The sequence below is a fragment of the Curcuma longa genome, chromosome 19 (genome assembly GCF_044706935.1).
Source record: "Curcuma longa cultivar G26 ecotype Majalengka, Jawa Barat chromosome 19, ITB_CL_G26_1.1, whole genome shotgun sequence".
NCBI classification, from domain to species: Eukaryota; Viridiplantae; Streptophyta; class Magnoliopsida; order Zingiberales; family Zingiberaceae; genus Curcuma; species Curcuma longa.
The window spans coordinates 1,421,649-1,532,117 of NC_133879.1; the positions used below are offsets into that span (position 1 = coordinate 1,421,649).

Here is a 110,469-nt window from a genome sequence, read left to right on the forward strand (position 1 = left end):
CATATTTTGATTGATTAAGGATACAGGTACCATGTATATGCATTCATATTAGTTATGAACTTATGATTGATTTAATATGCTTCTCTTTCATACCTTAATATTATTTTAATATTGGCTATCTAGGCTCCCACCTATTGCTTAAGTGCTGGGCATGAGCCGACTGCCGACAACCTGGAACCGCCTTTCAATACTTAATAAAAATAACCTTATTCCTTATTCCTAAAGGAACTCAACCAAACTAGATAATAAATCTAATAACAAATAAGGAAACATAGACTAAACTTCTACCAGAACTCTCGTACCATCCTAAATAGGACAATTACCAACTTGGAAATCGTCAAGACTACTCCTAAAGAGGGGAGCTTACCAAAATAAACTTAAAAGCTTTTAAACCTTCATTTAGCTCTTTGTATTGCCCATTGGAATCATTTTTTCAATTTTTTCACCCAGAAATAGCTAGTTTTGATTTAACTCAGTTGAACCTTAACTGTAATTCACAATACTGAAACTGGAGAGTTGCTAAAGATGGTTTCATTTTTGAGATCTCTTATTAATTGTGTATGAACTGAAAGAGAATCAACACGTGCTAGTTCTTTTGATTATTGTAATCTCTCAATTTTTTCTAACCAACATGTTTCTATAATTTTCCTAGAATTCAAAATTCCTCCAGTTTGTTTCAAAGATGAGCAGAGGTGAGCTTATAGTTGATGAGAATCAAATCAAACCGGCCACTGGATCCATTGCTAATAATTGGGTCGATGAATATCAAACACAACATAGTGCTGGTCCCAGCTCTTGGGCTGATCAGTTTGTGCAGGAAGAGGTAGGCTAACATCTACTTCGCTTAAAAATTTCTATTTATGTATAAGAATAATGGAAGAAGTGTTTTTGCATAATTGAATTACTACTTAAGGTCAACCAACCTCAATGACATTTTTAGTGAAGATCTTTGTAATGACAATAATGGTCTATATGATGCCAATTATCCATCTTAGGACAATTCTTTTCTTGGAAAACCATCTTAGAAATTCTTTTTTGTAGCTGATTTTTATTGTTTTATGTTTTTCAGCTTCCACAAGGAAGGGAAACATGGGCAAAAGAGTTTGCCAAGGAATATACACAGCAGGCTGTTGATGATAAGTGGGTTAACGAGTTTTCCAAGTTGCATGTCCAGGACTGGGCTGACGAATTTGGACAGCTGCTTGCTAAAGGAGCTTTTGGTGAAAGTACAGCTGACGATTGGGCAAATGCATACGACAAGTTCAGTTACTCAATTTACTTCTAACATTCTAATATTTAATACTTTTGGCACTGTTTTTTTTATAAGGGAAATAATCTTTTCCTTTATGGCATGGATTATAATTTAAATTTATTAGCTCATATTTATACCATCATCTTCTCATAATTTTCTTCATTTAGGTATCTCGATGAGCAACTTGTGGCTTCTAAACAACAGTCTAATGCTTCAAGAGGGGTATATGTTTTCTCAATATGAACCCTTATGTTGGCCATCCCAATCCTTTAATAGAAGGACAGGAGCTGTTTCGTAAGGGCTTTTAAGTGAAGCTGTTCTTGCACTAGAAGCCGAAGTTCTGAAGAACCCAGATAATGCTGAAGGCTGGAGATTGCTGGGAATTACGCATGCTGAGAATGATGATGATCAGCAGGTGATATTTTCTTATCCTTCAAGGTTGACCTATGAATATTCTACATTTTAAGTATGCACAATACCTATTGTTCGATGCATGGTTTGAAATTCATACTGTACCTGATGGCATGATCGAAAGACATCTTGTACTGTACTTGGTTGCATGATTGAAATGTGTTGTTTTAGTAACTTACCTAAACTTGAGTATTGTGTCATGTTAACCTTTGACATGCCTTAGCACAACATGACATGTGTCAAGTTGAATTCAAGTGATGTGTTATATTTTTGTAGTTTGTTTCTTTAAAATTTTAATTTGATTGATTTTTATATGTATTCATCTCGGCATGCATCAAAGTGAAAATGAGCAAAATTATTTTTAATTCAATTGCTAACTAGTATAGTCTTATTAAAAGTAGAAATTCTAAGTGAAAAACTATCCAAATTCATGTTTGGCATGGTTTAACAAATGTCTAAATGTAACTCGTACCAGTGTGGTTTAAGATGAAATTTAATTTGATTACTATCTAACTATTAGTCTTATTTTTATAAGTAAAATAACTCATCTAAATCTATCTTGGTATGTTTCGATGAATGCCAAAATGTTTCAAGTGTCTCTATATCAAAATGCCAATGATCATTCTATCCAGGGGATAAAAAATTCAACATGATACTTACCCTAGGGTATGTAAGTTGCCTTCCTTTGTTCTTATTTTTTGTACTCATCTCTTTCCTCCCTCCATCTCCAATTCATCATTTTCACCATACATCAACATTGCTCTACAACACAAACTCTTACATAGAAACCTTGATTTGATGTTAACTTTTCTTTCTTTTGTTGCGAATAAGTCACTCCTAAAATCATAGATTTGCATCTTGTGTAGTATGCAGAAGGCCGAGGTATAATATTCCAGCAATATATCAACATGAGGTACCAGGATGGCTCATATCATTCTTATTTAGCTCATGTAATATTCTACCAATATTTTTTTGCATAATACAATAAAAATGAATGGCAGTCCAAATGGATGCAGATTGGTGTTGGTAGTATCTGCTTGTTGAAACTGCTGTACAAATTATGTTTCAATGATCAAAAGATTTGTGCTCAATAGCTAGTGATATAATGAGGATATGATCAATTTGAAAATTTAGCTAGTACAATAAAAGAAGGATTTATGGTTTTCTTTTGACTATTAAGATCATTCTGGACAAGAAAGTGCCAGAAATGGTCGATTTAGACAAGCAGTTGGGAGTTGGTACATTTCACTTTATCATCTTTGTTTGTAGCTACTTGATTCATTCGATTTGTAGTCAAAATTGATAAAATTCAAAATATACATTATCAGAATGGAGAGACCCAAACACAGGTCCTATCAGACTGGACTACAAAAGAAATATTTTCACTATAATCTTTTAGGAAATTGAAACTTCTCTGCTGTGTAAGTATTTATGTATGAAATTGGTCATGTTTCAAATATGTTGTCCAGTTACTTTAATTGTTGGAATGTTGTGTTTTTGTCTTGCTGCTAATCCATTTTGCATGACCAACTTGTTCAACATGCCTAGTTCTGTGACCTCTTAAACAACTATGGAAATCACCTTCCCCCTTGATTTTCTAATTGGTGGATCTTTTATATCTCACACCATTTCATCAAAGATGTCAAAGGAAATATTAGTAAATGTTGCTTTCCATGTTATATCCATTCTGTTCTTGAAATTCATTTGCATACAATTGATTGGTGCCTAGTTTTTCGTTCTTTGACAGTCTTTATTCTCCATCAGTGATAGGTCTGGTGAGAAAAATAATTATAATGTCACTATTTTTTTTCTTTCTGGAATTTAGTTTGTTGACCCTGCTTCTATGTCAGGCTATAGCAGCCATGATGCGTGCTCAAGAAGTAGATCCCAGAAACCTAGAAGTTCTCCTTGCACTTGGAGTGAGCCACACAAATGGTAACTATTGCATTTTATTTTGTTTTTCTTTATTCAAGCTGCCTAGCTACTTTGTTGTTGTTGTTGTTGTTTTTTTTTTTTGTGGGTGTGAATGTGAAAGTATTACCATTCTAAAACTTGCACGTTATATTGAGGTGAATGCTTTATTCAATATCATGGTGATTATAGGTGTATTTTTAAACTTCTTTGTTAGTGTTTCTCTTTACGTCAATTTTTCGAGCTTGAACATTTGGTTAGTATGTTCAATTGTGCAGATAAAAAATCTTTAAACCATGGAGCGGCAGTTTTGAGCATGAACATTTGGTTAACATGTTCAGTTGTACAGATAAAAATCTTAAACCATGGAGGGACAATGCTATTGCTATCTTGCTTTTTCGAAGTATTTTCTTTTTATAGAATTTATTTCTTGTCAATATTTTTTTTCCTATGTCTACGTAATTGTTTCACAAATTGTGATGAAGGATATCAACAATTTCATAATTGTAAAGAATATTATTCAGTTTCTAGACTGATTCTTTTTTACTGGGTTGTTGAACACAGAACTTGAGCAACCAGAGGCATTGAAGTACCTCTATATGTGGCTTCAAAACCATCCAAATTATGGTGCTTTAGTTCCACCACAGTTGGCAGATTCTCCATATTATGCCGATGTAAGTATTTGCATCATAGTATATATGGTCTATTGCTTAGCTTAGGAAACAAAGGAGATGTTCTGACTTTGTCTGACATTCCTAATTTACGGGAACCTGATTTGACATTCTTTTAAGCAATCAAATGCAGTGGACGACTCTACCATCATATTATTTGATCGTGTGGTTTTCCCTAATTATATGACACTGCACTTCAAGATTCAAGCTGCATCTTGAAGCCAGAAAATCAAACTCAATATTAACAGCTGACCATTTTTGTCTGTTTCACTGGTTTGGCACTAATATTGAATTTGTCATAAATGATGTGAAATACTTTTGAAGTTTGAATAATCTTTTTTATATGTCTTAATGTTCAGAGATAATTGTTTCATTTATTAATATCAGGTCGCAAGGTTGTACAATGAAGCAGCCCAAACGTCTCCCGAGGATGCTGATGTCCACATAGTTTTAGGAGTATTGTACAACTTGTCAAGGGAATATGATAAAGCCATAGAGTCCTTCCGAACAGCATTAAAACTAAAACCTCATGATTATTCACTATGGAATAAACTTGGTGCAACACAAGCAAATAGTATCCAGAGTGCTAGCTGATGCCATATCAGCCTACCAACAAGTAGCTTTATTTGTTGGTTATATTTTCTATTCATTTAGCCATCAGGCTTTGTACTTGATCAAGTAATTTTGCTGATATTTATGTGGAGTAATTTTCTTTTATCATATATACACTATATTTGTGTATAGTTTTGTACATGTATCTATATAAACAGCTAGTAATGAGCCTGTGTATGAGCTCTCATAACTAGCCTGTTTATGATCTGTTAACAGCTTTATGGTTAATACATGTTTATGAGATTAAACATTGTTCAATCTCGTATTCTGTCATACTAATGAGGTTTTACCAAGCTGAGCAACAAGCTTTTTTATAAACATTTTATTCATTTATAGTGCTAACCAAATGCATCAATTAAACTCTTAATTGATAGCTACCTAATCAATTTGTCTTCATTTCCATTAGATTCAGAGCTTCTTCTGCAGTTTTCTCTTCACAATCTTCAGATTGTACAACATACTAATTTGAACAGCTGAATTCCCTTCGTCATTCCACTTGATCTTCAGTTTTGTGACATATTCAGTTATATTACCTCTGCAACTTCAGATCAAAGCAAGACTTTATTTCCATTTTCCATTATATGTTAAATAGGCTTTTGCTTTTGAGGCATTTCACTAGGCTTTGATATGTATTACTGCATAGTTTTCTCCATGAATTTCTTTTCGTCCACAGCACCTTGCTAGACTTTACCGTAAAAATCAGATGATATTTGAGGTTTTGTCACAGTATACATGTCCTGTATCCTCTATGCAACCACATTGTTGTTCTATTGGAACTTTTTCACCTTGCTGTCAAAAACGATGATCTTGTGCATTTTTAGCTTTGAACTTTTTCATGTCTACTGACCTTTTTTACTTTTTCCATGCTTGCAATTGCTTCATAGGCACTAGACTTAAAGCCCAATTATGTTCGTGCATGGGCAAACATGGGTATAAGCTATGCAAATCAGGTTTGTTCTTTTCAAAGTAAGCTTCTATGTCATCAGCATTTTTTAAGTAATGCCATGTCACACATCCTTGGAGAAGTATATGTTGGAACACTTGGCTAATGCAAATAATGTATCTGAATCTTTTGAATAATCCTTTTTTTTAAATGGCAAAGAAAAAAATTGAAGTGCGCAGGATTTTGCTCAAGTACTATGATTCTACTCTTAGATATTATAGAAGTGGGTGAAATTAAATGTACTTCTTGATGAAAGAGAACCATTACATAGTATATAGCTAGGATCCATGACAAAATAGTAAACCTAAAGTTACCAAATTTGGACTAAACCCATAACATTAATAATTTTATTAACCTAATAACACTTCTTCCCTCTCAAGTTGATCTATGCTTGTTTAAACTGGAAAAGATGTTTAACTAGGATGTGCCAATAATGAAACTCAAAACATAATACTTGACGAGAGAAATGAAACTTTGGAAATTCCTTTTACTTAAGATTAAGACATCAAGATCACACTACATCAAGGTCTGATTCAAGCTCAGTGCCCATTGAGTAGCATGATGATTTTTGACAGATTACTGATTGGTTTATGGTACTTAGTATTCTTCTGAACGATGTTCCTATCTCCAAAATGCATGCAGTTCCAGATGGTTTTCAGTCAGCCAAATTAAGGCACTTATTGTTCCTTCTAATTGTTCAGGGTCTATATGAAGAATCTATCCGATATTATGTTAGGGCACTTGCTATGAATCCAAAAGCAGATAATGCCTGGCAATATCTGAGGATTTCTCTCAGGTACGCTGCTGCGAGTAACTAGTTTCTATTCCTTTTTATTAATTTATAAGAAAAAAGGTGAATCAAATCTTCCACAAAGTTGAAAAGAGTAGTTGAATTCAGTTCCTGTTTCCGCAGCTGCGCTTCGCGGAATGACATGTTTGACGCCTGTGACTCTCGAAACCTTGATATTCTTCAAAAAGAATTCCCACTCTGATTCAATCCTTCAACTGTTGGAGGGTTTTGATGGACAAATATGGGACTTGCTACGACCCCCATGTTTACTGCCTTTTGATTCTTGGGTTGCCATCTCTTGCCTGTTTTAAGTTAACAAAAAGAAGGGGCATCATCTCTATTAGGCATTTTAGTTGACTTCAGAGTGTCAAGTACATGACAAAGCTTATCGATACATCATTTTCTGTGGCTTTGAGTTGAACATGCCGATGTACTGTCCCAGAATATGCACACATATTGCCATGAATGCATTACCTGAATTGATGGAGATTAACTTCATGGTTAAAAGGTCGCTTGTAGAATGTGAATTCACGTACGTCTCCACTTATCACCCTCATCAACAATAAATAAATGCTCCTTTGTCAAGCTTTGTAATTGCCATCATTCAATGATCATACTAATCTTTTATCATTTTCATACTTATGATCAAGCTTTGCGATTGCCATTAACCATGTAAAGTCTTTGTTAACTGGACAAGGTTTGAATGCCCGAATCTCTCACCTGGGTCAGAGAAAACTATAGATCAAAAAGAAACTTTGTAGAAGCTCCAAAATATCGTTAAAAGTTCCAGCAACACCAGCAATTATTTATAAAGCTATTATTTATAAATAAATAATAAATAAATCATTGGTAAAATATCTCCAAAATAATAAATCAATGGTAAATAAACAAATGAGAAATATATAATTTTCATCATATAGCTACTATTATTTAAAAAGCTCCAAAGAGACACTTGAATGATAACTGATATAAATATATAAACATAATTGCATTATATTTCTAATGTTTATATTTTTTTCATCCGGAAAATGTAAAATCATGTTTCGATTAGAATCTGATTATATTTTGGAGATATTTATTAGCGTTTCATTTTTATATGTAACTGTTAATGTACTATGCCCGTATTGCAAGTATTCACATATTTCTCGTTTGAGACAATGTATTATATAATGTAAAATATAAAAATATATATATAAAAAATCAATGAGAATCTAGTGCATGAAGCTCCCGGTCTCAACTAGCTCAGATTGATCAGCTACGCTCCTCACAAAGAAACAACTATGAAGTCCAAATCGACTTAATGGGCTAACAAACACCGTGTTTGGACAACAACCAAACAGACCCACAAGTGAGCTGCTTTGTCCCAGGCACAAAGCCAAATGAGCTTCTCACCCAAAAGGCATCTTCAAAAGACACCCCTTTATTTTGAAATTTAAACAAAGGATTATAACCCTTTCATTGTGCCTATTCAACTAATCTTATTCCTATAAATAGATCTTCTTTTCTCTATTCGTTCTCATCCAATTTTAGAATTGTTATCCCCATTTATATCTTTTGTTTCTCCTTCTGTATAAAAGTGTTTTCAACGTCTTACAAACTAGAAATTTGAAAGTGTCTTGAAAATATTATTTTAAAGAAAAAGGAGTCGAATGGTTATCTTGACCATATATAATATGATCGTTCATTAAAATTATCTTAATAAAATTTCTCTTTAATGTTATTTTATGATCGTTTTAATTTTGCGCGTCTTTTAAAATAACAAGTAGATTTTAAGATTTAAAGAAATAAAATTGTTTAAAATTAAGAGTAAATTTGTTTAAAAATAAAAAAGGCCTCGAATGATATGAACCTAATTAACCAAACGTTTTTCTTTCCATGCCTTCTGCCATGCCGTTGCCCGCGTTAGTATACGCAATGAGTTTTAATCATCAGCTTACGTACGCACTGATTTTCGGGTTCTATCCAAGTAACGCAACTTCCTGCATGGCCCCACGCTACACATGCAGCCCCACGCTACACGTTCGCCTCCACGGCTGATCAGAGTTTATGGCACTACCGTAATTTTCGTAAACACAAAGGGGAGTTTATGGACTCGGAGGCTCGACCTAGCTTCGCTAATCTCCCCCAATTCTTCTCCTTCCGCTTCTCGTTCGACGACGGCTGCCTTCGCGGCGAAGAAATCAAGATCCTGTCGATCTTTCCTCTGCCGACGCTGCCCCTATTTTTTTTTCGGCTGGTGGTACACTGTATTTTGATTTCACTTGGTTCGTTTCACGTGGCGGGAGGGAGGGCCAGGATGCTGAGCGAACCAGAGAAGAAGCTTGTCTCATCGGGGAAGCAGAAGGGCCACGATCAGGAGGAGGCCCAATCCGTGGCGGAATCCAAGCGAGCTCGGGCCGGCTTCCTCGCGCACGAGTTCCTCTCCAGGGGCACGCTCCTCTAGGGGTGGGAAAAAATACTGAATTTTTTGTATACCGCACATACCATATCGATATTTACCGTCCATATCGAAAATTTTGGTATACCGAAAATTTCGGTACGGTATAATACCGTACCGAATTTTTCGGTATCGATATCGGTATGAAATTATTATTTTTTGGTATTTCGGTATATACCGAAATACCTATTATATATCGTCTTATAAATTATTTATTATTTTTAAAATTGATATTGGGTACGGTATTTCGGTATGATCGGTATACCGAACATTTTTATACGATCGGTATGATCAGTATGATCGGTCGGTTGGTCGGTATTTCGGTATGATCGGTATACTGAACATTTTGATCGGTATGTATGGTAACGGTATATGTTTTTTTTATGCTGAAATTTTCGGTACGGTATACGATATCGTATGTAAAATTTGGTATACCGTACTGACCCAGTCCTACGCTCCTCGGGCGGCGGTGGGATCCGTCAAAGGGCGCCTTCGAGCAGGGTTCACTTTCACCGGAGTCCGGCGCGTACAGTCAGGCGCCGATGTTGAAGATCATGCTTTCGATGTTGAAGATCCGTCAATAGGCTGCGAGCAGGGTTCCTCTAACTCTAGCGCGAAGTAATACTTCTATCCTGCTTTTCTTGGGATTCTTTGGATTTCTTTCATTCAATTGGTAAATCTCATATATCTTGATCAATATTCTCAAAATTAAAAAATTCTATCGCCTGATAATTTTTCTTTGATTCTTGTGACGATCCCTTGATCAGGGGTGGGAAAAAATACCGAATTTTTAATATACCGCACATACCATACCGATATTTACCGTCCATATCGAAAATTTCGGTATAAAAAATTTCGGTACGGTATAATACCGTACCAAATTTTCGGTATCGGAATCGATATGAAATTATTATTTTTCGGTATTTCGGTATATACCGAAATATTCGATATATCGTCTTATAAATTATTTATTATTTTTAAAATTGATATTGGGTACGGTATTTCGATATGATCGGTATACCGAATATTTTTATACGATCGGTATGATCAGTATGATCGGTCGGTTGGTCGGTATTTCGGTATGATCGATATACTGAACATTTTGATCGGTATGCATTTTATACTATACTGAAAATTCGGTATACCGAATTTTCGGTATACCAAAATTTCGGTATACTGAATTTTCGGTATGGTAACGGTATATGTTTTTTTTATACCGAAATTTTCGGTACGGTATACGGTATCGTATGTAAAATTCGGTATACCGTAAAAATTCGGTAGTCTTACCCTTGATCAGCTTTAAGATTTCGATGTGACAGCATGCAGTATGCAGTAATTTTTCAATTTATACGATCATAGAATCAATCTTGTAAAATCGTTAAAATGATGAATTTTATCTTTTACACGAGACATACTGCCTCTTATGATGCAGTGAATGGTCTAGCGATAGAATACTTTTCAATTTTGATAAGTTAATAGATTTTTTTTTAATACGTGATGATCTAAAAAATGCTAGATTAATGCATCATTCAACTATTTTTTAATTTATTTTGATGATCATGATTGATAAAAAATTTTAAAGAACCGAATCGATCATCTCATACTCAATGGATCGTACATTGAAAATCTGATGCTAACTAAGAGACATGGTGCATTCTTAAATAATTAAGATTTTCGTACATTGAAAATCTGATGCTAACTAAGAGACATGGTGCATTCTTAAATAATTAAGATTTAATTCCCATATAATATATTGATGATGTTAAATTATTATGTTAAGAATTATCATGCTTTTTAAATTTACTTAATAGACAGAATATATCGGACCGTCCATTTCAAGATTAATCAACTCGTAAGAATTGAACATCCAATTACAAAAAGGTGAAAAATAAAATTAAACAATGCATGGTACATTACACTTTAAAATTTTAAAAATTTTATAACCTTGAATACATTTGTCATCATCTATCTATGCTTCCTGATTTACTTTAGTGATCGATAGAAACTTTCTATAAACTAGATCGATCGCCTTCAAATTTAACCGAATGATAAACATTGAATATTTATCAATATATAATAATAATAATAATAATAATAATAATAATTGATTTAAAAAAATCATCAAATTTACATGACAAACACACGAGGATGGGAGAAGCATCCTCTAAAATCACTCATTTGGGTAGAGGGAAAGCAATGGCCACCTCATCCCAGAGGCAAAAAAAAATCGTATGAAGTAACTTGAGCACACAGATTAAAACCAACACTCAGATACCTGGCTGATGCTTTTTGTGTATACGACCAATATTGGCCTTTGATTGTCTTTGCAGACTGCAAACCTTCTGGTATGACCACTCGATCCCTGTCGATGTGGGTAACTATGGAGCTGCAATCGTCTACCGCTCCTTTGTACAAGCAAAAGAAGCACACCATATGCAAGCTAGGAGAAAATGCAAAGCCAGACTTTGTATAGTATGGCAAGAACAATCTCTACTAGTATTTGATCCATTAAAGAGACAGGCTTTGCGCCGCAGTCAGGCTCAGGTGACAATACCTGAGGAGAACACATGTACTCTAGGGATAACGAATGACTTGGGTCATCTCATCTCCCTAAGGGCAGTCTTGAACTCTCCATGGCACCAATCCTTAACAAAATGTGAAATGATTCATTAGACAACGCTGCCAAAACAACCAGCCATACTATACATAAGGTGTTGACACCATGCAGCAAGCTTGGTGTTAATAACTTATTATGTACCTGAAATGGTTTTCCAATTGTAACTAGTATGTCGCAAGCCGACATTTTGAAAATTGCTGAGCCCTACGGATGACGGATGCAAAAATTCTGGTTATGTGCAGAAATGTGGAGACACAAAGCATAAGAGAGAAGCGAGTTTGCATCAGTTAAGTCCCTCATGTCGTTTTGGTGAGGAGATTCATACTTTCTCAAGCAGAGGACTGGCTGAACATTGTTAAATCTCCTAGAGGTTGTTCGACTTGTAACACCTTCGAAGAGAATCTTGGTAATGCACTCTGCAATGGTCTCCATCCTAGCAGCAATATTCTCCATTTTGATTCTGAAAAAACAATTCAGCATCATTCAAATCTTAGTTTGCATGCAACGACAGAACTAGCTGACTTTTGACTGGATTATAGTATTTCTCAGAGTTGGGGAAAACAACAAGAATAGGGTTCTGAAAAAACAAGCCACAAAATAATTCAAGTTCAAAGGATTTTTCAGATGAAGTGGAATCTAATCGATACCTATGCAATCCCAACAAGGGATCTAGTTTTCCTTGAACCTAGCACTGTGTTTTAAAATAATTTTAGCAATAGAGTTGCTGCCCCAGTGTAGCATCATTTTTGTTTTGGATGTTTTATCAATCAATTATAGCTGTGTAAGTTTGTTTCCATATGGATAAGTATGTCTATTTATATAAATGATGTTTAAACAGGATCCAACATATTTATTTAGGCAGACAACTCGTCAAATTTATTCAATATATTTTGGAATATATATGGTATTTGATAGGGTCTTTAAATTATTCAATATATTTAGTAATCTATATTTTATCATTTAATAATAATAATTTAAACATTAAAGTTTGTTGAAATTAGAATTTTAAGAAATATTCTTAAGTTAATTTTAATGATGATATTAAATATAATTTAAGAGAAAAAATTTATCATTTTCTTCAAAATTTTAAATTAAAAGAGTAAATTCAATGAATTTGTGGGCTTGATCTATCTAATCACAATCTAAATTTAAAAATTTCTTGATTGCTTTAAACTACAATTTAAATTTAAAATTTTAATATGTTATATATTTTTTATTTTTTGACAGATTCGTAGATTGACTCGTCTAACCCACAATCCGTCTTAGGTTGGGTTGAGTTAAAAAATTTTCAATCCGCCAAGTTGATAGGTCGGTCCGTCTCGCTCTACCATATGATGAGTTTCTGACGACTTAATCCATCCCACCATAAGTTGTATATATATATAGAGAGAGAGAGAGTTTTGCTATGCTGAGCGACGGGTTCCTACGCGCTCCGTGTGTGACCCCTCCGACGTCCGCGCGCTTTCGCCGCCCATTCATCGCCGTCCGACCACCGTCGGCCGCCGGATCGGACCCGTTGGAACCGCAACTCGCCGACGCACATCCCGGCATCGGATTCCGACCGGATTGGGTCGGAATCCGGCTGGAATTCCAGCCGAAACACGGCAGCAGTGGCTGGTGCCACTGTCGGCCAGAATCCGGTCGGATTTCGACAGGAATCGGCCAACAGACAGACACTGTTGGCCGATTCCGGCCGAAATCGTCCAGATTCCGGCCAAATCACGGCCGGAGACCGGTCGCGGTCGACGCGCCGCGCCGACGCCGGGCGCGTCGACCGCGGCCGGTCTCCAGCCGAAATCCGATCGGATTCTAGCCAAATCGCGGCCGGAATCCGGGCACCGCCGGACCGCCGGCGAGTGGTGGTTCCAACGGGCCCGGTCCGGTGGCCGGCGGTGGTCGGACGGCGATGAACGGGCGGCGGAGAAGCGGCGGAGGTCCGAGGAGAAATACTGTGCAATCGCGATTTTTTAAACGGCTCCGGTTGATCACGCGATTGAATGGACGGCGAGGATTTAGGCGCTCACGGGCGCTCAGGAAACGGGCGCTCAGCATAGCAAAATCGTGTATATACCCCTCGCCGTTCATCCCGGGCTCGTTGGAAGCGCAACTCGACGGCGCACACATCGGCACCGGATTCCGGCCGGATTGGGCCGGAATTCGGCCGGGATTCCGGCCGAAACAGAGCAGACGCGCTGGTGGCCGATTTCGCCGGAATCGGGGCCGGACTCCGGCCGCGGCTATTCGTTTTTCCTTCACTTTTTCCTGTACTTTCTCATTCCACCAACAAAATTCTTTACTTAGTGGTACATGCCCCTTTGACTCGCCGAGTATACTCTTGGCTATTATTTTCAACTTTGATACCATCTTATCCCATGTCGTAGTAGGGTCACCGTATACTTCACCTAATACTTTTCTTCTACCTTCTCCTTAAATATGTTTTGTTTCTTATCCTTCAACTTCCACCACTTAATTCTAGGAGTAGTGTATATTTTCTTTTTATGGATATTATGCTTAAGACGTATATCCAATACTACTAACTTATGTTGGGTAGTTAAATTTTCTCCAGGATTGACCTTACAATCTTTACAAATCTTTCTATCCCTCTTCCTAACCATAAGAAAGTCAATTTGCGATTTATTATTCCCGCTTTTGAATGTGATCAAGTGTTCTTCTCTTTTCTTAAAAAACGTATTAGCTAGTATAAGGTCATATGCTATCGCAAAATCAAGTATAGTTTTACCTTCCTCATTTCTTGTTCCAAACCCATAATCCCCATGCACCCTCTCATACTCCTCATTTTTCACTCCAACATGTCCATTTAGATCACCTCCTATTAAAATCATTTTATTTGATGGAATATTTTGTAATACTTCATCTAGGTCGTCCCAAAACCTTGATTTGGTATTTTCATCTAATCCTGCTTGAGGTGCATATACACTAATTATATTTATAGTGTCTTTCTCCACTACTATTTTGAGAGCTATAATTCTATCTCCCTTTCTATTTACTCCTACAACTTCATCCTTTAACGAACTATCTACAATAACATCAACTCCATTTCTTGTTTTACTCTTTCCTGTGTACCATAACTTATAACCCGAGTTCTCTATCAACTTTGCCTTTTTGCCTACCCATTTTGTTTCTTGTACACACAAAATACTAATTCTTCTCCTAATCATCGTATCTACTACCTCCATTGTTTTACCAGTAAGAGTTCCTATATTCCATGTTCCAAATCTTAGACTATTAATTTTTCTATAATTTTTATTCTTACCCAACCTATGGTGTGAGAACTTTTGCTCATTTAACACTACACCCAAGTTCTCATGGAGATGTAGCGGTCCTTGCCGAGACGTTACAGTCGGACCCTGCAACGCGTTCCTTCCGGGGAACATCCTAGCATTAACACAATAGTTTAATGGATCCATTCATGAGTGTTTGCCTTAGTTTAACGCTGGCTGGCAACCTAACGCAACCCTCCTCCTTTATCTGGGCTTGGGACCGGCAATGATAAGGTAAACTTATCACAGGCGGAGTTTGCATTATATTTCTAATGTTTATATTTTTTTCATCCGGAAAATGTAAAATCATGTTTCGATTAGAATCTGATTATATTTTGGAGATATTTATTAGTGTTTCATTTTTATATGTAACTGTTAATGTACTATGCCCGTATTGCAAGTATTCACATATTTCTCGTTTGAGACAATGTATTATATAATGTAAAATATAAAAATATATATAAAAAAAATCAATGAGAATCTAGTGCATGAAGCTCCCAGTCTCAACTAGCTCAGATTGATCAGCTACGCTCCTCACAAAGAAACAACTATGAAACCCAAATCGACTTAATGGGCTAACAAACACTGTGTTTGGACAGCAACCAAACAGACCCACAAGTGAGCTGCTTTGTCCCAGACACAAAGCCAAATGAGCTTCTCACCCCAAAAGACATCTTCAAAAGACACCCCTTTATTTTGAAATTTAAACAAAGGATTATAACCCTTTCATTGTGCCTATTCAACTAATCTTATTCCTATAAATAGATCTTCTTTTCTCTATTCGTACTCATCCAATTTTAGAATTGTTATCCCCATTTATATCTTTTGTTTCTCCTTCTGTATAAAAGTGTTTTCAACGTCTTACAAACTAGAAATTTGAAAGTGTCTTGAAAATATTATTTTAAAGAAAAAGGAGTCGAATGGTTATCTTGACCATATATAATATGATCGTTCATTAAAATTATCTTAATAAAATTTCTCTTTAATGTTATTTTATGATCGTTTTAATTTTGCGCGTCTTTTAAAATAACAAGTAGATTTTAAGATTTAAAGAAATAAAATTGTTTAAAATTAAGAGTAAATTTGTTTAAAAATAAAAAAGGCCTCGAATGATATGAACCTAATTAACCAAACGTTTTTCTTTCCATGCCTTCTGCCATGCCGTTGCCCGCGTTAGTATACGCAATGAGTTTTAATCATCAGCTTACGTACGCACTGATTTTCGGGTTCTATCCAAGTAACGCAACTTCCTGCATGGCCCCACGCTACACATGCAGCCCCACGCTACACGTTCGCCTCCACGGCTGATCAGAGTTTATGGCACTAGCGTAATTTTCGTAAACACAAAGGGGAGTTTATGGACTCTATATAAGGAGGCTCGACCTAGCTTCGCTAATCTCCCCCAATTCTTCTCCTTCCGCTTCTCGTTCGACGACGGCTGCCTTCGCGGCGAAGAAATCAAGATCCTGTCGATCTTTCCTCTGCCGACGCTGCCCCTATTTTTTTTTCGGCTGGTGGTACACTGTATTTTGATTTCACTTGGTTCGTTTCACGTGGCGGGAGGGAGGGCCAGGATGCTGAGCGAACCAGAGAAGAAGCTTGTCTCATCGGGGAAGCAGAAGGGCCACGATCAGGAGGAGGCCCAATCCGTGGCGGAATCCAAGCGAGCTCGGGCCGGCTTCCTCGCGCACGAGTTCCTCTCCAGGGGCACGCTTCTCGGGCGGCGGTGGGATCCGTCAAAGGGCGCCTTCGAGCAGGGTTCACTTTCACCGGAGTCCGGCGCGTACAGTCAGGCGTCGATGTTGAAGATCATGCTTATCGTATGATGTTGAAGATCCGTCAATAGGCTGCGAGCAGGCGCCGGTTCATGCTTTCTCAATAGGTTAACTCTAGCGCGAAGTAATACTTCTATCCTGCTTTTCTTGATTCTTTGGATTCTCATTCAATTGGTAAATCTCATATTCTTGATCATTCAAAATTAAAAAATTGGTAAATCTCATATATCTTGATCAATATTCTCAAAATTAAAAAATTCTATCGCCTGATAATTTTTCTTATAAATTATTTATTATTTTTAAAATTGATTCTTGTGACGATCCCTTGATCAGCTTTAAGATTTCGATGTGACAGCATGCAGTAATTTTTCAATTTATACGATAACGGTATATGTTTTTTTTATGCCGAAATTTTCACGGTATCTTGTAAAATCGGTATTAAAATAATGAATTTTATCTTTATACGATCATAGAATCAATCTTGTAAAATCGTTAAAATGATGAATTTTATCTTTTACACGAGACATACTGCCTCTTATGATGCAGTGAATGGTCTAGCGATAGAATATTTTTCAATTTTGATAAGTTAATAGATTTTTTTTTAATACGTGATGATCTAAAAAATGCTAGATTAATGCATCATTCAACTATTTTTTAATTTATTTTGATGATCATGATTGATAAAAAATTTTAAAGAACCGAATCGATCATCTCATACTCAATGGATCGTACATTGAAAATCTGATGCTAACTAAGAGACATGGTGCATTCTTAAATAATTAAGATTTTCGTACATTGAAAATCTGATGCTAACTAAGAGACATGGTGCATTCTTAAATAATTAAGATTTAATTCCCATATAATATATTGATGATGTTAAATTATTATGTTAAGAATTATTATGTTTTTTAAATTTACTTAATAGACAGAATATATCGGACCGTCTATTTCAAGATTAATCAACTCGTAAGAATTGAACATCCAATTACAAAAAGGTGAAAAATAAAATTAAACAATGCATGGTACATTACACTTTAAAATTTTAAAAATTTTATAACCTTGAATACATTTGTCATCATCTATCTACGCTTCCTGATTTACTTTAGTGATCGATAGAAACTTTCTATAAACTAGATCGATCGCCTTCAAATTTAACCGAATGATAAACATTGAATATTTATCAATATATAATAATAATAATAATAATAATAATAATAATTGATTTAAAAAAATCATCAAATTTACATGACAAACACACGAGGATGGGAGAAGCATCCTCTAAAATCACTCATTTGGACAGAGGGAAAGCAATGGCCACCTCATCCCAGAGGCAAAAAAAAATCGTATGAAGTAACTTGAGCACACAGATTAAAACCAACACTCAAATACCTGGCTGATGCTTTTTGTGTATACGACCAATATTGGCCTTTGATTGTCTTTGCAGACTGCAAACCTTCTGGTATGACCACTCGATCCCTGTCGATGTGGGTAACTATGGAGCTGCAATCGTCTACCGCTCCTTTGTACAAGCAAAAGAAGCACACCATATGCAAGCTAGGAGAAAATGCAAAGCCAGACTTTGTATAGTATGGCAAGAACAATCTCTACTAGTATTTGATCCATTAAAGAGACAGGCTTTGCGCCGCAGTCAGGCTCAGGTGACAATACCTGAGGAGAACACATGTACTCTAGGGATAACGAATGACTTGGGTCATCTCATCTCCCTAAGGGCAGTCTTGAACTCTCCATGGCACCAATCCTTAACAAAATGTGAAATGATTCATTAGACAACGCTGCCAAAACAACCAGCCATACTATACATAAGGTGTTGACACCATGCAGCAAGCTTGGTGTTAATAACTTATTATGTACCTGAAATGGTTTTCCAATTGTAACTAGTATGTCGCAAGCCGACATTTTGAAAATTGCTGAGCCCTACGGATGACGGATGCAAAAATTCTGGTTATGTGCAGAAATGTGGAGACACAAAGCATAAGAGAGAAGCGAGTTTGCATCAGTTAAGTCCGTCATGTCGTTTTGGTGAGGAGATTCATACTTTCTCAAGCAGAGGACTGGCTGAACATTGTTAAATCTCCTGGAGGTTGTTCGACTTGTAACACCTTCGAAGAGAATCTTGGTAATGCACTCTGCAATGGTCTCCATCCTAGCAGCAATATTCTCCATTTTGATTCTGAAAAAACAATTCAGCATCATTCAAATCTTAGTTTGCATGCAACGACAGAACTAGCTGACTTTTGACTGGATTATAGTATTTCTCAGAGTTGGGGAAAACAACAAGAATAGGGTTCTGAAAAAACAAGCCACAAAATAATTCAAGTTCTAAGGATTTTTCAGATGAAGTGGAATCTAATCAATACCTATGCAATCCCAACAAGGAATCTAGTTTTCCTTGAACCTAGCACTGTGTTTTAAAATAATTTTAGCAATAGAGTTGCTGCCCCAGTGTAGCATCATTTTTGTTTTGGATGTTTTATCAATCAATTATAGCTGTGTAAGTTTGTTTCCATATGGATAAGTATGTCTATTTATATAAATGATGTTTAAACAGGATCCAACATATTTATTTAGGCAGACAACTCGTCAAATTTATTCAATATATTTTGGAATATATATGGTATTTGATAGGGGTCTTTAAATTATTCAATATATTTAGTAATCTATGTTTTATCATTTAATAATAATAATTTAAGCATTAAAGTTTGTTGAAATTAGAATTTTAAGAAATATTCTTAAGTTAATTTTAATGATGATATTAAATATAATTTAAGAGAAAAAATTTATCATTTTCTTCAAAATTTTAAATTAAAAGAGAAAATTCAATGAATTTGTGGGCTTGATCTATTTAAATCACAATCTAAATTTAAAAATTTCTTGATTGCTTTAAACTACAATTTAAATTTAAAATTTTAATATGTTATATATTTTTTATTTTTTGACAGATTCGTAGATTGACTCGTCTAACCCACAATCCGTCTTAGGTTGGGTTGAGTTAAAAAATTTTCAATCCGCCAAGTTGATAGGTCGGTCCGTCTCGCTCTACCATATGATGAGTTTCTGACGACTTAATCCATCCCACCATAAGTTGTATAGATATATAGAGAGAGAGAGAGTTTTGCTATGCTGAGCGACGGGTTCCTACGCGCTCCGTGTGTGACCCTCCGACGTCCGCGCGCTTCCGTCGCCCGTTCATCGCCGTCCGACCACCGTCGGCCGCCGGATCGGACCCGTTGGACCCGCAACTCGCCGCGTACATTGTAAATAATATGACCTGTAATTAAGAAAAAAAAACATGCATCAACAGTTAATTAAAATATTTATTAAGACGACAGTGTATAAACAAGTAAATAAGCAACAAGTTATATAAATATGCCAAATAAAACTAAATTACTCATAAAAATTCCCTTACCATATTTATAAAAGTGCTGATTTTTTATATAAAATCAAAATCCTCATTTTCATTGTCATTATCATCGTCGTCATCATCTTCGTTATCATCGTCGTCGTCGTCATCGTCGTCGTCGTCGCTCGTCAGTTGTCATCATTAATATTTTCATTAAGTTCACTTGCATCAACATTAATTACAATATTTTTGACCGTGCTTTAGTTTTACATACAACCCACCAATCAATTTTGTCACGTCTCAAACTAGGATACGAAGCATAGAATACCTGAATAGCTTGTTGTGCCAACACAAATGGTTCATATCGTTTATAAAACCTTTTATGATTTATTTCAACCAACTTGTACTGTGGATGCACCTTCATTCCTCTAACTGGGTCAAACCACCGACACATAAACAAAATAACTTTCATTTCTGGTCCGGGATATTCTATCTCTATAATTTCATCCAGCAAACCATAAAAATCATTGCTTGCACTGGCTCTGTCATTTTCTGATGACTGAACACATACTCCACTATTCATTGTACTTTTTCCCATTCCATATTCCTGAGTATGAAAAATATATCCATTTATGAAATATGCTGAAAATTGTCATATGTATATATATAAATGATAGTATAAATTTAGATTGACTACTACTTACATATGATTTGAACCACGGTGCAAATTCTTCATCACAATATCGATCAAAGTCTTGTGCCGACATTTCAGAATATAATTGTTGAAAAATCCTACAATAAAATTAAATGACAGTCACACATGTGCCAAAATATAAGATATTACCAACATAAAAAATATATACTTACTCGAAATATGGCGTGACTTCTGGACAATTCAGTAAAATATATGTCTGAGCTGCACGCCATTCTTGACCAGTTAAATATCTCTCCTTACATTGTCCACTTGGTCGACCAAGATAGTTAAAAATTGAAAATGACTTTAAATTTTGATCAATAGGACCTTCATCATTTCTTCCTGGCCTCTGCCTTTTGCTTTTAACGTGAGGCTCAAAATAATATGATGCAAAAGTTGTTACTTCCTCGACGATATATGCATTGACAATAGAGGCTTCAACATGTGCTTTATTTTTAACCTTTCTCTTCAAATGATATAAAAATCTGCTTATCATATAAGAAATCAGATTATAAACCAAAATATAAAATAATTAAGATCAATAAATATTTAGTCATTATTCGAAATTTAAAATAGTACCTTTCAAATGGATACATCCATCGATAATGGACAGGACCTCCAACTTTAGCCTCATATGGCAAGTGAACCAAAAGATGTTCCATGGAGTCAAAAAATGACGGTGGAAAAACCCTTTCTAAATTGCACAAAATGATTGGAATATTTTTCTCTAAAGTCTCCATGTGTGAATGTCTCAAAACTGTTGAGCAAAGATCGTGAAGGAAAATACTTAACTCTGAAATTGCAGCCCAGACAAAATTTGGTAACAGCTCCTTAAATGCAATAGGAATAAGTCTTTCCATGAATATATGACAATCATGACTTTTCATACCAATTAATTTGTATTCTTTCAAATCAACACATCTTCCAATATTAGAGACATAACCATCTGGAAATTTCAAAGATTTTAGCCATTCACAAACAATACGTCTCTGCTCTCTATTTAATGTATAAATTGCCTTTGGCTTTGGCCCCCTACTATTTTCATCGACATCAAGACTGGGTCTTTTACAAATCAGTCGCATATCTTTTCTTGCATTCAAATTATCTTTTGTTTTTCCAGGGATATCCATGACTGTATTTATCAGATTATCAAAAACATTTTTCTCAATATGCATCACATCTAGATTATGATGTAGTAAATGACTGTACCAGTACGGTAGCTCCCAAAATATACTCCGTTTAGTCCATTTATGTGTGCTCCCATATTCATAAATAGTACCATGTGGATCTTCAATAACAGAAGGAAAGTTATAAACTCTGTACCAAAGCTGTTGACCTGATAATCTCATTGGTGGAGGTGTTCTTTCAACTCTATTTTTAGTGAATTCATCTTTATTCCTCCTGAATTTATGATTTGCTGGTAAAAATTGTCTATGACAATCAAAATAGCTGGCTTTCCTTCCATGTTTCAATCTGAATGATTTGGATCTTTCCATACATATTGGACATCCTAAAATTCCTGCAGTACTCCATCCTGATAACATGCCATAAGCTGGAAAATCATTTATCGTCCAAAGCAGTGCAGCCTTCATTACAAACGTCTGATTAGTATGAATATCATATGTAGGACAACCATCATTCCATAATTGTTTCAGCTCTGCAATCAGTGGTTGCATGTAAACATCAATTAACTTTTTCGGATTTTGAGGGCCAGGCACAACCAATGTTAAAAACATATACGGTGTTTTCATACACATCCCAGGTGGCAGATTATACGGAGTTAATATAACTGGCCAACATGAATAATTTCTACCTGATTTACCAAAAGGAGCAAATCCATCAGCACATAAACCCAATCTTATATTCCGAATTTCAGTTGCAAATTCTGGATATGTTCTATCAAAATTTTTCCATGCCTCTGCATCTGATGGATGACACATTAGATCATCTTCTGTTTGATGATTTGCATGCCAAGTCATATGTTCAGCAGTTGCTTCTGATGCATATAGTCTTTGTAACCTAGGAGTCAAAGGCAAATAAAATAGCTGACTGTATGCTTTACGTCGTTGTTGAGGCTTATTGCTTCTCTTGTACCTAGCTTGATTACAAAATTTGCAAACATCTGCATCTTGATCTTCTCCCCAATATATCATACAACCATCTCTACAAGCATCAATCCTTTCCACCGGAAGACCTAAGTCTTTCACAAGTTTTTTCATACTATAAAAATCAGTAGGCAAGTTGTGATCACGCGGAAGTGCCTCTCCCATAACTTGAACAAAATCATTAAAACAATTTTCAGACACATTATGCTCAGCTTTTACATTCAATAATCTTGCAGAGATAATTGAGTGTGAGTGTCACAACCAGCCCACACAGGTTCATCTGCAGCACTTAGCATTTCTTGAAATTGTTGATATGTCTGATTATTTAAATTCTCATAAACATTTTGTTCTTGTACCCCTTCAAATGGTGATGTATAAGCAGAAAATATTTGTTCATCTGTTGGAGGACAACTAGAGCTTGCAAAACTCGGATCAGAAAATAAATTATGACTTCCTGAACTCTGATATGGATTGAATTGGTTATAAGCACTTTGATCACCACTCACTGACGCTTGTATATTTTGTCCATAATAATCCTCGTCAGGTATAAATGGTTCACCATGGCATGTCCAATTATAATAATTCGGAGTAAAACCAAATCTACAAAGATGTTCGCGAACCTTGTCACATTGTAAAAATTTACCATTATGACATTTTCTACAAGGACATCTTATCTTTTCTCCATCCATAAATTCAACATGAGAGGTTGCAAATTCCAAAAATTGTTCCATTCCAACAATATATTCATCAGTTAAACCTTTACGGTTAGGTTTGTTCTTTCTATACATCCAACCCCTTTCATTCTGCATTTTTAATTTCCTGTTTTCAATTTAATAAATTAATAAACAAAACTATAACATATAAAACATAAACCTAATTACATAAACAACAACTATGACATATAAAACATAAACCTAACATATCATAAGACATACAAAACATTTCATAATTAACCTCTATAACAACCATAAAATATATAAAACAACGAAATGTCCATAATTACTTGATCTATTTAACTACAGATGATCGAAAATTACATGGCATTTTTTTTGCACAAATAAAAATATCATGTAATTCCGATCACTATAGTTAAATAGAAAAGATAGTAATCATGGATATATATCAATTAATAATAAAAAATTTATACTTACAACACGTGAACGCAGGAGTATGCGTAGGACCTTCACACCTCAAAGTAGAACCTGCACAATAAAATAATAACAATGTTATATTATATAACCAAGATAATTACTTAAACTATATTAAAAATAAATAAATTAAGATACACTAACCCTAACCCTAAACCCTAATCCTATTCAATAACCCAAACCCTAAATATCAATCACTAACACTAACCCTAAACCCTAATGTTATTCAATAACCCTAACCCTAAACATCAATCACAAACCCTAATTAACCCTAACCCTAATGCTATTCAATAACCCTAACCCTAAACATCAATCACTAATCACTAACCCTAACCCTAACCCTAAACTTAACCACTAATCTAATTAAACCCTAAAAACATAATCTAATTACCCTAACCCTAATGTAAACCTAACCCCCCCTCCCACTGTGGCCGGCCAGCACCCACCATTGGCCGGCCAGCACCCCACCAGTGGCTGGCCGCCGCCGGCCACACCAACGCCCGCCGCCGCCGGCCACACCAACGGCCGCCGCCACACCTGCGCGCCAACACACCCTCTGCAGCCAACGGGCCGGCGCCACGCCGCCCACCAACGCCCGCCGCGCCGCCGCCGGCCAGCACCAGCAACCCTAGCGCTGCTGGCCGGCGAGCTCCAGCAACCCGGCCGACCACCCCTTTCCAGCCCCACAAGCGAAAAAGAACAGCGAAAAAGGAAAAAAAATGAGATCTTACCTTCGAGCAAGGAGTGGATTCGTCGCCGGAGGAGTTTGCCGTCGCCGGAGGAGCTGGAAGCCGAGAAATCGCCGGATTGCGAGCGCTGCGCAGAAGCGAAAGGAGAGAAAAATCGCGAGGGGGGGGGGAGAAGGGGATCGGCGAAAATTTTAAGTTAGGGCTTTTGCGACGAATACATATTCGTCGCAAATTTCGTCGCCAAATTTGGCGACGAATCCTATTATTCGTCGCCAAATTGGCGACGAATAAGTATATTCGTCGCCAAATTTTGCGACGAATTCATGATTCGTCGCCAATTTGGCGACGAATCATGAATTCGTCGCCAAATCAAGTGGGTCCCGGCTAGGTAAGTTGTGGCGGAATCGCCAAATTTAGCGACGAATAACCTTTAGTCGCAATTTTCGTCGCGCAAATTTGGCGACAAATATCCTGTTTTGTCGCAAATATTGCGACGAATTCATGATTCGTCGCAATATCTGCGACGAACTCATTAATTCGTCGCAAAATTTGCGACGAAACGAATCACAAATGCGACGAATCAAATTCGTCGCCAAATCAAATGGGTCCGGGTATTTTATTTTGCCGGGATCGCCAAATTTAGCGACGAACATGTTATTTCGTCGCAAATTTGCGACGAATAATTAAATTTGTCGCAAATTTGCGACAAATTTTGCGACAAATATAGGTCATCGCAATTATTGCAACAAAAATATTTTTGTCGCAAATTTCGTTCCAAATTAGCAACAAATTCCTTTTTTGTCGCAAAATTTGTCCCAATTTTGCGACGAATTTTATTCGTCGCAAAAGTTTGTTGCTAAATACCCTTATTTTTGTAGTGGCTTCATTCACTGCTTTTTTAGCCTCTTTCTTAGCTAATGTATATTTTTTTAAATTTTTTTCATTCTTGCAAATATATAATTTCTTATAGGCTATTCGTTTTTCCTTCACTTTTTCCTGTACTTTCTCATTCCACCACCAAGATTCTTTACTTGGTGGTACATGCCCCTTTGACTCGCCGAGTATATTCTTGGCTATTATTTTCAACTTTGATACCATCTTATCACATGTCGTAGTAGGGTCACCGTATACTTCACCTAATACTTGTTCTTCTACCTTCTCCTTAAATATGTTTTGTTTCTTATCCTTCAACTTCCACCACTTAATTCTAGGAGTAGTATATATTTTCTTTTTATGGATATTATGCTTAAGACGTATATCCAATACTACTAACCTATGTTGGGTAGTTAAACTTTCTCCAGGAATGACCTTACAATCTTTACAAATCTTTCTATCCCTCTTCCTAACCATAAGAAAGTCAATTTGCAATTTATTATTCCCGCTTTCTATCCCTCTTCCTATCCCCCTTTCTATTTACTCCTACAACTTCATCCTTTAACGAACTATCTACAATAACACCAACTCCATTTCTTGTTTTACTCTTTCCTGTGTACCATAACTTATAACCCGAGTTCTCTATCAACTTTGCCTTTTCGCCTACCCATTTTGTTTCTTGTACACACAAAATACTAATTCTTCTCCTAATCATCGTATCTACTACCTCCATTGTTTTACCAGTAAGAGTTCCTATATTCCATGTTTCAAATCTTAGACTATTAATTTTCCTATAATTTTTATTCTTACCCAACCTATGGTGTGAGAACTTTTGCTCATTTAACACTACACCCAAGTTCTCATGGAGATGTAGCGGTCCTTGCCGAGACGTTACAATCGGACCCTGCAACGCGTTCCTTCCGGAGAACATCCTAGCATTAACACAATAGTTTAATGGATCTATTCATGAGTGTTTGCCTTAGTTTAACGCTGGCTGGCAACCTAACGCAATCCTCCTTTAACTGGGCTTGGGACCGGCAATGATAAGGTAAACTTATCACAGGTGGAGTTTGCATTATATTTCTAATGTTTATATTTTTTTCATCCGGAAAATGTAAAATCATGTTTCGATTAGAATCTGATTATATTTTGGAGATATTTATTAGCGTTTCATTTTTATATGTAACTGTTAATGTCCTATGCCCGTATTGCAAGTATTCACATATTTCTCGTTTGAGACAATGTATTATATAATGTAAAATATAAAAATATATATATAAAAAATCAATGAGAATCTAGTGCATGAATCTCCCGGTCTCAACTAGCTCAGATTGATCAGCTACGCTCCTCACAAAGAAACAACTATGAAGCCCAAATCGACTTAATGGGCTAACAAACACCGTGTTTGGACAGCAACCAAACAGACCCACAAGTGAGCTGCTTTGTCCCAGACACAAAGCCAAATGAGCTTCTCACCCAAAAGACATCTTCAAAAGACACCCCTTTATTTTGAAATTTAAACAAAGGATTATAACCCTTTCATTGTGCCTATTCAACTAATCTTATTCCTATAAATAGATCTTCTTTTCTCTATTCGTACTCATCCAATTTTAGAATTGTTATCCCCATTTATATCTTTTGTTTCTCCTTCTGTATAAAAGTGTTTTCAACGTCTTACAAACTAGAAATTTGAAAGTGTCTTGAAAATATTATTTTAAAGAAAAAAAAGAGTCGAATGGTTATCTTGACCATATATAATATGATCGTTCATTAAAATTATCTTAATAAAATTTCTCTTTAATGTTATTTTATGATCGTTTTAATTTTGCGCGTCTTTTAAAATAACAAGTAGATTTTAAGATTTAAAGAAATAAAATTGTTTAAAATTAAGAGTAAATTTGTTTAAAAATAAAAAAGGCCTCGAATGATATGAACCTAATTAACCAAACGTTTTTCTTTCCATGCCTTCTGCCATGCCGTTGCCCGCGTTAGTATACGCAATGAGTTTTAATCATCAGCTTACGTACGCACTGATTTTCGGGTTCTATCCAAGTAACGCAACTTCCTGCATGGCCCCACGCTACACATGCAGCCCCACGCTACACGTTCGCCTCCACGGCTGATCAGAGTTTATGGCACTAGCGTAATTTTCGTAAACACAAAGGGGAGTTTATGGACTCTATATAAGGAGGCTCGACCTAGCTTCGCTAATCTCCCCAATTCTTCTCCTTCCGCTTCTCGTTCGACGACGGCTGCCTTCGCGGCGAAGAAATCAAGATCCTGTCGATCTTTCCTCTGCCGACGCTGCCCCTATTTTTTTTTCGGCTGGTGGTACACTGTATTTTGATTTCACTTGGTTCGTTTCACGTGGCGGGAGGGAGGGCCAGGATGCTGAGCGAACCAGAGAAGAAGCTTGTCTCATCGGGGAAGCAGAAGGGCCACGATCAGGAGGAGGCCCAATCCGTGGCGGAATCCAAGCGAGCTCGGGCCGGCTTCCTCGCGCACGAGTTCCTCTCCAGGGGCACGCTTCTCGGGCGGCGGTGGGATCCGTCAAAGGGCGCCTTCGAGCAGGGTTCACTTTCACCGGAGTCCGGCGCGTACAGTCAGGCGTCGATGTTGAAGATCATGCTTTCGATGTTGAAGATCCGTCAATAGGCTGCGAGCAGGGTTACTCTAACTCTAGCGCGAAGTAATACTTCTATCCTGCTTTTCTTGGGATTCTTTGGATTTCTTTCATTCAATTGGTAAATCTCATATATCTTGATCAATATTCTCAAAATTAAAAAATTCTATCGCCTGATAATTTTTCTTTGATTCTTGTGACGATCCCTTGATCAGCTTTAAGATTTCGATGTGACAGCATGCAGTAATTTTTCAATTTATACGATCATAGAATCAATCTTGTAAAATCGTTAAAATAATGAATTTTATCTTTTACACGAGACATACTGCCTCTTATGATGCAGTGAATGGTCTAGCGATAGAATATTTTTCAATTTTGATAAGTTAATAGATTTTTTTTTAATACGTGATGATCTAAAAAATGCTAGATTAATGCATCATTCAACTATTTTTTAATTTATTTTGATGATCATGATTGATAAAAAATTTTAAAGAACCGAATCGATCATCTCATACTCAATGGATCGTACATTGAAAATCTGATGCTAACTAAGAGACATGGTGCATTCTTAAATAATTAAGATTTTCGTACATTGAAAATCTGATGCTAACTAAGAGACATGGTGCATTCTTAAATAATTAAGATTTAATTCCCATATAATATATTGATGATGTTAAATTATTATGTTAAGAATTATCATGCTTTTTAAATTTACTTAATAGACAGAATATATCGGACCGTCCATTTCAAGATTAATCAACTCGTAAGAATTGAACATCCAATTACAAAAAGGTGAAAAATAAAATTAAACAATGCATGGTACATTACACTTTAAAATTTTAAAAATTTTATAACTTTGAATACATTTGTCATCATCTATCTATGCTTCCTGATTTACTTTAGTGATCGATAGAAACTTTCTATAAACTAGATCGATCGCCTTCAAAATTAACCGAATGATAAACATTGAATATTTATCAATATATAATAATAATAATAATAATTGATTTTAAAAAATCATCAAATTTACATGACAAACACACGAGGATGGGAGAAGCATCCTCTAAAATCACTCATTTGGACAGAGGGAAAGCAATGACCACCTCATCCAAGAGGCAAAAAAAAATCGTATGAAGTAACTTGAGCACACAGATTAAAACCAACACTCAAATACCTGGCTGATGCTTTTTGTGTATACGACCAATATTGGCCTTTGATTGTCTTTGCAGACTGCAAACCTTCTGGTATGACCACTCGATCCCTGTCGATGTGGGTAACTATGGAGCTGCAATCGTCTACCGCTCCTTTGTACAAGCAAAAGAAGCACACCATATGCAAGCTAGGAGAAAATGCAAAGCCAGACTTTGTATAGAATGGCAAGAACAATCTCTACTAGTATTTGATCCATTAAAGAGACAGGCTTTGCTCCGCAGTCAGGCTCAGGTGACAATACCTGAGGAGAACACATGTACTCTAGGGATAACGAATGACTTGGGTCATCTCATCTCCCCAAGGGCAGTCTTGAACTCTCCATGGCACCAATCCTTAACAAAATGTGAAATGATTCATTAGACAACGCTGCCAAAACAACCAGCCATACTATACATAAGGTGTTGACACCATGCAGCAAGCTTGGTGTTAATAACTTATTATGTACCTGAAATGGTTTTCCAATTGTAACTAGTATGTCGAAAGCTGACATTTTGAAAATTGCTGAGCCCTACAGATGACGGATGCAAAAATTCTGGTTATGTGCAGAAATGTGGAGACACAAAGCATAAGAGAGAAGCAAGTTTGCATCAGTTAAGTCCCTCATGTCGTTTTGGTGAGGAGATTCATACTTTCTCAAGCAGAGGACTGGCTGAACATTGTTAAATCTCCTTGAGGTTGTTCGACTTGTAACACCTTCGAAGAGAATCTTGGTAATGCACTCTGCAATGGTCTCCATCCTAGCAGCAATATTCTCCATTTTGATTCTGAAAAAACAATTCAGCATCATTCAAATCTTAGTTTGCATGCAACGACAGAACTAGCTGACTTTTGACTGGATTATAGTATTTCTCAGAGTTGGGGAAAACAACAAGAATAGGGTTCTGAAAAAACAAGCCACAAAATAATTCAAGTTCAAAGGATTTTTCAGATGAAGTGGAATCTAATCGATACCTATGCAATCCCAACAAGGGATCTAGTTTTCCTTGAACCTAGCACTGTGTTTTAAAATAATCTTGTAAAATCGTTAAAATGATGAATTTTATCTTTTACACGAGACATACTGCCTCTTATGATGCAGTGAATGGTCTAGCGATAGAATATTTTTCAATTTTGATAAGTTAATAGATTTTTTTTTAATACGTGATGATCTAAAAAATGCTAGATTAATGCATCATTCAACTATTTTTTAATTTATTTTGATGATCATGATTGATAAAAAATTTTAAAGAACCGAATCGATCATCTCATACTCAATGGATCGTACATTGAAAATCTGATGCAAACTAAGAGACATGGTGCATTCTTAAATAATTAAGATTTTCGTACATTGAAAATCTGATGCTAACTAAGAGACATGGTGCATTCTTAAATAATTAAGATTTAATTCCCATATAATATATTGATGATGTTAAATTATTATGTTAAGAATTATCATGCTTTTTAAATTTACTTAATAGACATAATATATCGGACCGTCCATTTCAAGATTAATCAACTCGTAAGAATTGAACATCCAATTACAAAAAGGTGAAAAATAAAATTAAACAATGCATGGTACATTACACTTTAAAATTTTAAAAATTTTATAACCTTGAATACATTTGTCATCATCTATCTATGCTTCCTGATTTATTTTAGTGATCGATAGAAACTTTCTATAAACTAGATCGATCGCCTTCAAAATTAACCGAATGATAAACATTGAATATTTATCAATATATAATAATAATAATAATAATAATAATAATAATAATAATAATAATAATTGATTTAAAAAAATCATCAAATTTACATGACAAACACACGAGGATGGGAGAAGCATCCTCTAAAATCACTCATTTGGGTAGAGGGAAAGCAATGGCCACCTCATCCCAGAGGCAAAAAAAAATCGTATGAAGTAACTTGAGCACACAGATTAAAACCAACACTCAGATACCTGGCTGATGCTTTTTGTGTATACGACCAATATTGGCCTTTGATTGTCTTTGCAGACTGCAAACCTTCTGGTATGACCACTCGATCCCTGTCGATGTGGGTAACTATGGAGCTGCAATCGTCTACCGCTCCTTTGTACAAGCAAAAGAAGCACACCATATGCAAGCTAGGAGAAAATGCAAAGCCAGACTTTGTATAGTATGGCAAGAACAATCTCTACTAGTATTTGATCCATTAAAGAGACAGGCTTTGCTCCGCAGTCAGGCTCAGGTGACAATACCTGAGGAGAACACATGTACTCTAGGGATAACGAATGACTTGGGTCATCTCATCTCCCCAAGGGCAGTCTTGAACTCTCCATGGCACCAATCCTTAACAAAATGTGAAATGATTCATTAGACAACGCTGCCAAAACAACCAGCCATACTATACATAAGGTGTTGACACCATGCAGCAAGCTTGGTGTTAATAACTTATTATGTACCTGAAATGGTTTTCCAATTGTAACTAGTATGTCGCAAGCCGACATTTTGAAAATTGCTGAGCCCTACGGATGACGGATGCAAAAATTCTGGTTATGTGCAGAAATGTGGAGACACAAAGCATAAGAGAGAAGCGAGTTTGCATCAGTTAAGTCCCTCATGTCGTTTTGGTGAGGAGATTCATACTTTCTCAAGCAGAGGACTGGCTGAACATTGTTAAATCTCTTAGAGGTTGTTCGACTTGTAACACCTTCGAAGAGAATCTTGGTAATGCACTCTGCAATGGTCTCCATCCTAGCAGCAATATTCTCCATTTTGATTCTGAAAAAACAATTCAGCATCATTCAAATCTTAGTTTGCATGCAACGATAGAACTAGCTGACTTTTGACTGGATTATAGTATTTCTCAGAGTTGGGGAAAACAACAAGAATAGGGTTCTGAAAAAACAAGCCACAAAATAATTCAAGTTCAAAGGATTTTTCAGATGAAGTGGAATCTAATCGATACCTATGCAATCCCAACAAGGGATCTAGTTTTCCTTGAACCTAGCACTGTGTTTTAAAATAATTTTAGCAATAGAGTTGCTGCCCCAGTGTAGCATCATTTTTGTTTTGGATGGGCTTCCAGCATTTGTTGATTGATTAGAACAAGAGGACAGGTTTTACGCAAGAGGACAGGAAGAATGGAGTATTTGTATCCACCATAATAAGCTGTTACTCTGTGAAGGAACTCATATGATCACAAGTCATTATTGATCTCATAGAATAATTTTTTGGCATTGGAGAGTTTAAAAGACCGGTTAAAATGTGATGTGACTGAGGTTTTTTTAGGATCAACCAATTTCATCGCAGTTTCTTCCACAACTATGGGGAACTCCACATCAGAGATGCAAGAGACAACAAACTGACGTTGGGGGTGTAGGGCAACACATTTAATATGAGGTAATTCATGCAAAAAGATATATAACAGGTTGATGGATCACCTAACTAATCGACCTGGCCAGATGTTCTGGCAAAGTCATGTACTGGAAACTTAACTGAGTCTTCTTGGTTTGGTGTTCTTGACCCAGTCTCCCCAACCTTGTACTTCCAGAAGTTGCAAATAAGTGTTAGATCAACCAACTGAATACAAATTTTATATTGTATGCATCCCTTGAGGTTCTTAATCTATAAAAAAAAGTCTAACCAACTTGTGATGTGTTGCTGTGTCAAAAAAAATACCAACAACATGACAATCGATGGTTATGAAATATGCATTTGGAGGACAAAGTTCTCACATTTGTGAAAGTAAGCAAGCTTGTGAAACTACATAAAATATCTCTTATTCCACATTATTGCTCTATATTTCCTCTTCCGTGATGCGTAGATGTTTATTATGTTTCTGGTACCAATAACATAGAAATATGACATTCGTAGTAACAGATTAAAAGATCCTACCACTTTTATTCAAAAAACAAATGATAGACCAAAGAATTGACAGAAAATGGTGCTGGTAGTTTTATTCAAAAAAAGATGGCTGTGACCTCTTTCTTCTTGATGTAAAATTCTTCTATATTTTTTCAGGCCTCAGGGACCACCACTTAGCAATTACAACTTCATGATGATCTCTTTTGACATTAAGAAGAATTTAGAAAGCTATACCACACATGCTGCACAGCCACAAGGTTGAGAAAGACATGAATTATAGACCTTTAATCAAAATCACATGATTCAGACTAGATAAAAGCAAACCACATTGCTGGAAGCGCATATAAAAGTGATACTGAAAGCACAACGAAGCGTGCACATTACTTCAAACTTTTGATCTTTTATGTTCAATTGGTAGAAGACATCATATCAATGCATTACCTGATTGCAACAGCAGAATAATATTTTGATTGCCCTTATATCCATTAAGTCATCAGAAGAAGGTTAATGTACAAGGGGAAGCTACTGTATGCAATGTATCATTTGATTCCAAAGGGAAAGATTGTTTTTGTTAAAAAAAGATATTTTTTCCTATGGAAAAAGAAATTCTCCTGAGAAAAAAAAAAGGATGAAATAGCGTCTTATTTTGGAATAGCTGACCTTAGAGTCCAGTAAGAGTCAGGCAAGATTTGCTGGAGGAGCTGCTCCGTCTCAGGGCTCGGAGATCGATGCCAATAAAACTCGTCGCATACACCATCTCTCCGCCTAAACCACGAAACACGACTCTTCTCCTGTTCCGGCAGCGCGAACACCGCGCCGCCTGCTTCGATAGCCGCCTTGGCACCCTGGATCAGTGCCGCATCGACGCCAGTCACCAGCACCGCCCCAATCTCCGCCGCCGCCGCCGCCGCCGAGCACTCTCGTAACAGCAGAATCGTCCCCAGCGAGGAGCGACGTGAGTTCGACCTACACTGGGGCTTTGAGAGGCGACTTTACAGGGAAATAGAGATCCGGTAGACTGAGGTCGGGGACGCGGAGCGAGCCCTCGAGGTACTCCATGAGCAGGCGATCGTCGACGGCGGAGGATCGTAGCCCCTTCCCGGTGGCGATTGGAGTCGGCGGCGGCGCCCGGAAGCGAAGGCTGCGCGATCGCTCCGCCTCCGGCGCAGCCGCTGCTGCCATGGATCGGTTCCGCTTGCCGCGCCAGCAGAGCGGAGAAATGGTGCGGGTATTCGAACTTATGGAAGCTTCTGCATCTGTTACAACCGTTAGATTCATAAATAGACGGTGGATATAAATTTATATTTTTGACGAAGGAAATTTTTCATTTTGCCTTCATCGCTTTCACGGAACGCTCCGTTTTTGTTTTCAAAAGGGCCCATCAAAGCTTTATTTTCCTTAATTGATCAGAAATAATAAAAAATGACAATTTTTCTATTAAAAAAAAGTAAAAGTAAAACGTAAGGATGAAGTCTTATCCAAGATGGGCCTGTGTATTTAACACTTATAAATATTGATTCTCCAATCAGACCAATTAAGTTGATTACGATAGAATAAAATTATTGAAATAGACAAAAAGTCGATAAAATTGAAATAATATTTTCCTCCGTCATGACCAACTGCAATTTCTCCAATAAGATATTTATTTCAGTGAGAATGGAATTCACCACCTAATGGCTTCACACGATACCACCATCATCTCGATTTCATTAAGATTTTATCTTTGTCCATTTCCACAATTCTACTCCGTCCAAAATTATCTATTTACAATCTGTCACTGAGATAAACATTTTTGCAAAACCTTGTGATCGATCGTTTGGACAAAGATAGAGAAACAGAGACATCTGACGGATAGCAACTACTTAGTATTTACAATCACCTTACGGTCTTGTTCATTCAACTTCTTCCTCGAGCTGCAGGTGAATCGGGTCCTTGCTTTGCTTCCGACGACGATGATAATTGCAGCGGGCTGAAGACGACGACGAGCATGGCACCTGGCAGCCTATGTTATCGACGGCGCAAATCGTCTTAAACGTGCGCTTGTTCAGCTCCTCCACCAGCGCCCGGTGCAGCAGCTGGCTTCACAAGTCCAGCATCGACTGGTTCCTAAGCAGCCGCCAGTGGTGGCGGCGGCGGGGTGCATCTCCTGCCGCACTCTTCTCTCCACCGTCCCAGCCACCAATGCAGAATCTCGCCGAACTTGCACAAAGTTCTTGATCACTGTAGTTCATAGCAGAGTAATTAATTGCGCGAACAGAGCTCATATCGTCGTCGTCGTCCAGAAATGAGCAATCTGCACAAAACTCCATTCAATTGAGCACACGATTTACCACCATTTACCTTTCTACAGTGGCGATTACGTTATCTCCAATTTTTGTTCAGGTTCAAGCATGCTAACTTTAGATCACATAAGAAATTCATAGCGCGGCCTCAAAATATATAACATAGAACACACTATACCTCCGGTCAATTCTTTTTGGAGATGGTTGTATCCTTGGGAGGAGCTCATGCCAAAGGCAACTGGACCTTGGAAAGATGTAGGGGAGGAGAGGTAGTAGAAGGGATGGTTTGCTTCGATCTTCTTTGTCATCAACAAAGTTGTAAACTTGGTGGCGCTCCTCGCTATCTTCTTTCCAACCAGTCACCAAACTTGTGATCTGTTGGGCGATCATCTCTGCTATCTCTGATGGTTCTCGGTCCCTTATGTCAAGTTCCTTCACCATTTCATTCGCCACGTCCAATGGTGTGTCCTCGACAGTATCGAACGGAAAATATATGTTGCTCATATTCCCTGATAGCACCAATTGCGCACGCAGTCAGTATTATTCGGACTTGAACTGTGTTCACAAGAAGGAGGAGGATGAGTTTCACCTTCTTGATCAGCAATTTGCACTTTGAGAAATATAGTGTCATCTTCCGGATTTATCTTGCCAGTGATGGTCATGTTAGCAGCCTGCGGTACGGGATCAGTATTGGGTTCAGGATCATCGTCTGCCACCTGCATATGATTGGGTGCTCCTGATGCAATAATAACGTTGTTAAAAACATTGGCTGGATTTTTGAATCTTGATAAGGAAGTGCGATGATCTTCAAGTGCAAGGAAGGGGTCAAGGAGGAGCTCCGTGGCCGATGCTCTCTCAGAGGTTCTCCGTAAACACCTTCCAATGAAACGCTTTGCTTGGGGATCCTTGAGGCGATGGTATGCATCCGGCAATTTTCCCTTCGAAGTAGATCAATTTATCTTTTTCAGTAACTACATTGACATTGGAAGGGTGCAGTGACACAACATTTGTTTAAGAAATCAGCGCTCTTACTGAAGTAACTTTCTTGTAAATTTGAGCTGAATTTGAACACTCGCTGTAGGGGTATTCAGAGGTAAGCATCTCAAGAACACACATTCCAAATGAGAACATATCAACAAGCTCATTGTACTCCTCTTCATAAACTTCCGGTGCCATAAACTCTGGTGTACCTGATTAAGAAACAAACTCGATTCAACCAAACAAGAACAGATCTACAAGCTCTAAAATGAATAGAAGCAAATGGAATGGCCTGTTTAATTTGATCAGATTTATGCTAATTCAGATTACCTATGACACTGAGGGCGCACTGTGTTCCACGGAGCATGGCAGCGAGGCCGAGATCACCAATCTTGACTTGCCCTAGATCTAGATGGCCATTGACAAAAACGTTGTCACACTTTAGGTCTCTGTGAATAACCGGAGGGTCATGGCCATGCAAGTATACCAGTCCCTGAAGGATTTGCTGTGCCCATCTCTTGACAGCCTTGACATCAACTCGGGGATATATTTGATGATACCTGATCAAACCATTGCCTAAGGTCAGTTAATTTTGAGTCATCATCATGCTCAAGTAGTATGCGAGTGCTAGCTTATATACTCTCGGAGGGTGCTGGAGGTGAACATCTCGGTGATGAAGTTGAAAGTCCTGTTTTCTACATCAATCCAAGAAGCGTGGAACTTGATGATGGAGTCATGGTCGAGAGAGCTGAGAAGCTGGACCTCTGAGTACATGCGCTCCAGTGCTTCAGGAGAGCGCATCACATTGCAGATTTTGGCTTGGTTCCAGGCCACTTCAATGCCATTTAGCTCATCAAATGCTCTATAGCTGAGTATTTTGAATCAAGGTACTGTGATCATCACCAAACCTTAACTATTGATTCATTGTAACAATGATGATTCGATTGGTTGCAATGAAGGATACACTGTTTTCATGGCTCCCTTCCCCAGCATGTCATCGAACTGCAGTGCAAAGCAGAATGGAAAAAAAAAACAATCGATGAGAAATGTTTGCATATTTTATGAAATGAATTATGAATGATCTCCTTCGTTTATCATGGAAGTGGATAAAATTCATGCGGGAAATCAGAAAGGCTTAATTCTGATAGTGATTTACATTTTCCTGTCAGAGTTTCAATATAATTAAAAATTCCGGAGACTTTGTAATCCTAATCACTTTCCACCTTTCAACTTGCGCAGAGTTTCTTTGGCAACATTGAGGGGCAGAAAATAAGTAGAGATGTAGCAGAACTGTTGAATATGAGGGGCAGAAGTAAAATTATCATGGATTTGCTTTATGCATCATATCGCAATTAATTTCTCTCGATCTTCAGTCAACATTTAATGCATGAACTTGCCTTCGATTAAAATAATGCTTGCACTGGCAAATCTAGATCCTCCCAGACCATCTACTGCAACAGTTATGAGTGTTATAAGGTATGGGAGATTGTAACATCCCAAATTTCCTTATTTCGAGTTCTTAAAGTGCTTAAAAATATTTAGAAATGTCATAGAAATATTCTAGAGATTTTTAGAGTATTTTTATGTAATTTTTTGAGATCGTTTGGTGTTGTTACCAAAAGAAACAAAATCATGAAAAAAAATACCAAGCTAAGGCTCGAACCCAAGACCGAAGTAAAATTATCATGGATTTGCTTTATGCATCATATCGGATCTTCAGTCAACATTTAATGCATGAACTTGCCTTCGATTAAAATAATGCTTGCACTGGCAAATCTAGATCCTCCCAGACCATCTACTGCAACAGTTATGAGTGTTATAAGGTATGGGAGGTAACATTCCAAATTTCCTTATTTCGAGTTCTTAAAGTGCTTAAAAATATTTAGAAATGTCATAGAAATATTCTAGAGATTTTTAGAGTATTTTTATGTAATTTTTGGAGGTCGTTTGGTGTTGGAAACAAAATCATGAAAAAAAATACCAAGCTAAGGCTCGAACCCAAGACCCCTAACTTAATCGTTTGGGCTAACCAAGAATCCAGCAAATGTTTCATGAATAAATAGGAAGTGAATTAATGTTATATGTAATAAATGACAAAAATACCCTTAGTATAAATAGGATAAGTTAAAGAGATAATTAGTTTTTCACGACCTAAAATCCTCTCCCAGCCCTTGCCGTCACCTCCTTGGGCGAAAAACACCAAAGAGAAGCTAGGAACCCTGTGTGGCCGGCCAAGGAAGTGATTTTCAGAGGGTTTCTTCGTGGATTCGTGTTCCCGGCGACGAGAAGAACGAGTAGGCGCGAACGGTTCGTAGAGATCGCGAGTTTCGAAGAGTCTAGAAAGAAATCCTTGTTGTAAGTCCAAGAACGCAAGGTAAGTTGCTACTCACCTGTAGTAGGAGTAGTTTCGCGATTTCATTTTTCCTTCTCGGAATTTTTAGAAGCATGTTGTAAGGTTTCTCTTCTCTAAGCAAGACTAGCCCCTGTTAGTTGAGCATGATTCACTACAGCTACAGCCTATATATATATATATATATATATATATATATATATATATATATATATATATATATATATATGCTTGCATGATGTTGTAGTGCAAACACAAAGATCATATGTTTAAAAGTTGTAAGGGTTAGTAGAAGCATGAGAACAATATCCAGGAGTATGCATAGCTTCGTATTCGTTTCTGGATTTTCTGTAGCATGCATTGTAACAAATTATAGTTCAGTTGCCCTAAATCATGAATCTGTGCCTTTCAATTTTCAGCTGGATAGGCTTAAATTGTTATGAACTCACATGAGTAGAAGGTTGTGAGTGTCTTATTAAATCCTGTTAGCGGGTTATGAGTAATTGTGAACAAAGCAAGATCAAGGTCTTTGTAGGATTCCAAGTTCTAGGATTTGGTTCCACAGCACGCTAAGTGCTCGAAGAAATGCTGAGGCACTTTATATTAGAAGTAGTAAAAAGCTAATAAGTATTTTATTTTAAGAGGCTAGTACCCGACTTCTGAGGTTGTCGTTAAACAAATCCAGGTGACCAATTCCGATGTCTTGGCCTGGTAAGACCAAGGTCTTTACCCTCGTAGGACTGATGGCTAGCTATCTCAGTTTCTATTAGGGAGCGCGCTTGGTACTAAGCCTGGGCCCAAGAGAAGATTATTAGTATTTTAAAGTATTAAACTATACGTATTTGAACTAACGAAGTAGGTATCATTGAAGTTCAATTCAGCAAGTTTAGCCTCTTTATTTCTGAATTTAGCAAGTTAGAACTGTTTATTCCTTCTAGAAATGCAAGAATTAGTGTAATTGCTATATTCTTTGAGCATGCGGTTTTATTCTCACATATATATATGCATTTTTGTGTTTTGTGAGTTAGATAGTGCTTACTAAACATTGGCTTATAGTTGTATTTCCTCCTACTGCAGATAAAGGAAAAGGAAAGCTTATATGAAGAAGGTGACAAAGAGATGATGGGTGTGTGATGTTGGGAATGGAAGCTTCGGGGACTTTGCTAAGAATTTAAATGGATGTTAATTTATTCTTTCTTCTGCGTCGAATTGTTATAAGAATCTAGAGGTTGTACATCGTTTTTTCTTATTACTAGGGTATAGTAGATAGGTTATTTGCTTTTGTACTGATATTCTTTAGCTGCTACTTAGTTGCATGTTTGGATTTTATTCACACTTTGAAAAGAACCTTGTCCTGTGTCACTCAGGCGCCCCGGAGTGCTACTAGATTCCTACCCTCTGTCACAGGGTATCTTGTTAAGGACCTTGTCCTAGTGGCCATCAACCATTAGATATCCCTTATGGGGGTTTACCACTATGTAGGAATCACTTCGGACTCGCCCGATTCAAGGCTTTCTTCCTGTCACGAAGCGCCCCGGTGTACGGCCTAGGATCTCCCTACAAAGTAATCTACCCCTCATAATCATGCATATTTGCTCACACAAACATTTCATCAAACACGTTCAAAGCACAATACACATGAAACAAAGGTAAACATTTCATTGAATAAGGAAAATGTTATAAACAAGTTCATACATCACCATCATTACATAGATGTTCATCCTACATCCTAAACTCAAGGATCTACTCCATTACAAGAAGATTACAAGAAGAATACATGAAAATAGTCATCCACAAGAAAGGGGAAGACTTATCTTTGAAGCGTGGGCATCCCTTGAAGATCTTCTCGCTCCGGTGTAGGATGGATCGGTGGAGATGGACTGGCGAGGGCGGATCGACGAAGGATGGAGCGTTTAGGGCCTCCCCAAGGGAGGGGAGAGGCTGCCGCCAAGCCAAGACCAAGGGTTTTGGAGTATGACCCAAGATAACCCAAGATTGGGTTTGTTTCCACCTTTTATACTCACCCAAAACTGCCCAGATTGTCCCTGATTTACATGGCTCCGCCTCAATGGATTTTTCACCTAGTAAACCCGGTTTTCTTCAATTGAACCCTGAACCAAAGTTGTAGAGCATTGAATTATCTTCAATTTGGGTGGTGGACCGACCCATAACTCCATCTGAGCCGAAAGTTATGTTGGTTCGAAGTTTGTTCTGCAGTTTGGGCAGAGCACCCAGTGTGGCCGCGATCAGGAGGCACGGCCGTGCCATTTAGCACGGCCTAGAGCAGTCATCGTTCTGTTCACCCTGAAGCAAAATTGTAGATCTTGAAGTTAGCTCCGTTTTGAGGGGTGGCACGGCCTGTGGTTCAATCGGATCTGAAAGTTATGCCCGTTTTACTTTAAGTCTGCAGAACTGTCCAGAATATTAGGTAGACACGTCCTTGTACTTTCCGTCACACGGCCGTGCCTAGGAGGCACGGCCATGTGCAGCCGCTGCTCTGTTGCCAGGCACGCCCGTGCCTATGAGGCACGGTCTCAGAAGGTCGCAGCTCTGTGGGAAGGCACGCCCGTGCCTGTGAGGCACGGTCTCACAAGGTCGCATCTCTGTTGGGAGGCACGGCCAAAGCTGGATCAAGCTGAAGAAGTGGGCACGGCCGTGCCTGATAGGCACGACCCTTGCTGTCGTTGCTCTGTTGGAGGGACACGGCCGTGTCTAGGCCGTGGGTATGTGAGGCACAGCCGTGCCTGGTAGGCACGACCGTGTTCTGCCTTGTTTCTTCTTCTCCTCCATTTCTTCATGTTTGCTACATAAGAGACTCACCCGTGACAGCGAGCACGGCCAGTGTGAATCCTCTTTTCTCCACTATTTGCTCCACCATCAATTATGCATCGTTTTGACTCTAAATCACATCCTGTCAAGCAAAATATACAAAGAGCAGATCTGAAAAGAGCAAAAGAGTAAAATATGCAATATAAAAGAATAAGGTGTGACAAAGTGTAGCATATGCAATAAATCACAAGTAGATGAGCGTTAAAACAAAGCTAAAATACTATATATGATCTACGCTCATCAATTGTCAAGTCAAATCTTGCAAGTGGACTTAGTCCGACTGACAATAAGGATTGAGTGGTACTATTCAAGGTCTTAGATGTTGATTATTGAGTTGTCAGTAGAACTTAATAATTGACGGACATACGATATCTTAAACACGGGGAGCAATGCATAAAATAATAAGAAGGAACCCATAACGTAATTTGGGGATTAGATTGGTAGTGCAATAATGATCCTCTAGTGGAATGGATCGTTATTGATGGATGTAGGTGTGTATTCGGGGTTGAATACGGGATCCGAAAACCATCAGAAGGCCAGATCTAATACCTCCTCGAGGTCCCCACTGTAGCCTAAAGACATCTTCAAAAGGATGCAATCAAACGGATGAGATTAGTTCTTAGCCGTCGGATGAGATTTAATCTCGACCGTTGGATAAGATTAGTTCTCTACCGTAGGATGAGTTAATGGATGAGATCAACTTGTATCCGTGGGATTAGATCAAGTTGCATCCATTGGATCGAAATAAATAAAGAAGATTGAAAGAGAATAGATTAGAACCGTTGGATGAGATTAGTTGCATCCGATGGATGAGATCTCTCCGGTTCGGTTTTAATTCTCTTTGGAAAGGAAGAACCGGTTCACGAGGTGAACCAGAGTTGGTTCATTGAACCACACGCCCAAGGGAATGGATCAGGTCCGTTGGATCGAAGCAATTAAGTTATATTAAAGAAGATTATATTAGAACCGTTAGATGAGATTAAGTTGCATCCGACGGATGAGATCTCTTCGGTTCGGTTTTATTTTCTATTTTAATATAAAATTGGTTCAAGGATTAAACCAACATTATCTATAAGTGGGCCGGCCACTTAAGATGGAGATAAGTTTGGTTTAGTTTTTATTTTAAAAGAAAAACCGAATTAAAAGATCCGACGGTTGCAATTTATTTAATTGGCTGAGATTTAAAATAATTCTGGAATTTGGAATTGGTTATAAAAATAATTCCAAATTAAAATTATTTTAAAATATCCGGCCACATTAAATTAATTGAATAAAATTGATTTTGGTTTTTATTTTAAAAAGGAAAAACCAAAGTTAAAAAGATCCGACGGTTGCAATTTATTTAATTGGCTGAGATTTAAAATAATTCTAGAATTTGGAATTTGTTTTAAAAATAATTCCAAATTAAAATTATTTTAAATATCCGACCAAAATTAAATAAAATTGGATAAAATTGATTTTGATTTTTTATTTTAAAAGAAAAAACCAAATCTAAAGAATCCGATGGTTGCAATCTAATCTAAAAGATCTAAGATTAATAATCTTTCTAAAGATTTAGAATTGGTTTATAAAATCAGAAAAATTCTAGAAATATCTTTTTAAAAAGATGGAGGCTTGGTCTTGGGCTTATAACTATAAATAGAGGAGTAGGGGTGGGCGGCAAAGACAATCCAAGAGAAGAGAAGAAAGGCAAGCTCCGAAACGATTTCGGAAAACTTCCTCTTCCTCCTCCTTGCCGCCGCCCATCTCTCTTCTTCTTCCTCCTTTTCTTTTTCTTCCCTTCTACCGCCCCTTCTCCTTCTCCTCTTGAGGTGGCCGGACCTCCTCTCCAAGGTGGTGGCCGAACCTAGCAAGAAGACAAGACAAGGTGAAGCCGATACGAAAGGAAGAAAGGCGATCCAAGGTTTCTTCATCCGGAGATTGCAACTCCTTTATTTCTGGAGGTTCGTTGTCCACCCAACGTCCAGGAAGAAGCTAGGAATACAATGGAAGATTCCGAGGTCATCTAAAGGTTCTGGTATGATTTATTTTCCGCAGTTCAATTTCGTACTAGAACTAGTCGTAAAACCGTAGTTAAGTAATTTAGGAATCGGCGATCCTGACGGATCGATTGACTTAGTCTTTTGTAGACTTTGTCAATTGATCCAGGCGGGAAAAATTTTTGTCCTGTGGAGTTCTACGCTTTCCGGAGCGGGTTGAATTCGGAACATGGGACGGAGATCCAGAACGCCAACACAATGTGCACCATCAAGGAAGACAACTACACTACTAATTCTTCATCCTATGGTGCTGCTGAACACGAATGGAGTTGAGCTCGTGTGATCGGGAAAGCTCCAGGAGGGTGTGTTGCGCTCAGGACTTCCAAATCGGCCTACTCAAGATTTGATTATTTTATTTTAAGTCTTACATATTTATTTTTTCTTTTATATATTATTTGGATTGTAAGACGGATTTCTCCGTCTTCGAAAAAGTTTTAGAAAGGAGACCAATATTGGATGGACACATTTCCGTATATAGGCCTTGAACATATTAACCCTAGGGGGTTAGGAACCAAGTAATATATACGAGTCCTCTGTGTTGTGTTTAATTCCGCTGCTAGTCTATTTGACTGAACGAATGAAAGTGACGAGCGTTATTCACCTCCTCTAGCACACATGCAGTGGTCCTACAATTGGTATCAGAGCAGGTCATCAGAGTAGACCTACTCTTGATTGGACTAATCGTCACGGGAGCACAAAGGTAAAGATGGAGGAGAAGAAAGGTAATATTGTTAAAGTTCGTTTTAAATTTTATATTATAATTTATTTTAAGTGTAGGGAGAGATGACATTATAAAAATCAGCATCCTACTCGTAAGACTCGGATGACACTATCGACGATAAAGGAGCAACCGATGTCAAGAGTTTGGTAATACAAAGAGCACATCATGTGCTTCAAGTGTCAAAAACGCAGGCACTATAAAAATCGATGCAAAAAAAAAGACGAAAAACAAGACGAAATCAAAATTAGAGGTCTCATCCATCCATCATCTACTTCTCGGGGTAAACATAGCATGAGTGTCGTTGCTAAGCATTTTACATGTGATTGACAAAATGAAAAGTTTCACATGTGTCAGTCAATACGATTTGATACTACTAATAATATGGTTTAAATTAGATTTATTTATATTTTTTATAAGTGCATCTAAGTGTCTACTAAGAATTTGAAATAATACTCATAAAATTTATGATGTTATTGACTTGATGAAGGTTAGTTGAGTTTCCATCAATGATTTAAAATGGGCAGAAAATGTCTAGAGAAGTTGAGTGAGTAAACATAAAGGATTAAATGACATAGAATAAGCTTGTTGTATTTAATCATTTGTTGACTAGAATGAAACGGACTATGAAAGTTAGTTGCATAACGACGTGAGCTAGGGGAGTTTCAGGTGCTGATTGTCAATTTAAATCGAGGAGGTTGAAGACTCTTCTTCTCAAAAGCATGAGAGAGAGAGAGAGCTATAGAGATTATACGAATTAAATACTCATGCAATCTTGAAACTTTTATTATTAAATAATATTATTATAAATAATATGTAATAGGTAGATAAGCATATGTTACTCAGTGGCTTATTTTAAGCCTTTGATTATTTGCCCCAAATTTCATTTATCCACTAGTTGGGAAGCCTTTGAGCACATTGATTTTTTTAAATAATTCAAGTATTCATATATTACTAGAAAAATATATATATATATTATCTCTAAAATATTCATTCATATTCAAATTTTAAAATTTCCCCCTTAAGTATTTTAGTACTTTATTATACTTATATGGTGTATAGATTTATATATTTTTATATAAAATATTTAATTTAGATCTATTAATTATAAAATGGATGATTTAATTTTATATTTTGATTATTAAATAAATTTAAAAAATAAAATAATTCTTGATATGATATTTTAATTTCATTAGTCATTCAATGTCATATAAATTTTGAATATAAAAAAATATCTTATCTTTTATTATCTTATTATTATGTCATTACTTCACATTTGATATAGATTTATAGTTCTCGAAATATAATTGAGTTGATTACAACATAATAAATTTATTAAAATAGATAAAAATTAAATTTTAATAAAATCAAAATAATATTTTTTTTCTTCATAGGTTTATAATGATTATAAACCAAGTGAACGTCGGATAAGTCCGAGTCACGGCAACAAAAATATGCGTCATGACAAACTGATCAAATCGGAGTCATCTCGGTCCAATAAACTCATTTTGACAACGGCTATAGTCATCCTTTTCCCATACAGATCCAAATTCAAGTACAGATTCCTCATCTAGTACATCACCTTGTTCTCTCTCTTTCTCTCCCCTGCTGTTTCTGCTCCCCTTCCCTTTCCCCCCTCTTCTGCTCCTCTTTTATTGTCTTTCAAAAATCTCTCTTTTTTCCCTCCTTTCGCTCGCTCACATTGAGAAGCTCTCTTACCCTTCCTTTTCCCCTTCCTCGCTTCCCCACTTCGATCCCCATTCTCTCTCCGCCTCCTCGTTGTCTCCCTCTCTCATCTCCTCCTCGTATGCGTTCGGAATAGGAGGAAGCGATGGGGAAGTACATGAGGAAGGCCAAGGGCTCCGGCGAGGTCGCCTCCATGGATGTCACCCACCGGTCCACCCTCGGCGTCCGCACCCGCGCAAGGGCCCTCGCCGCTGCGGCGGCTGAGGACTCCTGCGATTACCTCGAGCTTCGGAGCCGCCGCCTCGAGAAACCCCTCCTGCCGCTCCCGGCCCGCAAGGGTCCTGCGAAGCCCAGCACTGGCCCCTGTATGAAAGCAAATTCGGGATCCGTGGGGACGAGGAGGTGCTCGGCCGCCGAGGCGTCCTTTGGGGAGAATATTCTTGAGGCGGAAGCGAGAGATAGGTGGGTTAACACGGTAAATTAGGGCTTCTTTTTTTTTTACTTGGTTTTTCTCTGCTTTTTCTTCCAGCTATGTGATCCTATTGTGCAGTTGTGCTTTTACATTGGCATTTCGCTTATCATGTTGCGTTAATACGATTCTATGTGCTGACCAGAAAGATTCAAGTAAAAGTAATATATTTCATGTAGAGAAGCTAACACCATTATATAGAAGTTATATAAACTAACATTTCTTCTTATTCTGTTCATTTTCTAGTTTTTATAAAATTGGTGATTCTTCTATTGTGCTTTTCTCAAGAACTTTTTGTTTCCTTTAATTTCTTTTGTTCTTTTTGTGCAGATTTTGTTCTTACTGGTCTTTGAGGTTATTCCTTATTCTGCACTGATCACAAGAAAGTTATCTTCTGTGTCAAGTGGTCGTGCTTTGTTGGGGGAAAAAAATATTATTCTTAGTTCTTACACGACACCTTTTCACTATTACTAAAATAAAATCGTCCTAGATGATCATGGGTTTCGTGTAGCTCCAAGATAACTTAGTTCTTACCTTTTTCCCTCCATTGATTTTGTACCTTTTTTACCGGGGTATTGATGCCCATGGCTGGTTTCCTATGGTACTGTATGAATCCCTAGGGTTGATTCACTTCTTCATTCCCATTTGCTGTTGAATGGGGAATAGTAATGTGTCGTACTGTTTGCAGACTGTAACCATTTTGACTCCTGCTCTGGTTTTATTACTGGGCCATGATGGTGAATGGGCTTTCTGCCTCGTTTGATTTTGGTCCTGGGTGCGCAAAACTTGCTTTTTTGGTCATTCATGCTTGTAAGCAGAGCTTCTGTTTTTTTACATGGCGTGTATTCAATGCACTTTGTCACGTGATGAAGTAAATGCTCTTATATATATTTGCTCAAGGATCACAGATTCTTTCCCTTCCTGCTCTCGTCATTTCTTTCCCTAGTGATTCAAGCTGTACACAGTTACACAGTTACAACCAATTCGTGATGTGTTAGTACAGTTTTTTTTTTCGCCCAATACTTGTTAGGCTATTTGCCAATATGTTTGGCCTGTGAAATTTGGCTGTTTTTACTGTTTGTTTCCCGCAAGTGACTTTAGCAAATTTGTGCAGGCAAACTCGTGTCTCTCTTTGCTTCTTTGATTTTTTCTAAAGTTGAAAATTTTACCATCATCATACCAAGCTCCAAACGGTGCTGGATCTGTGTTAGGTGCCATGATCAGAAAATTTATCTGGCAGGCAACTAGGCATTAGTCTGAGAATCTACTGAGTTACTAAGTAATTCTATCCAGGTTAGCCCTTGGCATGCGTGCAGTTTAGTCATGTCTGTGTTAAATGATTATTATGGAAGCTGATTGGGGAATGCTCTCTTATTGTCATTGGGTAAAGAGTGAATAAACTTAGGCTGAAACCATTGTCTAGTTTCAGTTTAGTCATGTCTGTGTTAAAATGCTTATTTTGCAAGCTGGGCAGGGAATGCTCTTGTTATCATTAGGTAACAACACCAATGAACTTAGTTTCAATACTCCCGTTGTGTAGTTTGAGTGTCACGGATGTGGTCAACAAAAAGTTGTCTTTGTTTGGACGCCTTACCTTCCCTATTTAGTTTTTCTGCATTCTAATAAAATCTTCTAGATCTGATTTGCAACTTGTTGATGTGATTTGGAACCTGTACTAAATGTTTTGTTTCTTCTCACTTGCACCAACTTTATGTCGGAAAGATTTTGACAACATTGTAGTTCCTATTCTCTTGGTGGAAAAAAGATCAAATATTCTCCTAGTTTTATATTTTGTCGTCTAACAATTTGAACTTTGTAGGTTGGGTTTGCACAATTATTGGCTGTTTCATCATTGTCTTACTGGAGAAACACATTCGGTAGATCAATGTTTCTGATATAGTAATTGTTTTCAGATATGACAGGGAAACTACACCGTGCAGTCTGATTAGGAATCCAGAAACAATCCAGACTCCAGGTTCCACAAATAAACCAACCAATTCTAGAGCCACTAGCAGAAGAACTCAAACCTTTCATCAGAACATACCTACTGCCCATGAGATGGAAGAGTTCTTTTCCAGGGCAGAGCAACTCCAGCGCCAGATATTGATAGAAAGGTACATTTTTGAGTAGTATCAGTTCAATTCTGCTAATTGTTACTAAACTTGTTAATTCCAAAAGCCTTGTTCCACCAAAACATATGTTTTCTCATAATCCGTTTCTATATATTTGATATCTCTAGGTACAACTTCGATCCTGTAGATGATCACCCACTTCCTGGGAGGTATGAATGGGTGAAAATTGACTTCTAGTTCGCTATCTGAAGTTTGGCTACCGTTTATCTACATATGTTTTTTCTTTCTGATGATTGCTGTCCATAGTTTTCACTGAGGGCAGCGATCCAGTTACCATCTGTTATGTCGTAGAAGGTCAAAGGTCCCAGAATTAGCTGTTAGTTTAATGTTTCATGTAACATATAGAGCTGATGAAACACTCCAGTGTAGTTGGCAAGTTTAAGCTCTTGGTAACTTGTTTAACAAAAGTTAAGGGATCATAGGGTTCAACTAAATGTGAGTCTCTCACCAATCATCACTCCGATCTCCATAAAATATTATAATTAAGAAACTGTAAAAATTATTCAAGTGTATTATGATTTCTCATTCTGTCTGCATCACTGGTCACTCCACGAGCTAGAATCATACAGGAAGACTCAAATCACGAGGAAAATGACGACCATTAACTCGAATCACAGCCTTGGATGCAAAGCATGATTGAAAGAGAGTGGCCTGAAAGCTAAAAAGGCCTTTCAGTTTTAGTTTATTTTATTATGTTTTTTATCTTTAAATGTAGAGTGAGAGCATTAGCAATTGACAAATATAAACAAAGAACACATTGTTACAATTGTTCTAGACGTAGTTTGTTTCCAAGTGATGTGATGATCTCTACTGGTCTGTCTAGGTTCTAATTGTGGAATTTAGAATTCGAAATCAGCATATTGGCGACATTTATTAGTATTCTTATTTACAACAACTTTGTAATGACAACAATTCTTATTATTACAACAGTCTATATTCATTTGTTTTTTTATCATATTTAACACTAAGTCTCTATCCTCTTATTATGAAATTTTTGACGTGGAATTCATAAAGCATTGTGTCAAGTTATCGAGTTATTAATTTGGATGCTAACGTGGATTAGTTAGACATTTATTAATATGTTGTAATAGATTTGATGTCAAAATAAATATATTATAGTTATTTTTAAAAGATCTATAGTAGATTTTAAAAATATGTTAATTAATCAATAATTTAATAGCATAACCTTAAATCTGACAATAAGGAACCAACAAAAGTATAGGAACAACCTATGTCCATCTAGGAAAATAATAAATGGAAAGGTTTAATTATGCAACACTAAAACCTTTTTGTGTCAAATGAATAGATCTCTTTCTAAGAATTAAGCATCTGAGGTCCTTTGTACACTAACACTTTCCTTCGCCTGAGCCTACCTATGGTTAACACGAAGACAAAGGAAGCTACATGGACTAGATCAATTATAAAAATAGACATTAGTGACCAACATGATGAAGTCCATGCCAACTAGTTGTTGGAACTTGGAAGTATGGTCAAGGTGAGTGAGGTGGGAAGGGGTACTTGAACTTGAGGATATTAGCACATGGGTCTTTCACAATCTTTGACTCCCTACTAGTGGTGACTAGGTTGTTGTTGTCGTCGTCGAGAAATGAGTTCATTACTTGTGATTGAATTTTATCATGATATTTTCATCATTTAGTATGAAGGGGAGTTTTGATACAATGATAAAATTATTAGCGTATGATCTTGTGGTCATGAGTTTGAATTGTAAAAATATCCTCTTGTACACAATAGACTTAATGTAGGTCGTAGCATTGATGTGGAAGCTTTGATATAGAATCTTTTTTAATTTTCATCATTTAGTAATACAATTGAAGTTAAATGTATTTGATATTGGTGCATCAAGTATGCAACACTTTTTGTGTTAATTATGTTGGAAATTTGAATGGAAACAAGAAGGGATGGATGAAGGAGACTCCATTGATATTGTGAACATATGTATAGTGAGAGACTCTTTCTCATGCGTGGATGCATAAGGAGTGCAAATTCAGGAGTCAAATTGCACTAATCCAAGTTGACTCGTGTGTAAGCATGACTTATGCGCGTTAAATGCTGAACCAGTCAGGGAAAAAATTGTCCAAGTGAATGAATCAATGTTTTGCCACTCACATCAATATTTTTGCTACTTGCTCAATTGCATAACGAATGCATTAACTGATGTTAATGACGTATCCGTAATCTTCTGGGTGAAAATAGTTAGTGTTTTATCTGGGTGAGTAAAGGAAGTAAATGGTCATTAACTGACCATTTAACGTTGCCTAAGATCGGAGTTTCTATAAAAGAGGAGATCATGATCTTGAGCAAGGAGTGTGTAAGCAAATAATCTCCATCCACTTCGTTCCCTCATCGTCTTTATCTCTGTTGTGCATTCGCTCTAGATTCACTTGTGATAGCGTTTGAGTATAATCTCAGTTCACCATGATCAATCTGTGATTGGTGGTGATCGCGGTCCGTTGTTGTATCCTGGGAAATATATATATGTCGTGACCTCTTGCATTGTTGTACGAGATAAATCTATTTTAAAAAAACTGTGTTATTTAGGCTTCAACAACTTAGCCTCGACACTCAACTTTGGCAACTCAGCCTCGGCAACTTGGCCTTGTGACTCGGCATCTCGACAAAGTCAGCTCGCCCAAGTCAACTCGACCATATAAGGCAACTATCCCAAGCAGCTCATTCTTCTTTTGCTTGACAATTTGAAATTCTCCACTCAAACCATCTCATCAGATAAATTTAAATTTAATTTTTTTATAAATTCAAATATATCTCCTCATAAAGATTGTCCAATAAATTATCCAAATAGTTTTAGTTAATTCGAATATGTATTTAGTTGACTAGCATACGTCAATGTACATGAATTAATTGGATTATGGTATTTAGTTGACTAAATACATGATTTAGAAGATATAATATTTATATTTGAGTTTATTTGACTATTGACCTTAATTTAGTAGCATCCGATCGACTAAACAACTCATGCTTTATCAACTAAGATAGTAAACAATCATGGTTAATTAACTAAATAATCTACTGTCGGAATCTAAACATTTAATTGTTTTAGTATTAGGAATGATGTTAAAATCAACTTTTCCATGTAGATATTAGATCTATGAGGCTAGTAAGTTCGAATTTCAAATGAAACGAATATCTTCAAAGTTGATTTTTGAATGTGCATAACATATAAAATTTAGAGTTTAGGATTTATTTAAAATGTACTTGATAAGTTAATGAGCAAGGAAAACCATCTAGGTTGAAACTTAAACATTTAGATTATAAAAAAAAGAGAAAAATTTACTCACTCAATCTAATAACTTTCTTCCAAAAATTTTCCCCTCTTATAGTTTACTTATTTTTTATTTTTATTTTATAATGAAGTATTAAGAATTTATAAAATAAAAATAAAAATAAAATGCCATTAATTTAATATTAAGATAAAAAATAATAAATAAGAAATATAAAGACAAATTAAAATGTTTTAACATAATTATAGATCCCTCCAATCTCACCAACAAGGCTAGTGTCTTAAGTGGGCGGTTTATTTAGTATGGGCTGAAGCCCAAACCCACGAACCAAACCGGCATAAAACCTCTCTATAAATTTCATTCAGGTCTTTTCCCTCTTCCCGTTATGTCCGCGGCCTGCGCTCTCGGCGGTCGGCACCACTGCTTGTTGGCGTCTGCCAAAAATCTGTCTCACCGTCTCCCTTTGGGAGTCGTTCTTCGCCCTATGTCCTACCGTCCCAACTATCAGGGCGGCCGCAGGGGCGGAGGAGGACGAGGCGGCGGCGGAAGAGGTGGAAGAGGGGGCGGGAGAGGCGGCGGCGGTCGGGGGGAGCAGAGGTGGTGGGATCCTCAATGGAGGGCCGAGCGTCTTCGCCAGATGGCTGGCGAGGTGATTCTTCTGCCTCTCGTCTTATACTATTCCCCCCTATTTACTTTCTTCGATGCGATCTTCTCAAAGGACCGACCTCTTAACAATTCAGAGAATGAATCTTACTATCCGATTTTGGTTCCATGTCGAATTGGCAGAACTATGCTTTTTTGGGTAGATGGTTTAACATTCATTTGCGACGTGCTCTCTCTGAGATAGATTACTTTCTGGTATATGAAAAGAGTTTTGGAGCACACTCCAACAATCTAAAATGAACGATAAGGGAAAAAGCTACATATCGATTTAAACCTACTACGTTGCAACATATATTAATTATTTTTATGTGACAATTATTTTCGAATTAAATTTAGGATCATGACAATGTCTGTTATTACCTTGTACTCAGATTATCTCAAATTAAATACTTAACTAAAAATTAACAATAAGTTTGATTCTTTTCCTACTCAACTACAAATTGCTTTGATAGTTTGAATTTTTTTTAAATACATAAGGTGATTTTTTGTTACATTTTTTGTATCATATTATATCAGAACTTTTTTGTTACACTTGTGTTGAAGATATTGAGTTTATTAGGTACAGTATGCTTACCTAAACATTATCATAAGTCTATGCATATTCATCAAATGGTTGTTTCATTATCATATAATATATTTTTGTATTTTCCAAATTCTACATGGTATAGATAGAATTGTTCTAAAAGGAGGTCCTTGCCATTCCTCATAGCCTATCCTTATCTATCTATTCTTCTCTCTTCGTTGAATCTCCCATGAACTGGCCATTGCCAACATCTTCTCCAATGTTCCCTACAAGAACTAGATCTGACTTTGCTTGCTTGCAAAGCAGAGTAGCTGTGTCTCCTGCAGTGATGCTAGCACGAGGAGGATATAAACACAAGCTATAGCTACCAATCTTCTCCACAATATGTATCTGCCTAACCATCTTGTGCATCTTCTGGTCATGCTAGCCATTGCATGGCTCCTTCATTGAGAGACCAAGTTGTGACTTTGCTTTCATACAGTCCCCTTCCTTTAATTCCTATAGCATACTGGTTGTGGCATCAGCTTCTACTATGTTGGAGCATCTCCTATACCTATCTAGGTGTACTCCCCTTGCATACTCACATTGATGGAAACTAGCTGCATTAATCACTTCCTCTCTGTGGCACCATTTCTCTAACATAGGGGACATCCTTAAATCTACACCTTATTCTCTTTCTTGGCCAACCTCTTAACTCTACTCATTCTCTTAGATTCCAAAACTAGATATGGCCAAATTTGGAGAAGCCTATTCCTCCACTTGGGCTATATTGTGGTGGTCTTCTCCTCTTCTGCCAACACTAGATCGGCTTCTTCCTAATAAAGATCTTAGCTCCTGCCATCTCCAGCATAACATTTGTTATGGATCTATCTTATAGCTTCTTTGTTAGAAGATATCCTCTTCCTATAATCCTCAACTCCTACTTGCACGTATTCGACAAATTATCATATTTTGTTTACTACATTATTTCAATTTTCTTTTAAGAACATTATCTTCCCTGTTTCTTCTTTTTTCTAGTAGTTCTTATTCTATCACGTTAAAACAGAGAAAATATCTGATTCTCATTTGGCTATATCCAACAAAAGGTTAAGCTGTGCTATCTATCTTGAATGAAGTTTTTAATAGGGAAAATGTATAGTTATTATTTTGTTATGTCTAACAAGGAGTTATGCTATACCATCCTTTCCTCCTGAATCCTTGAGCAATTTTAGGCATTTAGGCTCTAAAATTCAAATTACAAATTTTAATTTTAATTTTAGGTTATAACAGAGGTAAATCTTATATCAATACCATAGTCTAATATCTAAATAGTATTTTTTAAATCTAGAACTACTGAACCGAGTCCCATTGTCTGTCATCAAAATTTTTAGGTAGCCCGAATCAAGTTATCTGGTCTTTCACAAGAAGTCCTCCATCTGCTTCTTTGTGATATTCTTAACTGGCTCTGCCTTTAACAATTCAGAGAACTGATTAAATCTCATGAATAAGAATTTCTTTTGACCTTTACCTTGCAGAAATGACTAAAAATATCAACATCCACTAATAGAATGGTCAGACATAGTCTAATGCACTTTTTGATATAACTTATTTTGAATAAAGGATGATTGGTTTTGTATAGTTTATTATTTTGATAATTCTTCAAAACAATTCATGATATGAACCTTCGTTTGATAACCTTGAATATGCCAATATTCGAGGCACTCAAAGATCATAAAATTTCATGTGATTACAATTTTTACTGAAAAATATCTATGGATTCATGTGTTGGTCAATCAGTGTTCTGTTTTATTTTATTTATTCATTTGTTTGTTTTGGTGTTGTATAGGTTGAAAAGCTGGATGAAAATGAATGGTCAACCAAGATACATCAATTTAAACAAGATTGCCAACAGGAGCTGATAGTCAAGCGCAATTTTGGTCGCGATGGTCAGAACACTCTGGCAAATATAGCTCAGATGCAGGGGCTATACTTGTAAGATTGTAGTTCCATATGGATGCTGGTGCTTCTATTTTTAATAAGCAAATAACTGAATTATTGTTGTTTTTGTTTTACCAAAATGTTATGCCTTTATGCCATTTAGGTATCTATGAAATCATGTGTATGGCTATCATGAGGTGATTATGTGAAATTAGCCAGAATTAATTTGACACAACTGAAATATGCAGTATATTGTACATCCCTTTAGATAAGAAAGAGTCGTGGCCATTATTGTTACAAGTTAAAGCGGCTATCAAACTTTCTAAAATATATTGCTTAGTGACACACGATTGATCATGGTCTCAAGTGTCGATTGGTATCTGTTGGCACAGTGGAAATGCATTATTTGATCTAGGACTGATATTGATATTATGACATGGGTAAATGTCACTATACATGACTTTTTGTTACCGATTGAGATAGATTATCTTGGTTTGGCATCAGATGGAGGAGATACAGTACTAAAAAGAGAGAATGAAGAGAGACAATATTTGAGTTGGAGAAACCGAGAAGTATCTATCTTTTGTACCTAGATTTGTTATAGTTCCAACTATGTGAATCCAAGTACAATTGGTTAGTTAAGCAAGATATATTTATTGTCATGCAATAAAATCAATTATAATACTAAATATTCTAGGAGCATTCTGTAACAAGAGTCTGAAAATTATAAAGTTAATCTCAGTAGAATGTTGTAAGAAACAATGCTCGTATTGATACATGACACTCATTTATTCATTAGAAAGATAATTAGTGGACATGATGCTTGCTATGTTTTTGTAATGATCTCTTAGACACCGGCTAGAGAGGGGGGGGGTGTGAATAGCCGTCCACACTTTTCGCTTTTCTTCCTTCGTCTTCGTTTAACGCAGCGGAAATAATAACTTGATCAGAGGAAGACGAAGATCAGCACACTTGACACAAGTATTTATGAGGTTCGGAGATAACTTGCTCCTACTCCTCGGCGTGTCCGTAAGGTGGACGATCCCTCGATCTTTCGGCAGATCAGACCCCGATAAATATCGGCTATAATCTTCTCCTTCTCGGTGGAGGAACCTCTCCACAGATTGTCTCAAATGATACAAAGATAAGCTCAAGACAAGGATAATACAATGAATCGAAGATCGGACAACAGAGACAACAAGAACCGCTTGCTGCTCAGCCTGTTCCTCCAAACACAGGACATTGCTCTAGACAGAGCCAACAAGAACAGCTAGCAGCACAAGCCTGTTCCTCCAAACACAGGACGTTGCTCTTGTTTCCTCTTTTTTTGATTCAAAGATCGGACAACAGAGACAACAAGAACCGCTTGCTGCTCAGCCTGTTCCTCCAAACACAGGACGTTGCTCTAGACAGAGCCAACAAGAACAGCTAGCAGCACAAGCCTGTTCCTCCAAACACAGGACGTTGCTCTTGTTTCCTCTTCTTCGATTCACGATCAGGCTCTCGTAAGATTGGCAATGGCGCTTCTGAGCTCTCAAGGATGATCAACGAATAGTCATGTAAACTCCCCTCCTCAGCGCTGCTTCTTGCTTCTCTTATAGCCTCTGCTTGGTTCTTGTGCCCAACGGATTCCTGCACTGTTCTGACACCAGCTGTCGTCCGTTGTCACAGAACTCTCTCTGCAGAAGAGACAGCTCAAAAGCCCGCCTTGGAACTTTCACCATACATTTGAATTTCAATCCATAACCTGTCCTGTATATCTGCACACTCAAAAGCAGCATTAAAAACATTCCAGCACAAGGACAGTATAAGGATGGATAAAACATTAAAGTCCAGGTCACGAGCAAAGCTACCAAAGCTTTCTCGGACTAATCAGGAGACCGAGCCACCAAGGCCCTCCTCTTGGAATCAAGAGACCGAGCCACCAAGGCCCTCCTCTTGAGGAATCAGGAGACCGAGCCACCAAGGCCCTCCTCCTGAGATCGAGCTACTAAAGCTCACGGTCCTGAGCCGTGCTACCAAAGCTCTCCCGGACCATCCGGCCATTCGCACCAAGCTCCCGGCCACTCAGGTTCTGAGCCACCAAGGCTCCCTGAAGATCGAGCTACCAAAGCTCACGGTCTCGAGCCGAGCTACCAAAGCTCTCCCGGACCATCCCGGCCATTCGCACCAAGCTCCCGGCCAATCAGGTTCTGAGCCACCTAGGCTCCCTGAAATCGAGCTACCAAAGCTCACGGTCCCGAGCCGAGCTACCAAAGCTCTCTCGGACCTTCCCGACCATTCGCACCAAGCTCCCGGCCTAATCCGGTCTTGAGCCACCAAGGCTCCTCCTGGACCATCCCGGAGCCAGGCTACAAAAGCTTCCTCCATCCTTCCACGAGCACCGAGCTCCATGGTCCTGAGTCACCAAGACTCCTCCTGGACCACTTCGGAGACGAGCTACCAAAGCTCTCTCCAACCGCCTACGAACACCAAGTTCCCGGCCATCTCGGTCTTAAGCCACCAAGGCTTCTTCTAGACCAACTCGTTCGAGAACTACTAAAGCTCTCTCCGATCTCTCAGTACCATATACCCGGTCAAGATCGACTTCTCAGACCTCCAGAATTCACTCAGAAAGTAGCTCGGGAGTAACCAGGGCAGCAAAGGGATCTGGTGATCGACCATCTGGTCGATCAGTCCTATCTGATCGATCGTGTGGTCGATCAGGCACAGCTGGTCGACCACTGGTCGATCAGACTGGTCGACCACTGGTCGATCACACTCGACCAGCTGATCGACCACGTGGTCGATCAGACTCAGCTGATCGACCATGTGGTCGATCAGCAGAGCCGTTCCCTTCTCTTCTGTTCTTCTTTCGTTCTCTCGGCCATTGTTACCTTTCTCCCGGCCACTGTTATCTTTTACTCGGCCTCATTGACCCCTACCAAGATAGTCTATGTCCCAGGCAATCACCTGTGTATGGACCATCCTCCCGGGCAATTCTAAGTCAGGTAAACAACTCCCGGATATGCTTCTCTCGGCTTTGCTTCTCCCGGCCAAACGTCTCTCGACCAAGTTAATCTCTTTGCCGGGCAAGATCTTACTTCTCTTCGGCTTCACTTCTCCCGGCTTTATGTCTCCCGACTAAGATAGACTTCTTCCAGGGTAAGCTTAAACTTACTCGCCTAACCCAACTAGTCCTGATAAAACTAAACTTAAATCTTTTGTATTTAATCCGTCATTACTTGTCAAACAACAAAACAAACCCAAGGCTGACCAGACTCAAGTTTGACCGGGTCAGGCTGCATCAACAGGTTTGGCATCAGATGGAGGAGATAAAATACTAAAAAGAGAGAATGAAGAGGGACAATATTTGAGTTGGAGAAACCGAGAAGTATCTATCTTTTGTACCTAGATTTGTTATAATTCCAACTATGTGAATCCAAGTACAATTGGTTAGTTAAGCAAGATATATTTATTGTCATGCAATAAAATCAATTATAATACCAAATATTCTAGGAGCATTCTGTAACAAGAGTCTGAAAATTATAAAGTTAATCTCGGTAGAATGTTGTAAGAAACAATGCTCGTATTGATACATGACACTCATTTATTCATTAGAAAGATAATTAGTGGACATGATGCTTGCTATGTTTTTGTAATTTTATAGCCATAAAATTTTAATTTAATCAATTGTCATTACTATATTCTTATATTTGAATATGAACAAGTTAAGCAGAAAAAAAAACTATCAGATCAAAATTTATTTCAGTTGATCTCCAAATGCTTTGAACTGTGCCGAAGCATGTGAGTGTTTTAGCATAACATTATACCAAAACTGTGCCATTGCAGTCGAGGCAAACTCTGGCACAGAACAATATTTAGACCCTGCAACTAATAATCAATTATTTAAGGTGAAGACACAGAACATATCACCGCATGGTCTTAATATTGGTATAAATTTAATGTAACTAGGCATGCTCTCTAATGATTGTGGTGATGAAGAAGTAGCAATGAATCCTTGGCATAATATTAGTGAATCATCTCAGATGCTACTGCTGTTTGGTGGTTAAGGAGGCATCAACCTGATTTCCATTCATTCTATATCATCTTGGGGTTTATTGTTAATCTTCTATCGTAGATTTTATCTGAGTCGATCTATACATGTTTGGTTAATACTATTTCTGCACAATGACACAAAGGGTATGCAAATATTTTTCTGATGACTTCTTTCTTTTGTCTACTTGTTTTGGTAAGTAAGCCATGCATACAACAAAGGGAAGACACTTGTCTTTAGCAAAGTTCCTTTGCCTGATTATCGTGCTGATCTTGATGAAAAGCATGGATCAACTCAAAAGGAGGTAGTTCAATACTGATATCTTGTGGCAGTCTAGCAGGTAAATCTTAGAGCATCAATAGCTGAGAATTTTCTATCATGCCAATGCAGATTAAAATGTCTACAGAAACTGAAAGAAGAGTAGAAAATCTTTTGGATAGATCAAAAGACGTAGGTGCCAAGAGTAGCTCCACCAGTACATTTGTTGAGGGAGACAAGAAAACATTGACAACCTTGCCCATCTCTATATCTGAATCAATTTCATCATTTAATACTTCAAAGGAAAAGTTTAGTGCTCAACTGAGGGACCTGCAGGATTCCAAGAAGGTAGTTTTTTTACTGGTTTTTGAGACAACAATAAGTAAGATGGAACCATATAATTGTCTGTTTGTATTTGCTATTATGTTCATAATCATTTTATCTCCTGCAGGCATCCCAGAGTGCCAGAGCAATGTTGGCTTTCAGGGAAAGGTTACCAGCATACAAAATGAAGGATGAGTTTTTAACAACTGTGGCAGAAAATCAGGTAAAAGTTATCTTCTGACCACTTTCAGTAGAATATAATGTTGGATGTCTTGTTCTGTTATTGTGACACTAATCTACTAACTTGGTTTTCAGCCATCCTAGCTTATAATTCGTATATTATTTCCAAGGTTTGGGTTTTACTTGGAAGAGAGAGAGAGAGTGAACAAAATTAAGCAAATTGTCTTTTGACTAAGCAAACTAGTGGTTTGTTTACCAATGATTAATCAAACCCATTTATCTTGGTTTGCTGACCATGGTTAGTTACACAAAGTTGTGTTTTTTCCATCTATATGGGTGGGCTAAATGGATTTATTTCTTCATTCAGCTTTATGCGACACTATACCACTAATAATATTCAAATCGATTAAATTATTTTTTATTACGTTTAACTTTTCATTGCCTTTGTTCTTTCTTCACCTCTTACACATTCTATTCTAGCTATAAAATCTACTGGTCGCCTTTGAACATATACATACCATTTCAAACTATTTTCCCTCATCATCCATAGGAGCTAGATTTAGTTGCTATTAGATATTAATATTTTGTTTATTTGATCCATTTTAGTAATTCCACATATCTATTTTAGCATTCAATCTCAGCTACATTAAATTTTTGTACTAGTTGCTTCCTAATAGCACAACACTTTGATCTATAAAGTTTGACAGACATACTTCAATTTTTTTAGTTTAAGGGGCACATAAATCTAACAAGACCCTACAAACGCCTCTCCACTAATTCATCCAATCTATATTCTATTAATGATAGCTTTATCACTATTGTCTTCCTGATGACTAATTTTATGCATGCCCATCTTAACTATTTCGTCAATTCTTTTCTTATTCAAGAAACTATATGATGTAAATTTACTTTTAGTTCTAGTTATCTTAATCCCTTTTGTTTCTAAAATTCTTTTCGAATTACTCATCAATTAACAATTGTTTATAGATAATATACACAAATAAAATTTATGATGGATACGGCTGTTAATTTATTGGTATTAATGCAAAAAATAGACTTCAAGCTAACCCTTAGAGCTAATCCTTATATACACCTATGGCTATCCGTAATCATTTTTCACATGCCCAATATCTCGAACACTAGCAACAATGTTAACATACTAATCTTTTATTATAATGATGTAATTATTAGGTTTATTTTTTCTAAAATCCACCAAAATGTTTGTTGAACTCTGTCATTTGTTTTTCCTAGGTTAATATAAATCATAGGCAAATCTTTGCTTTCTTTGTATTTTTTCATTAGTTATTTTATTATATAAATAGCATCTATGGTTTATATTCCACGTGTAAAACTAAGTTGATTCTCAAAATTGTTTCTCACCTCTTATTCTCCTCCCAATCACTTTTTTCAGAAGTTTTTGTGATATTACTCATCAAATTGATTCATCTATAATTTGAACAAGATTGTATATCATTTTAATTTTTTAAATGTATTTTTTTTTCCATTTTAAGCCATCTTCTTAATTTTTAAAAATTTATTAAATAATTTAGTTAACTAAATTATACCTTTATTACCTAAACTTTTCCAAACCAATAATTTGAATAAAATATATCTTTTTTATTTTATAAATGTAAAACCTTTTCCTCCATTTCAAAGCCATTTTCATAATTCTCAATTATTAAATAACTTAATTGACTAAATTATAGAAGGGAAGCCTTGACATAATGGTAAAGTTGTTGTCGTGTGACTTGGAGGTCATGGGTTCGAATCTCGAAAATAGCCTTTTGCAAAGCAGCGTAAAGCTATGTACAATAGATCCTTATCTGAGACCTCGCATTGACAGGAGCTTCATACACAGGATTACCTTTTTTTTTTAGTTGATTAAATTATACCTTCATCACCTAAACTCTTCCAAACTCCAATTATTTGCACACCATTTTATATCATTTTTATTTATAAATGAAAAAACCTTTTCTCCATTTTTAAGCCATTTTCTTAATTCTCAAAATTTTATTGAATAACATAGTTAACTATATTATACCTTCATCACCTAAACTCTTTTGAACTTCAATAAACCTACTTTGTTATCTACCTTCATTTTCTTTAAACCTTCTTTAATGCCATTTGATCTAATATTGCGAGCAAAATCTATGATTCTTTGTACACCGGACTACTTTTTTTTTTTAGTTGATTAAATTATACCTTCATCACCTAAACTCTTCCAAACTCCAATTATTTGCACACTATTGTATATCATTTTTATTTATAAATGAAAAAACCTTTTCTCCATTTTTAAGCCATTTTCTTAATTCTCAAAATTTTATTGAATAACATAGTTAACTATATTATACCTTCATCACCTAAATTCTTCTGAACTTCAATAAACCTACTTTGTTATCTACCTTCATTTTCTTTAAACCTTCTTTAACAATGCCATTTGATCTAATATTGCGAGCAAAATCGATGATTCTAAATTTACCATAATTTTCTATCTGTGAAACTAAATTCTCTACAGAATGCTCAATTTAATAAAAGTTTTTTCCCCATCTTTCCTTAGTTGCGTTCTATCAACTAGAACTTTTGATTTTAATCTAGATCATTCTTTTCAGCAAACTAATGAAATATATATGAAGTTTCAGCAAAATGAAGTTTTTAAAATCATTTTTTCATGTATATATCAGGAGTACCCTTACCATTGTTTAAAAATCTAGGTCCTTGTTGTTTCTGGTGAGACTGGCTGTGGCAAAACAACACAATTACCCCAATTCATCTTGGAGCAAGAAATAGAACAACTTCGTGGTGCAGATTGCAGTATTATATGTACTCAGCCACGACGGATATCTGCCATATCTGTCGCAACACGCATTGCTTCTGAAAGGGGTGAAAGTATTGGAGAAACTGTTGGTTACCAGATTCGTTTAGAAGCAAAATCTTCTAAGCAAACACGTCTACTGTTTTGTACAACAGGAGTCTTACTCCGGAGGCTGGTACTTCCTATCAATCATTAATGGATTCTTATCTTACATCTGGAAGTTATTTTCATTTTAAGCTTCCAAGCATGTTGTCCAGTTAAGTAAATAGCTTTGCAAGTTCTCACTTTAGAATTCATTTGACTGTCAAAAGCAGAACATTTATCAAAATTATTTAGATGGCTAACCTAAGATCAGATTCTATATATTCTTCTTAATTTAGTTTATCTGACCAATGCCACTATTGCAGAACGTACCTATTACTACTTTCTATTTATCTACCTTTTTGCCAGCATGTCGGAAATGTTGCTTTACAGACTGCATTATGCCTGCCATCATATAGGGAAGTTTTTCATGCTTGTTTCTATTGGTGTTACATATCAAAATGTGATGGATGGAGACCAATGTAGAATTTTGTTTTGCAGTTTTTGTATGGATTTGAATATTTGTTAAATTCTGTGCCCAGTTTAGTTGATATGAAAAATGCTAATATCTGGAATGGCAAATAGTATTTTTTAGTTTGAGATGGAGTTAGAAAGCTTTCAGAGAACAAGTGATTTATGCAATTCATTCTTGTTTTCCATCTAGATATCTCTAGTCTCAAATTTCCATTTGAAATCTACTATGTCGCCATGTATTTCTTAAATCATGACAAATTTGGGAGAGTTAAAGATCAGCAAGCACCTGATGGAGTTTTTGGAGATTAGTTTTTGTTGTATGATAACTAAGGACGTAGATCTGCATTAAAATTCTTCTGAATCATGGCAATCTTTCTAAAAACCATCCCAAAGTAATAATTTAGCCACAACCATCAGAATCAATATTGGTATCAGGATTGAATGGTTAAAAGATCTAAGTATAGGTCGAATCAGTAGGTTTAGTGAAATCAGAATCGTTAAGAACAAATCAAAGAGAAATAAAATACTCATAGAGATCAAGGTTTAAAATTGCAAGTCATGCAGGAATTTTGGTCTTTGACCGAAATGATACATATGATATTGTGGTGTGCTGATACGGATTTGGCATTTATTTAATTGAATTATTAATGATAACATTATTAATTCTACTTTCTAACTATTTTATTATAATTAATTATTACATAAGAGTTATAATTTACATTTATTATAATTATTTACTGATAGTTATAATTGATTATTTACTTTTAATTTACAAATAATATAATTAAAATTTACTGAAAGTTATAAATATTTAGTTTAAGATATAATACAAGCAAATAATTATACTGTTAATTACTATATTTAATGGCAAATTAGTCTAACCCTAATCATTATTTACTCTATTTTACCTACATATTTACTAACAATAATTAATTATACTATTATATAACAATAAATTAACCTAACCATAATTTATTTATTATAAATTATATAACAATCTATTAACCTATTCTATGTGTATTCCCATGAGCTTGAGATTATCTTCATGGAATGAAATCTCGAGCTATTTTGTCTGATACGAGTAAAAAATTTAGTTTTGCCTGTGCACTGAAACCGGTACGACTTCGGTGTTGGTGCACCCTGAGGCCCTGCTAGGGCCTCACGTCTCGTTCGAAGGGATCTACGCTACCATGTGATGCGTCCGAAGGTGTTGTTAGGCTCGCACGACTCCTCTGTAGGTGTCATTGGGCTCGCATGACTCCTCCGTAGGTGTCATCGGGCTCGCACGACTCCTCCGGAGGTGTCATCGGGCTCGCGCGATGTTGGAGTTAGGTTTAATTAAATTAATAATTTTGATCAACTCTTAACTATTATGATTGAGATAATTTAAATAAGTTTAATTAAAGCCTAATAAAATTATTCTATTATATATATATCTAAAAAATTATTTTATTTTTATTTTTAAATATTTAGATTAAATTTTTTATTTTTAGTTAATATGTTATATTTAAAAAATACCGAAATTATATTGACATGGTACAATACGGTACCGAAACTATATTGTTCCGATTTGAGACCGAAACCTTAGTATAGGTCGAGATTTAAACCTTAATTATATTTAGTGTAGCTACACACACTTTAGGGAAGGACCTTGATAAGGATTCACCATTTTCAAAATTATGGATTAAAAGAACACACAAGTTGTTGGTCAACCATGCCCCACATGAACATGTAGAAAAAGGGTCAAATCAAGCAACAACACACTTGAACAAACCAAACAACAACTTGCATCACACTTACACGCACACACGCACACACACACGAAATGATGGTTGTCGAATCTTTGTATTTGCACTTTTGTTAAATCAGCCTCGAAGCCTCATGAAATCCCCTCCCACCATTTTTGACTATGGTCCTTCGCTGAGATGGATTTCCATAACTCACTGCCATCTTTATTGTCTGTTGGATCTAAGATATACTTAAGTCTAGGTTTCTCCTCCTCTCCTTGTGGTCCCACATTGCTTTGGTGCATGCAGAAGACTCAATTGAGGGGATTTGTGGTGTTGGGGTGTTCCATTTGTTGGTTTGTGGACAAAATGAATTATTTCACCCATGACGATAGACATGGAATGAAAATTTAAAACATGTATGAGATGGCATCATATCAATTAAATAAGAATAATAAGACTATATATTATGTTTTGTTAAGCAGCTACTTTACTTTTTTTTAATCGATGTTCCTTGTTGAATAAGTGAGATTAGAGGAAGTTACATGTCTTGTTCAACACTTGCCATTGAATCAAATGGTCGACACAGTGATTGTCGATGGGCTTGTTGCAATGCTAAGTGAACTTGGTGCCAATCAAAGGAATGGGTCAACTTGTGGTATGACATATCCTAACCTATCAGCAGAGGGATAACATTTATGTAGCTGACATGGGACACCAAATACTTGTGATAAATGTGATTGAATTCGTTCTGGGTATTGAAAAATCCTTGAACTCGATCCCAAACCTTGTTAACCATAAATTTTCAAGCTGGCTCCTATTTGAGTTTCTTTTCCACTTTATAAGTAATAACTATGTGGTATATGATTTTATGTTTATATATCATAGATTCTGCCTTCTAGATAGTTATACAATTGATTATGCTTGAGTGTCATACTTTAGATCACATTTGTTTTGCAGATAACACAATAGTTTTTCATGAATTTGGCTCATCAGAAAATTCAGCACAATTTCATTTTCGGTGTCCTTCTTTGATGCCAATAGCAATTGTGAAAACCATATCATCATATCATAGCTTAGAGGCTTTGTGAATGTTAATTACAGAACAAGTTACAAAGTCGGTGGCATGAGAATTTTGTTCATCCTTTGTGCAAGAGAACAATTTTTTTTGGTGATTGTGTTCTCATGCAACCCACAATTGAAATGTATTTACAATTTGAATTCTGTTCCTCCAGCTAAAACAGTTTTCTCATAAATTACTTTGGTATGCTTAATTGAACTAGATATGATACATTTCAGTTGTATTTTAGGTGTTTTCATGCTTAACCTATATGTATAGTGTTAAGTGTTAATAGTGTTAGTTATTCCAATAATAATGAGTTAATTCTTGAATATAAAAAAAATTGCCATGAGTACTTTTTAGCTTGTTGAAACTTGAAATTGCACCAACAGGTTCAAGAACCAGACCTAGCAGGTGTTAGTCATATACTTGTTGATGAAATTCATGAAAGAGGCATAAATGAGGATTTCCTTATAATTATTTTGCGTGACCTTCTTCCACGACGACCAGACCTGCGAGTAGTATTAATGAGTGCCACCTTGAATGCTGATCTCTTCTCCAAATACTTTGGTAATTCACCAATCATCCACATACCGGTAAACTATCTGTGCAAGCTGTGACAACACTATGCTTTACTCTATAATTATACAACTGAGTCAATGGATTTCTTATCTCATTATTTTGCAGGGTTTTACATTTCCTGTAACAGAATTATTTCTAGAGGACATAATTGAAAAAACACGATACAAAATAACACCTGAGTTTGATAATTATCAAGGGAACTCGAGGAGGAGGAGGATGAGGCAATCATCTGCAAAAAGTGATCCATTGTCAGAAATGTTTGAGGTAAATGCCTTTTGTGAGGTTTTGTGTTTGATTGTTTTATTCTTTGTGCAACGGAAATCCTTACTTGGCCACTAAATATATTTGATTTGTGCAAGCATCTGCATCTATCCTCAGTATTTACTACCCATTTGAGTAATATGGTGTGGGCTTGTATAGGAGGCTAATTAGGAGTTGAATGCATAAATTTGAATCTCATACTGTATCCATTGATATATGCAACACATTATTCAGATAGTATGTCGATACTAGATCATCAATAATGATAATTTCAGCTTCATATTTGCAATTAACCATGCAAGTGAAAAAACATGGATTCTGTTCACATTCGATCAGATTCCATTAACTTTATTCTGCCTATTCTTTTGTGCTAATTTAGTTGGTAAAGAATAAGACCACTTGAAAATTCATCGAAAGGAGTTGCTTAATAGTTTGTGATTTTTATCTAGTCATTTGGCTGCAGCCTATTGTACGTTGCTAAAACTTAAGTGCTACAAGTCTACTAAGTTATTTTTTTTGGTTTGATCACTAGTCTTTCCTTCTCAGTTAGCTATAAAAACTTTTTGGTTATGCAGGGTGTTGATATTGATGTACAATACAAAAATTATAGCAAATCCACAAGGCAATCACTTGAAGCATGGTCTTCTGCACAACTGGATTTGGGTCTTGTAAGTAACTGAAAGTTGATGCCTACTTTTAAAGGTTAATTATATTTATTTCCCTGCTGATTCATGGTTCCTTAACAACTTGATGAAGCATGCTGTTATGATTTTGGATGTGCTGATTTTAGTGGGATTACAAGTGAAAATTTAAAGGCATGATATGACTACCAGAAGGTTCTTGAAGCTTTAAGGATGTGGATAAACCTAATATCCGTTATATAAATTTGTTTCTATTCATAAGAATGCAACAACAACTAAAATTCCAGTTTATCTGTGTTGGTTTTATGGATTTTTTTTTCTGTCTTTTAGTGCTATTTAATAACCCATACATTGACTCAAGGTTTAAAATCTCGACCCGTGCCAAGGTTTCGGTTTCAGACTGGAACGATAGTGTTTCGGTATCGTATTGTGCTGTGCTGATATAGTTTTGGTATTTTTTAAATATAAAATATATTAATTAATCTTTTTTTAAAAAATATATATAATAGGATAATTTTATTAGGTTTTAATTAAGGCTATTTAAATTATCTCAATTAGCTGGGAGTTTATTGAAATTATTAATTTAAACAAATTTAAGTTCGTTGTTCCCTTTTCGCGGGATCGCATCCCCGTAGATGCCCGATGCTAGAGGCGTCTCGCGAGCTCGGTGACCCCTTTGGACGGGTTGTGCGGCGGTGAGGATCCCTCTAGATGAGTCGTGAGAGCCCAGTGGAATCTTGGGATACGCCGGCACCGGAGGTTTGACTGTGCCGGTTTCGGTCCGAGGACAGAATGAAATTTTTCGCCCATATCGGACAAAATAGCTCGAGATTTCATTTGTTACATTGACTACCATTGAAGAATGACATAGAATTGGTTTTTATCCATATAATGGAGCTGCTAGAGACTGAGAGCCAAATAAGATGACATGCATCATTTAGATTAACTGTCCACTTCATTGGTGATCAGGAGTGCAAATTCAGCCATCACTTTTGTTGCTTTTTCTGATGTGAATCTGGTTATAATGGTGTGAAGCGTATTATCACCAGAGCTTCATCGAGATACCTTGGCTAGGATTGCTATGATTTCTCTTTCTAATTCATTAGAAGAATTTAAAGGTTGTGATCATTAAATATGACCTTCTAATAATGTACTTAACCCAAAACAGTTATTATTACTTGCTGGTTTATTTTTAGCTTCAGTGGGCTGAAAAATAAAATCATCTGGGTGGAGTTATTTGTTCAATACTTTAGTATGACTATTTTCTCCATTCTTGCTTTTTCTATTTTTTTATTCTGCTGTGATTATGATTTCTGTAGATGGATTTAGAAAATGGAAAATGACATGCTTTTGTCTCTACTTGGTTCTCATGTTTGAATCAGATGTGTGATTTTTTTTGCTTTTCAAAGTAAAATTCTTTAAAATGGTTTTTGGTTGATCATTGCATGAACAAATGAGTCAATGTCCATTACCTGTAACTATGTTGGTTATATTGTTTTTTCAATAGTTTTTAGTGTGTATATGATCCTTCTGCATATGCAATTCTATATTCATGTTTGTGGATTATATGTAAACTATATTTCTATGATCTTTTAGGTGGAAGGCACTATTGAATATATTTGCCGCAATGAAGGTGATGGAGCCATCCTTGTGTTCCTTACTGGATGGGATGAAATATCCAAACTGCTAGAAAAAATTAAAGGAAACATATATCTTGGAGATTCTAGTAAATTTCTTGTTCTTCCATTACATGGTTCAATGCCAACTGTCAATCAACGTGAAATATTTGACAGACCTTCAAATAATACAAGGCAAGTAATCCTGTTAAAACTCCAAAAATAATAAAACGAAGCTGCTGATTGACATTAATATATACAGCTGGATTGCATTCCTAGGATTATTGTGTTTCCACACTCTTTCACCAGCTCTCATTTTGTTTCTATATACCTTGATATTGATTTTGCAACTCAACTGCTTCGACACATCTGCCAATTTTTTAGTAGCCAAATATGCTATAAAATTGGTGTTATGGTGATATATTGTTACACATGGAGACCTGTTACTTGAGTTACCATTACCTTTATCTATTTTCAAAGAACCAACATAGGTCAGACCACAACATTTGATAAGTAGAAAAGTGATATAGATTATAGATGTTAGCTGCATAATCCAAAGCCCAAGAACAATAACATGGTTAGAATTCATTTGTCTTGCTTGATGCCTTTCTCCTAGAAATTGACTCTGAAATAGCTTGGCAACCTTGACATCAGGTCAAAAGAAGACCAACAGATGAAGAAGTTTGTCAGGCTACAAGGTCGACGATGCATGTTTGTTCATCGGATATGTGGCGATCTTATTCTTATTCTTCTTGTCCTTCCTCTATTTCATCCTTTGGATCGTTTGACGTTAGACACATGTATGATGAGCCACAAATATCTACACTGTCCACTATTATTCTAAACCTTGAGCAGTAGTATGCTTCATCAATATTTTTTTCCCCTCTCGAAAGTTCACTTCCCGTCTAAACATGATACCTACGGCTATAAGGAATATATTCTCCATATGCCCTCCACTGTTGAGTATGAGTTTCGAATATCAGTTAACTATGATTATGCCAGATATTCCAAATGAAGATAACCAAACAGCCAAGTTACTGCTCTTAACATCATCTCCATATTTATTGCAAGTCGACCATTTAGGGTGTAACAAATATGTGATTTGATAGGGCTTAGTTGTTGCCAACCTGGATTAACAGACAATTTAACATACTATTGTCTTTTTATCATGCTCGCATTGACAATACTCAACATCCAAAAGATCTACGTCTCTAGTCCTAAGATTGACCTTTATCAGAAGTTTGTTAAAACTGAAGAGCCTTCTTCCAGTAAAAACTGGAAAGATTTAACAATATATTGTGAAATTTATTGACCTTCTTCATAAAAAAAATTTAATATTGTTTTTTTATATAACTTACCTGATCTGCTAATGTTAACTTTTCTATTGTAATGCTAGAGTGATAGTAGACATCTAGAACCATCGTTTCATTTTCAAAAATGATAAGATCAAGAACAGATACCCTCTACCCAGAATAGATGATTTATTTGACCAGTTGAGAGGGGCAACGGTCTTCTCTAAGATTGACCTGCGGTCTGGTTATCATCAATTAAAGGTCAAGGAAAGTGATGTGCCCAGAACTGCCTTCCGAACAAGGTATGGGCACTACGAGTTTGTGGTCATGCCCTTCGGAGTGACAAATGCTCCTGCAGTATTTATGGATCTGATGAATCGAGTGTTCAAAGAATTTCTGGACAAGTTTGTCATTGTTTTCATCGATGATATTCTAGTCTATTCGAAATCTCCAGAAGAACATGATAAACACCTGAGAATAGTATTGCAGACTCTTCAGCAAAGACAGTTGTATGCTAAATTCTCAAAATGTGAGTTCTGGCTAGATCAAGTGGCCTTCTTGGGCCACGTCATTTCAAAGGAAGGGATCATGGTCGACCCTGCAAAAATAGAGGCAGTTAGCAACTGGAGCCGACCCAGGAACGCCAGTGAGATCAGGAGCTTCCTAGGGTTAGCAGGGTATTATAGAAAATTTATAGAGGACTTCTCCAAGATAGCTTCTCCGCTAACAACCCTTACCAGGAAGAACAAGAAATATGAATGGTCTGAGGAGTGTGAGCAGAGTTTTCTTGAGTTGAAGAAAAGATTGACAAGTGCTCCCATTCTCACTGTTCCAGAAAGCGATAAAGGTTTTGATATATACAGTGATGCATCCAAGATGGGACTTGGAGTTGTACTCATGCAAGAGGGTAAGGTCATTGCCTATGCTTCTAGACAACTCAAAGATTATGAAAAGAACTACCCCACTCATGATCTTGAGTTAGCAGCAGTGGTCTTCGCGCTCAAAATTTGGAGACACTATCTGTACGGAATCCAGTGCAGAATCTATACAGATCATCAAAGTTTAAAGTACGTCTTTACCCAGAAAGACTTGAACATGAGACAGCGGAGGTGGCTGGAGTTGGTCAAGGACTATGAATGTGAAATCCTCTACCACCCTAGAAAAGCAAATAAAGTGGCAGATGCGCTAAGTAGAAAGTCCTGCGCAACATTGATGTCCCTGTCATCGTTATCACGGCCACTACAGAAAGAAGTGTCAGATTTTGGGATTGAGATCATCTATGGGCAACTCTCCACATTGACTTTAGCATCAACCCTGCTTGAGGATATACAGAAAAAGCAAGATGAGGATCCTGATATTCAAAAAATCAAGCAAGAGATACAAGCAGGAGAAGATGGAGAGTTTCGAGTATCTGATAGTGGGATACTTTATCTTGGGGATCGTCTATGTGTTCCCAATGATGAAGAGCTGAGAAAGAAAATTTTAGAGGAAGCCCATGGAACCCCATATTCTATGCATCCTGGTTCTACCAAGATGTATCAGGATTTAAAAGGAAGATTCTGGTGGTCTGGAATGAAAAGAGATGTAGCTAAGTATGTCAGTACCTGCCTGACATGTCAAAGAGTTAAAGCAGAACACCAGAGACCAGGGGGAGTTCTACAGCCCATACAGATCCCAGAGTGGAAATGGGAAGACATAGCCATGGACTTCATAGTTGGCCTACCAAGGACAACTAATGGCTATGATGCTATCTGGGTGATCGTAGACAGAATGACCAAGTCTGCACACTTTCTGGCAATCAAGGTGTCCTATTCAATAGAACAGTTGGCACAGCTGTATGTTAAGGAAGTGATCAGACTTCATGGAGTTCCGAAGACGATCATTTCCGACAGAGATGGGCGATTCACTTCGCATTTTTGGGAGTGCGTTCAGACAGCACTCGGCACCAAACTGAGGTTTAGCACAAGCCTTCCATCCCCAGACAGATGGACAGACGGAGAGAGTAAATCAAGTTCTAGAAGACATGCTCAGAGCTTGTGTGCTAGATTTCAAAGGAAGTTGGTGCAGATATTTGTGCTTAGCTGAGTTTGCCTATAACAATAGCTATCATGCCACAATCGGAATGACACCTTATGAGGCACTATATGGTAGGAAGTGCAGATCACCTATATGCTGGCACGAAGTGGGAGAAAGAAAAGAAATGGAAATAGAACTGGGAATGAAGACTGAGCTTATAGATGAAACTACTCAAGCAATACAGAAAATTCGACAAAGAATTGAGACTGCCCAGAGTCGACAAAAGAGTTATGCCGACACACGCCGTAGGCCACTTGAATTTGAAGTTGGGGATTCGATTTTCATTAAAGTAGCTCCGATGAAAGGGGTAATGAGATTTGGCAAGAAAGGTAAACTAAGTCCCCGCTACATAGGACCCTATATGATTACAAAGAGGGTTGGCAAGGTAGCGTACGAGTTGGACCTACCGCAAGACATGTCGGCTATCCACAATGTGTTTCATGTCTCAATGCTGAAGAAATGCATACATGATCCCAGTCAGGTGATTCAGCCTCAGACAGTACAAATACAAGAAGATCTGAGTTATGAAAGTCGACCTATACAGATAGTGGACCGAGAAGTTAAGAGACTGAGAAATAAAGAGGTACGACTAGTCAAAGTCATATGGCAGAATCAGAAGTTCGAAGAGGCAACCTGGGAACGCGAGGATAGTATGAAACAGAAGTACCCAGAGTTGTTCTAAGTTCGAGGATGAACTTTTTATAAGGTATGGGGGATTGTAACGCCCGTAAATTTTCTCGTAGATTTTTCATAAAGTTTTCCAAAAAAAAAGGGAATAAAAATGTGTAATGGCCGAGGTTCAAACCTTGAACCTCTAAGTAGTGGAGTTAAGGAAAGGATAGTAATGGCCATTGCCCCAACAAGGGTTTTCTATCATAAAAAGGGAAACATTATAATTATACAAGTTAGACACGAAGAGATGCTTCAACTTCCATTAGTATAAAAGGGGAAGTTAGAGAGAAAATTTAGGGTTTTCCGTCGTATTTCCTTTGGGCGAAAACAGCTAGGGTTTTCTTCCTTCCTCTTCTTCCTTGGGTGGCCGGCCAAGAGAAGGGAACAAGGGCCTTATTCGTATCTTCCTTCCTCTTCTTTGGCCGGTCCTTCCTCTTCTTCCTTGTGGTGGCCGGCCAAGAGAAGGGAACAAGGGTCTTATTCGTAAGATTCGGGCACACACACAAAGGATTCTAAGTACGCAAGAGTTCCGGAGTCCTCAACCTTAGGGTTTTTCGTTAGTAAGTACAAGAAGAAAGATGTAAGTACTCCTCACCTGCAGTAAGGGTTGTTCTCGATGTTTTCCTTGCTATCGTAGAACTATTTATCTTGTCAAAATAATATGTAGAATGTTGAATGGTTATTTTCGCTTCACACATGAAACCCTAGCTTTATTTAAAAGTTCATATGCATGTGAAAAAAAAGTATTCTTTTATCATTCTAAGTCCTTTTTAAAGTTGATGAGGAGTTTATAAGCAAGGAAAGACCAAGGTCTTGAAAGGATCCCTAATTCAAGAATTTGAGGATCAAAGCATATCAAGTGTTTGAAGAAATGCCAAGACATTCTATTATATGAGTACTAAAGATAACAAGTTATGTTACTTTGAAGAGGCTAGTACCCGACTTCCAAGGTTGTCGTAAAACAAATCCAGGTTACCAATTCCAAGGTCTTGGCCCTGGTAAGACCAAGGTCTTTGCCCTCGTAGGACTGGTGGCTCGCTACCCCAGTTTCTATTAGGGAGCGCGCTTTGGTACTATGCCTGGGCCCAAAAGAAGTTTGAATATCTATTTTAAAGTAAAGTTATAAGTATAAGTAAGTTTTCAGTATTTATAAATTCATGAAGTATAAGTATAAGCAAGTTTCAATGTTTACATGTTTCATGAGTTCAAGTACAAGCCATTATGAATGTAGAAAGCATGTGATTTTCTTTTACAAGAGCATGAAAGTTTTAAAGAGATTACATGTGCACTTCTTCATGTTTTTGTGAGTTAGAAAGTACTTACTAAGCTATCTGCTTATAGTTGCATTTTTCCTCTTACTGCAGCCAAAGGAAAGGAAAAGTTAAGCTAAAGAAGAAGAAGGCAAGGATGTGTGTTGGTGTGTGTGGCAGCGGAACAGTGGATAGATCTTGGAACTTGCCATTATTGGTTGTGTTAAAAGTCTTATGTGTCATTTAGTTGCTTCCGCATATTGTTTTCTGCATGTTTATCTCTAGAATTTTAGTAATTTATCATGCTTAAGAGTAGTTGATGTAGTAAAGAATGAATGTTTGAGTCTCTCTAGTACTGATGTTAAGATTTGTTTAATAGTTCACGTGTAGTAATTTGCTTATTCATGCTTAGTATTTACTTATCAAAGAAATTAAGTTGTGTCATTTGATCTCCACATGATACAGTCGACTGGTAAGATAAAGTAAAGAGAATCGTGGAGTGGTGGTAAGTAATATAATGCTCTAGTAAGAGGTCTAGAGTTCAAACCTTGATTCATGCATATATGTTTATATTTTTTTAAAGAAAAAAAAAGAAGTTACTTTTTCATATGTGGTTGTGATATATGTTTAATGATTCATGTCTTCCCTCTATAATAGTTCATGCTCTAGAATTATGCATGTTAATGAACATATTGAATCAAACTTAAGTTTTATGCATGTTGATATTTCTTCAAGATATGTTAAGATAAAGTAGGATAGTAACGTCTCCCTTATTAGTGTAAGAAGGGAGGTCGTTACACAAATCATCTATTTTGGGTAGCGGGTATCTGTTTTTTATCGTTACCTTATTCAGTGCTCTGATACCATAATGTAACGACCTCCCTTCTTTACACTAATAAGGGAGACGTTACTATCATACTTTATCTTAACATATCTTGAAGAAATATTAAAACATTATGAAAAAGTAACTTTTTTTTTCATCTATCACAACCACATATGAAAAAGTAGCTTATTTTTTTTCTTTAAAAATTATAAACATATGTGCATGAATCAAAGTTTGAACTCTAGACTTCTTACTAGAGCATTAGATTACTTACCACCCCTCCACAGTTCTCTGTGCCTTATCTTACCAGTCGACTGTACCATGTGGAGATCAAACGACACAACTTAATTTCTTTGATAAGTAAATACTAAACATGAATAAGCAAATTACTACACATGAACTATTAAACAAATCTTAATATCAACACTAGAGAGACTCAAACCTTCGTTCTTTATTACATCAACTACTCTTAAGCATGATAAATTACTAAAATTCTAGAGATAAACATGTAGAAAATAATATACGGAAGCAACTAAATGGCACAAAAGACTTTCACAACCAATAATGGCAAGTTCCAAGATCTATCCATTGTTTCGCTGCCACACACATCCTTGCCTCCTTTAGCTTAAATTTTTCTTTCCTTTGGCTGCAGTAAGAGGAAAAATGTAACTATAAGCAGATAGCTTAGTAAGTACTTTCTAACTCACAAAAATATGAAGAAGTGCACATGTAATCTCTTTAAAACTTTCATGCTCTTGTAAAGAAACCAAAGCACGCTCCCTACATTCATAATGGCTTGTACTTGAACTCATGAAACATGTAAACATTGAAACTTGCTTATACTTATACTTCATGAATTTGTAAATACTGAAAACTGCTTTGATACTATGCCTGGGCCTAAAAGAAGTTTCTATTAGGGAGCGCGCTTTGGTTTCTTTTTACAAGAGCATGAAAGTTTTAAAGAGATTACATGTGCACTTCTTCGTGTTTTTAGTGAGTTATAAAGTACTTACTAAGCCATCTGCTTATAGTTGCATTTTTCCTCTTACTGCAGCTAAAGGAAAGGAAAAGTTAAGCTAAAGGAGGCAAGGATGTGTGTTGATGTGTGTGGCAGCGGAACAGTGGATAGATCTTGGAACTTGCCATTATTGGTTGTGAAAGTCTTATGTGTCATTTAGTTTCTTCCGCATATTGTTTTTGTACATGTTTATCTCTAGAATTTTAGTAATTTATCATGCTTAAGAGTAGTTGATGTAATAAAGAACGAAAGTTTGAGTCTCTCTAGTACTGATGTTAAGATTTGTTTAATAGTTCACGCGTAGTAATTTGCTTATTCATGTTTAGTATTTACTTATCAATGAAATTAAGTTGTGTCATTTGATCTCCACGTGGTACAGTCAATTAGTAAGATAAGGCAAAGAGAACCGTGGAGGGGTGGTAAGTAATCTAATGCTCTAGTAAGAGGTCTAGAGTTCAAACCTTGATTTATGCACATATGTTTATAATTTTTAAAGACAAAAAAGAAGCTACTTTTTCATATGTGGTTGTGATATATGTTTAATGATTTATGTCTTCCCTATATAATAGTTCATGCTTTAGAATTATGCATGTTAATGAACATATTAAATCAAACTAAAGTTTTATGCATGTGAATATTTCTTCAAAATATGTTATGATAAAGTATGATAGTAATGTTTCCCTTATTAGTGTAAGAAGGGAGGTCGTTACAGTATGGTATCAGAGCACTGAATAAGGTAACGATCAAAAACAAATACCCTCTACCCAGAATAGATAATTTATTTGACCAGTTGAGATAGACAACGGTCTTCTCTAAGATCGACCTGCGGTCTGGTTATCATCAATTGAAGGTCAAGGAAAGTGATGTGCCTAGAACTGCTTTCCGAACAAGGTATAGATACTGTAACGACCTCCCTTTTTATCCTAATAAGGGAGACGTTATTATCATACTTCATCTTAACATAACTTGAAGAAATATCCACATGCATAAAACTTTAGTTTGATTCAATATGTTCATTAACATGCATAATTCTAGAGCAGGAACTATTATAGAAGGAAGACATGAATCATTAAACATATATCACAACCACATATGAAAAAGTAGTTTCTTTTTTTTTCTTAAAAAAATATAAACATATGTGCATGAATCAAGGTTTGAACTCTAGACCTCTTACTAGAGTATTAGATTACTTACCACCCTTCCACGGTTCTCTTTGCTTTATCTTACCAGTCGACTGTACCATGTGGAGATCAAATGACACAATTTAATTTCATTGATAAGTAAATACTGAGCATGAATAAGCAAATTACTACACGTGAACAATTAAACAAATCTTAACATCATGGATGAGAAATGAAATCAATATGGACTTACTATGCATATATGAATATCTCTTACTCAAGCATGATTCTTTATACTATGCACATATAAACATATCCTCTTAAGCATCATCCTCTATATTACTATTAAGAAAAGGAAAGGTATATAAAAGGAAAGCATATACACATTTTCTTACTTGAAGGCAGCAAGATGGATGTCGATGTGTGTGTAGCGGAAGGGCGGAACTTGTTCTGATATCATATTGTAATGACCTCCCTTCTTACGCTAATAAGGGAGATGTTACTATCATACTTTATCTTAACATATCTTGAAGAAATATCCACATGCATAAAACTTTAGTTTGATTCAATATGTTCATTAACATGCATAATTCTAGAGCATGAACTATTATAGAGGGAATACATGAATCATTAAACATATATCACAACCACATATGAAAAAAGTAACTTCTTTTTTTTCTTTAAAAAATATAAACATATGTGCATGAATCAAGGTTTGAACTCTATACCTCTTACTAGAGCATTAGATTACTTACCACCCCTCCACGGTTCTCTTTGCTTTATCTTACCAGTCGACTGTACCATGTGGAGATTAAATGACAACTTAATTTCTTTGATAAGTAAATACTGAGCATGAATAAGCAAATTACTACACGTGAACAATTAAACAAATCTTAACATCAGTACTAAAGAGATTTAAACCTTCGTTCTTTACTACATCAACTACTCTTAAGCATGATAAATTACTAAAATTCTAGAGATAAACATGCAGAAAACAATATGCGGAAGCACCTAAATGACACATAAGACTTTCACAACCAATAATGACAAGTTCCAAGATCGATCCACTGTTCCGCTGCCACACACATCAACACACATCCTTGCCTTCTTTTTTAACTTAACTTTTCCTTTCCTTTGGCTGCAGTAAGAGGAAAAATGCAACTATAAACAGATAGCTTAGTAAGTACTTTCTAACTCACAAAAACACGAAGAAGTGCACATGTAATCTCTTTAAAATTTTCATGCTCTTGTAAAAGGAAACCACATGCTTTCTACATTCATAATGGCTTGTACTTGAACTCATGAAACATGTAAACATTGAAACTTGCTTATACTTATACTTCATGAATTTGTAAATACTGAAAACTTACTTATAACTTTACTTTAAAATAGATATTCAAACTTCTTTTGGGCCCAGGCATAGTACCAAAGCGCGCTCCCTAATAGAAACTGGGGTAGCAAGCCACCAGTCCTACGAGGGCAAAGACCTTGGTCTTACCAAGGCCAAGACCTTGGAATTGATAATCTGGATTTGTTTTACGACAACTTTGGAAGTCGGTACTAGCCTCTTCAAAGTAACATAACTTGTTGTCTTTAGTACTCATATAATAAAATGCCTTGGTATTTTTTCAAACACTTGATATGCTTTGATCCTCAAATTCTTGTTTTAACCCATTTTACAAGCATCCAGTTGAATTATTTTTCTTTTTTGTAATGTTTGATGCTAGAACAGATATAAGTAGCTATAATTATTTGATTTGGTGTCAAATGAAGGAAATAATTTCCAGTAAATCATTTAAATTATTATGATAGATATTCTGCATTCACTTTTTAGTCTTAAATTTTGTATTGGTCCTATTGTTTGTGAGTTGAAAATGCCCAAAAAACTTTGTTGAGTTTTGGTTTCAGAATGGTTCTTTTGTCAAGATACATAACATCCTGAAATCCTTTTTATATTTCAGGAAGATAGTTTTAGCAACAAATATTGCAGAAAGCAGCATTACGATAGATGATGTTGTTTATGTTGTTGATTGTGGCAAGGCTAAAGAAACTAGTTATGATGCTCTTAATAAGCTGGCATGCTTGTTACCATCATGGATATCAAAGGCTTCAGCACATCAGGTCCATCAGATGAATGTTAATGCTACTTAGCTATTTTTTATTCAATTTAATATCATAACATTTGCTAATTTTACAGAGAAGAGGACGTGCTGGCCGAGTTCAACCAGGGGTGTGCTATAGGTTGTACCCAAAAGTTATTCATGATGCTATGCCCCAGTACCAGTTACCTGAAATTCTTCGAACCCCTTTGCAAGAACTATGCCTTAACATTAAAAGCCTACAACTTGGAGCAATTGCAACATTTTTAGCCAAGGCTCTTCAACCCCCTGATCCTTTGTCTGTTAAAAATGCTGTTGAACTTTTGAAAGCAATTGGAGCACTGGATGAAACAGAGGAGCTTACCCCACTTGGTGTGCAATACTAAAATAAAGTTTTCTACTTTACCTTTACTATTAGAATGCGCTTGAGTTGGTTTACAATGGAACATTTTTTTTGTCCTCATCAGTACTATTAAATGCCTTTCAAACTTCTATAGGACGACATCTGTGCACTCTACCCTTGGATCCAAATATTGGGAAGATGCTACTTATAGGATCCATATTCCAGTGCCTAGATCCAGCTCTCACAATTGCTGCTGCTCTGGCACATCGCGATCCTTTTGTTCTACCTATAAATAGAAAAGAAGAAGCTGATTCTGCCAAAAGATTCTTTGCTGGTGATTCTTGCAGGTCTAGATCACCACTCATCTTTGTTTACATCTTTTGCATGAGTTTAGTATACTCCTTTTATGTATGATGTGTATAATGATTCTATAGAATGGTAAGTCAGAAATTCATGAGTGGCTGCTACTAGTTACTTGAATGTATGCCTGTAGCTTGATACTACTGTTTTGGAAAAAAATTGTATTTTTTCCTTTACATATTTCTATAAACCAACTATATTTGTTCATGATAGTTGATTTTGTAAAACTCATGTTTTGGTGCTCCATGGGAACCCTAAAATGGTCAACGCTATGCATTTGTTAGTTCTTTCATGTTCTTAACCCATGGATCATCAAGTTCCATAATGCTATTTACTTTGTACATCATTGTTGCTGATTTTAGAAATTTGATGAAATCTGGAGAATCTTGCAGTGATCATGTTGCTCTTCTAAAAGCATTTGAAGCATGGAAGGATGCAAGACGTGGTGGTAGAGAGCGTGCTTTCTGTTGGGAGAATTTCTTGTCTCCCGTAACATTGCAAATGATGGAGGATATGAGAAAGCAGTTCTTGGATCTGCTATCTGACATTGGTTTTGTGGACAAAGCTAAAGGTGCCAAGGTTTGGATTCTATCATTTTGTTCTGATTCCAATATGTTTCTCCACTATCTTTTAGTGGGAAATTATTATATTAAAGATATCCTGACACTTGATCATCCTCTCACCTAACCAGTATGTCAATGAAACAGTTTGAAAATAAAAATCTGAAAAACTGGAAATGGTTTCTAGATCTCTATATAAACAAATGTTCTCCTTGAGAAAATGTATTAAACTACAAATAATATATTTTGGTCCTAAGATTATTGGTGCTTATTTTCAGGCATAATTCTTTATGATGGTTTATTTCTCTTTAATGAATATCTATGGGAATTTATTTTCAGTGTAGAAGATAAGCAATGTTTATTAAATATCTATAGAGTGAACAGTAGTCCAGGTTTTCTTTCAAATTAACAGTCAATGTTAGTTCTTTGTTGGTGATAATTTAATCTGCATATGGCTGCTATATGATTATTTGGAGGGGAGCTTTGGTGCAACGGTAAAGTTGCTGCCGTGTGACTTAAACGTTACGGGTTCGAGTTGTGGAAACAACTTCTTGCAATGCAGGGTAAGATTGCGTACAATAGACCTAATATGGTCCAATCCTTCTCCAGGATCCTTCATTGGCGGGAGCTTCGTACACCGGGTTGCCCTTTATAGCCATATGATTATTTGGTTGTTTCAATGATTTAAGGATTTTTGGCATTGCTAGAACTTGTCTATATATAAAATGCAAATAGTAAGAGTGAAAATATGTTTTTTTTTCATTGTATCAACCATGATTTGAAATCTCATATCATGTCAAGCGAAACGGTTGAAACGTTTCATTCCAATAAAATATCGAAATTCGATACCACTCAGCATAGATAATATCTCCTTTCTCCTTCAACCTCCTATCACTGACACCATGCATCGAAATATCGGCACGATATCAAATCGACTCGAGGTTTTGAATCTTGGTATCAACCTAGCTAGAAATAATCTTTGTATAAATATTTTATATTGTCATTCATCAGGCTTGGTATGCACTCTCCAATATTTGTTGAAGATCAGAGTCGTCAATTTGAATTCGGCTCATCGGGTTGGCCCGCTCTGCCCCGTTGAACAATTTAAACGAGTTGGGTTGAAGTTTTATCAATCCATTTAAAAGTGGGCCTAAACGGGTCAGCCCATGTGGGTTAGGATCTAGGCGGGCCGACCCGTGGCGGGCTTGGGTTGGCCCGCGGGTTGAGAAAGATTTTTTTTTTCAAAATTAGATTATGGATTTATGGTGATATATGTAGTTTTGTAGTGAAAGTTGTGAATTTTTTGTGTCAATTGCTTTGGCTAATATATGTAAGTGTGAAATCATGAATTAAGGATTTTATTGAAGATTTTTTTAGAGCTGTTTATTTATGAAATGATTAAGTTCAATGAATTATAGGGATTTTTTAATATTTTTTTATGTTTGGTGGGCCATTCCACTTAACCCGCAACCCATCTTAGGTTGGGCTGGGTTAGGAATTTCCCAGCCCGCCAAGATGGCGGGCTAACCTGTCTGATAGCTCTATTAAAGATGCAAATAGATTGGTGCCACATATTTGAATTTAGTACCCTAGACATATTCAACAGATTATTCCCATTTTATTGTGAGAAAACAATAGTAATGACAATTCTTTGTTCAAGGCATGGTTTAAAATTTGATCTGTGTCGGAGTTTCGGTCCTGGATTGGAACGATACGATTTCAGTATCATATCGTGTCGTGTCGATACAGTTTCTGTACTTTTTTAAAAATTTAAATCTAAGTGTATATTAATTTTATTAATATTTGATTATTAAATGTGTTCATTATTGATGTTATATTTTGAGGTGTTGAGTTCATATTTCAATATTTTCTCATAAGATAATGTCTATTAATTTTTTATAAAAAATATTTTAAAAAATAAGTAATTTTTAAAATTCAAAATTAAATCTAAAATTATAAAATCATTTAAAGGCCTCAAAGATAATTATAAAATTATTCTTTATCTTAAATTATTTTTTGAATGTATTTGTAATTTTTTAAAATTTATTTGAAATGTTTAAGAATTATATTTTAAAGTATTTGAAAGTTTATTTATAATTAAAAAATATCTATTCAAAAAATAAAAAATTTAACCGTAAAAAAAAAATTCATGGCACCCATCGCGTTCTATGGAGGGGTCGCGGCACCCTCCGCACCCCCATAGATGCAGGGTCGCAACATTCTCCGTGACCTCTGACGGCTTTGGTCGCAATGCTAGTAGGGTATTAGTGTCGGTTCCATGCCGAAATGGTAAATATTGCCTGTTTCGGATGATACGGTTTGACATTTCAAACCTTGGTTCAAGGCACCATATTAGGCTGGATTCTTGATTATCTTTAAGCAATGAGTACCAGATGAACAGGTGTCTATTCACAACTTACAAAAACACACTATTGCAATCGATAGGATAGCTGAATGGTGGAATAGTCATGCAGCTAACTATCAAATTAGTTGGAGACTTGCTGCATCCTTGTAGTAGCATTTTAGGTTCATTTATCAACTTGATTTTATTTATACGAACGGATGGTTTTGAAGGTACTGTTAGTATTAAGATCTGTGAGACACTGATTATGCATAGTTATATCTCTTTGTTAATATGTACTTTGTTGCAGGCATACAACCAGTATGGAGATGATATAGAAATGGTATGTGCTGTTCTTTGTGCTGGCCTTTACCCCAATGTCATCCAATGCAAAAAAAGAGGAAAGAGAACAGCTTTCTACAGCAAAGATGTCGGGAAAGTTGATATCCATCCTTCCTCAGTTAATGCAAGGGTCAATCTGTTCCCTCTGTCCTACATGATTTACAGTGAAAAGGTGAAATCTTCCAGCATATACATAAGGGATTCAACAAATATTTCAGATTATGCTTTGCTTCTTTTTGGTGGCAACCTTACACCAAGTGAATCTGGCGAGGGTATTGAGATGCTGGATGGCTACCTTCATTTCTCGGCTCCTAAAAGCACACTACAACTTATTCAGGTAAGCATAACCCTCTAGTAGTTTGAGATGATGAACTAAAGAAAATGTTGCTAATTTGTTTTTGGAAGTCTTCTTATTTTGAAGTGTGGTTATCCAATGAGCCATATCTGTTGTTTAGTCAATCGAGTCAAATTGTTTTTATTAGTTCATGTCGAATGATTTGTGTGAGACAAAATTTGTTGGAGAGAACAAAAGATTACAAAACATAATGCTTTTGTAAAATTAGATTGTGGTTTTGGAGGGATATATATATATATATATCTATATAAAATGCATTTCTAACCTGACTAAATTTGGCAGAGATTGAGACGAGAGCTTGATAAACTTTTGCAGAGGAAAATTGAGGAGCCAGAGCTTGATCTCCCTGCAGAAGGAAAGGATGTGGTTGCTGCAGCTGTAGAATTATTGCACAATCAAAACGTTTACCGATAAATGGAGAGTGCCATGTGCAAACACCATACAGAATCGCCCATCAAAGGGATGTTTTATCTACGTTTGTCAGATTCATGACAAAACTGCCTGAGTAAACTTTTTAGTTTTGTATTAAGTGCGGTTTTGTTGCAGCTATGGCTAAACTTTAGTTGTTTGCAAGCGAAAGAACTTGGCAATATGAATCATGTTTATGGTTAGATCTGAATGAATTGACTTAATTTTTCTATCCTGTGTGCATTCTCATAATGGTGTTTATCCATCCCTTTAAAGTGAATGTCTGAAGATCATCAATTTCTAATAAAATAGATCGCAAGAAACTGCAAGTGTTTACTTGATCTAAGAAACTTTAGTTTGAAGGGTTCATACCACTTACATCCTGAGTATTTACTATTTTATCAGTGACTTTCTCCTTTGTTCAAACTTTTACTAGATTTGACTTTAACATATCATGATTTCAATTAAAAGCATATCATGTTTCAAATCAAACCTTCAATAATCACTAAGTAAAGCATCAAAGCTTTCAGAAACAAGCTCTCTGGAACACAACGGAAGTGGTGAGACATGAGCAGCATAAATAGAAACATCCAGCAAGCTCACTAAGTAAAGCATCAAAGCATATCATGTCTCAACACCAACTTCTGCTATATTTATCTATAGAACATGGAACGGTGTTCACTTTCATGCCTGCTAATTCCTAATTACAAATATCATTCTAAACGGTTCCCTTTCTACGATGAAAATAAGCTGATGACAAATCTTCTAAGCAATATGTAATAATTAAATCCATGATAAAATTTAAATTTGTAGCTCTTGACAAATATGGAGAAGAGGTTGAATGGTTACAGTAATTCTTAAAAGATGTTTTTAGATGGATGAAATCTGTGCCGTTGATTTTCATACATTATGATAATCAATCGGCAATTGTCTTGACACAGAACCATTTGTATAATGGTAAATCTAGACATATATGTCGTAAGTACAATATCATTAGACAACTAATCTTAATAAGAGTTATCATTGTTCACTATGTAAAGTCAAAGGATAACCTAGTGGATCCGAGAGTTAAATAAAAAGTTAGTTGCAAGCTCATCACCGATGAAAAATATTGGTGTAAAGGAAACCCAACCTATGTAGACTGGAGATCCCAAGAATTAAATTCAATGGGACAATCTAACTGTACATATTAAGTAGGGGAACTATCCAATGAAAGGATGAAGGTTAAACATATGATTTTTAATAATCCACTAGAGTAATGTGGATTACTCTTGAGAAATCTCCTATGTGAGAAAGAAATGGAGTCGCTTCGAAGATAATTACCTATAAATTTTTAGAACTTCTCATAGAATCATGCGTGCTCATGGCCAAAAATGAACACTGAGAATTGAGTTGTATTAGGGAGAATATTGGGTTAGATATGTCGATGCTTACACAAATGGTAGAACAGTTCAAAGATATCATGTCTACTATCAGCAAGTAAATAAACGCGTCTTCATAGGGAAGGTTCAAAAGGTAAAATCTATCTATCCTATATTAGACTCAATTATTGAATGCTATCACATATCCTGTTTCCATTCATGTAGGGGATTGTTAGAAATTTTGAATGAAAACAAGAAGAGATGGATGAAGGAGACTCTATTGTGAATGTGATTTAGTCCCACATTGGGAGTTTTAAGACTATAAGATTGGTTTATAATGTATCACAAGCATTAATGTTAGAACATATATGTATAGAGAGGCTCTCTCTCACGTGTGGGCCTGTAAGGGAAGTGCAAATCCAAGACTTGAATTGCACTGTCCCAAATTGACTCATGTGCGAACATGACTTGTGCCTGTCAAATGTTCAAAGTTTAAGTGAATCAATCAATATTTTGCCACATGAATTATTCTTTTACTTACTGTTAAGTATAACAGATACATTAATGTGTGACTAATAGGAAATTTGTAATCGCTAAGTGAAACGACCGACCATTGATGGTTAACTACTAACGTTTCGATCTGAGTGGGTAAATGGCCTTTACTCGGTCACTTAATATTGCAAAGGGAGGTGCCATGAGTCAATTTCGAGTATATAAGGAGGCCTTGACTATGAGTAGAAGATAGAGAGCAAACACTCAAGCAAAGAAACTTCATCCACTTCATTCCTCCTGCTTTTCTCCTTCTCTGCTATGCATTTTCACTCGACAAAATCATAGTGATAGTGTTGGAGTACGTACTTAGTTCACTGCGATCACCAGTGCTTAGTGGTGATCGCGATTTGTTATTGTATTTTGGGAAATATGCCTCTATCATGACCTCTAAGTATTGCCAGAGGGGATGAATTTGTTTTAAGGAAACTACATTAAATGCATATCTCAACTTTTCTATTTCCAAGCACTCGAAAACCCACTCGGACTTGGGATTGCTTCCTGAGTATTACACAATACTCTCCCGACTCAGTGCACAAGTAGCGGAGACCCACTCGGTAGTTGGGCCATGGATCCACTTGGCAGCACTTGACGTCACTTGGGAGTACTCGGCTCAGCTTCCACTCAGGAGCACTTGGCTTCCATTCAAGAGTACTCGACAGACTCAGTTACTCCGCAGACTCAACAACTCGACACTTGGTTGACTCAACAACTAGGTACTTGGCTGACTCAGCAGATCGGGCACTCAACTAGCTCGGCAGCTTTGGCACTCAGCTAGCTCGGCACTCTGCAACTCGATAGCTCATCCATACAAGGTAGCTTGGTCATACAAGGTAGCCTAGTCTTCTGAGTAGGTCAACCATCTCAAGTAGTTCATCCTTCCCTATTGGCAGCTTGAGATTATCTGCTCAAGCCATCTTAATAAATAAGTCTGAAATTGATTTTGTGTAATTACAATTCAGTAAATTCCCTTTATCTCCGACTAAATGATTATCCTAAGTATACTTCATCGAACAATAAAGCCCCTTTTCCATTGCAAAAATTCATTAGATGTTAGATTGGGAAACAGAAGACTAATCGGTAGATGGATGGCTCCTAGACAAGGTTTAGGTGGAATGATAGGAAGTATGGTTCCATCATCTCGTAGACAAGGTCATTCAAGAGCCCAGGACGACAATATGGAGGGCGTTGGCGGTTCCAAGCTTGAGTTGGGCCTCACGGTGAAATAGCTGGGCACACATCACACATTAGTATGGTTCGTCTCCGTCGCTATCTCCCAGTAACTCTTCCTTGAGAACCTCTTCACCTGTTACAGCCATCCCATAATTGTCTTCTCTACCACGGCTCTGTTGGTCTCCACCATATGGTAAATGAGCAAAGCGAGCCAAATTTAGCTGCCTTCAAGCTTCTTTATTTATTATTCAAGCTTATTATTAAAAATATCATCAAACAACTTGTTCATTGTTTAAATTTTTCATGGAAATCAACTATTATTATTATTGAAATTTAATAGTAGAGTAAGAGATAATTGTTGGGTTGAAAGGGTGCAAACATAGTCACACATCTAAAATATATGAAAAAGATCATGGGTTTAAAAGGATATAAAGTATCTCCATTAGAATGAAGCCTTATGAGAAGAGCCCAAAAACAAAGTCATGAGGGCTTAGGTCCAAAATGAACAATATCATGCCATTGTGGAGATACAGAGGGACATCCTTAGGAACAAAGTCATGATACCACTTGTAGGATCGAGTGCACATGAAATGGGAGGGGGGGGGGGGGGAGGTGAATCATGTGCTTTTTTTAAAAATTCGTTCGTTTAAAACTAGAGTTAGAAATTTTGAACTTTGAAAAGTGTGCATCGGAAAATAAGAAATACAAAGTATGAAATGCACCCAGGAGAATACAGAACAATTTTACTTCGTTTAGAGCCTTCGGCGACTCCTACTCAAAGGCCCCTCGAACCTTTGTGTTGGGCAATCCACTATAATCCTCGACCGGCGAAAACCCCCGATTGAGAGATTCGAATACAAAGGATAGGAAGTGTGACAACCCTACACTTCCAAAAAATAAGTGTAGAAAAGTCAATTTTTCGTTACCCAACAGTAGAAAAATCTGGATGAACTTGGATGTTGGGGATGATCTTCCGACAGAAGTTGGGCGTGGTCGTATCAAAGCTCGGGCTGCCGTAGGAGGACGTTGGTCGAAGTTATGTCATTCATCCACTGACCAAAGCTTTATATAGGTATTATTGAGTTTATCTAGATCTGCAAATATTTTTAAAAAAATATAAAATTTGATCCACGCCTTGCAGTTTATCTTATCTTGATTAAAGATTAATTCAAATAATATATATACATATATTATTTTTATAGAAAATTTTATCCTCCTTAAATATTTATTATAGAAATAATTTTATTATTTAATAAAATTTCATATTAGTAAAATGAATAATAATGAAGATTAAATTTGTAGAGTTCACATGCAAAATTAACTTTATCCATATATTAAATAAATCCTATAAAATAGAGTTAGTATAATAATAAAATATACTAAAATATAGAATATTTAAAATTAATTAGATCTTGTCAATCCAGACCATGATCTAACCAGACCTCAACTTAGATCACCCAAGTGGGTCTAAGTTGGACCGCGCCTAAAGTTTCAAAAATGGAACTCATCTTACCTCACTTACCTCATGCAGCTCTACTTAACTTCTTAATCCACCAGGACTTCCTGCCAAGGCTCAACCACCCTAGTCTTTCTGTCAAGTCTCAACCAACTTGGTTTTCAGCTAGTTGTTAGGCTCTGCAGACCCAACTGGACTTCCTGCCAGGGGTCAACAACCCTGGACTTCAGCCTGGTGTCTGATTTTAAGTCTTTCGATGCTGCACACTTAGTTAAAGAGGTCAGAAATAACAACCTAACTTTAACCACTTTGTCATACATCAAAACTTGAGTTTGGTCGTTAGTGCAAACTGCACCAACAATAATTGTCTTACATTTCATTTATATCAAACACTCCTATTTATAGGATAGGTGGAGTGGTATAAAAAATGAAAGAATACAATAATTTATCAATCAACAAAAAAATCATATCAATCATCTATTATAAACACACACTCGCCTTAGATAATTGATGGAGTATCTAACACTGCCTCCTTATCAGTAAAATCTAGTGGAAAAAATCTGAACGAAGGAAAAAGAGTACAGTAGTAAATACTCCCCCTGATTTCAATCACTAAAGATCTTTTAATTGGCCACATCCATAAGTCGCATGTCCAGTTTCTCTGATACAACAAATTAATCAATATCCAAAAAGTAGTGGCATCCATCACAAGTGAATATATTTCCTCATAATAAATTCCAAGTCTTTGTGAGAAATTTTGGGTCACAAGTTTGGCTTTGTGTCTCACAATTTCATCCTTTTTATTCTTTTTCATACAAACACCCATTTATATCCTACTGAGATTACATCTTTAGGTGTTCAAACTAAAAGCCTAAAAACTTTACGTTTATCTAGAGATTCTAATTCAATCAGCTGTCTAATCGTCTTCCATTTTGACAAGTCATTTCTTTCTTTATGATATTTACATGATTGTGGTTTGGGATCTTCATTACCTTGTACGATGTCAAGGGTCATATTGAGAGCAAAAATATTATCAATGGTTGTATTGTTTCGATCTCATATTTTATGAGATATCAAATAATTTATTAAAATCTTGTTATTTTCATGTAATTGTGATTTTTCAGGAACAACATTATCCACACCTGATTCATTGATTTCTCTTACTCATCTAATTCATTGATTTCTCTTACTGTATCATCTAGAATTGATTCTTCTGGAGCTTTTGATTCTTCCTTTTCTTGTACCTTTCTTTTCGAGGTACAATGTCTTTTTAGCCAACTGGTCTATCTCACTTCTGGTGTATTCTAGATATATTTGTAAGTAGAGTAATAGATGATCCTACAGGGACATCGATTTTTATTTGGGTATTCTCTACTTGTATGTATGACTTTGTCACATTTTTTGTATTAACAAAAGCATCAGACAATTGATTTGCAATTATAAGTGAATGATTCTTTCCACTTCTTACTCACATTGATTGTTGCAAGGATCAAAATAAGATAATACCTTTTCATTCCAACAAATTTTTTATTATTGTGGGGATCAAAATGAGATAATATTTTTTCATTCCAATAAATTTTTTATTGTTCTTCAGGATACAATTTTGCTCCCCCAACATTGAAAAATTCATTTCATCAAAGTGGTAATCTACAAATCTTGTAGTAAACAAGTCACCTATTAAAGGCTCTAAATATCTAATAATGGATAGTGAATCATATCCCACGTAAATCCCCAAGACTCATTTTATTTCATTGTGTAGGTGAGATAGGGACCTATACTGCACAACCAAATACTCAAATATGAGAAACATCAGGCTTTTAACCATAGGCAAGTTGTAATAGTGAGTATTGGTGATAATTAGCTAGTCTTAGACAAATCAACAATGCAGTGTGTATTATGGTATGCCCCCAAGCAAAAAGATAGAAGTTTTAGTTTCATGAGTAGTGGTCTGGCAAAATATTGCAACAGTTTAATAAATGATTCTACTAGGCCATTTTGTATTTGAACATGGGCAATTGAATGCTCAATTGAAATTCCAATTGACATACAATAGTCATCAAATACTTGTGACTTAAATTTAGTAGCATTATCAAGGCGAATTGTCTTGATTGAGTAATCAGGGAATTGATCTCATAATTTTATAATTTTCTCAAGTAGTTTGGCGAAAACTATATTTCGAGATGAAAGCAAACTAACATGTGACCATCTAGTTGAAGCATCAACCAATACCATGAAATATCGGAATGGTCCACATGGTGGGTGTATAAGTCCACAAATATCCCCATGAATCCTTTCCAAGAAGGTTGGAGTTTCAACATCAACCTTTGTGAGGGAAGGTATTATAATTAGTTTGCCTTGTGAATAAGTCACATATGAAAAATTATCATGTAAAAGAATCTTCTGTTCTTTAAAGGATGTCCACATGAATTATTTATTATTTTTCATATCATTATTGTCCTAGGATGACCAAGTTGGTCATGTCATAATATGAAATTATGATTATCAACAAACTTTTGGATTTGTTATTATGTTTGTCTCAACTATTTTTATTGTTGTACAATACATCCCAGAAGGAAGTGCATGCAATCTTCCTTTTATCTATCTCTGGCCAGATATAATAGATATAATACAAAGATATTCAATGTTTCAATATGATATCCATTTTGGTGGATATCTTTAAAACTAAGCAAATTTCTACTGAATTTGCTGACATAGAGTTCATTTTCATTATATAGGTTTGTATCATTTTGTAAAATGATTTTTTCTTTTCCATGACCTTCAATAATTTTTGATGCACCTGATATTGTTATAACATTATTTTCACCTAATGTTAACTCCAAAAAATACCTTTTGCTTTGAAGAATGGTGTGGGTTGTACCACTATCTGCTAGACATTCGTCTTGATATTCCATCATTAATCTTAAAGAATAAATGTATAAGTAAAAGAATTATAATTTTAATATAATTGCATGCAATATTTATAAATGAAACACTTTATTAAATAAAAAATCAAAGTAGTAACTCCTATTGACAACTTAAAAGAAAATCGAAATACTACAACTGAAAGACAATCATTCCATACTTTCTAAAGACTATACCTACAACTTAAACCAAAATTAAACTTAGAAAGGAAAAGACACTGAAACAAAAATACAACTATTCCATATTATCTATCATGCTACCACCAATCAAATGATCAATATTGCTATCTGGCTGGGCAAAGAAATTAGAGACATTTAAATGGGTTATATCAACTGGACCATAATCATCAGTAAAATTTGTCTCTATTTTTTGCTTTTCCTTTGATCAATTTTTAGTATAGAGCCACAAGATGCCTTGTTGTATGATAGGTATGAGACCAATGCCCCTCCATCTTACATTTAAAACACTTATCTTCATATTCTTTCAAGTTTTTCCCTTTTACTTCTTCATTGTTAGATTTCCACTGCTGGTTGCTTGTTTTAAGTCTTTTATGATTTTATTGTTGATACTTTTTTCTTTGGTCACACCCACCATTTATCCCAATTTTATAATTTTGAGATGAGTTAACATTCACTTCAGAGAATGATATTTCATTTGCTTCAGGAAATAGTGTAGATTTAGTTGGGCACAATCAATGATTTTTCATGAGTAACTCATTATTCTATTTGACAACTAGTAGATATAAGATAAGCTCAGAATATTTTTTAAATCCATGCTCACGATATTTACTACTGCAGGAGCACATTCGATGCATGAAAAATAGATAATTTTTTTTAATACATCTTGATCAGTAATTTTCTCTTTACAAAGTATGAGTTTGGAGCTAATCTTGAATAGTGTCGAGTTATAATCGCTTACAGATTTAAAATCTTGTAGGTGAAGATGCATCCATTCATAACGAGCTCTTAGGAGAATTGCAGTTATCTAATGGTCAAACTTTTCTTTTAATTTTTTCAAAGTTCTTGTGGTTTTTTTAGAGTGAGATACTCAACATTTAATCCATCATCAATATGGTGACAAAGAAAAATGAGTGCTTTTGCACAATCCTATAGGGATTCATTGTTTTTTTTTTAATCTCCTAAGCTCTTAGAGACACGAAGGACCTTGGCATCTAAAATTCATGATAGATAATTTTTTTCCAGTTAGGTCAGGTGTTTCAAATTCAAATTTGGTGATCTTTATCATAGCAACCACTACATAAAAGTAAATTAAAAAATAATTAGAATACTATCATTTATCAAACAAATTAAAAATATGTTAATATTGGAAGTAATCAAATATATATTTTTAATCAAAATTCTTCAAAAATATTGATATGTATTAGATTAATAGATCAATATTCTTCAAGAACATTGCTAAAACCAAGGGCGGAGCCACGCTTGGGCTAGGATGGGCTCCAATGCCACCTTTTTAAAAAAAAAAAACTAATGACTTTTATTTTATTTTATTTTCAATTCTATGGTCGTTCCCCAATAATCAACCCCATGTAGTTGGCCCTAGCCCCAGGTAATTTTGAATTCTGGCTACACTCCTGAGTAAAAATTATATCTTAGATCAATATTCTTTGATAAATTTTAGATCTTTATGTTTTAAATTATAGATTTATCAATATATCAATATAAATTCATATTATAGTACTTCATAAGCATCAACATAGAATTCAAAATTGTAATTCTTTAGAAGTATCAATATAAAATTAAAAGTTATACTTTTTTAGGAGCATCAATAATATAAATTTAGGATTGGTACTACTTTCAGTGTATCAATATTAAATCTAAATATTGTGCTATTTCAGGAGAATTAATATAAAACTAAAATTTGTGCTATTTCAAGAGCATTGATATTAAATCTAAATATTGTGCTTCTTTGAGAGCATTTATATAAAAACTAAAAATAAAAATTATTTATAGGTTTATACTTTAAAGAGCACTCGTGCTTGTAACATGTTGTAATTTAATAGTAGAGACAGAAAGAATTGAAGAAATCTTATATTTTATTTCTATCAAATATCCTTGTTTATAAAATAGGTGGAGTGGTAAAAAAAAAAAAAGAATACAATGATTTATTATAACATTGTTATTATTATCGATCAACAATAAAATCAAAGCAATCATCTATTATAACAATTATTATTATTATTATTTATATTAAATTTTTATTTATTTATAGTTTATTATTTTTTATTTTTAACATATTATGAATATTAAATTTAAAAAGAAGATCAAAAAAATTTATAAAATATATTATTTTTTATAATTAAATTTTATATAAATAAATAAATTTATTTATTTATAAATTATTCATGAATATTTATTTATGAACATTATATATAAAATTAATAAATCAAATTCATTAATATCTATATTTATTATATATATATATATTTACAATTAAATAAATATAAATCAACAAGACTAAATTTGTTTTGTGAACATCCGATGCATTTACAATCTTACCCCTACTCCTCCGTCTCCCTCTTCATCACTTTTGAAATGGTTAGTATTAAGTTATTTTTGCATTAAAAAAATATTTTATAAACTATTTTATGCCGTTTAATCAGCGTATTTATCTTTTTAGGAAATATTTTAATAAATTTCCCAAATAATGATATATTGTTTTTTAAGGTTTAATTTGTATTTATATATTTGTTCCCAAAGCGAGCCGAACTTACCGGCGAAACTTAGAATTAACGAAACCGATTTAACGTAACCGAGAAATTACCGGAGCGCGTGAAAACCAAATTACTCCCGCGCTCACCGAGGTTAAATAGACTGACGTCTTCCTCACGCCTCTCGTCTGAAACCCACCATCAACGCAGCAGGGAAAACGATCTTGGAACACAGAGGGGAAGATGGAGAATTTGGGAGCTTTCAGGCGATTTGCGAACCCTTTGCTTCTCAATCTCCAGAAGCTGGAATTGGAGCTGACGTGCGCCATATGGTATTTGTTTCATCTCCTTTTTCTTTTCAGCTCATAGCAAAGATCTAGTTTGGTCTTACATGCCTCAGATAGAAGAAATTTTGTATACATGACGGTGAAATAAGTAGTAGAGAATTTTAATTTTTTTACTGATGTTTTTCCTAATTTTTTTGTTTCTCGATTCATGTATGAAGTATTCTGATATGCATTATTCATCGTGTGTTTAAACTGGCTGCAAGGGCTATCAGTAAATGTGTTGTTCGTTCTAGTTTACTTGGAATAGAGTTGCAACTAGTTAGCGTTCCATAGATGTTACCTAAGTGTGAGATTCTATTGGCATACTTCTGCATCAAAGAGGCCGCTGCTCTAAGGCGTTTTCGAAAATTATATTGGTAGCTTTCCTTTGGCTACTTGTACTCCTTGAACAAGGTGTTTTGTTTTAAAAGCTACTTGTCAAAGGAAATTATATGCAATCTGATTATGGTTTTTCCAATCCAGAACCATGTTTGGAGGTACATGAGGTTCGGTGTTATATCTGGTGTCTTCTGATTCTAGCACTTGGATATTATATCTTCTGGAAATTGCTAGCTGCTCCTCCTCCTAGTCGCTATTAAGGCTTTAGGTTTACTCTATTCTTAGTTGTTTTGTTTTTAATAAGCTAGGGTATCTATTGCTGTTACACGAGTTGATTTCAAATAGTACTACAACAATAACAATTAACTTTTTATCCACTAAGTTGTAGGGATCTATATGCGCGAAAAACCGATTAAACCGCATATAACGCAGTGGAAAACAGGATCCCTCCAGAAGATCCATGCGAAAAACATACTCGTTTGATGATTCTACCTACTAAAATCGAGGTTACCTTCGATGCGTGCCCTTCGCAATCCCGACAACAACTCTTTGCCTTCAAGGTCGGTGGATCTCAGCACGATCAGTGCGTTCGTGCCTCCAAGGTATCCACACAAACACTGATATGGAGAAGAACCCAACTGTGGTGCTAGCCACAAAGGAGGGCTCGGCCAAGATGGTAGAAGAGAAGAAGAAGAAGATGGAGAGCAAGAGCATCAACAACTCTTCATCAAGAGCCTCTTACCCCTTTTTATATCCCACCATGGGATATGAAGGGTTTTGTCTTTTAGTGATCTAAGGAATTAATATTTTATTAACTCCCATGTATCTCATGCATGAAGATCTTTCTCTCCCTTTAATGAAGATCATGCATCTCATGCATGATAATCTTTCTCTTCTTTTAAGGAAGATCATGCAGCCTTTTATGATCATGCATCTCATGCATGATAATCTTTGATGAATTCGAATTTGGCTTATGTGACTTGAGTCCAACTCGAGTCTCACATAATCTGAGTTGACTTGAGTCCAAATCGAGTCCAACTCAATCCGAATTGACACTAAGGGCTAATTCTAACATAAGTAGGGTCAGCTATATGGATTCGCCTCATTGGACTCAATCTCCTACTGTATCATCATTTGATTTTTATCTTATTTAATTATTGTTAAAACTAAGTCTATTTTAGTCTCCTTCTTTCTCGATTAATATATGTATTTGTCATGGATTTATATTACCTAATTAGAATATTTATTAATTATCTAAATATATGTCTATAACATCTTGAATGCGTCTTTTGGAATTTTTCCTCAATAGGTGCAATCTCAACTTTCTCTTTAATATTCTCATTTTTTATCTTGTCGATCCTCGTATATTTGCACATCCATTTTAAAATCCTCATCTCTGTGACTCTCATCTTTTATTTATATATTCGCTTTATACTCCACCATTCAACTCTATATAACATAGCAAGTCTAACCACTGTTTTATAAAACTTCCTTTTAAATTTTAGAGGTACCTTGTGATTACAAAGAACATCTGACGTTTTTCTCTATTTCAACCATCTTACTTGTATCCTTTGTGAAACATCTCTATCAACTCCTCCATCCTTTTATAAAAATAATCTTAGATACTTAAAACTTTAGTTACAAGTAACTTGACATATCTTATCTTAACAATTGTCTTACTATATTCATTACTATTAAACTTAAATTTCAAGTATTCTGTATTTATTTTATTGAGCCTAACACCTTTAATTTCTAATGTCTCCCGTCAAGAGTCGAGTATATTCACAAGTCTCATCGATTAAAATAATATCATCTATAAACAATAAGTGATTCAAGTGATTTAACGTGATTTGGAACCCCTAGATTCCCACTCCACGGTCTTAGTGATCCGTTAGGTGGATCACCTTTGAAAACATCATTATCTTTCTCCTTTCTAAAATAAACTTTAGAGGTGGAGAAACCTTGCTACAATTAAGTATTTGATACAGAAAATAATAGATAGATATAAGCACAAATGATCAAATACAAAGACAAGAAGACAAGCTAGAAAAAAATATACTAAAGGGGTATAACATTGCCTTCTAAGATCTTTTGGACGAGCACAACGAACCTTTGAGCACATGTGAGTATATTGTGTCCAGTAAATTCGTCCATAACCAATGTAAAAAGATATGATATTATAGTAAATTTTCATTTTTCGATTCTTGATTTTTGAAAAAGGAAAACTAATTTATTACTTCTTGTAGGTGTTGTGGAGAGTGGTCTAATCTATTTATTGTCTTTCAACTTTGACAGCTTAAAACTGCTGCAAGTGCCAATGTTGTTACCATGTAACCATATGTATTGCAGGTTTGTACTTCTGCATCTTTTGAATTAGTTTATATAAATGATTAGTTTGTGCAAGTGACAGTTTTTTTTGTTTGGTCCTATTCAGATCTTGTATCACTACTACCATGACAAATACACACGATTGTCCTGTGTGTAAAACACCTTTTTCTGAACAAGGTACATTCACATCAAATATTTAGATCCATTGTTCAAGGTTTTTTTATTCACATGTCTGAATACTGATGCAGATTTAAGGGCTGCTCTTCACATTGAGCCAATTACACATATCTGCAAAAACATGACTTCTACAGTCAATGCTGTTCTGAAACAAGGCCCACAAAGTGCTATTTCTGGTATAATCCTAACTCTGTTTCAGTTTATGTTACTTTATTTACTTTAACTACTTGGAATAAGTGATAACCTTGTGAACAGACACGAAGATGCATTCAGATGCAACCCAAGATTCTGGCAACAATAACTTGGCTGAGAAATTTGAAGGGCAACGTATAAATGGCATGGAAAAGCAGAGGCCATCTCATGTCAAGTCATGTGCAACATTGTTCGGATGCCTGAGTGCAGTAGAAACCAAACATCTGGAAGAACCACATGAACACAAGTTGAATGCAAGTGAGAAAGTCAGTGAAGAAGTTGAGATCAATAGGTTCCTTGCACCGTCGGATACATGTAGTTCTCAAACCTCTGGCTACCAAAAAGATTCAGATAATGATAGCATTTATGGACAAAGTGAACCAGTAAGTTCCATCTGCAGAAGAGAATCTTCTTTTCCAGTTTTTTAGTTTTAATTTTTATAATTCTAGTTTGAACAAACAAGGAAATTGAAGTAGGAGCCAATTTAACTATGAGAAGAAAGCCTGCGTAGAAACAAAAAAGAGTAATGAAGTGCTTCACAATTCTTTGCAGACAACCAGTCAATTGCCTGCTACAGTGTTTTCCAAGAGAGCTGCAGATAATGAAACCTCCCCAAGGGAAATTGGCTTTTTGGTCAAGTCAAAAAAGCAGAAGTTACACAAGGATAATGGTAAGTAGTACTATGTATAATTTTGGATCATTTTTATCAATTGTGTTCAAATTTAAGCATTTCTATTTGCTTAATGCAGATTGCATTCCCGAGCAACTTGTGGTAAATTGTGAATTTTGCCATACTTCAGTAGCCACAGAGGTACTACATGTGAACCTTGGAATTGAGTTATTTTGCACGACTGACATTAATTTTGAATCACTATGACCCCGAGCAGGCTGTATTTTACATTTAGGCTGTTTTCAGGGATCTGGACCAATGTCACATTATCTTCATGGAGAACCAATGACAGACGAACAAGCATCACAACCTAATGTCTTACATGTCCATCAAAAATGTACAGAGTGGTAAAGCTTTAGTCTACTGAATGTTTAGTGCCATGCACATTGTTATTACTATCATCTCGATGAGCAGTGAAATATCATTGACGAGATTATATTTTTTTGTGATAATGTATCTATTTTGAAGTTTTTATGTCCTTATGGGTCAAATATTTCTTCTAATACATCTGTGCCAAACCTCAAATCCAGGGCACCACAAGTTTATTTTGTGGGTGATACTGCTATGAATTTGGAGGCCGAGCTGTCACGCGCATCGAAGATCAAATGCAGCGTCTGTGGCTTAAAAGGAGCTGCACTCGGTTGCTACAACAAGAGGTGCAGAAGATGTTATCACGTCCCTTGTGCTGATCAACTATCAGAGTGCAGATGGGATTACGTAAGCTATAGTTCTTTTGTTGTGAAACCAAATTGATGAAATATTAATCATAGTTAATCCACTTTACTGTGCCAGGAGAACTTTCATTTGCTTTGCCCAATGCACTCTTCACATAGACTTCCATGTGATGGATCGAAAAGAGAAGAAAAAGACGTCAGAAAACACGACATTGTATGGCTTCTCTTTCTCAGTATTTGAATTGCTTAAATAGACTATGTATGAATTCCTTTTTTTATCTTCTGGATGTTTTGTTAGATGTCATTCCACTCCAGAGATGGATCAGTCCCCATGCGTAAAGCATTCTGCAGAAGCGTGGACTGCTTCTCCATGTGTAACGAGAGAATGGGTGCTTTGTGGATCTGCCTTGTCCAGGCAGGAGAAGGTAATCATCTTGATGTCTGAGAAAGCTAGCATCGTCAAGCCTTTCTGTTTTGATGCTCGAGCAATCTTCACAGAATATACTGGTTGAATTTGTAACCCTATCCGGAGCTTCTACAAGCAGCGTCTGGAACTCGAGCATAACACATGTGATCGCCGCCACAGATGAGCATGGTGCTTGCAGCAGAACGCTTAAAGTTCTAATGGCCATCTTGGGTGGAAAATGGATCCTACGTGTTGAATGTACCTACCTTTGCTGACTTACACATTCATGATTCATCATTGCATTATCCATGTTGTTCAAAGCTTTATTTATTCAGGGCTCAAGGTTTGCATGGAGGCTGGTCACCCAGTGGCAGAGGAGCCTTTTGAAATCAGCCACGACATTAACGGATCATTTGATGGACCAAGAAGTGGGCGACTAAGAGCTTATCAAAAGGTATATATATCCTACTCTTACAACTTTGAGTTCGAATAATAATCATCTCATGATCTTGCTATAATTTTGTTGCAGGCACCAAAACTATTTGGGAGCCTGTCCTTTTACTTCAATGGTTATTTTATGCCAAACTACAAGAAACACCTTGAGACTTTGATTTCCGCTGCTGGTGGAAGATTACTGGAAAGAAGTGAGGTCGTTCCAATAACGTTGATAGTATATAACGCAGAGCCTCCGCAAGGAAGCGACCCAAATGACCTAAACGGAGTCGTCAAGAAGAGAAGAGAAGAGGCAGAGGGTTTTGCAGCCAAGACTTCCTCTCGGGTGATTCCACACACATGGCTTTTGGACGCTATTGCTTCTTGCCATCTGCCACAAGTTGTCTGATTGGCTTCAAATGGAGCCAGCAACAATATCTGTAGATGAAATCGATTAAATCAAAATTGAATGAATTTAAATTTTTAAATAAATTAAATCGATGGAATTTTGTCATAAAATTGAACAAATTAAATTAATAATAACAAGTGGCGAGCGCGACCGGTGCATTTGCCACGAGGCCCTGGCCGCAAGCCGCCTCCGCCTTGAACTTGGCTCATTAACGTAACGAACCTGCCATGCACAACGCCACGTATAGCCACTTTTTTAATTAAAGGGTTAAGCAGTTGATTAAACATCTAATTCAATTGGATCGATTAAATCAAAATTGAATGAATTTAATTTTTTAAATAAATTAAATCGATGGAATTTTTTCATAAAATTGAACAAATTAAATTAATAATTAATTAATTAATTAGATTAGTTTTTTTTATTTAATCGAAATTTTACTCAATCCTAAATCACACCTCTTTCAATCGCACCCCCACAGACAAGTCATCTCCGCCGTCTGTTGCTCCGACTAAGGGTTACTAACAAGTCGCGACCGGTGCATTTGTCACGAGGCCCTGGCCCCGCCGCCTCCGCCAGCGTACGCCTGCCATGCACACGCCATCTTCTATATATGAACCCCCAGCTATTCAACAAAACGGAGACTGCATGTGCCGTTTGTTTCTCTGATTCTTCGATCGATCGATCACTCAGAAGGGACGATGACGGAGACAAAGGATGCGATGTCGACGGTGGCAGCGCAGGCACCGGAGACACTGGAGAGGCGGATCCGAACCGACTTGGAGGAACACCTCCCTAAGCCTTGTTAATTACTCTAGCTCCCTCTTTTATTTATTATTCGAACCTTAAGTTAGATTTTACTTTAAGTCATTGATTTCGTTACATATTCTTGAAATAAACTTTAAAGATTTGGCGAGAGGGCTAGTGGCGCCGGACGTGTATCATCCCGAAGGCACCAAAGATCACAAGCACCACCATCTCAGTGTTCTTCAGCAACACGTTGCCTTCTTCGACTTGGACGACGACGGCATCGTTTACCCTTGGGAAACTTACACGGGTTAGTGGATGACAACTACTATGTCTGTGTACTAAACCCGGAATCATACTTAATTTTCACCTTCTTTTGTACGACAGGTTCAAGACTTATTGGCTTCAATCCTGTTATGTCACTGCTCATTGCCGTCGTAGTTAATGTGACTTTGAGCTATCCAACGCAGCCAGTAGGTTTCACTAGTATATAATGATTAATTATTTGATCAAGAAGCTGCATGCCTTTAGTTTTCTACTGCTGCAATGCAGAGCTGGATACCTTCTCTGTTGTTCCCCATATATATACATAACATCCATGCGAGCAAGCACGGCAGTGATTCCGGATCTTACGACAATGAGGGAAGGTATTCTTTATATTCTAATTAGTTCATATATTTAAGATGTTCTTTGAGAGAAATATGATATATATTTGCCTAGCTTTAGATTTGTGCCTGTGAATTTTGAGAACATATTCAGCAAGTACGCCCGGACAGATCCCAACAGGCTCACTTTTGTTGAGCTTTGGAGGATGACAGAAGGCCAAAGAGTTTCTTTTGACTTCTTTGGATGGTAATGAGCTAGATCCTTTATAATTAATGGGAAATATATATCATAAAATCATCGTCTCAAATGTGCATGGGGAAAATGGGGTTAAATATATAGGATTGCAGCGAAGCTGGAATGGATAGTTTTGTACCTGCTGGCGAGAGACGAAGAGGGATATCTGCCGCGGGAGGCCATCAGGCGTTGCTTTGATGGAAGCCTGTTCGAGTACTGCGCCAGCCAGAGAGAAGTCTACGAGAAGGTTGACTAGAGTTGACTTAAACTTGGACTTGCACCTGTACCGGTCGTTGTATATGCATGCTTAACTAAGATCGAGTTGGTATGTGGAGGACATCTCTGGGTGACGTTTGTAGCTGTTTCTGGGAAAATAAACTTCTGGTCTTTGTTCACTATCAGTGGCTTAACTAAGATCCAGATTATTTTTAACCGGGGCTTAATTTTTTCAACCAAGTCGATTGTAGAATTTTTTCAACCAGGTCGGCTGCAGAATTTTTTCAACCAATCGGCTCGAAAAATTTGAACAACCTTGAACAGTCTTATGAGAAAAATAATGATTAAATTATAACAACTTAAAAGATGAAAGTGAAAAACAATGATTAAATTATAACAACTTAAAAGATGAAAGTGATTACTTTTAAAGAATGACTCATCAGTAACATCATAAACAAGCAGAATACCGATGACACATCGATAGTATGCTACAACAAAAGTATTCACTCCACCAAAACTTTTTCAAAATTTGCATCTGTAAATCAGTTCAGAAAATAACCACCATACCAGTTGTTATGGTTCGAAAGCGCTCCTGACCAGTGGTATCCCAAATTTGCAGTTTAATTCGCTTGCCATCAAGCTCAATAGTTCTGATTTTAAAATCAATACTGTGGAGAAGACATAAAACTTTAAAAATTAAGAAAACAAACAAGAAAAAGAAAATAAAGCAGTGAGGGAGGGATCACCAAATAAGAAAGAAGCAAATTAAGTCATCAATGTTTTGGGAGTTGAAACAATTGATTCTAGACAAAAGGAAGTTGAAAATAACTTGTACTACCTTGTATGCCCAGTGAAGGTACGAATTTTCATCATTAATTTCTTTGCCAAGCGAGCAATCACTTTTGAAGGAGGTCATACTGCATTCTGCTACCATACACATCAGATTCTGTCAGAGAATACACATTTCAAGTGACATTTAAATGAAATTCTTTAAGTGATTAATCCTATTGCTACCTCTGTAGTCTGTTCAAGTAGCATTTGATCCAGAATTGGAATACACGTTTCTGAGCTTGCAGGCTGACCTCAAGTATCAAATAAGAGGAGACAATTGTGTTCTACGAGTATTCATTTGCTGAAAATGTTGTAAAATTTGTTCATTTTCAATTGTGGCAAAAATCTCCTTCTCGATGTATACAACCAAACTATGATTCATCCACTCATCCCCCATCCTATTGCGTAGAATCGTCTTGATAATTTTCATCGCAGAAAAGACCCCTTCAACAGAAGCAGTTGTAACTGGTAAGACAATGCTAGCTCGATCAAACGATATACCAATGAAAAAACTGTATTTTTGCCAGTTTCAACAGATCTTTTTAGCAAGACTTTCCAAATCTTCAATCATAGAAAATTCATCTTCTTCTCGTACATTTTGAATGTAAGTCTCAAGCTGGTTCTCAAGTATTATATGATCAGTTAACGAAAAATCCTTCGGATAAAGTTTAGCAAGGTGGAGTAGTTTACCAATATCAAATTGAGAAAAAGAATCCTTTGGATCTAAACAAGCAATGCAAGTAAGTACCTCCGTATTTGATTTTGAAAAACGATTATTCATCTCTTGAATCATCATATCAAGAACCTGAATAATAATAATAAATGAATAAAAAATGTATTAGAAAGCAATATCATAAAAATACTAAAATTCAATAAAGTATATGAATTTATTGATACCTAGCAGAAAATTGCAACGCGATAGTGATGAAAATTAGTAATACATTTTTTGCCCATTACGTCTGCGACAAATTATTATATTTTCTTCCCATGTCGGTACTAGCCGTGGTATTAAGACTCCTCTAGGAAATGTGTTGACGACATCCAAATGTTTCTCCCATCCTTCCTCTCTAAATTTTTGTAGTTGAACTTTCATCGTTTTGATCAAACTGACACTTTCTTTTGTTCGGTACTAGGATCATATGGTTTTCTTTGTCTCATGCAACTCTTTTTACTCGATTCAAACTTTCTTCACTCATTTACGTCTCATGGAACTGATACTTATTCATCCCAATCCAATTGGACATTTATAACCACAGGATTTCCACAGATTAATGATAGAAGTCAGCATAGATCTGGACTGCATTTTGAATATGAGAAACCCAAAATGAGCTTGTGTTTTTATCAACTAACAATTTTTTCTATTGGAGCTTCTCTCATTCCTTTTGTCAAGCATAATAATGCCAATAGGGCTAAGCACGAAGACCCAACAATGTTAAAGATTTAAAGGGAAAAGGAATATTGAGGGAAACCATCAAACCAAAGAGACAGATGAATACCTTGAAATGAAGCCGGCGGTTGAAACTTGAAGGCGGCGATCGAAGATTGGGCGGCGATCGGCGGCGGGGCGGTGCGGATCGGACTTCGGAGGACGCGATCGGAGGTCGCGACTTGAAGGGGCGGACAGGCGGTGCGGTTCGGACTTCGGAGGACCGAGGACGCGATCGCTTGGAGGAGGAGGATGCGATCGCTTGGAGGAGGAGGAGGATCGCTTGGAGGAGGCGGTGCGGACGTGCGGTTCAGACTTCGGGCGGTGCGAGAAGCGGAGGGAGGAAGCGTAACCTAATTAGCCCCTAATCCAGATAAAATCAAAAAATTAGGCCGGCCCTGGGCCGTCGGCCCGTCGCCCTGGCCCAGGGCGGGCTCTGCCCGCAGGCCGCAGCGGCAATCGGCGGGCGGCGGCACTTCGGAGGACGTTGGCAGCTCCAACCTCCAGGAGGGGTTACCGCGATCTCAGGGGGGGCTCAAGCCCCCCCCTCACCCTCCCTTGGATCCGCCACTGTTCACTATAATGGGGAGGACAACGAACACTCTGTTTGGATAGAGTGAGGGACGGTTCATTAATGGGAGGGGAAGGGAGGGGAAGGAAAGGGAAGGGAGGAGAAAAAAAGTAACCTTGTTTGGGGAGGAAAGGAAGGTTCAAAAGAGAGGAAATGGAAGTTAAAGATATAAAATGTCAAAAATATCCTTATTATTATTAATTTTTTTTTGAGATAGTCGTTGAGGGATCGGAAATGGCAATGAAACCGACCGACGGTGGTGTTGTATCCCATGTCCTCCATCCTTCTTTCTCGCTTCCGCTCCTTGCTCTTCTTCCTCGACATCTCGGCATCGCTCCCATCTTCCCGCTGCGTCTTCGTTGAACTTCCCCTTCCTTTCAAGAGGCCGCACGCGGATCTGAGTCCATGCTGCTTTTGCCCGCCGACTTCGACGCTATGGTCCTCCTCTGCCTCCCGGTCCCCGCGGCATTCCACTCCTTGGTAGCCTCCCCTTCCTCCAATCTGACCTCCACGCGCACTTCGGCCGTCTCGCCTGCACCTACGGTCCCATCTTCAGCATACGCCTTGGCGCCAAGCTCGGCATCGTAATCTCCTTGCTCGCCATCGCCCGGGAGGTCCTCCGCGACCACGACGCCGCCTTTGCCAACCGGGACGTCCCCGCCTCTGCCCGCGTCATATCCTATGGCGGCGACGCCGACATCATGTGGAACCCCAACGGCCCCAAGTGGCAGATGCTGCGCCGCTTGTGCGTCCGCGAGATGCTCTGCCCCGCAGGGCTCAACGCCGTCTACACGCTGCGGCGCCGGGAGATGCGCGCGGCGGCGGCAAACATCAAGCGTAGGCAGGGACCGCAGTGGACGTCGGCGCGGAGATGGGCGCTAGGAGCGCGGTGGGGAAGGAGTTCCAGGAGGTGGTGGAGATCACTGATCGATTTAGATGGGTAAAATTGGAATAGACATGTTTAATATTTACTTCCCCTTCCTTACACCCCAATTTGGGGTGTAAGAAATTGTGCTTATTCATAAGCATGGAAAGGGAAGCTTTCCCCTTCTTTCCCCTTCCCCCTCCTTATCTCACCCCATCCCAAACACAGGTAAAAAATTTTTTCCCCTTCCTTACCTTTCCCTCCCTTTCCCTCACCTCCTCCCAAACAGACGAGAAGAGGCAAGAGTAATTTCATGATGGAAAATTTTTTATCTTGAAATTTATTATTTTAGCGATCTCATACAATCGATTTTAAAATTATTTATAAAGAGATAAATTTAAAAATTATAATTAAATTTTTTTATCTTGATTTATACAGAATCTACCATTCTAGAGATCCTATACAACAAAGAGACAAGAGCAATTTCATGATAAAAAATTTTCTATCTTGAAATTTATTATCTATATTATACGATCGGTTTCACAATTTCATGATGAGCAATTTTATGGTGAAAAATTTTCTATCTTGAAATTTATTATCCAACGATATCATACGATTAGTTTCATGATTATTTATAAGGAGATAAATTAAAAAATTATAATTAAAATTTTTTATCTTGATTTATGTGGAATCTACCATTCTAGGGATTCTGTATGTTCGATCTTACGATCATTCATCTTTATTTCTCATTTGCTATTTGGTATATAAATTTATTCATATTTGGCGGCTATGTGATAATAAAAAAATATTTTAATAATATAAATAATTCCGTTTCAAAGTGTTGAATCTCTTCACTTATCTATGTTTTAGAGAATTATAATATTATAATAATGTAATTAATTAATTAGTAGAATGTTTTTATTTTAAGTAAATAAATTATAGGGTTTAAATTTCAAATTAGATAAATATTTTAAAGGTTAAATTTTTTAAGTTGTGCTTCATGTATTTCAAATGGAATAAATATTTTAGAGGTTGATTTAATTTATTTCAAATAGAATAAATGTTTTAGAGATTGATTTTTGAATGGTGTGTGTCGGGTTTATTTGCAAAGTAATCGAATAAAAAATCTGGCATCTAAATTATATATTCAACTAAATAAATCATAATCTCATTTTTATCTAATAAATAAGTATTAAATAGTGTATATAATTGAATAAATATTATGAAGAAAATTCACTTTAGAGCTCAATCATCACACAACCTTAATTTTTTGGGTTGAAGTAGAGTCGAATCAAATTTAAGGTTGTGTGAGACTGAAAATGTACTTGCTAAATTCAAGATTCACAAATAAGATATTGTTGGGGAAAAATGTGAACGGAAAAATGCATTGTGAATTCCGAAGAGTTTTATAGCTATTAATTATTGAACTTGTGAAGGTTCTTTCTTATGCGTGAACTTGTAAGATGTAAATCTAGAGCTCAAATTGCATTGAACTTAAGTGATTCATGCGAGTATGATCTACACATGTCGAATGTCAGATCGATTAAGATAAAATTTGTCTAAACAAATCAGTTATGTTTTATCACTTGAATCTTTTTTTATTACTACTTACTCATGCTCAGGTACATAACAGACGCATTAATGGTCGACGGACACATTAATGGTTGGATCTAATGTTAAATGTAAATTCGTAACTGCACGAGTGAAATGACCGACCATTAATGGTTGGTGGTTGACGTTTTGAACCAAGCAAGTAAAGGCAATAAATGACCTTTATTTGGCCATTTACTATTGTCAAGGGTTGAAGCTCCTATGTAAGGAGGTCGTGACCTTGAGCAGATGGGTAGATGCAAAAGACAAAAATTTCATCCACCTTCATTCCCCTTGTTTCTTTCTCTCTATCGTACACTCTGCTTAACAACTCTTTTGTGATAACGTTCAGGTACACACTCAGTTCGTCACGAACAACCATTGCTTGGTTGTATGCATGACCATCCCATTGTATCCTGGGAAACAGATGTCCAGCGTGACCTTGAAGCACAGTCGAAGAGGATGAATTTGTTTTAAGAAAATTATGTTTAACACCAGCTTCAGTGTCTCTCTATCCCACACAACGACTTGACTAGCTCGGTGACTAGGCTAGTTCAGCACTCGACAGCTCAATATCTCAGGCACTCGGCTAGCTCGACCATCGCAGACAGCTCTTCCTTCCCTATTTAGTAGCTTGAGGCTAAGGTCATCTTATTAGATAAGACTAAATTTTTGTATTTAGTTATTTTAATTTTGCAATTTTATTATCTCTAATGAATATCTCCAACAATCTTAAAACATACTTGATCTATTGAGATGACCATGAAGAGTGTTGAGAAGTAGGATGCTCAACTCGCAATGGCTCTCTTTGCCCCGATTAGAAATATTTCAATCAACCATGGGGAAAAGCTAGAGAAGTTCACTGGGTTGAACTTCAAACGATGACATCAAAAGATACTCTTTTACCTGACCATGTTGAATCTAGCTCAGTTCTTGATGGAGGAACCTCCCAAGACTACTAAGGATGCTATTGATGTCTAGACCATTAGTGTAGTGGAAGTATAAAACCATTCAAAGTTCCTATGTCAAAACTACATCCTCAACTGTGTTGTCGACTCGCTGTATAAAGTGTATAGCACAAAGAGAACGACTAAGGAATTATGGGAGACCCTAGACAAGAAATACAAGATGAAAGATACGAGAGTCAAGAAGTTTATTGTTGGTCGATTCTTGGACTACAAAATGGTTGACTCTAAGACAGTGATCAACCAAGTCCAAGAGCTTCAGGTGATCATGCACGAGATTCACTCATTAGGTATGATGCTGAGTGAAATCTTCCATATGGCAGCTATCATTGAAAAGTTGACTCCTGCTTGGAAGGACTTTAAGAACTACCTGAAGCACAAGCAGAAGCAGATGAATGTTGAGAAACTCATTGTTAAGCATTGAGGAAGACAATAAGAATTCAGAGAAGAGATTGTTCTCTCAGGCTACTTTGAAAGCTAACATGATTGAGCACGTTCAAAGCTTGAAATGGAAGAACCCTAGATCTTCTAAAGTTGCTAAAGTCAAACTCAGAAGAGGCATTCTAGAGAAATTAAAGCTACAACTATGACTGAGTCAGTCACAAGTCCTCAGAATGCAAGAAGTCAAGGAAGAAGCACAAGACCAACCTAGTAGACAAAATCGAGGTGGATTGATACCGGTGTTACCCAACATGTGTGGTCCAACAAGGAGTTGATCCACAACTTTGAAGAATTCAAAGATGGGAAAAAGTTGTTCACGGGGAACTCAATAATCTTAGATATCAACGCCCAAGGGAAAATGGTGTTGAAGATGATCTCGAGCAAGGAGCTGACTTTGAACAATATATTGTATGTTAGAGATTTAAAAGAATATGATATTCGTGTTGGGTTGCAAGGGTGCAAACATAGTCCCACATCTAAAACACATGGAAAAGATCATGATTTTAAAAGGATGGAAAGTATCTCCATTGGCATGAGGCCTTTTGGGGAGAGCCCAAGAACAAAGTCATGAGGGCTTAGGCCCAAAGTGGTCAATATCATGCCATTGTAGAGATATTTTAATTCCATCGGACCCAACAAGTGGTATCAGAGTGAGACCGCTCTTCACCGGACTAATCGCTGGAAGAGCCATGATCCAGATCTAACCATGTAGGTTGAACCTTAAAACAAAGGAAGTGGGTGCTCCCGTGTCTAAATCAAGAGAACCAAACACCAAGTGAGAAGTCCTAGTAGGTCGGATGGACCGAGGGGCAAAAAGTCCTAGTTGCGGTTAGGTGGGAAGTCCTAGTAGGTCAGGTAGACCGAGAGACAAAAAAGTCCTAGTTGCGGCTAGGTGGAAGTCCTAATAGGTCGGGTGGACCGAGGGACAAAAAGTCCTTGTAGGTCGAGGATTTAGACATCAAAAACGACGTTTGAGGGAGGGCCTGTGGTCCTTTGTTTGAGGGGGGGATTGTTGGGTTGCAAGGGTGCAAACATAGTCCCACATCTAAAACACATGGAAAAGATCATGAGTTTAAAAGGATGAAAAGTATCTCCATTGACATGAGGCCTTTTGGGGAGAGCCCAAGAATAAAGCCATGAGGGCTTAGGCTCAAAGTGGACAATATCATGCCATTGTGGAGATATTTTAATTCCATCAGACCCAACAATTCGGATCACTTTTGAGCAAGTATAACTTTCACATTATTTTTAAGTTGGGCATAGTTATGTTGTCCAAAATAAAATGTTTGCAGGGAAGGGCTATGCAACTAATGGATTGTTTAAGCTCAGTGTAATGACTATTAGGCCTAAGTTGAATAAAACTAAAAGTTCTTCCATTATATACTTGAGTCTTTCTTTTTATGGCATGATAGACTAGGACATGTTAACTATGATGTGTTGCATAAATTAATTAACATGTAAAACATACCTACATTTCACCTTAATCCGAACACAAGTGTGAGACTTGTGTTGAATAAAAAATGACAAGGTCATTCTTTCAAGTTATCTTTTGAACCTTATAAAAAGGGCAAACCACCTTTTGAACTCCATAAAAACGGGAAGGAAGCATAGTCTAAGGATCATTTGGAGTTTGGGATAGAAACCCTATTTAGAGGAGCCATCTTTAAGATTTCAAGATTATTCAACCATTGAGGAGTACGTGGAGTTCTTT

The 110,469-nt window shown here is 36.5% G+C and overlaps 4 protein-coding genes and 4 pseudogenes across 4 annotated transcripts; 5 read left to right on the forward strand and 3 right to left on the reverse strand.

Annotated features, from left to right (window-relative positions):
* Positions 1-7,097, forward strand: part of LOC141812720 (peroxisome biogenesis protein 5-like) — an 8,045-nt pseudogene extending 948 nt beyond the window's left edge.
* Positions 7,098-18,635: 11,538 nt separating this feature from the next.
* Positions 18,636-23,669, reverse strand: LOC141812722 (uncharacterized; annotated as a pseudogene).
* A 7,477-nt stretch (positions 23,670-31,146) lies between these two features.
* LOC141812668 (uncharacterized) lies at positions 31,147-34,440 on the reverse strand (annotated as a pseudogene).
* Positions 34,441-35,049: 609 nt separating this feature from the next.
* Positions 35,050-38,936, reverse strand: LOC141812725 (putative serine/threonine-protein kinase WNK5; annotated as a pseudogene).
* Positions 38,937-46,074: 7,138 nt separating this feature from the next.
* On the forward strand, positions 46,075-48,948 carry LOC141812661 (cyclin-dependent kinase inhibitor 4-like). Its single transcript, XM_074700677.1, has 3 exons — positions 46,075-46,573; positions 48,494-48,694; positions 48,820-48,948. The coding sequence occupies exons 1-3, from the start codon at positions 46,257-46,259 to the stop codon at positions 48,887-48,889; spliced, it is 588 nt and encodes a 195-aa protein (XP_074556778.1). The 5' UTR covers positions 46,075-46,256; the 3' UTR covers positions 48,890-48,948.
* A 3,409-nt stretch (positions 48,949-52,357) lies between these two features.
* Positions 52,358-84,398, forward strand: LOC141812510 (DExH-box ATP-dependent RNA helicase DExH1). The gene is made up of 16 exons (XM_074700500.1): positions 52,358-52,621; positions 54,984-55,129; positions 59,316-59,415; positions 59,502-59,717; positions 59,821-59,916; positions 62,585-62,860; positions 66,420-66,623; positions 66,715-66,873; positions 67,446-67,538; positions 69,108-69,326; positions 79,345-79,500; positions 79,577-79,850; positions 79,976-80,168; positions 80,574-80,760; positions 83,393-83,761; positions 84,062-84,398. Exons 1-16 carry the CDS (start codon positions 52,358-52,360, stop codon positions 84,191-84,193), a joined length of 3,084 nt encoding a protein of 1,027 aa, XP_074556601.1. The 3' UTR covers positions 84,194-84,398.
* A 10,119-nt stretch (positions 84,399-94,517) lies between these two features.
* Positions 94,518-100,298, forward strand: LOC141812559 (BRCA1-associated RING domain protein 1-like). Its single transcript, XM_074700564.1, is given in 15 exon segments — positions 94,518-94,648; positions 97,277-97,330; positions 97,416-97,486; positions 97,558-97,662; positions 97,742-98,061; positions 98,231-98,348; positions 98,428-98,489; positions 98,595-98,695; positions 98,879-99,065; positions 99,141-99,200; positions 99,202-99,236; positions 99,321-99,447; positions 99,521-99,686; positions 99,764-99,882; positions 99,958-100,298. Coding segments are annotated over 15 exon segments (1,926 nt in total). The 5' UTR covers positions 94,518-94,559; the 3' UTR covers positions 100,270-100,298.
* A 654-nt stretch (positions 100,299-100,952) lies between these two features.
* LOC141812560 (peroxygenase-like) lies at positions 100,953-102,227 on the forward strand. Its single transcript, XM_074700565.1, has 6 exons — positions 100,953-101,070; positions 101,174-101,323; positions 101,401-101,486; positions 101,566-101,660; positions 101,740-101,865; positions 101,959-102,227. Exons 1-6 carry the CDS (start codon positions 100,968-100,970, stop codon positions 102,107-102,109), a joined length of 711 nt encoding a protein of 236 aa, XP_074556666.1. The 5' UTR covers positions 100,953-100,967; the 3' UTR covers positions 102,110-102,227.
* Positions 102,228-110,469: the final 8,242 nt, after the last annotated feature.

Bases quoted from the DNA above. Each gene is read 5' to 3' on its own strand.
- LOC141812661 (XM_074700677.1), top strand. From the start codon at position 46,257: ATGGGGAAGTACATGAGGAAGGCCAAGGGCTCCGGCGAGGTCGCCTCC. The intron at 46,574-48,493 runs GTGGGTTAACAC...AATTGTTTTCAG, and splicing joins GAGGCGGAAGCGAGAGATAG to ATATGACAGGGAAACTACAC. The intron at 48,695-48,819 runs GTACATTTTTGA...TGATATCTCTAG, and splicing joins CGCCAGATATTGATAGAAAG to GTACAACTTCGATCCTGTAG.
- LOC141812560 (XM_074700565.1), top strand. From the start codon at position 100,968: ATGACGGAGACAAAGGATGCGATGTCGACGGTGGCAGCGCAGGCACCG. The intron at 101,487-101,565 runs GTAGGTTTCACT...GCTGCAATGCAG, and splicing joins TGAGCTATCCAACGCAGCCA to AGCTGGATACCTTCTCTGTT. The intron at 101,661-101,739 runs GTATTCTTTATA...GCCTAGCTTTAG, and splicing joins TCTTACGACAATGAGGGAAG to ATTTGTGCCTGTGAATTTTG.
- LOC141812510 (XM_074700500.1), top strand. From the start codon at position 52,358: ATGTCCGCGGCCTGCGCTCTCGGCGGTCGGCACCACTGCTTGTTGGCG. The intron at 52,622-54,983 runs GTGATTCTTCTG...GGTGTTGTATAG, and splicing joins TTCGCCAGATGGCTGGCGAG to GTTGAAAAGCTGGATGAAAA. The intron at 59,917-62,584 runs GTAAAAGTTATC...TTAAAAATCTAG, and splicing joins CAACTGTGGCAGAAAATCAG to GTCCTTGTTGTTTCTGGTGA.